General features: G+C 40.9%; 3 protein-coding genes and 2 pseudogenes across 5 annotated transcripts in view; 3 read left to right on the top strand and 2 right to left on the bottom strand.

Moving 5' to 3' along the window:
* Positions 1 to 5762: 5762 nt before the first annotated feature.
* WDR12 (WD repeat domain 12) lies at positions 5763 to 29721 on the bottom strand. Its single transcript, XM_049773264.1, has 13 exons — positions 29603 to 29721; positions 26786 to 26880; positions 22877 to 22971; positions 20988 to 21094; positions 19617 to 19732; positions 17272 to 17426; positions 14181 to 14226; positions 11925 to 12010; positions 8895 to 9035; positions 8669 to 8774; positions 8388 to 8520; positions 6935 to 7007; positions 5763 to 5952 (listed from the first exon to the last, which is right to left on the bottom strand). The coding sequence occupies exons 1-13, from the start codon at positions 29641 to 29643 to the stop codon at positions 5875 to 5877; spliced, it is 1272 nt and encodes a 423-aa protein (XP_049629221.1). The 5' UTR covers positions 29644 to 29721; the 3' UTR covers positions 5763 to 5874.
* Positions 29722 to 33479: 3758 nt separating this feature from the next.
* Positions 33480 to 85452, top strand: CARF (calcium responsive transcription factor). 3 transcript variants are annotated; one of them, XM_049773198.1, is made up of 16 exons: positions 33480 to 33622; positions 35792 to 35957; positions 40216 to 40324; positions 40997 to 41200; positions 46428 to 46548; positions 47605 to 47722; positions 49365 to 49449; positions 54956 to 55145; positions 62286 to 62406; positions 66534 to 66677; positions 72890 to 73123; positions 76422 to 76584; positions 78767 to 78830; positions 79949 to 80079; positions 80501 to 80870; positions 84207 to 85452. In XM_049773198.1, exons 3-16 carry the CDS (start codon positions 40259 to 40261, stop codon positions 84326 to 84328), a joined length of 2133 nt encoding a protein of 710 aa, XP_049629155.1. In that variant the 5' UTR covers positions 33480 to 33622; positions 35792 to 35957; positions 40216 to 40258; the 3' UTR covers positions 84329 to 85452. The 3 variants fall into 3 exon arrangements, with proteins under 3 accessions (XP_049629155.1, XP_049629156.1, XP_049629157.1); XM_049773199.1 differs by lacking the exons at positions 33480 to 33622; positions 35792 to 35957; positions 40216 to 40324; positions 40997 to 41200 and adding an exon at positions 46730 to 46796 and having other exon boundaries at positions 46427 to 46548; XM_049773200.1 differs by lacking the exons at positions 33480 to 33622; positions 35792 to 35957; positions 40216 to 40324; ... (2 more) ...; positions 47605 to 47722; positions 49365 to 49449 and having other exon boundaries at positions 55047 to 55145; positions 62269 to 62406.
* Positions 44127 to 44604, bottom strand: LOC126008981 (60S ribosomal protein L21-like; annotated as a pseudogene).
* Positions 85453 to 92728: 7276 nt separating the features above from the next.
* Positions 92729 to 93020, top strand: LOC126008990 (60S ribosomal protein L37-like; annotated as a pseudogene).
* A 2111-nt stretch (positions 93021 to 95131) lies between these two features.
* NBEAL1 (neurobeachin like 1) overlaps positions 95132 to 119265 on the top strand; it is a 185556-nt gene continuing 161422 nt past the window's right edge. Inside the window, exons 1-2 of the mRNA XM_049773321.1 lie at positions 95132 to 95196; positions 118758 to 118849. Of these exons, the coding sequence (XP_049629278.1) occupies positions 95146 to 95196; positions 118758 to 118849 (143 nt within the window). The 5' untranslated portion in view covers positions 95132 to 95145. The remainder of the gene's footprint in view (positions 95197 to 118757; positions 118850 to 119265) is intronic.

The raw sequence follows: 119265 nt of genomic DNA, 5'->3' as shown, positions 1-119265 counted from the left end.
ATGCCCTACCACTGTGACCCAGCCCTCATTTTTTTTTTTTTTTTTTTTTTTTGGTTTTTGGTTTTTGGGTCACTCAGGGTTACTCCTGGGTCTACGCTCAGAAATCGCTCCTGGCAGGCTTGGGGGACCATATGGGATGCTGGGATCCGAACCACCGTTTTCTGCCTGCAAGGCAAACGCCCTACTTCCATGCTATCTTTCTGACCCCAACCCCTATTTTTTAAAAATTTTTTTATTTTTCACAGCATTATTTATGGTACATAGTGACAACAAATGAAGGGCACTCCCACCCCACTGCTGTCCTCCCTCCACCCCTGTTTCCAGCATGCATCTCATATCTCCCTCCCTTTCCCCCCAGAATATTAGTGAAACTGGCCTCCACTTTATAGCTTGTTGATTGTCTATTCTGTTGTCGTTTGCAAAAAAAGAAAGAAAAAAAAGGAAGAGAGAAAAAAAATTGACCGCAACTACCAAAAAAAGAAAGAGAAAAAGGAAAAAAATGCACCCGGCTAATGAGAAAAGAAAAAAAAATCACCAAATAATAACCACAGGAGTGAAAAGGGAAGAGAAAAGTGGAGGACAGAAGGAAAATTAAGTAAAAAACTAACAAATCAAAACAAAACAAGAAAAAGAAGGGGTGTTGCAGTGGTAGGGTTTGGCGTTCCCTCCACTTTTTTTTTTCTTTTTGTATAGGCACAGTAAGTATTGGGGGAGAATGGGAATTCCCGTGGCCTAGGAGATTCAGGGCTTCTCCATCCTTGAAGCATACCATCATGGGATCAACCCCTGGCTCCATAGGTGTTCATTACCTCATCCCAAGGGCTTTGTATGTGGTGCCAGGAAACTTTCCTCTCAGTTGTGGGTGAGACAATGAGGCCACTGTATCCAGTGGTCTTGGCATTTGTACAGGTCCTAGGACAGGGTCTAGGATAGAGTCTTTACGGTTCTAAAGGTTCTGTTCCACCATTGTTGTATACAGTCTTCTGTATCCGATGCTCCCTGTTTTCATTCAGTCCCCAAGCCGAAGTATGGGATATTATGGGTCTAAGGGTTCTGCTCAGTCTCTGTTGTCCAAGCTGGGCCTCTGCAATAAGAAATCCTTTTTTTTTTTTTTTTTTTATTTAATAAGAGTTCTGGTCTACAGTCTAGGGCAGGGTTTTTCTTATCGATTCCAAGGATAGTTCTGCCCAGTTGCAGCTGTCAAAGTCAGTTTTCTGTACATGGTGCTTATTTTTCGCTGTTCAAAGTACATCTTCTGGTTTCTATCCAGTGTTAGGTGAGGTGATAAGACAACTTTGTCTTGGGTCAAGTTGTCATTTCCTTGTTGTCATCTCATAACTGGTACAAGTTAGTGCCAGAGCTGTGCTATAATTCTCCAATGGAGTTGGTTCCTGGAGTTGTTTGCCCAGCAACCCCTATTTTTTTTTAAAGGAAAAATTGTGTAGCTTTCCTCAGATTCTCTGACCCACACCTGGTGGTGCTCAGGGGATACTCCTGGCTCTGAGCTCAGAAATCGCTCCTGGCAGGCACAGGGGGACCATATGGGATGCTGAGATTCAAACCATTGGTCCTGGATCGGCCGCTTGCAAGGCAAATGCCCTATCTCTGTGTTATCTCTCTAGCCCTGATACAAAATATTTTGAGGGGGCTGGAGCGGTGGCACAAGGGGTAAGGCATATGCCTTGCCTGCGCTAGCCTTGGACGGATCGTGGTTCAATCCCCCAGTGTCCCATATGGTCCCCTAAGCCAGGAGTGATTTCTGAGTGCATAGCCAGGAGTAACCCCTAAGTGTCACTGGGTGTGGCCCAACCCCCCCAAATATATATATATATATATATATATATTGAGGTTTTTTGCTTGTTTGTTTGGGGGCCACACTTGGCAGTGCTCAGGGGTTACTCCTGGCTCAGCACTCAGTAATCACACATATTGTCTGGGAGACAATATGAGATACCAGGTTCGACCTGGATCGAACCATGGATAATTTAAGATGCCATGGATCAAACCCAGATTGCTCACACACAAGACAAATACCCTACCCGTTGTGCCACTGCTCTGGCCCCTATTTTGGGTTTTCTTGTTTGTTTGTTTACTTATTTATTTGTTGGGTTTTGGGTCACACCTGGTGGTGCTCAGGGGTTATTTCTGGCTCTGCACTCAGGAATTGCTCCTGGCAGGCATGGGGGACCATATGGGATGCCAGGATGTCGGTCCTGGGTCTGCTGCATGCAAGGCAAACGCCCTCCCACTGTGCTATCTCTCTGGCTCCTTCTTGTTTATTTTTTGAGGGCACTCAGTACTTAGTGTGATTCATTGCCCTGTGCTCAGAAGTAACCCTTAGTGATGCTCTAGGAACCATATTGTGCTGACAGGGAGCTGAACTGGGTGTCTGTGGGGTGCATGGCAAGCACCTTAACCCCTGGCCCAATATCATATTTCTGGTCCTACATGAAAATATTTAAATGATTAGTATATACTAGGGAGAAAGCCTTAAGGATTGACGTATGCATGCTTTGCACTCAGGAGCCTGGGGTTCAATCCTAGCACACCAGGGAAGGACCTCTTGAACAGAGTGACCCCTGAGTGTGGCCAGGTGTTGCCCTGAAACCAAAAGGAACCAAATATAAAAAGCTGGTCTTAGCTCCCCTACAAATAAACAAGAGAAATGAAGAGTAAATATTTCATGTTCTAGGAGCTAGAAAGAGTACAGAAATCAAGGTCCTCACTGCATGCAGCCAACCTTGGCTTTGCTTACAGTTCCCTGAACACTGCCAGAAACAACCCCTCAGCATAGATCCAGGAGTAAGCCCTGATTACCACTAAAGTGGTCCCAGACAACACAAATAGTAAAATTTAGTGTTTTATCCCCCCCAATTTTTTTTTCAGAACATAAAATGATTTAATACTATGAAATACTTTATGTGGGAAAGTTAAATCTTAGAACCACATACATTTATAGATGGGTTATGTGATTTTCTAGTAACACATGAATCTCAGTATAAACAGCTTTTTCTTTCACTGCAAGTTTCTACAAGATAACAAAGAGAACCATTAGCTGATTTGGGATGTAGGGATTTACAACTCCCAGAGTTGGGACATGTCTTTGATCCCTGATACTGCTCAGTCTCTCACACACTTCCAGGTGAAACCTAGAAGGTTCCATCCCTGCCTTGGCTTCACCTGGCTGCTCTCATGGCTCTGGGCACACAGGGCACAAGCAGTGCCATATCGGGAGCACTAGTGCTGGGTGGCCTCTCCAGTGTGGCTAGATATTCCTGTGTGGTCCCAGGTCCCCATATCCTTCCATAGGAGCTCTTTCCCCAATGAAAGCAGTAACTTTTTGGGGTGAGAGATGTTTGGCGCCACACCTCAGTGCCCAGTACTCCCAGCTTTATGTCTAGAGATGACTCCTGGTGGTACTTGGGCAGAGGGGAGGGGGGGTGAGGACCATACCGCCTATTGATTAAACTGGGTCAACTACATGCAAGGCAAACACCCTGTTCACAGTCCTGTTTCTCCAGCCTGATAAAATAGTACTTTGGTTTTTTCCTTTTTCTTTTGGCTACACCTGGTGGCCCTCAGGGGTACTCCTGACTCTGTGTTCAGAAATTGCTCCTGGCTTGGGGATCATGTGGAATACCAGAGAACAAACCCTCATCTGTTCTGGGTTAGCCGTGTGCAAGACAAATGACCTACCACTGTGCTATCCCTCTGGCCCCCAGTACTTTTTTTTTCATTTATCAAACCAACCTCTGGCACATCTTCCTAATAAAATATCAGCTGATATTTGAAAACTGTGAGAATAATTATCGATAGTAAGAATTTGTCTTTTGTACTGTTTTATTCTTTTTATATTTCTCAGGAATTATTCTTGGCTCTGCACTCAGGGATCACTCCTGGTGGAGCTTAAGGGACCATATATGGTAACAGATTAAATCTGGGGTTGGCTACTTGCAAGGTGAGTGATTTACTGAATTATCTCTCTGGTCCTGGACTATTACTAAGGACTAGGGATCTATTGAAACCGACTACTTGGGATGCCATGAATTAAACCTAGATCACCTGCATGCAAAACAAATGCTCTATCCACTATAATGACTCTAGTCCCTGAAATTACCTTTTACAGAAATAACATCATGTAAGAATATTTCACTCATATTTTATTTGGCAACATCTACATTTAATGTTCTGAATATCTACCAGCCATTTACATGCCAACAAAGTAAATTCGTATTTTACATATTTAAAAATTAAAATCTATTTTCTTTTTTTGGTTTATGAGTCATCTATCAGTATTTGGAAGTCACTCCCACTGGTGCTTGGAGATGCTGTGCTGAGTTGAACCCAGGGCTCTACTATACAAAGGATCATTCAATCCCTCCAATCTTGCTAGCCCCTCAAAATTACTGATTTAAAAAAAGAAATATTGGGGCCGGAGAGATAGCATGGAGGTAAGGCGTTTCCCTTTCATCCAGGTTATCGGTTCGAATCCCGGCATCCCATATGGTCCCCCGTGCTTGCCAGGAGCAATTTCTGAGCATGGAGCCACGAGTGGCCCCTGAGCACTGCCAGGTGAGACCCAAAAACCACAAAAGAAAAAGAAATATTTTTAAGAGCCAGACCAATAAATAATACAGAGAAGGGTGCTTGCTTTGCATGTGTTAACCCAGGTTGGATCCCTGGCACACTATGGTCCACTGTACCCTACCAGGAGTGATTCCTGAGTGCAGACAGGAGAAATCCCTGAACATCACTGGATATAGCCCTAAAACAAACAAAATAAAGACTTTTTTTTCACCAGAGAATTTTAGTCAAGATTCTCAAGTGGTCTGGGGAGGTAGCTCAATGGTGGAAGGCATGCATTACATTTGGGAGGCCCAAGGGTCTATCACTTTGCAAAATAAAAATAATATTTGGGGCCTGGGGTGATGGTGCAAGCAGTAAGGCGTCTATCTGCCTTGTGTGTGCTAGCCTAGGACAGACTGCAGTTCAATCCCCTGGTGTCCCAAATGGTTCCCCCAAGCCAGGAGTAATTTCTGAGCGCATAGCCAGGAGTAAGCCCTGAGCATCACCGGGTATGGCCCAAAACCCCAAAATAAATAAATAAATAAATAAAAAATAAAATTTCATCAAAAATTAAAATCTGGGCTGTAACTTGAAAAATATTTTTTGGGGGGCCGGGTAGGTGGCGCTGGAGGTAAGGTGTCTGCCTTGCAAGCGCTAGCCAAGGAAGGACCGCGGTTCGATCCCCCGGCGTCCCATATGGTCCCCCCAAGCCAGGGGCGATTTCTGAGCACATAGCCAGGAGTAACCCCTGAGCATCAAACGGGTGTGGCCCAAAAACCAAAAAAAAAAAAAAAAAAAAAAAAAGAAAAGAAAAATATTTTTTGGTTGTGTGGGGGCTTTTGGGTCACACTTGGCTTATCCATGGCTCTGTCCTCAGAGATTTCCAGGTGGTGCTTGAAGAACCATACCTAGTGCTGGGCATCAAATCTGGGTCAGCTGGATGCAAGGCAGGCACCTTGGCCCCTGCTATCTGCTTGGCAACACTATTTTTAAATAATTTTGTGTTCTGTCAGCAGTCAAACCCTGTCATTCAGCATGTGCTCCAGCTCTGAGCTATCTCCCTATATCCCCCTCCCCAACACAAAAGAGTTAAGTTTTGAGAGTTTGTAAGGTAAATAATGCACACAACACTTGCTACTTCATAAACACAAAATGTATAATAAATACAAAAGAAAGAAAAAGACAGTAAGTGATAATTATATCAAGGGTGAAATAGTTTAATTCACACAAGTTTCTTTCTGAATTCGTTGTAATCTGAGTATTCTTTTTTCACTTTCTAGAGTCTCCACTGTCAAATGTCATTTACTTTTATGCCCCCACATGGGAAGTGGTCGGTGAGTATCTGTAGGAATATAATTTATTGTCTGCTCCTCCGCTTAGGAGTAACTGCATAAAGAAAGAAGAAAAAAAACCCACAAATATAAATAATACAAATTTCATGTAATATACAGCCTAATGAATTACTTGGTAATTAACCTGAATTAAAATAATAATTAATGGACCAACTATATTACTATTCAATAGTATATTATAAAACGTTTTTATCAAAATCAATACAAGTGACCGTTCCAGTCTGGTTGAGCCATGAAATGTAGCTGTTGTACTTTTTAGAAAGCATCTGTTAAGAAATATAATCAAATTGGAAGTTTGAAGGATGATATAGCTTTACATATTTAAGAATATTAAGCTTAAGCACCAGTCATGTGTGGCCCATTTTATGGTCACACTTATTATATAAAAATTTTCTAGGGGCTGGAGAGATAGCACAGTAGGTAGGGTGATTGTTTTGTAAGCAACCAATATGGGTTTCATCAAAAGTATCCCAGATGGGGCCGGGCGGTGGCGCTGGAGGTAAGGTGCCTGCCTTACCTGCGCTAGCCTAGGAGACGGACCGCGGTTCGATCCCCCGGCGTCCCATATGGTCCCCCAAGCCAGGAGCGACTTCTGAGCGCATAGCCAGGAGTAACCCCTGAGCGTTACCGGGTGTGGCCCAAAAACCAAAAAAAAAAAAAAAAAAAAAAAAAAAAGTATCCCAGATGTTGTGGGTCTCCTAAATGATCATCAGAGGTCATTCCTGTGGGCAGAGCCAGGAATAATCCCTAAGTATTACCCAACCCCCCAATCTTTTTCTAAGTGGAAAACACTTTGATCCAGTTAGTCCAAAGTTGTGTGGTTATAGTAAAATTCATGAAATATTCATGACAAAATAAAACCTTCACATTTTATTGACAGGTTAAAAGAAGTGCTGCTTCTTTGAATAAGATGAAATTTTACAAATACGTAAAATGTAGTTCCCTTAAAAACTATAAATTTTCAGATATCTTGAAACTCATAATAAACTTTATCAAATAACTTAATAAATTCTTACCCCTGCATCTGTCCAGTCTACAGTCAGAACTGTGTCTTCATGAGCAGCCAGGTCATAGAGAGGAGCCTTACAGCTAAAGATGAAAACAGGGACATGCCATATCATTTCCCAGTATTAAAACAAACGTTCACAATCATTTGCTTTCCTAAAAACTTGTGGAGTACATGCATTATCCTTGCCACAATAACCACTTAATCTTATAATCCTGATTATTTATTGATTCAATCACCTCTTGTTTCTGTTTTGTGGTGCTGGGGAGTTAGCTGAGGTTCAGTGCAAAGGGAACCATGAGATGTCAGAACTGAATCCAACCACTTATCTCAGCATTTCTCAACTGGAGGTCATATGGGCTCCAAGGTATTCCAAAGGGATCACGGGTAAAAATTATGTTATGGGGCTGGAATGGTGGTGCTATCAGTAAGGCATATCCCTTCATGCGTTAGCATAGAAAGGACCGTGGTTCAATCCCCTGGCATCTCGTATGGTTCCCCAAGCTAGGAGCGATTTCTGAGTGCATAATCAGGAGTAACCCCTGAGCGTCACCAGGTGTGGCCCAAAAACCAAAACAAAAAAAGAAAAAAAAAATCATGTTATGATAGTATAAAGATATTAGAACGCAGGGGATAGGGGCCGGTGAGGTGGCGCTAGAGGTAAGGTGTCTGCCTTGTAAGTGCTAGCCAAGGAAGGACTGCGGTTAGATCCCCGGTGTCCCATATGGTCTCCCCAAGCCAGGGGCGATTTCTGAGCACTTAGCCAGGAGTAACCCCTGACCATCAAATGAGTGTGGCCCCAAAAACCAAAACAAAAAAAAGAATGGAGGGGGTCAGAACGATAGCATAGTGGTAGGGCATTTGCCTTGCACAAAGCCAACCCAGGATAAACCTGGGTTTGGAGTTTGATTCCCAGCATCCCATATAATCCCCTGAGCCTGCCAAGAGCAGTTTCTGAGTGCAGAGCCAGAAGTAACCCCTGTGCACTGCCTGATATGGCCCCAAAACAAAGCAAACAAAAAAAAGATATTAAAATGCAGAAACTTCAGGTAAACAACAGTTCATTAATCAGTCTCCACGCTACTTGCAAAAATATTAAGTGTATGCAACTTATTCTTTCTAGACTCATGAAACATTTTTTTTTTTTATTTTTTTTGAAACATTTAATATCTGCTTATAACTGGGAAGTTACACTTACCCAAAGACCTATGGATTCTATTTTTATAAGTTAAAGGGTCAGGTTAATTTTACATTTTTGGTTTTACAACAAGCTAACTGTAACAATCACATTCTTTCAGAATGCAAAAAACCTGTTAACATAAAGAAAATTGCTTTGATTCTTGCTTTTCAAAATCATTGACAATAAATATATCAGGTCATACGGACTACATGCTTTTGTATGCTTTCCATGTCTCTTGCTTACAATATTTTTTTGAGAGCTCTTTTGAAGAAACTGAGCTTACCTTCTTGTATCCCACAGCTTGACAAACTTGTCTAGGGAACCTGAGATCAGCTGCTGCTCGTGGGTTGGTGACCACTTAACGGATGTGACCCAGCCATTGTGTGAGGTGAGGGACAGCGACACGAGAGAACCATCTGGACAAAGTAAAGATAATGACAGCTGAATTTTAGAAAACAAAAGATGGCAGAACCTAAAAAGGCGTGAAAAAAATTTCTCACCTTAACACTTCTCTAGCCAGAAAAAGTATTGACGTTTTTTCACTCTATTATTAATACCACTCACCTTTAGTTCGGGGATCCCACAGTCTGATATGCCGATCTGTGCTGCCAGATGCTAAACGTCTACACAGCGGAGAATAGGAGATACAGTTGAACACTTTATTTCCTGTCTGAAAACAGAAAAAACAAACAAACATGGGTGATTCAAGAATGCTTAACAATGGCGGCCAAAAGCAATCTATCTATATGGAAGTTTCTCACTAAAAGCTCTAAGAATGATGAAGACCTACCAAAGTTGTCTTCAGGGCACCGGACTCGCCATCCCACACTTTGATTGTGTGGTCCCAAGAGGCACTGCAGATTTCATCAGTGTCCGACCAGAGAACAGAGGAGATAGCTTCTTTGTGGCCAGAGAGGGTCATGATGGGAGTCTAGAGAGCAAAGATACCCCAAAGATAAAGCGTTTTCGTTTCAGAGTAACTAGAATAATAGTAAGGGGCTGGAGCAACAGCATAGCAAGAAAGGTTTTTGTCTTGCACTCGGCTAACCTGATCCCCAGCATCCCATTTAGTCCCCTGAGCCTGCCAGAGTGTTCCCAGAGCAAAGAGACGGAGACAGTCTAATCATTACCAAGTGTGGCCCCTAAATTAAGCAAACAAAAATATAGTAGTAAGTTATTTATTCTTAAGCCCATGTGTCAGATATTTTTCCAGGTGTCAGGGGCTTAAACTTGAATGTCTTACTTAGTTCTTCCTTCTAACAACCCTGCTAGAAAATCTTGTTGTCCGGGCCTGGACAGATAGCACAGAGGCGTTTGCCTTGCAAGCAGCCGATCCAGGACCAAAGGTGGTTGGTTCGAATCCCAGTGTCCCATATGGTCCCCTGTGCCTGCCAGGAGCTATTTCTGAGCAGACAGCCAGGAGTAACCCCTGAGCAGCGCCGGGTGTGGCCCAAAAGCCAAAAAAAAAGAAAAAGGAAAAGAAAATCTTGTTGTCCAGAAGATAATAAATCTGAAAGAATGAACATGCCTCTGTTCAAAACCTCTTATAAGGAGCAGATGTAATTTTGAACCTAATTATTATTCCACCGTTCACTGCCTTCCCATACTATTAGACAGCTTCCCTATCTGTTCTACTTTCCATTTCACAAAGTATTAATGCTCGGGGTCGGAGGGTCGGAGGGGTGGTGCGGAACGGTAAGGTGTCTGCCTTGCCATGCTAGCCTGGGATGGATCGCTGTTTGATCCCCAGCATCCCATGTGGTCCCCCAAGCTAGAAGCAATTTCTGAGCGCATAGCCAGGAGTAACCCCTGAGCATCACCGGGTGTGGCCCCCCCCCCAAAATAATAATAGTACTCAAAATCCTCCCATATATATGTGTTATCTTTATAAGTTAATATATAAAGAGTTCTAGAGTCAGACTGATCTAGAGCTTTGTGATGCTGTCGTTTTCTAGACCTTTTCAGTGGAGGGAAAAATATGTATAAAATCATTTTTCTTCCAGGAAAATTAATCTTAATAGACTATTCTCACCACCTCATTTCTTCAGATCTTCAAATAACTATTATCAGACCTTTAAGTAATGTTCTTGGCTTATTAATTCCATAGACTTCAAATGTCTTTCTTTTATGAAAGAGAAGGGGAAAGAATTCTGAAAGGGAAGACAGTTAATCTGCTGTCTTGTTACATTTTAGTGGTCCTCAAACTATGGCCCGCAGGCCACATATTGTATTTGTATCTGTTTTGTTTCTTCATTGCAAAATAAGATATATGCAGTGTGCATAAGAATTCATTCATAAGTTTTGTTTTTACTATAGTCAGACCCTCCAATGGTCTGAGGGACAGTGAACTGGCCCCCTGTTTAAAAAGTTTGAGGACCCCTGAAATATAAGGGGATTATATTAGGTCAAAGTTCAGCATACTCCTGTTAGCGATTATTCTAAAATTGAGATGTTCCAAGAGTCCTCCTGCCAGTGACTCTAAAGCAGAGGATGCTCTAAAGACTTGAGCCCTGCCTGAGAGTAAGGGACCCCAAGAGACCCCAAGCCAGTGACTCTGTAAACAGGGAGCTTCCAAGCTGCAAATCAGTGGTCTTGAAAAGGAGAAGTTTTGAAAACCCCAGGCCAGTGACTCCGAAAAGGAGGGGTCCTGAGAACTCAGGCCAGTGAGTTTGAAGATGAAGCCTGACTCAGGGACTCAGAAAGAGCCTCAGAGGGGAGCCACCAGTGATTCTGAAACTGAGGGCACTTCTAGACATGGCCAGAAGCCAGAGGCAGATGGGGTGGGGGGGGGTGGGGGAGGGAGGATAAGGGAGAGAAGATGGGAAGGTCTTCTTTTGAACAGCCCCAGTCAGGAAAAGGCTTCCCAATTCTGAATTAATAAGTTGAAGAACCCAAAAAGCCAAACATTGTCAGTGATGAAGATATCAAAAGCAAAAAGTTATGACAGTGCCTCTGACAGTAAAGATGAGAAAATATTCACATAGTTGTGTGCTTGGGGCAGAGGTCTGACAGAGATGCTGCACCAGACAGACACATCTGGCCAAGGAGAGGAGACAGCAGGATCTATCAGGGAAGGATGGAAAGACTTAGCTGATGAGAAAAATGGAGAGAAGGACTTGTCTGGGTGTGACGGGTGGGGAAAATGTTGAAGAGAATTTTACTGCAGGTGTAGTTGGAGAAGTAGACAAAGAAGAAGAATTTTCACTAAGAAATCTGGAGAAAAAGTGAAATGCAGGCAAGAGAAACAGAAGATTTAGATTCTGATGATAGCATAGATTGAGTGAAACAGATGGATTTCTGTAAAATTTTGAGATGCAGCAACAGAAAAACATTAATGGTCTGTGCATATGACCCCTTTTGAAATGAAGAGCTAGATCGGAGATCATCAAATGCCTTATGGAAATAAGAAAAAGAGCTTGACAGCTTGCTAGAGAAACTCAGTGTATGAAACAGGGGATCAGTAGGTAATGAGGCTTCACTTTAGTGCAAGCTTTAACAATCAACCTTTTTTTTGTTTTTGGGTCACACCTGGCTCCGCGCTCAGAAATCGCTCTTGGCAGGCAAGGGGACCATATGGGATGCCGGGATTTGAACCACCATTCATCCTGGAACAGCTGCTTACAAGGCAAATGCCCTAACGCTGTGCTATCTCTCTGGCCCCAACAATTAACATTTTATTTGAGCATTTATGATTTTAAATTTACTGCAAGCCTAATTATGATCAGAGCAAGGAAAAACAAAAGCAATTTTAAATAGTAAAGATTATATTAAGTTACTATATATTTATCAACAGATTTAAATAGTTCTTACAGATCCTTACCCTTGTAAGTCCCAATTGATCTGTTTTTTGTTTCTTTCTCGGTCTATCAGTGGGTTCCTCAATTTCATCTTCTTCATCTGTAGGGACTATAGAATAATCAATTAGTATTTTTAGAATTTATGGGAAATATTAACTACAGCAGTCTCAAAATTCTTACATATCAAACATGGTCAACAGATTAGGAAATATAAGTTATTTGGTTAATAGAAAACTACATAAAATGTAATATTTGGGTAACTTGATTTTCTAAAAGGAGAAAGAAACACCTAAGTTCCATTAAAATCCTAAAACCTAATTAGCTTGCTATTTTGCTGTCTTTAAGGTCATTATAGGTCTAGTAACATAGCTCTGTGGTAGAGTTCATGCCAGCCAGGCCTTGAGTTTGATCCCAGGCATCCCCCAAAAGATTATTAAGAACATCCATAATTTTACCATATCTATGAAGATTGATTCTTTTTACTATCTATTGCGTAAGAGTTTTGAGCAGACTGCATTTACAGTATGAAGAATAACTAGATTAATGTGTTCAGGCCTAATAATGAATTAAAAGTGTCTCATAATTATAAGATCTTTGGGTAGGGTCTTTTTTTTTTTTTTGTGGCTTTTGGGTCACACCCGGCAGTGCTCACGGTTTACTTCTGGCTCCATGCTCAGAAATTGCTCCTGGCAGGCACGGGGGACCATATGGGATGCCGGGATTCGAACCGATGACCTTCTGCATGAAAGGCAAACGCCTTACCTCCATGCTATCTCTCCGGCCCCTGGGTAGGGTCTTATACATACAAAGCATACACTCATGAGTTATTTCCTAACATTTTCAATAATAAATTTTTGGTTATATAGCACATGTCTCAGTAGTAAACCCAAATGAAAAACTTTGATTCAACACTACTGAAAACAAGAAACAAAAAGTACTCTAAAAAGTGAAGTAAGTCTAAACAATTCTCAAAATTAATTTGCTTTAAACAGTTTTTTTTTTTTTTTTTTAGAAAATCTACTCAATCTCTTTCTGGGTCTATTTGTTTCTTGTCATTTTAGATACATCAACATTTCATTTATTTTTATTTATTTTTTGTTTGTTTTGGACCATACATGGTGACGCTCAGGGTTACTTCTGGTTATGCGCTCAGAAATCACTCCTGGCTTGGGGGACCATATGGATGGCAGGGGATTGAACCAAGGTCCCATTGCTTGCGCCACTGCTGTGGCCCCACATCATCATTTTAAACTTTTTAGTTTTTCTTCTTTTTTTTTTTTTTTGGTCACATCTGGTGGTGCTCAGGGATTACTCCTGGCAGGCTCGAGGTATCATAAGGGATGATGGGAATCGAACTGAAGTCTGAACTGAAGTCTGTCTGGGGTTGGTCGCATGCTAGGCAAACACCCTACTGCTGTGCTATTGCTCCAGCCCCCTAAACTTTAGTTTTTCCTGATCCTCCAATGGCATTTTACAAACTATATTATACTGTAACACAGCAATTAGCATACAGAAGGTTTCTTGCATTATAGTTCTAAACTATTATGCAAGTAATATCCAAGTAATGCTCCCAAAGGGATCCCCAAAATCCTTAGCCCAGCTCCGCTGGTCAGAATGTCCTTTAAGATTCAGTTGTAGGCCTTGTAATGAGGTACTACTAAGGTGATGCTGGGGGCTAGGATGCAGGTGTGCACAGAGCATGTGGGACCAAGGACCACTGTTGGGGCCTAGGGCTTGAAAGGCATTTTCTCCAGTCCTCTTGAGCTGGTTCGCAGCCTAGAATCCTGGCTTCTTAACATTTAAGTGTGGTGTTTTCTTCCCTTTAGATGCAGGTGAAGGTCATATCTAGCGATGCCAGGGGATCATGTAATGCTGAGAACAAAGCCAGTACTCCTGCATATGAAGTATTTGCTCAGCCCTTTGAGTCACCTATTACCTCAGCCCGATGGTTGTTTCCTGTTTTATCTATAACTGTTTTCTTATGACTATGAAGACAACTTTCTTCCTCTTTCCATTGCTCCTTTTTATCTACTGATCTCATCTTTCGTAAAACACTTAGCAGTACTCAGAAATCACTTCTGGTGAAGCTGAAGGCAGGCACCATATAGAATTCTGGGAACTGAACCTGGGCCAACCACATGTATCACAGTCAAGCACTCTCCTGACTATAGCATCTATTGTTCCTTTTTAAATCAATGTAGTCAAAGAAAATCAAGCTTGGTAAAATTATTGAAATTAAAAACAAATATATATAAAACAAAAACTTATATTTAATTTACCTGCAGACCAAATCTTTAGCATCTTATCCCAGGAGCCACTGCAAAACTAAGCAGAAATATTTAGTGACAATTCAAATAGACTATAATATAATCCAGAATAGTATTTGATTTTTTTTTTTTTTTTTTTTTTTTTGGTCATCATCATTATCCAACTTAGAACTTTTACTTTGCTCAGAAATCCTTACTACTTTTATTTTTGATCTTACTCAGTGTGCTCAGGGCTTATTCCTGCTGGGGCTCAGGGAACCAGATTGGGTGCTAGGGATCAAATCTGGGTTGGCTGAGTGCAAGAGAAGCATGTAACTTGCTGCACTTTCTCTCCCCTTACACCTTTGGTACTGTCTGTATGGCTTCCTGATTTCTGGCAACAGCATTGTACCCATTCCTGGACTGCATGCCAGTCTTAGTCTTCTTACCCTGTGACCTGTTGACAGGTGCTTAGATAAAGGTAAATATCAAATTTACAAGGTAGAACTAGATCTCTTCTTTTAGAGACTTACAAAAAAGTGTGTGCTTTAAGAATTGAAGACAGGCATTTTTCCACAGGAGAGGGTACAAAGTATAAAACCGACTGGACATGGAAGGCTAGATTGTATTGGCAGGTGGTGATGAGAGGAAATAAACATCAACTTGGGGAGCATCAAGAGGGAAAGGATATGTTGGCATATTCCCCTCTTTTGATGGTACTCTTGTTGGGGGCCACACCTGTCAGTGCTCAGGCTTATTCATATCTCTAAACTGAGGGACCACTCCTGGTGGTGATTAGGGACCACCTGCAGTGCCAAGGATCAAACGGGTAGAACACATGCAAGGCAAGCGCTGAACCCTGATACTCTCTCTCCAGCCCCAATAAATGTCTAAAAGTAAAGCTAGACAGTTAGTATGGGGGTGTTTCAGGGCTACATCCAGGAGTCCCCAGGGTCTCTGCCTGGGACTATATGTGGCATCCAGAATTCAAACCAGGGTTGGCCACGTGAAAGGCAAATACTTAACTCCTGTACTAACTCTCTGGCCCCTCACAATCTGTCCCCCCCCCCCAAAAAAAAAGAAACAGAAGGGGCTGGAGAAACAGTTAAGGTACGTGTCTTTCATGTGGCCAACCCACCCCCTTATACTGCCAGGAGTGATCCCTGAGCACAGAGCCAGGAGCCTGTCCTGAGAACAGCTGGATGCACATCCAAAAAACACTCAGAATATGCCAGTGAAACTATAGTTTAGGGGAAATTTTAAATGATAAGAACTTGTAACCCTTCATAAATCAATATATTACCCTCAGGATTATTTCAACCGGGGCCTGAGCCATATAGCATAGCAGTAGGGCATTTGCCTCGCATGCCATCAACCTGGATTTGATTCCCAGCATCCCATATGGTCCCCTAAGCCTGCCAGACGTGATTTCTGAGCACAGAACCAGAAGTAACCCCTGTGGCCCAAAAATAGAAAACAAATGAAACATTTTGTTTTAATAAAACGCAAACCACCTCTATTATGATCACTAACAGTGTATGCTGAAGCTTGAATAAGCTTATTTGGCATAGTGGTCTTTTTTCAGGGGAAAAAAAAAAAAGTACTGTTTGGAAATCTACCTGTCATAAATAAGCAGGCAATAATACCCAAAGACCATAAAGATGAGGGCTGGAAGGACCGGCCCATGATATGAAGCTTACCACAAAGAATGGTGAGTGCAATTAGAGAAATAATGACACTAACATCTATTATAACAATGTTAGTGAGTGAGAGAAATAGAATGCCAGTCTTGAAGAGAAGCGGGGTGGGGTGGAGGGAGATGGGGGCATTGGTGGTGGGAATGTTGCACTGGTGAAGGGGGAGTGTTCTTTTTTATAACTAAAACCCTTTACAAAAATATTTGTAATCATGGTGCTTAAATATATTATTTAAAAAAAATTTTGGGCCCGGAGAGATAGCACAGCGGAGTTTGCCTTGCAAGCAGCCGATCCAGGACCAAAGGTGGTTGGTTCGAATCCTGGTGTCCCATATGGTCCCCCATGCCTGCCAGGAGCTATTTCTGAGCAGACAGCCAGGAGTGACCCCTGAGCACTGCAGGGCGTGACCCAAAAACCAAAAAAAAAAAAAAAAAAAAAAATCTAAATCTATTCTGTTCCTGCTCCTACTATGCTCTGGATTCTTATATACTATAAAACCTAAAATCCAGGGCCGGTGAGGTGGCGCTAGAGGTAAGGTGTCTGAGGTGTCTGCCTTGCAAGCGCTAGCCAAGGAAGGACCGTGGTTCGATCCCCTGGTGACCCATATGGTCCCCCAAGCCAGGGGCAATTTCTAAGCGCTTAGCCAGGAGTAACCCCGAGCATCAAACGGGTGTGGCCCGAAAAACCAAACCAAACCAAACCAAAACAAAACTAAAATCCTATTAGTAAACATTAATGTTTATGAGATAAGGACAAGTAACTTCCAAGCAATAAATAAATAAACAGGTAGAAAATGCCCACAGTTGCGCACAAAGCCCCTTGATTATTCCGGTGCCCCGTGGGGGCAATTTCACCCATCTGGGGAAATACTGACTGGGATGACTGACTGACATTTGCAACTTTAACAACACTATGAAAATATTAGTAACTATGATTTAAAAAGAATATGTGAGGACATTGTTTACCTGATTTCTTAACTGCCTATAAAATAATGCAATTTATGGACATGTCCCCATCATAACCAGGTACCCAGAGTATAAAAGCCAATTTTTAAATCTATGAGTATTTGGGGCCCGGAGAGATAGCACAGCGGTGTTTGCCTTGCAAGCAGCCGATCCAGGACCAAAGGTGGTTGGTTCGAATCCCGGTGTCCCATATAGTCCCTAGTGCCTGCCAGGAGCTATTTCTGAGCAGACAGCCAGGAGTAACCCCTGAGCAATGCCGGGTGTGGCCCAAAAACAAAACAAAAAAAAAAATCTATGAGTATTTACTTTTGGTCTGATATAATATTCCCTATTCACCAATGACTATGAAGATAGGTCCATCACCATGAACATTTGCAAAAAATAAATGTTTTGCTTAAGCTCCAATTTCAATTCAACACATTCACTTACAACTCAGCAGCTAAGAACAGACTCATGACGTACTTTGGTGCCAGAGCTGTGCACGGTTATGGAGTCCACGCTTCCTGCATGGCCACGGCAGCAGTGTAGGGCTTTCACCTTGTTCCTCTCCACATTCCACTCCCACAGGAGCACGGTCTGGTCCATTGAGGCGCTCAGCAGCAGGCAAGACAGACTGTCTGCAGGGGAAAGGGCACGCGAGAAACAACTTCCAAAGTGCGTCTGGGGCCTAAGCAATAGCACAGTGAGGAGGGCATTTGCCTTGCATGCAGCTGACCCAGGTTTGATACCCAGCATCCCTTAGGGTCCCCTGAGCCTGCCAGGAATGATCCCGAGTGCAGAGCCAGCAGTATCTTCTAAGCACCACCAAGTGTAGCCAAAACCAAAAACTAAAGAGATGTACTTGGGAGGGCCCAGCAAAGGAAAAAAAAAAAAAAGAGATGAAAATTGGAACCTGTACATTAAAAATATTAAAGTCTAGGTGATTATTTTTAAAATTGTTTTGTCAAGAAATTAACATGTTAAAGAGGATGACATAGGGGCCGGGAAGGTGGCGCTAGAGGTAAGGTGTTTGCCTTGAAAGCGCTAGCGTAGGATGGACCGTGGTTCGATCCCCCAGCATCCCATATGGTTCCCCCAAGCCAGGAGCGACTTCTGAGCTCATAGCCAGGAGTAACCCCTGAGCATCAAACGGATGTGGCCCAAAAACCAAAAAAAAAAAAAAGAAAAAAGAAAAAAAAGAGGATGACATAAAAGACAAAAAATAATAATAGTTTTAAAAGTTCCAACTGAGTCCAATAATTGTGGTAGATAAAAGCAAAAGGAGGTATAAAGAATGTGACTCATTCAGCATTTTCAGAATTGGTGCTTAAGTCAATTATGTTCTAGGCCCAGGAAGGTGGCTCAAGAGCACATGCCTAGAACGTGCTTAGAGCTCACGCCTGATCCTCACCCTACATTTCCCAGAGCATCACCAAGTCTAGCCTTGGTGGCATCCTCTTACCCCAGCAGCCAGGTGTGGCCAAGGTACTGCCAAGCAACATGGGAGCACTGAATAGTCAGGTCCACACAAAAGGCATTACCAGGATTGGCCCAATATAGAAAAAGCAAATTGTGTTCCAACAGCACATTTTTTTTGGTTTTTGGGCCACACCCGGCGATGCTCAGGAGTTACTCCTGGCTGTCTGCTCAGAAATAGCTCCTGGCAGGCACGGGGGACCATATGGGACACTGGGATTTGAACCAACCACCTTTGGTCCTGGATCGGCCAACAGCAAATTTTTGTTTGAAAAGATAAGAGAGGAAAGAATGAACTCAAGGACTGAACTGTGTGTGTGGGTCCAGGCCTATGGCAGTCCAAGGCCAGGAAGTACATCATCCCAGCAACTCTGAGAGTGGTCACTGAAAACCACTGGGCATGCCTTTAAGCTCCCAACAGAGGGCAAGAGATAGATACCAGGATGTAGCTCAGTGGTAGGATCTGCACTGTGTACACATGAGGCACAAAGGCCAAGCCCAGCCCACCCAGGTTCCTGGCACTGCCATGTGGGACACACCTCCAATAGCCCATCCACTGGCACTAAGATCAGAACCAAGCGTGCTGCTCTGATATCACAACTATGACAGTGAATGAGAACAGGAAAATATTCCATTTTTCAAAATAGAAGAGTTCAGATGACTAGTTTTTATTTATTTATTTTGTATAGTGGGACACAGCAGGTAGTACTCAGATATCACTCCTGGTGGAGCATAGGGGACAATATGGGATGTCAGGGATTGAACCTCGGTTGGCTGCAGGCTAGCTTTAAAACACACACACACACACACACACAAACACACACACACACACATGAATTTATTGTATAAGGGGAAAATCTTCAATAATATAAAAGAGCCCATTATCTTACTGATTATGCTAAGCTTCCAAAAATAAAACCAGAGAGAGCTGGAGATAGCACAGCAGTAGGGCATTTGCCTTGCACTCAGCCAATCCACTATGAACAGTGGTTCAAATCCCAGAATCCTATGACTTAAGGATTTTTTAAATATAAAATCTTCTTGAATATCATATAACTTTGGGGACATAGCAGTATATCTATTTCTGGTGGGCGGCTCAAGGAAACACCATGTGGTGTTGGAAAATAAACCTGGTGCTCCCACATACAGAGGATGCACTCCTAGGAACAACCTACACCACCCACTCTTTGAACTTCAACTTTTCAAAATCTTCCCAATAACGAATCTTTTGTTACTTTTGTTACTGTTAAAACATGACCTATTACCCACCCCCTACCCCCATGCTTTGCAGCTCCAAAAAGTTTCCCTTGATTCCCTATTCTGACATCATTTCTGCTTAGCAGAGCCCTTACCTTTCTTCACCCAGGCCACATCTTTGACAACGTCGGTGTGTCCCGCAATGGTCATTATAGACTTTCCTTCTAAGGACCAAATCCGAGCAGTCTTATCGTAAGAACCAGTCAAGATCCTACGAGACAAAAATCATATGAAATAAGAAGAATACATGTCTTAAAATGAAAATATTTCTAAGGCAGTTAGAAAATCAGTTTTGATACTCTTTCTATTAAATGTTACACAGCTTTGCTTAGAGGGCTGGTTGGTCAGGCGTAGGCTGGCAGGCCTGTCGGCTTTAGCCACCCTCTCTGTGGCTCTGCCTAGTGGTGCTGAGTCAGATCAGGGCTCGTCACCTGCTCCTGTATCTCTACAGCTCAGGCCTTCTCCTGGACAAGGGAATACTTTACAACTCTAAATATGAAAAAGCACCTTTCCAAAACACACGAGAATAAATCAGAAAATGCTGCATCTAACTTTTCCTGATGTAGATGTATGAATAAAATTATAACAAACACTGCATTGCATTTTGACCATGGCAAATATGGTAGTTTACTGGGAAGCAGAGCAAACTGTTCATAAAGCCCAAGTGATTAGTACTGAACTCGTCAAAACCATTAAAGAAAAAAAAAAAAACAAAAAAACACAGTAAAACCAATGAAAATAGCAAGAAAGAAAAAAAACCCAAAAACTTTTTTTTTTGCCCACAATAATACTGGCAGAGGTTTGATCTGGTCCAGTAACAAACATCATCATATTTGATTCTAAATTGCCCTTTTTCAGTCGAGGTGGCATCGATGATCTGCACTTTCCTAGTTATAGGCCAGACCACCTGCAGGATTATCTATGAGCAAGTTACTACTTCCTTAGTATGAAACAAGTAACTTCCTTTATTTGAAATAAGAACAGCTTCATCTGATACACTAAGAACCCAGAGACACCCGTCCTAACAAAAGAAACAGACTACTGGGGCCGGGCGGTGGCGCTGGAGGTAAGGTGCCTGCCTTGCCTGCGCTAGCCTAGGACGGACCGCGGTTCGATCCCCCGGCGTCCCATATGGTCCCCCAAGAAGCCAGGAGCAACTTCTGAGCGCATAGCCAGGAGTAACCCCTGAGCGTCACAGGGTGTGCCCCAAAAAAAAAACCAAAAAAAAAAAAAAAAAAAAAAAAAAGGAAACAGACTACTGTAACATCTGGAACCAGAGAAAGAAACCTATGAAGAGACAAGTTCCTCTTCAAAAACACTGAATGGAAAGATCTTTGCTGTGACCACAGATACTGAGATGGACAAATGACTACTTTCATAAGGATGATCACAGGAACATTCACATGGTGCACTGGGAGAGAAAGAGAACGTGGTCTAAGACAAATATCAGCAGCCTCTGGCAGTACCATTCTTCGGCGCCCTGGACAGAGCTGATCCAGTCATCGTGGAGAAAGCACTGCTGTGGCTGAGGTGCCGTGTACTTCTCAACGTACTCGAGCTCCACCACCTCTTCCTGGAAGACACACAGTACAGTCAGTCAGGTGATGCACATTCAAGAGCATACCATGGAAATCAAGGGACCTCCTCCCAGCTTAATCTATCTCTTGACAGTCTCTTTCGAAGCCCAGAAAGCCAGAGCCATATAAAAAGTGAAACAGTCCCACATAACAATAAGGTTAAAATAAAAAGACTGGGAGGGAGGGCAGAGCGGTGGCGCAAGTGGTAAGGCACCTCTGCCTCATGCACGCTAGCCTAGGACGGACTGCAGTTCAATCCCTCGGCATCCCATATCTTCCCCAAGCTAGGAATAATTTCTGAGCATATAACCAAGAATAACCCCTGAGCATCACTGGGTGTGGCCCAAAAAATAAAAACAAATAAAGACTGTGGGAAACTTATGTTTTTAAAGCGGGGGGGGGGGGGGGTGTTGCAGGAGGGTAGATAATATAGGAAAGTTTAAATCAGAAAAACCAGACAAGCTGTTTCATGGGTATATAGAGAATGATGAATATATTCTGGAAATGGATAGTCATTATGGTTGCAAACATAGTATGAATTTTGTGAATAGTGTCACACACTGTATGCTTAAAAAAAGGTAATCTCGGGGCCAGAGAGATAGCATGGAGGTAAGGCGTTTGCCTTTCATGCAGAAGGTCATTCGTTCAAATCCCAGCATCCCACATGGTCTCCCGAGCCTGCCAGGAGTGATTTCTGAGCCAGGAGTAAACCCTGAGCGCTGCCAGGTATGACCCAAAAACCAAACAAACAAAAAAGGCAATCTTGGGGGCCAAGACAGTACTACTGTGGTTAGGATGCATTGACTTGTGTGCAACCAACCCAGGTTTGATCTCTGGCATTCCAAATGGTTCCCCAAGCACTGCCAGGAGTAATTCCTGAGTGAAAAGCCAGTGAAAACAACCAAAACGGGGACAAATTTTATGTAGATTTATCACAGATCTAAAATTTTACCCCACAAATTACAAAGGCAATTATAAATTATGTCAAATTTTGTAAACATTAATTTTTTTGTTTTGTTTTTTTGGAGGGGTCACACTGGCAGCGCTCAGGGGTTACTCCTGACTCTATGCTCAGAAATTGCTCCTGGAAGGCTCGGGAGACCAATGGGATGCTGGGATTCGAACCACCATCCTTCTGCATGCAAGGCAAATGCCTTACCTCCATGCTATCTCTCCTGCCCCTAAACATATTAATTATAAACAGTATATAAAGTTTAAAAATTACAGGGGGAAATCTACATGGCATAATATCCTACTTTTTTTATATCATGATCATTCTTACACTGTATTTGTAACATACATATATTTACTATTCTTATCCTTGCCTGTTCATTTTATGGCCTTTAAATTTTTTATTTTATTGTAATTTTAAAGTATTTTACTTAAACTGTGATTTAAAAAGTCAAGATAGTTGAATTTAAGGCATATAATATTTCAACACCAATCCTACCACCAGTGAGTTGTCAGTTCTTGTCACATCCGACAAAGATCAATCTCACTGATCAATGCCAGAAATCAATCTGACTCGTCAAAATTCATTCACCTGCATTTCTTGAATATACTCAAAAGAAAAGAGGGGATTTAATAACACTGGACATTTAGAAAGTTCAGATTTATAGGAAGAAAACAATGATGAATTTTGTGATGAAATGAGCACAGATGAAATATCCACAGATCTTGTTAAACTACATACAGATTCAGGCAGAATCAAAAATAATTTACCAACATTATTTAATGATATTAAATGTAAGTAAAAATGATGAAGTATTTGAACTTACCGATGAGATGTTTTCCAATTCCATGTGTTTGAACAAAGGCATACGCAAGAACTGCCCCTTGATAAGAAAATCAAACTCCACATGTTTGTGTAACTCTAGAAGAAAATATATAATAAAAAAATGAAAACTTAGGAAATGCAATTGGATTGGCAGACATTAAGTGTGACCCTCAAAACAGAAAGGTGCCCACAATGTCAGTGTAATCTCTGAGTTCCTCCCTACTAATATAATATGTGATTTTTAGGAATTAAAACAACTTAATTCTTTTGGCATGATTTCCTTTCTTCTTCTTCTTTTTTTTTTGTTTTGGGCCATGCCTGATGGTATTCAGGGGCTATTCCTGGCTCTGTGCTCAGAAGTTACTCCTGCATAATATGGGATGCCCGGAATCAAACTTGAGTCGGCTGTGTGCAAGGCAAATGCCCTATCCACTGTGTTATTGCTCCGTTTCCATCTATTGGCAAATTTTCTTACAGTGGATAAATTAATTACTGTTTTGTTTTCAATCACTAACCAGTGATGCGTGGGGGCTCTGAAACTGGGGCCACTGCCAGAGAATGTACTGGAGGGGCCAGAGCAATAGCACAGGAGTGGGACGTTTGCATTGCATGCATACAACCCTAGATAAACCCTGGTTCGATTCTCGGCATCCCATGCAGTCTCCCCCATGCCTGTCAGGAGTGATTTCTGAATGCAGAGCCAGGAGTAACCCATAAGTGCCACCTGGTGTGACCTAAAAACCAAAAACCAAAGAAAAAAGAAAAATGTTTCCTGGGAGCCATTTCCCCAGCTCTGTTATTTCAATTAAAAAAAAAAAAACTTATTTATCCCGAGTATAAAAAAAAAAATCTATCCCTTGGAAAACTTTATTCAGCACACAAGTATATAATAGAACATAATCCAAAATAACAGAATACCCAATTCCAACGCATTTGAAAATTAACTTGCAGACAATTATTCTTCCTTCTATCCCAATGTTGACTTATATAATTTATCTACAGATGCTTACATATGTATCTATAAATCATAAGGACTTAAAATATAGTCATATATTATAAAACTTACTTTTTTTTTTGTTTTTGGACCACACCTGGTGACACTCAGGGGTTACTCCTGGCAATGTGCTCAGAAATCACTCCTGGCTTGGGGGAAAATATGGGATGGCAGGGGGTGGAACTGCGTCTGTCCTAGGTTAGCACTTTCAAGGCAACACCCTACCACTTGCGCCACCGCTCTGGCTTCCATAAAACTTTTTTTTTTTGGTTTTTGGTTTTTGGGCCACACCCGGCGGTGCTCAGGGGTTACTCCTGGCTATCTGCTCAGAAATAGCTCCTGGCAGGCAAGCGGGACCATATGGGACACCGGGATTCGGGATTCGAACCAACCACCTTTGGTCCTGGATCGGCTGCTTGCAAGGCAAACGCCGCTGTGCTATCTCTCCGGGCCCTGGCTTCCATAAAACTTAATTATTGCTTTTAGAATCAGTCAACTTTTAGATTTCCGTATATAATAAATGCATTTTATAATGAATTTTTAACAGTCAGTATCTCAAATCTATAATATTATATCTAGTAACTTATATTATTGAACAGAGTTCTTCCCCTCATTAAATTTACTAGGTCATCTGTGTGTAGTATTTCATGCATTTGGGATTTGATTATTGGCTTATCAATGGTTACTTATTTTTTGGTCACTTCTGGGAGTGCTCAGGGGACCATATGGAACACCAGAGGATCGAACCAAGGTTCGTCCTAGATCAGCTGCATGTAAGGCAAATGCCCTACTGCTGTGCTGTTGTTCCGGCCCCCTGCAACAATAATTTTTATTCCAGTTCAAAAACATTTCAACAAAGCTGAATATGTTTTAAAATTCTGTGCATCTGAATTTTTATATTTTGATGAAAATGTAAGACTTATAGAAAATGCATATATCTCTGAATCAAGAATTAAAACTTGCTAAGCAATAGACTGTAGGCTGTTCCCCTACTAAAAATTTGTTATTCAAAACCCGTTTCACATGTATTAACGTTTGGGGGATCAGGGATCAGAGAAGATGCTGGCGCGGATGAGGTTCCAGCATCACAAAAATAAAAGCTTTAAATTAGTTGAAGAAAAAGTGAAAAAATTAGGGATTAGTTTGTAATTCTCACTATTCCATTCTTTTCAAGTAAGATAAAGTCAAAAAGCTTTGACACATTGGAAATATCTGCATGATAAAAAATATGCCAGTGATATAGGATGGGGGTAAAGCACTTGCTTTGGAAGGTCCACAAGGTCCACCCAACTCTCTCCTTCGACAGAGACAGGTATAGCCACAGCACAGTCAAGTGTGTCCCACACCATCCCTAGAGACTTTGAGGCTGGACACAGAATATCATTTTTGTTTGCTTTGTGCACAGCTGGCTAAGGCAGGCTCTAGCTCAGCATCCCCATTAGATTCCTCAGTCCCCAGAACAAAGTATGTGCTCCTCCCCATCTTGACTTTTTTTTTTTTTTATATTGCTTCATTACTTAAATTTCAAATATGCACAAGTAGAGATTGGTATATTTCCAGCTATCTGTCACCCAACATTATGATGATAAAGTTGTGGGAGCTTGAGACAGTGTAGCATGGAGTTCTTGTCTTGCACACAATCAACCTGGGTTTGATCCCCATATGGTCCCCCACCTGCACCTCCAGGAGTGACCTGAGTGCAGAGCCAGGAGTTAGCTCTGAGCACTGCCAGATGTAGACCCAAATAAACACTCTTAAAGGAAAAAAAAGGGGGGGGGGCTGGAGAGATAACACAGGCATAGGGTTTTGCCTTGCATATGTAGTCAACTTAGGACGAATCCAGGTTAAATCCCAGCATCCCACAGGGTACTCTGAGCCTGCCAGGAGCGATTTTTAAGCACATAGCCAGGAGTAAACCTTGAGCACCTCTGGGTGTGTCCCAACCCTCCCAAATAATACAAATAAAAATATATATGTATATATATGAAACTTGGGCTAATCTTATTTCATCACTATTTTCATCATTTTGTCCATATAACTTTATAGTTAGTCCATTAATTAGATAGTATAATGCATATTTTGCATTTATATATTTGATACTACTGCATTTTTATGTATTTTATCCATTATTTAAAAATGAACTTCAGATACTTTAAAAGTGCCAGTATTAATATAGGTATTTGCTAAAATTGTTATTTCGATTTGTCTTAGTGGAGCAAGTGGGTCCTAAGTACAAACATGTTTGTTTTATTCCTTACTCCCTGAGCATGGAATGGAGGGAGATGAGGGGCAATCACATGTGGTACTGGGGACTGAACTGAGTTGACTGCATGTAAGGCAAGTGCCTTATCCCTGTGCTATCTCTTTGGCCTATAATCACAAATCTGTATTATTCAACATTACTGTTATTAAACCCAAAGTCTTTATTTCGAAATATCAACCACATTATCTCTAGATTGCCTTGGAAGTACATAAAGTAAAAAAAATTTTTCTGAAAAATTTTATTTCAAAATAAAAATTTTTTTTGGTTTTGAGCCACACCCGATGACTCAGGATTTTTTTCCTGTCTATGTGCTCAGAAATAACTCCTGGCTTGGAGGACCATATGACCCATGTCCATCCTGGGTCAACTGCGTGCAAGGCAAATGCCTACAACTGTGCTACCGCTCTGACCCCTTCAAAATACTTTTAAAAGTATCAGGTAGCAGGGAAACTCATGTAATTCATCAATTTTTTGCTGTTAGGTAAGGTAAATAAGACATGCTTTTAGTGCAGTTTGTAACATTGTGCTTTCCAGACTCTGAAGAACATTTACATGTATACACATACACTCATGCATACAAACATACATACATACACACACACATATACACTCACCATTCACACACACACATACACACACACACATACACTCACCATTTTTGGCCTCCAACAATTTATTGATGAGGTTACTAAGGTCAGCAATTTCAGAAGTTGCAGGAATTGAGAAGGGAACATCATCTACTGCATATCTATAAAAAGAAAATTTGTCAAGTTGAAGTTTACAGATATTTGAACAAACTTGCATTCATGAATTAAACAAACTTTTATTATCTAATCCACACCAGACACTTTGTTTTGGGGAAAGGGATGCGCCAGGGTCATATCCAGCAGTGCTGTTTGTGGGGACGGTGGAAATCAGGCCTGTTGCTTTGGGAGGTGAAGATTACTCCTGGTACTCCACAGCAATTGGTCCTGGGGGCCATGGGGCTGGAGCGATAGCACAGCAGGCAGGGTGTTTGCCTTGCACGAGGCTGATCCAGGTTTGATCCCTGACATTCTCTGAGTAGAACCAGGAGTAATTCCTGAGCAGAGCCAGGAGTTAACTTCTTAGCATCACTGGGTGTGGCCCCCAAACCAAAGGACAGCAAAAACAATAGCTAAGAGTTATTAAATTGTACATATACTCCTAGCTTATTCAGAGAATGTAATTTTGCTATAGGCAGTATAGCAGTGAATGGAGTGGATTTTTTTGTTTGTTTGTTTTTGGGCCACACCCAGCAGCACTCAGGGGTTACTCCTGCCTCTGTGCTCAGAAATTGCTCCTGGCAGGCTGGGGGGGAACCATATGGTATATCGGGATTCGAACTACCATCCTTCTGCATGCATGGCAAATGCCTTCCCTCCATGCTATTTCTCCAGCCCCAGAATGGAGTGGTTTTTATTATCTATTAAAATCTTATTTATTTCTATAGGAAATGAGAAACAAATATAGCAGTACACATGACTGATAACTCAACGGGCTGTGTGCACGCTTTGCAGGTAGATGGCCAAAGTTCTATCCCTGGTAATGCATGGTCCTCTGAGAACCAGAGCAGAGAGTGACCCCCTCCCCCAACCCCACCTCAAGCACAAAGCCAGAAGTAGCCCTAACCATTTGATTGTAACCCAAAAAGCAAAACAGAAGCTGGAACAATAGTACAGTGGTAGAACACTTGAACTTGCCTTGCGCCCGGCCAACCTCAAATACCACCAGGAATGATCCTTGAGTGCAGTCAGAAATTAACCCTGAACACTGCTAGATGTGCTTCCCTTACACACACACACACACACACACACACATACCCTTGAGTACAGAGCCAGAAACAAGCCCTTATAGAATTCCCCCTTTTATTTATTTATTTATTTATTTATTTATTTATTTATTATTTTTTGGTGGTTTCTTGGGCTACAGCTGGAGCCAGGCTCATGGGACCATATGGGATGCCAGGAATTGAACACAAGTAGGTCATGTGCAAGGCAAACACCCTAACCACTGTACTATTGCTCTGGTCCCTAGAATTCCTTTTATATTATAAACAAGATTATATGTTCTCAATGGAGTGATGTCCATAGTAGACAACTGGTAAATCACTGGTTGCCTTGGGCAGGAGAGACTGGAAAGACTGGGCTGTGATCTCAGTTTTTAAAGGGTGATTAAAAAAAGTTCTTGGATGTCTGAAACAACTGTATCATGAACTACTTTGTTTATAGTGTTTAAGTAAAGCTGAAAACATTAGTAAAAATGTTCTGACACTGGAGAGATGACATAGGGGTTAAGGCATTTGCTTAGCATCTTGCAAACTAAGGGTACCTAAAGTTGCCTGGTACCTAAGTATGTCAGTCTGAGCACCGGTATAACCAACAGGATTGGCCTTCATCCCACCCCCTCTACTCACCCACAAATAAAATAAATCCTAACACTGTGATGTTTGAAATTTTTGAAATATACCATAAATATATAAATTCTCTTGAAGTTGAGGTTTTTACCTAAAAAAGAAAAACATTTAAATTCTGGATTTTTATTTAAATTTTGGAGAATAGACACATATCAAAAGACATTAAGGCTAGACTGCAGAATTCATTCACCAAGACAGGAGAAATATCTTTGTGCCACGGTGAATGCTTGAGTGGAGAGAGTCGCTTTAGAGTTTATTGAACAAACCAAAAAGACTAAATTAGCAAGTCTGGGGTAGTCTGAAATTTTGATGTTTTCTTTTTGTTGTTGTTCCCTTCATTTATTGTTCAGTAATCAATTATCAACGAATTTGTTGATAATGCAACATACAACATAAGGGGAAAATAAATAGGTTTCAATCAATTCTCGCCAGATTTAAAATGCATCACCTTTCTGTTTATGGCTGAAACCAAACTACAATAATGCTTGTAATCATGGTGCTTAAATATTTTTTTTTTAAAAAGCATCATCTCATGCAACATTAGAAAAAAATGTGTCCTAAGAAACTGTGAAATGCCATCAGCAGACAGCATTTCACTGACCATACTGTGTTTCTTTCAGAAAACGAATCTCAGGGGCCTGAGCGATAGCAAAGCCCTAGTGCGTTTGCCCTGCACGCGGCCAACCTGCAGGGAGGGACTCCGGTTCGATTCCCAGCATCCCATAGGGTACCCAGAGCCTTCCAGGGGCAACTTCTGAGCACAGAGCCAGTTGTAGCCCCAGCCCCCCAAAAGAGAAGAAAAAGAAAACGAATCTCCAGGCCCTTCAGATCCAGCTAGGTCCTTCCCAGCCACACTTGGAATTCATTCTAAGCGAGGAAGCAAAGCTGTGACCTGGGACGACTGGGAGCAGGCCGCAGGGAAAGTCCCACGGGGCAACGCAGCAGAGAAGAGGGTGCGGGGTGCAGGCCAGGCCAGGAGACCAGGGGCCGCAACGACCAGCAGATCAAGGGCTGCAGGGCCAGGGCCTGGACTTACTTCTTGTTGTCCGTGAAAAAGCGCGTCTGGAGTTGCGCCATGGTCCCGAGGAACCGGGGGCTCGGCCCGGCCAGCGCGCGCGCTGCGATCTCGCGGGGCGGTGGACGAGGGCCCCGGGGGCTCAGGCCCAGGCTCGGCGCAGCCGGCGGGCGGCCGTGGGATTCCGCTTCTCCCGGGCTCAGGCTCCCGGCCCGGCGCGGCACCACGAGGCTGCGCGTCCCCCGGGGCCAGGCCGCAGCGTCGACGGCCGACTCGCGGATGCACGAGTCATCGATCGGCCTTAAAGGGGCCGCCTCCGCCCTGGCGTGGAAAGAAGAGATGAACCTGAGCCGTGTATTATTATTATGTACAGTAGCTGCCTTATTAGGAGGATTATATTGGAGTCTAGGCTTGTATTGTATGCTTATTCTGTATTGGAAAATGAATTTTATATGTGTAAATCCCTTTAAATATATTAAAAGTAGATATTAAGGAGGGGTGTTCTTGTTATGACTAAAACCCAACTACAATTATGTTTGTAATCACGGTGTTTTATTATTTTTTTTGTAATCACGGTGTTTAAATAGAGAAATTATTTTAAAAAATAAAATAGATATTAGATATGCTAGAGAAGTAGAAAATAGGATATTTCATAATTATATGTATGATTAGGTAAAGATGATTATGTATACATATAATTATAAAACATATTATAAATACATATTAAATATAACATATAGTATAAGTATATTATATTATAAATATTTGTAATATAATAATTATGTATTTATATATCTGAATTTATATATCAATATTATATATCTATACTATATGGCAATATCTATATATTTTATATTCTGTATAATCTGATATATAATTACATAATATATAGTATTATAGATATTCAAATATGTATACAAATACTTTCTATGTATTTAGGTCGTAGACACATAATGAATGTATAAAATCTCGATAAAAATCATTTTCTCTCTCCTGCTTTCTTTCTTCTTTTTTTTTTTTTTTTTTTTGGTTTTTGGGCCACACCCGGTGATGCTCAGGGGTTCCTCCTGGCTGTCTGCTCAGAAATAGCTCCTGGCAGGCACGGGGGACCATATGGGACACCGGGATTTGAACCAACCACCTTAGGTCCTAGATTGGTTGCTTGCAAGGCAAACACCGCTGTGCTATCTCAGGGCCCTCTCTCCTGCTTTCTGTCAATTTGAAGAAACAGCCCCTAAACTCAATAGTGAAATACCACCCAGACACTACAACTCCCAGAAAGCGGCCCTAGTAGTCTTATTTGCCACGCTATTCTCACGATATCTTTTTTATTTTTTGGAAGGGGGCTGGGGACAAACCCTATTGGGCGTTATGGTACTCCTGGATCAGTGCCCGGGTAAAACCTGATCTGCAATCATTCATCTCTTGCAAAACCTGGCCTGAGTGCTCCTGCAGCCCCCAACACACCCCTGCTTGCGCTCTTCTTTGTATTCATCCTTCCAGACTTTAGCTAGCAGCTCTTCTCTGGTCTAGGTCTCTGACATCTGGTAAAGAAACCCATTCGGATTTCTTTTGGACACACAAGTCCCAGCTAAGCTCTACCTAGGTTTCCCTTTAAGCGCCCAGATGCAGCTGAGAGGATCTTAAAAGAGACCCAGGATGCAAGCTGAGAAGTTTTTTAAAGCTACCCAGGTGCAAGATAGAGCACCTTAGAGAAAATCCAGGATACAGGTTCTTAAAGGTCTTAAACAGGGGTCTCAAACTCGCGGCCCTCCGTACAACATTTTGTGGCCCGCGGCCGGCCTTCAAATAATCGCAATAAAAATCACATTAGTAAGAAAAAAATCTCATTAAACATTCGCATACCCCGAGCAGTTCCGTTCAGAGTATGCAAATGTTTAATGCGATTTTTTATTGCGAATATTCGGTAAGCGAAATCCCTTTGCCTCCTGCGGCCCCCAGGTAAACTGAGTTTGTGACCCCTGGTCTTAAAGGTTCTCTGGCAGCTCTGTGCCTCAACCCTCCGACTTTAAAGCCCCGGGTGGGAGGCGGGACTAAGAAGACGGAGAACCAATCAGAAAGCAAAGTCGACTACGGCGGCCGGCGGCGGCCAAGCTTGCTTCACGGGGGCCTCTGGCGGCGCGCGCCTAGGGCCGTGCTGCGCCTGCGCACTGTGCTGGTCTCCATGGCGGGGCCGCGGCGCCCAGACGAGGTTGAGTAGACTGGTTTTGAATTCTCTCCCCTCACGCCGCGCTGCTCCGTGCACTTCCGTCCTCGGCGGCGGACGGCGGGCCGGGGCGCCGGAGGTCGGGCCGGGCCGGGCCGGGCCGGGCTGTGCGCGCTGACGGGCCGGGCGCCGCGGGACCGGCCGGGCCCGGAGCTGCTGCGGGTCGCCGCCCCTCGGGGGCCCGGGCCCGGCGGCGCCTGTCGGGGTTCCCTGCCCGAGCCGGAGAAGGGGGACAAGGGGGAGGTTCTTTGGGCGCCCGCGGGGCAGCTGGCCAGGCCGGGGCCGGGTCCCCGACCCGCCGCCTTTTCGGGCCCATTTCCGAGGTGGTCCCCCCCCCCCCGCCCCAGGCGCCTGCGACTTTCCCGTCTGTGCTCGGCGTGAATCCAGGCCACAGTTTCATCGAGTCATTTTTTGGGGGGCCCTGCATTTCCTCGAGGGGAAGCGGGGCGTGCTTTTTCGTTGCCAGGGAGGACGGAGACTTGCAGAGGCCAGAGTCATGCTGTGGGTGCTCACTTGCAAAGCTCCCAGTGGCGAGATTTCGGGGACCCCCAGTTTAGGGAGATTTCAGGACCCCCATTTAGGGGGACTTAAGGAAACCCCAGTTTAGGGGGACTACTGGACCCCCGGTTTAGGGAGACTTAGGGAACCCCCAGATAGGGAGACTTCGGGATCCCAGTTTAGGGAGACTTCAGGACCCCCATTTAGGGGGACTTAAGAGAACCCCACTTTAGGGTCTGGCAACAGCAATATACGTTTCTATGAGCTGTATGGTCTGTGCAGGCTAAGAGGTCGTCTTAAAAAAATCCTCCCCAAAGTGTCCTTCATCTTTGCTTTCTTTGCGCAGTGTCTGGTTACCAGTCATGAGCTTGAGGGAAATAAAATTTCACTAATTTCCAAGAATTAAAAAAAAATCGCTTACAAATGTGCCACATCCGTGAAGTCTGTACCTGGTTTGAGAAATAAAAAGAGAAAGTTTGGGCCGGTGTGGTAGTACAGTGGTAGGGCTTTTGACTTGCACGGGGCTGACCCAGGACAAATGGGGGTTCGATTCCCGGCATCCCATATGGTCCTCTCAGTCGGGAGCGCCATCGGGTGTGGCCCCCCAAACCAAAACAACAACAACAAAAGAGAAAGTTTATCTCTGGAAATTCCTTGGACAATTTGGGCATGCAAATAGGATCGAGTTCTTTAGCCTGGCGAATCCTGGCAGCCATGAGCATTCTATGGCTTAGCTAGAAAGCATGAGCCACTTGGTTAATTGAGTCTTTGCTATTTAATTTATGTTTTTTGAATTTGGTAGAGGGAGGCAAATTTGTGTTATAGACATTTCATTCCTTGGGAATGATTTGACTTTTGAGTTCTAGGAGTTAAAAGGGCCTGAGTTGTATTGAACCTGAAAGAAGTCATGTTAGGTTCACAGGGTATTTTGTTTTGTTTTAATAACAGCATTGGTAAAAATGTCTTTGAAAGATGTGTAATCAACAATTCCCATTCCTGTGCTTCTCACGGACTCATATGTTGCCTAGAAACCCACAGCTTGAAAACGACATTAGAGTTGTTATATTTTTTGCTTTTGCAATGGCCTAGTATGATATTGTATCCAGACACTGCGTGCTCTTGGGTGTCCTAATTGTTTTGGATTTTTTTTTCTTTTGGTTTTTAGTCTGATTTCTAATGCACAGTGATCAGAAGTAACGTCTTGACTGCTTTGGCTTTCTTATTAATACAGACAATAAGAGCTACCTCAGTCATTATGAGGATTTCTGAAATAATTTGTAAAGCTCTTGAAGAGCAAAGTGATTTAAAAAACGGAGGTAGGTACAGACTAGAAATAGCTAGAACAGTGTCTAAAAGGAAAAAAAAAGTGAGAGAGAAGAAAAATGTCTGCCATAGAGGAAGGCAGGCGAGAGTTAGGGGGATGTTGGGAGGGAAACTGGTGACTTCGATGGCAGAATATTTGCATTGATGAATGGATGGGTGCTGGGCATTGTATGATTGAAATTTAATTATGAGGGGCCTGAGTGATAGCATAGCCTTAAGGCATTTGCTTTGCACACGGCCAACCCAGGACAGACCCCGGTTCAAATCTCAGCATCCCATATGATCCCCGAACTTGCCAGGAGCAACTTCTGAGCACAGAGCCAGAAGTAACCCCTGAGCACCGCTGGGTGTGACACAAAAACATAAACAAAACAAAATTCAATTATGAACCAAAGTTGTATCTTTATTTTCCTAGACATTTGAAAAGTCCTATTGATATATATTGGCAAACATTAACATATGAATACACACTATAATTTAAAAAACCAATTTAAAAATTTTATGAAATATGTGAACAAGGATTCTTCATTTAATTTGATACTTTCGATGCATGGTATTTTTGTATACAAAATAAGAGTAACATTATGTCATAATACCTACCATAAAAATGAGAAATGTGGGGCCATTGAGGTGGCGCTAGAGGTAAGGTGTCTGCCTTGCAAGCGCTAGCCAAGGAAGGACCACGGTTTGATCCCCCCGCGTCCCATATGGTCCCCCCACGCCAGGGGCAATTTCTGAGCGCTTAGCCAGGAGTAACCCCTGAGCATCAAACGGGTGTGGCCGGAAAAAAAAAACAAAAAAAAAACAAAAAAGAGAAATGTGTTTTTCATTTATATGTACATGTGTGCAATAATTTAATGTAGTACTACAATTATATACTTTAAGTAGATTTCAAGATCCTTTAAATTATGTAGCATTAATCAAGACACTTAAAATTGAAATAACTTTTTGGGGATTGGGTGCAAGGAATGGAACCCAGTGGTGCTCAGTGTATTCCTGGCTCTGAGCTCAAGGATCACTGCTGGAGGGGCTCAGAGCACTATATATGGTGCCAGGGATTGAGCTCAGCTCAGCTGTTTGCAAGGCAGGTATCTGCCCAACCCTGGTGAATTTTCTGGCTCTTAGAGGGGTTGCTCGTGGCAGTGTGGGCCGTTCATACTGTGTGGAGGACTGAAAGTGGGTGTGCTATTTCTCTGGCCTAAGAAATTGTTTTTAAAACAGTTTTAAGGTTTTTCTTAGCCTCCACATTCAGTGGTTTTCTTTAAACCTCCACATCCATGGATTGAGTGTTCTTGAAGATAATATAGATTCGAGGATCCCTACATCACATGGCCCCCTGAGCTACCTTGAAATAGCTCTGAAGGCTCCTAAGCATGGCTGGTGTGACCTAAGAGTACCCCAGTACTGCAGAGGCCAAGAAACACTGTCCTCAGGTCTAACATTCGGAAGAACAACTGACTGTAACAACTCCCTTAGCTGGAAGGCCCCTCAAAATTCATTTTTTCTCCTGAGGGAAAGAAGGGGTGTAGAGGATAGAAATATTTTCTGTTCTCTTTATCGATTTCCAAATCAAAAAATAAAAATAAATAAAAATGAAGAAAGTGTTCAAGTAAATTCCAGGATTTTATAGGTATAAGGAGAGGCGCCTTTATTTTGTAACTTCTGTAGCTTCCACAGGAAGCTGCGTTATTAGAGGCTCGAGCCATAGGACAGTGGGTATGGAGGGTGCCTACCTTGCACTTGGCTGACCTGGCCCCTGACCTGCAAAGAGTGATCTCTGACTGCAGCCAGGAGTAAGTCCTAAGCACTGCTGGGTGCAGCCTCAGAACAAAAACAGCTGTGTTTTTACTAAACGTTTTTATTGTGGAGAAAAATGTTAAATTGCTAGAAATATCTTTGTTGTGGAGGTAGTTGTAGAATGTGATGGTTGAAACAAACCTTATTCTAAATCTTAATTTTAGGTAAGGAAATCGATACAGATATTATTACTAACCTCTAGAACACACAGTTATTTGTTAAATCAATCCCAATATTTAGTTCTTATTAGCTAAGTCTGGACTCTACCAGGCTTATAAGACCATTCTATAATGAAAATTGCATATCAAAATTTGTGGTTTTATGTGTAGCAAAACGAATATGCACTGTATGCATTTTCATTACAGAAGAATTGCTGCTGTGAAGATATAACGATGGCCTTCACATAAATGAAACTTAAGAGTAACAAGATTTAGTGCCTCAGAAAGGAAAAATTTCAATGGACAAGAAGCCAATTCTGGAGGTAGTAAAATGCTTGAGACCTGGAATTTGAACTTGAGCTACTATCTAAAGGTAATAATTTATTTTGGTTGATTTAACGTAACAGGCCTCTAGAAGTTAACTTTTGTTGATATGTTAATAAGAAAGATTATACCTGGCAATAAATCTGGTTATGATTACTAATAAGATAATTTTTTGTGCTAATTCTTTTGTATTACTATCTTAAACCTTAAATGCTTTATTTAGCAGCTAATTAAAAAGTAGGGAAATATTTTTTTAAACTAATTTTACTTAGGTGGCATGATTTACAAAGTTCTTCACGATTGATCTTTAGGCATACAATGTTCCAACACCTCTTCCTTTACCAGTGCCCACTTCCTTCCACCAGTTTATCCTCTCAGTCCCAGCTGCAACACTGGTTTACAATACTTTTACTGATATGGTTCCATGAATACTGCTTTACCATCTTCCAGCACCTTAAAAAAGTGACCCCTTCCCTCCATCACTGTCACTGTTTTCCCTGCCAAGCCTCTCCCACCTCTGTGGGATGCTTCCTACTGAAGACCCGTTCTCATATTCTTCATGTATATTGCCTTTGGGCATTTGTTATTTTACTTTGTATCTTGGTATCTCATGTGTGAGAGATTATTATGTGTCTTGTCTGTGTTCCTTTGCCTAACTTCACTCAACATGATACTCTTCAGATCTAGCCAACTAAGTAGCAGAGTAGCTGGAACTTTTTTTCAGTGGCCAGATTTGAACTCTGGTCTTGTGTGTAATGCAATGTGCTTTGCTGCTGCTGAGCATCTGCCACATGCAAGGCAAACACCCTTCTTTGTGTGCTGTCCTGTTGGTAGAGGCCTTGGATGGTTCCTTATAGTGCCTTCTAATTAGATGGCTCTCAATTGGTTCCCTTGGTTTTTCTGTTAAAAAAGATGTTTCCCTCTCACCTCCTAAGATCTCTATCCAGAAATTACCTTGTGATACTCTGATTACTTCATAAAATCTGCATAATCTACCAGATCCTTGATCTCTGAATCCCAGCTATGTCATCTATATTTCAAAGGAAACCTTTTTGGGAACTTTAAAGAAAAAACCATTGGCGTTGTAAAATTATCTTGTTTGGAGTCTGTAATTGGTTCCTTGACTAATGTTTTTGGGTAAGGACACTCTGTTTTTAGACCATAAGTTTTTTTGTTTTTTGTTTTTTTTTTTTGGTTTTTGGGCCACACCCGGTGACGCTCAGGGGTTACTCCTGGCTATGCGCTCAGAAGTCGCTCCTGGCTTGGGGGACCATATGGGATGCCGGGGGATCGAACCGCGGTCCGTCCTAGGCTAGCGCAGGCAAGGCAGGCACCTTACCTCTAGCGCCACCGCCCGGCCCCAGAGCATAAGTTTTTTTCCTTTTCTTTTTTTCCTTTTGCTGCCGCCTATGCAAATTACTGCTATTTATTTAATTTTAGTTTTTCCCCTTACCTTTGCAGGGTGTCTAAGGATTTATTTCATTTCATACTATTACTTATTCTCCCATTGCATTTTAATTTTTTTGTTTGTCTGGTTTTTATGGGCCATACCTTTTGAAGCTTAAGGGTTACTCCTGCCAATGCGCTCAGAAATTGCCCCCTGGCTTGGGGAACCATATGGGATTCTGGGAGATAGAACTGCTATCTGTCCTAGGCTAGTACTTGCAAGGCAAACACCTTACTTTCTAGCACCACCGCTTCGGCCCCTATATTTTAATTTTTATAAAATTAAGTAGGGGGAGATGTTGGTAGAGACATTTGGATTGGTCCTGATACTGCCTTTTAATTAGATGTCTCAAAATTGGTTCCTTTGGTTTTCCTGTTAAAAAATTGTTTCCCCGGGCCCAGAGAGAGCACAGCGGCGTTGCAAGCAGCTGATCCAGGACCAAAGGTGGTTGGTTCAATCCCGGTGTCCCATATGGTCTCCCGTGCCTGCTAGGAGCTATTTCTGAGCAGACAGCCAGGAGTAACCCCTGAGTACCGCCGGGTGTGACCCAAAAACCAAAACAACAACAACAACAACAACAAAAATGTTTCCCCATTGCCTTCTCCTCTGGCTTTTTCCCTTCCCCTTGGGCGTGGGCTTTGTTTTTTTTCCAATAAAGGCTACTCAGGTGGCCTGGAGGGGCAGCTAACATCTTGGCTCATGGTTCCACATGGTGGAGTGACTGGCTTGTGGGTGAACAACTTGCGGTTGGTTTTCTGGCCTGCTATACCTTCCCATTATTATTTCTTGCTTTGGATTTGCTGCTGCACCTGCGTCTCTTGTCCTACCTGGACAGAGTGCATGGAAATCTCTCCCCTTTCTGGGGATTGTGGAATGCACAACCCACCATTCAACACTACTTCCCCCTGGCCTACCCAAGAAAATTTGATGTGACACAAGATACATAAAATAGGCATAAGTCAAGCATTTACTAATGATATGGGTTGTTGAGGCCATCAAAAATGGATTAATTATGAGCAGGGCAAGTATCTTACATGCTATATTGTTTTTCCAAATCCCATAAATTTATTTCAAAATGTTTTTGGGATTTCCACATTTTGTTATATGACCCTAACTAATATTTAAGATGATAGACTCAGCTTCTTTTCATCCTGCTATACTATAGCTCCAGCTATAAGTTCCTTTTTTGGGGGTGGCGTTTGGGCCACACCCAGTGGTGTTCAGGTTACTTCTGTGCTCAGAAATCACTCCTGGCAGGCTGGGTGGGGTGCATATAGGATGCCGGGGTTAAACCTGGGTTGTTCTGGGTCAATGGCCTGCAAGGCAAACACCCTAACCATTGTGCTCTGCTTCAGCCCCCAGCTATAAGTTCGTAATAAGACACTATACTTTTATATTATAAACCTTAAATAGTGTCACCATTAGCTTCATGTTTACTTCATTTCAATTTGGAGACATGTCATTCCTTGTAGACAACATTGAATCTAATAGTAATTGGTGAGAGAGAGAGAGACAGAGACAGACAGACAGACAGACAGAGACAGAGAGAAAGAGAGACAGAGAAAGAGAGAGAGAATAGCATGGAAAGAGAACTTGAAGGAGGAATGGAGGGAGAGAGACAGGGAGAAGAGAGGGGGAAGGAGGGAGTAAAGGAGAGGAAGAAGGGAGGGAGAAAAGGGGGAGAAGAGGGGGAGAGAAAGAAACAAATAGCAGGAGGTAAGGTGCCCTGAGCAACCCCTGAGCTGGGAATAGCTCGAAAGCAAAACAACAAAACAAAAAGACAAAAACAAAAAACTAATAGTAACTAGTATACTAACCCTGAGTTTCAAAAGCTCAGTACCTTTGCAAAACTATTATAAAGATACTCAATATCTTTGTTATATGGGTCTTCCCTATGCATTGTTAGTTGTTTAGCAGTTTGTGGAGCCTTTAGATACCAGTAGCACTCTTCCTCCCAGTGTGACAATAAAAAATGTCTATAACATGATTAGGGAGTATATGTGGAGATAGGCACAGTGGTGCTTGGGTTACTCCTGGCTCTGTGTTCAGGAATTACTCTTGGCTGTCTTGGGGACTATATGGGATGCTGGGGTTAGAACCAGGGTGCAAGGCAAACATCCTACTCTTTGTGCAGTGCTATAAATATAAATAAAATAAAAAATAATATAATAAAAATAATTATATGCATTAATTCTTCATAAAATGAAATTTTTTGCACTTATATGCATTTTAGACTATTTAATTACCTGTCACATAGCATAAATCTTCTGCGCTCAAGCAGTGCTCAGGAATCCAGGGGCCACTCCTGATGATATCAGCAAACACTGCTTCAGTGTTAGGGCTCTACAGTGCCTGGGACCACCGGACCACTTAGTGAACACCATAATGATGTTTGAGGGACCTTGTGGTACCTGCATTGCAACCACGGTCAGACATATACCAACTCTCATAGCATTAATTTTAATAACTCGATATACAAGGTAATTAAGAATAGGATGAGGAAACAACATATACTAATTTTTGCTATATTTTGAATTTGTTTTGATGCCTTGAATTTATTTATATATTTATTTGATATGTCATTGTTGAACTGAAATTATATTGGTTAACTGCATGAGGGGAAATGATAGAAATAAAAAAACAATAGAGGTGCCGAAGGGAGAGAACAGTGGTAGGGCATTTGCCTTGCACGCAGCTAATCCAGGACAGACGGCAGTTCAAATCCCGGCCTCCCCGTGCCTGCCAGGAGCAATTTCTGAGCGCAGAGCCAGGAGTAACCCTTGAGTGCCGCCCAATGTGACCCCAAAACAAAAATAATAGAAATGTTAAGTTCTTTGATCACATTTTTAAATTCTTTCAGCTATTAAAGAATAGAAGAAAATGGAATTGAACATGCCATCAGTATGGAACAGTCTGATTCTTTAATAGGCAACCATAATGATTCTGAAGATTCAAAAAGAGATTCTCAGGTATTTGTGGAGGGAATTCAGTGAGGAAAACAACATGCTATTTAAAGTCTTTTTTTGGGGGGTGTGGGGAGCATCCAGGCGTGCTCAGGGCATATTCTTGGATCTATGCTCAGGGATCACTTCCAGGCATTGCTTGGGAAACCATATGTGGTGTTGAGGACTGAAGCAGGGACAACACCTTAATTAACTGTTCAGTCTCTATTCAGTCCCTAGTCACTGCCTTTTTATGCTTAAGATGTATTGTTACATTTTGAGTATTCAAGAATTTTAACATTATATACATTTCCTATCATATATTTAATTTTGCAATATGGTGCTTTTCTGGATGTGCTCAGAATAATTTACATATAAAGAAAATGAAGTAACAATTATTTTAGATTGTATTCTCTTGGACAATTTTAATTTCCCTAAGTTCAAATAAAACATAATAAAAGATAACAATTTTACCTAAGAAATAAAATAATAAAAGATAACTAAAAATGCTTTTTACATATATTTTTCTCTGAGAATTGACAACTTTTACAGAAATGAATTAGGAGAAAAATAGCTTCTTAATTTTTATTATAAACTCAAAAATACTGTATATTAAAAAATAAAAATACTGTATATTTTACAAAATAGTGATTTTATATTTTACAAACATCTAGTGATTTTTTTTTTCCTTTGCCAAAGCATCTGACCTGTATGGACTCCAGTGAGCTTTCCTTTGATCATAATATTTCTTCTGAAGTTTTACCTACCAGTACTCATGAAGCAGAAGCAGACAGTTCACTCACATCACAGACTCTTTCTACAGAGCAGTTCCATCTCATCGACCAAAATGAGCAACCTATTCAGTATGAACTTCAGCCATTGGAGGATTCTGATGCCCCTTCGGTAAATTGATTTGAAGATGATGTTTCTGTGACATTATTTTTTTGCTCCCTGCTCCACCCCTCTGACATTTATTTTTAAGTTGTGTGAGGATTCTACTTTATTTGGTTTTGTTCAAGGCCTTTACTACTGGGTCTGCACTGAGGAATCATTCCAGGCAGTGCTCAGGGGACCATATTGTGCTGTATATTGAACCCAGTTAGGCATGTGCACTTCCCCTGTAATACTTCTCTAGGCCTGGAAGTTATTTAAGAATTTTAAAGACTTTCTTTTAGGACTTCAAATAGTACTTTTAAATATATATATATATATATATATATATATATATATATATATATATATATATATATATATATTTAGGGAACACCCAGATTGGCTTTATGCAAGAAAAACACCCTACCTGCTATCCTATGGCTCTGGCTGCCAGATAGTACTTTAAAACCAATACTTTATAGTTACTATATATCTTTTTTTAAATTTCTATTTATAAATATTAAATCAGGGGCCGGGGAGATAGCATGGAGGTAAGGCATTTGCCTTGCATGCAGAAGGATGGTGGCTCGAATCCCGGCATCGCATATGGTCCCCTGTGCTTGCCAGGGACAATTTCTGAGCCTGGAGCCAGTAGTAATCCCTGAGTACTGCCGGATGTGACCCAAAACCAAAAAAAAAAAAAGAGAGAGAAATATTAAATCAAGTATTTTTATTGTTGTAGGAAACTGCTTTGAGATCAATTGGGAACAAAATCTGCAATGAATGCTAACATGCTAGAATTTACATATGATTAATTTGTTTATGTTTACATTAGCTTGAACTCAGTTATTTGATAGAACTCAAAAATACTGCTATAACATCTATCAGTCCTACCCACTGTACTCTTCTGTTCCCAAGAGAAACGAATCTTAATGTTAATTCCTGGGAATTGCTAAATACCTAAAAAGCTACTGTATTTTCTGGCATACAAGACGACTTGAAACGAATTGGGGGTCGTCTTATACGCTGAGTATATCCCGACGTTTTGATATGCCCCTACACAAAAATCGTCTGGATATTGCCAAGAAACGAGTTTTCCAACTGGATCCTGCACCAATCACTGCAAGGCTGCTCGGACCGCCTCTCTAACTCAGCCAATCCAAGCAGGCTTTTTATGCATGCAAATTAGACAATGTTCTGTACCCGAATCTACACTGTCAAAAGCCTGCTCAGATTGGCCAGAGTCAGAGAGGAAGTCTATTACAGTATAACCTTTGAACCTTTGCTTGTTGTGATTGGCTCACTGTGGTACATGAGTACAGGAACACATGCAGCACAGGAACGTTCTGTCTGACACAACGAATATAGGCCTAAACCTATGTTTTAACTGTAAAATTAGGGGGTCGTCTTATACGCCGGAAAATACTGTACTTTGCTTTTTAAAAATTTTCTTTGGAGGGGCCACATCTGGCATTGCTCAGGGCATAATCCTGGTCTATGCTCAGTTTATCACTCCCGGTGGAACTCAGGGATCTTGTGGGTTGTCTAGGATTAAACCCTCTTTACTATCTCTCATGCTCAGGGGTTACTCCTGGCTCTGCACTCAGAAATCACTCCTGGCTGGAGGGACTATATGGAATGCTGGGGATCAAACCGAGGTGTCTTGGGTCAGCCGCGTTTAAGGCAAATGCCCTACTGCTGCACTATTGCTCTGGCCTAGCTTTCTTTTTACTTAAAAATGACCTGAAATTAATTAATATTAAAATTAGGAATGCAGGGGTTGGAGCAATAGCACAACAGTAGGGCCTTTGCCTTGCAAGCAGCTGACCCAGGATGGACATGAGTTTGATCCCTGGCATTCCATATGGTCCCTGAGCCAGGAGCGATTTCTGAGTGCAGAGCCAGGAGTAACCTTTTGAGCGTCACTGAGTGTGGCCCAAAAAGCAAAAGAAAAAAAAAAAGGAACACAGTACAGTACTGTTCATATTCTGATGTACTGTTTTAATTTTTATATAAGAAATGTGGTTTGGAATGATTAAGGAGAGTTATTAGAACGCAGGAAGACTGAGAATAGCAGACTTGTTTTGGGTTTTGTTTTAGGGCCACATCTGGTGGTGTCAGGGATCACTGCTGGCTCTACTCTTAAGAATCACTCTTGGGCCGGAGAGATAGCACGGGGGAAGGCATTTGCTTTGCATGTGGCCGACCTGGGAGGGACCTGGTTCAATTCTCGGCATTCCATATGGTCCCCCTACCTGCTAGGGCAATTTCTGAATGCAGAGCCAGAAATGACCACCTGAGCTCCACTGGGTGTGGCCCAGAAACCAATCAATCAATCAATCAATCAATCAATCAATAAAGTTTAAAATAAAAGGAATCACTCTTCCAGGGGTCTCAAACTCAATTTACCTGCGGGCCACAAAAGGCAAAGTCAGGGTGATCCTTGAGTGCAAAGTCAGTGGTAAGCCTTGAACATTGGGGGGTGTGACCCAAACAACTAAAACAAAACAAAGCAACAAAAGATTTCTCTAGGGCAGGGCCACAAAATGTTGTACGGAGGGCCGCAAATGGCCCACAGGCTGAGAGTTTGAGACCCCTGTGAGTCTTGACTGATTTTGGGGACCACGTGCCAGGGATTGAACCTGGGTCAGTGTGCAAGGCAAATGCACTACCCACTGTACTATTGCTTTGGTCCTAGATAGTGGATTTTTTTTTAATAGTTCAGAGATCTTTTATTTAAAAAAATATTCCTCTCGGGGCCGGGCGGTGGCGCTGGAGGTAAGGTGCCTGCCTTGCCTGCACTAACCTAGGACGGACCTCGGTTCGATCCCCTGGCGTCCCATATGGTCCCCCAAGCCAGGAGCGACTTCTGAGCGCATAGCCAGGAGTAACCCCTGAGCGTCACCGGGTGTGGCCCAAAAACCAAAAAAAAAAAAAAAAAAAAAAAATATTCCTCTCATGCTATGACTTCATAAGGAATAGGTTCCAGCTTCTCAGGCTCCTTTCCATTGGTTCTCACAAAGTGTGCTTCTCTGGGTGGAGCAGGCTGGCGCTTCAACTGAACCCAAGACCCTTTCTCTTTGGCTTCCTTCTTTTTCTGACCATTTTCCTTCACCCGCTTCAGGAAGCTGTCTCGACTTTTAGAGTGCTTAATATGCTCAATACGAACATTAATTCTCTTGGCAAGAATCTTGCCTTTTACTTGTTTATTTACAACAATGCCAACAGCATGCTGGGTAACATTGTAGACTCTTCCAAATTTTCCATGGTAACATTTGTGGGCATTCCTTTTTGAACTGTGCCCATTCCCTTTACATCTGTTTACCTTTCTTGTAAATCCGCATGTAGGTGGCCAAAGGAACAACTCCATGTTTTCTAAAGGGCCTAGAAAACATATAGCGGGTGCCCCTCCTCTTTCCCTTTGTGTTGATCATGACTCTGATTTACTGGAAAAAACTGGAAGATGGCGGTTCCGGCCGAAAGCTAGATAGTAGATTTTTTTTGTTTTGTTTTGTTTTGTTTTTGGGTCACACCCGGCAGTGCTCAGTACTCCTGGCTCCACGCTCAGAAATCGCTACTGGCAGGACCATATGGGATGCCAGGATTCAAACCAATGACCTCCAGGGTTACTCCTGGCTCCAGGCTCAAAAATTGCTACTGGCAGGACCACATGGGACTCTGGGATTCGAACCAATGACCTCCTGCATGAAAGGCAAACACCTTACCTCCATGCTATCTCTCTAGAATAGTAGATTTTAAGTAAAATTGTCAGTAGCATAGATGTAGGTAATAAATTTGAATGGGGTCCAAAAAGTTTGTAAATATAGAGTGAACTTCATTTAAAATATTTTTAGGACTGGATAGATATGGTTCTTGCTTTGCATGTAACTGACCTGTATTAGATCCCTGGCACCCTATATGACCCCTGATACTGACAGGAGTGAACCCTGAGCATTGCTGGGTGTGTTCCCAAACCCCAAACCATATGTGTGTGTGTGTGTGTGTGTGTGTGTGTGTGTGTGTGTGTACATACATGCATGTATATATATATATATATATATATATACTTATATACATATATATTTAAATGATCAGCTAAATGGTTTTCTTCAGGGCCGGAGAGATAGCACAGCAGTAGGGCATTTGCCTTGTATGCGGCTGACACGGAATGGACCCTGGTTCGATCCTCGGTATCCCATATGCCTGCCAGGAGGTATTTCTGAGCACAGAGCCAAGAATAACTCCTGAGCATCACCAGATGTGGCCCAAAAACAAACAAACAAACAAACAAAATACTATAAAAAGGTTTTCTTCAAATTCAGTGACCTTTTTAGCTAACATTTCTCTAAATTTGAGACAATAGATTTAGTTGTTAAACAGGGAAAAAAAGTAAACATTTGATTTTCTCCTTGTTTTTGCTTTTAGGGACCTCATGGAAAAATATACACTTTTCTGAGATATAAAAATAAGTCCCATTTAATTAAACATGGTACTGTTTTTAAACTCACTGAAATGATTTAAAATATTAGACAAATGGGGCCCGGAGAGATAGCACAGCGGCGTTTGCCTTGCAAGCAGCCGATCCAGGACCAAAGGTGGTTGGTTCGAATCCCCATGTCCCATATGGTCCCCCGTGCCTGCCAGGAGTTACTTCTGAGCAGACAGCCAGGAGTAACCCTGAGCACTGCCGGGTGTGGCCCAAAAACCAAAAAAAAAAAAAAAAAAAAAAATTAGACAAATGGCTATTGCATAAATAGATCAAACATGTGGAAAATAAAATGGGTAGATATAAAGGATATAAAATGTAATCAGAGCTTTGTTTAAATTATTATATACTTAAGTAAGATCATAGGTGACTAGGGTCATAGAACGTAAGGTCAAACTGCCTCTTTTGTAGCCTATCATTTTTTTGTTTTGTTTTGTTTCTTGGGGGGGAGGTCACACCTAACAGTGCTCAGGGTTGACTCCTGGCTCTGTATTCAAGGGTCATTCTTGGTGGTGCTTAGGGACTATATAGGTGAGCCACATGCAAGGCAAGGGCCGTACCTGCTGTGCTATTGCTCCGGCCCCTATGTATGCCCTGTCTTTAAATAACAATTGTGAGATGTTGAGAATTTTTTTTTTTTAATGTACTTTAGTGTTTTAATCTGTAAGGTGAGGGAATGATAAACACTGTAGAGCTAAACATGTCATTGTTTTAAGAAATAATTCTGTTAAATATAGGTTTATTTTTTGCATTTTTTTTAATGCTTTCAAGATGATCGTTGCCAGCCCATCAGAAAATGGACAGGTACTTCATGTAATTCCATCTACGCAGACAGAAGTGGCACAAGTGATTATACCTCAGGGGCAACTTGTAGATGTGAATAGTCCTCAGGGTAAGTACTAGTAGGCATACAGGATTTGGGAATGTTCTAAAGGAAAACATGTATTTCATAAAATTACCTTATAAAATCCAGTTGTAAAATTGATGTATTTAGGTAAGATTCTGAATTGAATAATTAGAAAAAATTTCTTAGATCAAATAAATTTCAAGTTCATTTTTCAACTCCTGTCTAGGTTAGCAGTCTATTTCATTTTGGAATTCTGTGAAGCTGGTTGACTCTTGCTTCCTCCCAAATGACCAGTGAGCATAAAATAAATTCTTCTTAATTATAATAGTAATAGTAACAGCAGTAATAACAATATAGTACTAATAGCTTCTGGAAAAGTTTTTACACTTGTATTTTATCAATATTGTTGTTCAATATTTCACAATTTTTAACTACCTCTTTTCCCCTTTTCTCTTTTCTTTGTCTCCTCAGTCTCAGAAAGGGGAGTTATGTTGACTATTAATTTTTATTTTGTTTTTACCTATTTGATAATATTCTTATAAGTTGTCTTTCCATCCCATTACATCTGTTTGAACCTCTTTTCTAACATAAGAAATACATTCTTTAGTTGCTTTTAATAGCAACTTATTTTGTTTAGTTAATTAAAATAACTTTTTAAAGATGTTTTTTACCTTTCCTTTTAGATTCCTTGTCTTTGTTAAGAGTTATTAAAAATTTAGTGAAAAGGTTGGCAGAAAGCATTTTAAAAATGGTATAAAAACCAAGAATGTTAGTTTCTGATTTTCCTGTTGCACAACTCTTCATGTAACAATTTTTTCTATAATTTTAACATGTTAAGATGATTAATATGAGTTGCAAAGTTAAGTATAAAGTTTTGGTGGTCAGTATTATACTTTTAAAGTAAATTTAGCAGAGAAAATCTCAGTGAAGTATTAAAAGTTTTGTTACCTTTAGCTTTTCAATATATTTCAAATATATGAATTTTATTTGAAAATGTGGATTTAAAATATATTTTCTATTACAAATGTGTAAATTCTACTTTAGTTATATTCTCTTATCCTTATTTAAGTTTTTAATGATTTTGTTTTTGTTATTGTTAAGATGTCTCTAAAGAGAAATCCAGTGATGAGACCTTACCAGATGCAGGAGGAGACAGTCCCAGTACTTACATTCTTCATCCACAAGGATCTCTCACTTCGCCCCAAAAGTCAGAGACAGGGTGAGTTAGTGGAAAACAAGAGTTCATCTTTTGATATCACCATGAAAATAGTTTTAAAATCACCACATCCAGAGCTGATTGTAGAAAAGATCAGAAAATCATGAAAGAGAAGAAACTTATCAAATATAAAGAGGTTACTCTTTCTTTAATTGAAATATTTATTTGGAGGCCACATCCAGGTCTGCTTGGGACCACTTCTAGTGGTGCTTCAGCACCATGTGGTTCTAGAAATTGAAGTTGGGCCCCTACATTTGCAAAGTATGTGCTTGAGCATTGCTGGGCTACCTTTCCTGCTCTATTCATAGATTTTTTTGTTTTGTTTTGTTTTGTTTTGGTCACACCCAGCAGTGTTCAGGGGATACTCCTGGCTCTACGCTCAGAAATTGCTCCTGGTAGGCTCGAGGATCATATGGGATGCCGGGATTCGAACCACCATCCTTCTGCATGCGAAGCAAAACCCCACCTCCATGCTATCTCTCTGGCCCAATTCTCTCTAAGAGAGAGAAGAAAAGTGCCTACTGTAGGGGCATGTTGGATGTTATAATGAGGGTGGGACGGCAGGCTGGCTGGAGTTTATAATGGGAAACTGGTGGTGGGAAATGAACACTGGAGAAGGGTTGGGTCTTGGAGTATTGTGTGATTGAAAGAAACTCAGTTATCAACAACTTTTTAACTAGTGATAGTTTTTAGCTAGTTTTTAACTAGTTCCTAGGAATTTTTAATGTTTTATCTTCATATCATTTTTCTTTATTTCTTCTCATAAATTATAGAATATTTTTTTGAACATAGGTTTCAGCTTTTATCTTTACCTAGAATAACATTGCTTATAAATGAGGTAAAATAGACATGATTTTTTTATTTATGTTTTACTTTCTATGAAAATATTTAACAGTCTTTTGTGATATTTAGTTTTAGAACTTAACATTAATATTTTGCATTTAACATATCATGTGGAATAATATCAGATTGCTCTTACAAGTTACTGAAGTATTTTTGCTTTTTGTTTATTTACTACCAGCTCTGTGCTTGTCTCCTAGTCAAGCTTGGTGGGGAGGTGGGCAGTAGAACTGGGTGAAGTCAGGAATGTAACTCATGATCCTTTGTGCCTCAGTGCACTCAACTCACTGTACTCTCTCCAGCCCATGTCTCATATTTTAATAAGTTAAAAATTACATAAGAATACAAAATAAGGGGCTGGAGAGATAGCATGGAGGTAAGGCATTTGCCTTTCATGCAGAAGGACGGTGGTTTGAATCCCAGCATCCCATATGGTCCCCTGTGTCTGCCAGGAGCGATTTCTGAGCATAAAGCCAGGAGTAACCCCTGAGCACTGCCTGGTGTGACCCAAAAACCAAAAAAAAAAAAAAAAAAAAAAAAAGAACACAAAAATAAGCTAAAAATATATGAGTATATTATATGGAATGTCATTTGGAAGAACAAATTAAAAATAATGATCAGAAGTTAGTAAGTTAGTAATGATTTAAAGATGATCATTGGATCAATAATTAGCTATTACCATTTCTTTACAATGACCTTTATATTATCTTTGGCACCTTTAATGCAGTTTAAGCAGTTTAATGCAGTTTGTGTCTATTTAGTTTGTCATACATTTATATGTCTGTATATTTTCCACCTTTCCCAGAACGGTTGAAGAACCCTTACTAGCTCCTCTCCAGACACTTACTTCTAACACACCCATGTGGGCCTGTCGTCTTAGGAGCTGTGAGGTAAGTTAAAAATGTATGAAAAAAAAAACAAAACTGAATGGTAATAATAGCCAAAGTCAATAGAAACAAGGCCAGAAGGGCTGTTCCATAGTAGGAAACTTGCCACAAAAGGGGGTACAATTAGGACAGAAAAGGAACCACTGTACAGTGATAGTGGGAAATGATCACTCTGGAATTGGGTGCTGAAACAAGGGAAAGTGATATGCATGATATCCTCAGTAACAGTACTGCAAACCACAGTGCTTGAGAGAAAAAGGAAGAGAGAAAAAGAAGTGTTGGGGCTGGAATGATAGCACAGTGGCAGGGTGTGTGCCTTGCGCATGGCAGATCCAGGATGAACCTGGTTTGATCCCCGGCATTCCACATGATCCCCCTAGCCAGGAGGAGCAATTTCTGAATGCATAACCAGGAGTAACCCCTGACTGTCACTGGGTATGGCCCAAAAACCAAAAAAAAAAAAAAAAGTGTCTTCCAGAGTCAGACTTGGAGGGAGTGTGGGAGCCAAATGTACACTGGTGATGGGTGTTGCAACATTGTATGACTGAACCTCAATAAATGGATTTGAGACCATGTCACACCTCAAGGGGTTCCTTGAGCCCAGCCAAGGACTGACCCTTAAGTATAGATACCTAGTAGTAAGCTTTGAACATCGCTCCAGTATGAGCCCACAATGGAATAAATAAATAATCTCAGTGAGATCACTCAGTATTTGTCTTCCCTTTGGCTTATTTTGCTTAGACCCTTTAGTTCCATGCAAGTTGCAGTGAAGGGCAGGGTTTTGGCTTCAGTTTTCCAATGTGTATGTGTATCATGATGTCTTTTTTTTGGTTTGTTTTTTGTTTTTGGGTCACACCTGGCAGCGTTCAGGGGTTACAACTCCTTGCTCTATGCTCAGAAATTGCCCCTGGCAGGCACAGGGACCATATGGGATGCCGGGATTCGAACCACCATCCTGCTGCATGAAAGGCAAATGCCTTAGTTCCATGCTATCTCTAGTCCACCATGATGTCTTTATCTGCTCATTTGTTGTTGAATATTTGAGGTGATAATTTTTTTTAATCTCTTAATATTGCTTTTATTGTCTTTTCTCAGTGTACCACAAATCCAGTTATTTTTCCCCCAACTCACTTATCCTATATAATTTTTGAGCTTATCTATAATTTGTGTAACCCTTTCTTGTCCTATTTATTTCAAACTTTTTCAAGGTTATTTTTCATTCTTTTTGGTTTTTGAGCCACTCTCGGCGGCGCTCAGGGATTACTCCTGACTATCTGCTCAGAAATAGCTCCTGGCAGGCATGGGGACCATATGGGACACCAGGATTTGAACCAACGACCTTAGGTCCTGGGTCGGCTGCTTACAAGGCAAACGCCACTGTGCTATCTCTCCAGCCCCTTTTTTTGGAGGGTGGGGTCAAACACGGCAGCGCTCAGGGGTTACTCCTGGCTATGTGCTCAGAAATTACTCCTGGCTACGCGCTCAGAAATTGCGCCTGACTTTGGGGACCATATGGGACGCTGGGGGATCGAATTGTGGTATGTCCTAGGCTAGCGCCAGCAAGGCAGATGTCTTATCGCCCTGCGCCACCACTCTGGCCCCAGGATTATTTGTTTTTGGTTTTTTGCTGTTGTTATTTTATGGAGGGCCATACCTGGCGGTGCTCAAGGGTTACTCCTTGCTCTTCGCTCAGAAGTTGCTCCTCGAAGGCCTGAGGGACCACATGGGATGCTGGGAATTGAACCCAGGTCATCCTGGGTCAGCTGCATGCAAGGCAAACACCCTACCACTATGCTATCGCTCTGGCCCCTATTTATTTATTTTATTGAAGGGATTGGGGCCTTACCTGGGTCAGGGGTTAACCTAGCACTGGCTTAGGAATCATTCTTGGCAGGCTCTGGGGAATCTGTGGGATGCCAGGGATCGAACCTGGATTGGTCGTGTGCAAGGCAAACGCCATTCCCTCTGCTATTGGCCTCTATTACTATTAGTTTTTATTTATTCTCACATGTTTTTTTTAATGTTATTTCTTTTCCTTTTTCTTCTTTTTTTTTTAGTTTTTGGGTCACACCTGGCGGTGCTCAGGGGTTACTCCTGGCTGTATGCTCAGAAATAGCTCCTGGCAGGCACGGGGGACCATATGGGACACCGGAATTCGAACCAACCACCTTTGGTCCTGGATCAGCTGCTTGCCAGGCAAACGCTGCTGTGCTATCTCTCCGGGCCCATGTTATTTCTTTTTCATTTTCTTTTTTTTCTATGATAACTTCAGGCTTTTTTCTATGATAATTTTATACTTAAAGCAATGTGATTTACAAAGTTATTCATAGTTGAGTTTTAGACATACAATGTTTCAGCACCATTCCTACCACCAGTGTCAGCCTCCATCCACCAGTATTCCCAGAGTCCATTCCATGCCACCACCACTCCCCATCCCAACCTGCCATCATAACAGACTTTGGGTCTTGTTACTTCATTGTTATTGACATGTGGTTTGGGTATTTATTTCTGTCTTTTCCTAACACCACCAATGCATCTGAGTCCCCTTGGCCCCTGTCCCTCATTATTTCACATCTGATCTTCTCTTCCCCTCAATTTCTTTGCTTCTTCTCACTCTACTCTGGGGCAAAGAGTGTTCTAGACAATCCCATGTAAATAATTGCATTTCTTCACGCAGTTACCACATATATAAATACCATATAAATCTAAATACCACAAATACGTGATATCATCCTGTAATTTATCCTTCTCTCACTTAACTTTATTTAACAATATCTTCCATTTCCTCCAGTTACAGCAAATTACATCATTCCTCATAGCTATGTAATATTCCATGTGTATATGTAGCATGTCTTCATGATCCCACTCATCATATAGGTTGCTTCCAACTCTTCGTTGATGAATAGTAGTGTGCACATATCCAGGCACACATCTTCAGATTCTAATAAAAGTTCTTCAAACTCTTTCTGTAAATAATGGTTGTTTTACTTTTTACCTATTTATCTTTCTTACTTATTTGTATTTTTTGTGAGGGAACCTCCCAGTAGTACTTGAGGTCTCAGGGATTACTCTTCGCAATACCCGGCCCAGCTGTGTGGACCCAAGGGTTCATTGTTTGGTCCTGATAATGTGGTGTTAACAGCTCAGGTTTGGCAGTTCTAGAGGCCACCTAGAGCCAAACATTGTAGAGATTAAGACTGCCTTGCTAGGGCTTAACCTCAGGGATGCAGGCATACATGGCATGTTATCTAGCCCTTTGAGTTAATGTCCCTGTACAGGTTTTTTGTTTGACTGGTTTTGGTTTCTTTGGGGGCCCACATATGACTATGCACAGACTTATTCCTGACTGTGCTCTGGGATAAATCCTGGTTATGTTTGGGGAACTCTTTCAAGTAATGGAGATTGGCTACATTAACCCCTATATTATGTCCCTGGGCAGGTTTATTAAGAAATAGGGGCCATGGGGCCGGCGAGGTGGTGCTTGAGGTAAGGTATCTGCCTTGCAAGCGCTAGCCAAGGAAAGATCGCGACCACGGTTCGATCCCCCAGTGTCCCATATGGTCCCCCCAAGCCAGGGGCAATTTCTGAGCCCTTAGCCAGGAGTAGCTCCTGAGCATCAGATGGGTGTGGCCCGAAAAAACAAAAAAAAACAACACCAACAAAAAGAAATAGGGGTCAGGGCAATAGCACAGTGGGTAGTGTATTTACCTTGCATGTGGCTGACTCAGGTTCGATCCCTGGCATCCCATATTGTCCCCCAGCCTGCCAGGAATAATTTCTGAATGCAGAGCCAGGTAACCCCTGAGAGCCTCTGGGTATGGCCCTAAAATAAAAAACAAAACATAAATAGGGGCTATGAACCAAATGATAGTATAGCAGGTAGGATTTCCATGCAGCCAACCCAGGTTCTGTCCCCGAGCAACTTCTATGATCTCCTAAGCCTTGCCAGGAATGATTCCTGAGTGCAGAGCCAGGAGTAAGCCCTAGATGCTGCCAATAGGAGCTATATCTGTCAGTGCTAGGGCCTCAAGCTACTCCTGGTCCAATCTCTCATGTCATTTGTACTCAGTGGCTACTAGGGTTATACCCTGTGGTGTTTAAGTCCACTAGGGCTGTACCCAGATGGTATTCAGGTGCTACACATATTGGAGTTCACTCAGTGCCTTGCATGTGCTCTATCACGAGCTCTCTCTAGCACAAATTCTCTGGTATTTTTATTTTATTTTTTATTTTTTAATTTTTATTTAATTTTTTTTTTTTTTTTTTTTTTTTTGTGGTTTTGGGTCACACCCGGCAGTGCTCAGGGGTTATTCCTGGCTCCAGGCTCAGAAATTGCTCCTGAAGGCTCGGGGACCATGTGGGACTCCGGGATTCGAACCGATGACTTTCTGCATGAAAGGCAAACGCCTTACCCTCTATGCTATCTCTCCGGCCCCTCTGGTATTTTTAATCATTACCATTCAATAGGTACTAGCTTGGGTTGTTCATTATTATATAATAGCTAGACTGTATTCTTTTAGGGAAGATACCCTGTCTCCTCTACCTATAATCCATAAGTGGTAATGCTTGTTAATATGAAATGCTTAATGTTTTATTTTTTTTATTCATTTTTAATTTTTTTATTTTTTATTTTATTTAAACACCTTGATTACATACATGATTGTGTTTGGGTTTCAGTCATGTAAAGAACACCAGCCATCACCAGTGCAACATTCCCATCACAAATGTCCCAAGTCTCCCTCCTCCCCTAATGTTTTAAATAAATTTTAGGGGCTGGAGCAATAGCACAGCGGTAGGGCGTTTGCCTTGCAGGTGACTGACCCAGGCCAGATCTTTGTTCAATCCCCCAGTGTCCCATATGGTCCCCCAAGCCAGCAGTGATTTCTGAGTGCATAGCCAGGAGTAACCCTTGAACGACACTGGGTGTGGCCTAAAAAAACAAAAATACAAAATAAACAAATTTTAAAATATGGGAAGGGAAAATATTTTAATCTTTTCAGAAAAATGTGTAATGATGTATAGTAGTGGGTTATTATTGGTTTTACATTACATATTGCTTTTACAAGTTATATATATATAACTGAAATATATTGCTTGAAAAAATTTTAATACTGTAATTAAACTTTTATTTTCTTATATAGGACTGAGAATTATGAATTTCTTTATTGACATTTATTATATCCAATTTATTAAAAATATGTAACTAAATTAAAATAGTGTTGTTCAGGCTCAGTGGCACTTGAAGAAAACCATGTCCTCTGTTTCAATGGCACTTGAGGTTTTACTGTATCAATTTATATTCTCAAAACAGATATCTGGAGAATATTTATTTTTGATACGAGTTGAATTCTAATTAGACCCATTGGTTTATATAGACCAATAATCTATAGGGAAACTTGATATTTTCTTTTGAAAACTGATACATCTTTCATTCTGGAAAACTATTCAGTAAACTTTTTTTATAGTGAAAACTGTTTGCTAGTAATTTTGTTATTTCTTTCTAATTCAGAGAATTGGAGATTCATATCGCGGCTACTGTGTAAGTGAGAGTGAACTAGAGAGTGTGTTAACTTTTCACAAGCAGCAGACACAGAGTGTTTGGGGGACCCGCCAATCTCCAAGCCCAGCCAAGCCAGCTACACGCTTGATGTGGAAATCCCAGTATGTTCCATATGATGGAATCCCATTTGTCAATGCAGGTACTTTTGAAATAATTATTTTCAAAGGTTCCGCAGGAGCCTTGATTCATTGGGAAAATGTAGTTTTTATAAGGTAATAACATTTTTATATTTCCTAAATATATTTATTTTGATAGGTTACTTAATAGCCAAAAATGCATAATAAACTGAAAGAAATATATAGTGACTTTTGGGTAGTTTAGTGGTAGATGCATGCTTTGTATGTAAGAGATGTAAGAGGCACTGGATTTGTTCCTTGTGACCAAAAACAAAACAGTAAGACATTTGTAACAGGGGCCGGAGAGATAGCATGGAGGTAAGGCGTTTACCTTTCATGCAGAAGGTCATAGGTTCAAATCCCAGAATCCCATATGGTCCCCCGTGCCTGCCAGGAGCGATTTATGAGCACGGAGCCAGGACAAACCCCTGAGCACTGCCGGGTGTAACCCAAAAACCACACACACACACACACACACACACACACACAAAGACATTTGTAACAAATATAACCACATTTTTAATATTTAATTATTTTGTTATTAAAATGGCATATTTTAGGGCTGGAGTGGTAACACAATTGTAGGGCATTTGCCTTGCACATAGCTGACTCAGGACGGACTCGGGTTCGATCCCTGGCATACCATGGTCCCCCAAGCCAGGAGTGATTTCTGAGCACAGAGCCAGGAGTAACCACAGCCAGCACTGATGGATGTGGCCCAAAAACCAAAAAAAAAAGGCATTTTTATTAGAGTAAATAATTTATATTCAATATTCTGATAAGTAGAAGATAAAATTAATCAAATTTAAGTAGCCCTATTTAATAAATCTTAAACAGAGCTTTTTTTAATACTTTAAACACTCTTATCTTTGGGTTTAGTTTACTCTTTAATATTTTAGGGTTCTTTTGTTTGTTTTGTTTTGGAGCCACACATGGAGTAACTCTGATTTCTGCATTCAAGAACTACTCCTGGTGGTGCTCAGGGACCACATGGGAAGCCAGGATTGAGCCCAGGTTGGCCACAATCAAGACAAGTGGTGTACAGGTTAGCCCCATATTTGGGTTGATTTTAAAATTTTATTTTATTGACCTTTTAGTTTTAGGGTCATTCCTGATGGTGCTTAGGGACTACTCTCCACTTACTCAGCTATTACTTCTAATTACTCAGACAACTGTGCAGTGCTAGGGATTGTGCTCAGGCCTCTCCATGCAGAACATGAATTTCAATCCTTTTTTCCTCAGTTTATGGGAGGGACAAGGAGGCTACACCCAACTCTTTTTAGGGTTTATTACTAACTCTGCACTCAGGCATTGGTTCCTGTGAGACTTGGGGGACCATATATGATGTCAGGGATCAAACCTAGGTTTGCAAGCAAGGCTAGCACTTTACCCTTTATACTACCAGCCCATGAATTCCAATCTTTCATAGTTCCAACCTTGAATGGTCTCTGTCCCTGATTATATATTTATGTTGAATGTTGGGCCACACCTGACTCAGCACTCAGGAATTTCTCCTGGGATTATATGTGATTCCAAGGACCAAATCCAGGTCGACTATGTACAAGGTGAAAACCTACCTGCTGTGCTATTGCTCTGGCCCCAGGTTATTTATTTATTTATTTATTTATTTATTTATTTATTTATTTATTTATTTATTTTTATGCATACCTAGTTGTATTCCGAGCTTCTCCTTGTTCTACACTCCAGAATTTTTCTACACGCCAGGCTGGGCTTGGGACACCGTATCGGTCCCAAGTTGGGTATCAAACCCAAGTCAGCCATGTACAAAGCAAGTGCCTTACCCACTGTCCTCTCTCTGGCCCTCTTTGAGATATTTTTTTAAATGTAACCCAGATATTCTGATTCCCTTCTCTTAATCTCTTCCCCTACAATGCTCCTTTATGGGTGTGTAACCTCCCAAACAGTGGTGGGAACCTGGGGCCTACTTTTGGCTGTACTTAGCCTGGCTGTGCAAGCTGGATAGTTCATTGTTGGGGGCTAGTAGAGTCACACTCTAGTAGTACTTAGGAGCCAGGCATGAACTCTAGTCTTTGATCTATTTCCCTGACACTTTTCCTTTTCTCCTAATTGCCTTGTGGAACAAATTCAGGTTCATTTTATATAGTTTATAATTAGGGAATTATTATATATAATTCTTATATTACAGCTTAAAGCCATAGTATGTTGCCTATGGTGTTATTAAACAGTAGGCTAGTGTTTACTAAAGCAATAGTGTTGGATGAGATTCCCATGTATTTACTGTAGAACTAGTCACACTCAATTAAACCTAAAAAGAAGTGCCTTATTTCAGGATTATGTGAAATACTAAGTCATCCTGGATCTTGGAGGGTAAGAAGTCTTGCTTGGAGAAAGATGAAGTAAATGTAACCATCTTTGTCCATATTTCATCAGTATTCTATAAAATAAGTACAACACTCCCAGCCCTTACAATTCCCTTCCTTTTTTGGGGGTGTGGCCATGTCCAGCCATGCTCCATCCCTGATACAGGGCTTGCTGCTCAGCAATTCATTTTGGTAGTAATTGGGGAACTCTATGCAGGGCGAGGAATGAAACTGGGCTCTGTGATATGCAAGACAAGTACCTTAACTCTGTGCTGTCTTTTTGGCTTCTTAATTTCCATCTTAATTCTCTATAGACAGTCACTGTATAAATAGAGCTGGATTATAAACTGTTTTGTAAAGATCAGGTCAAATTTGCGGCAAATGAGATCTCTCTTTATTGAGCTTTTTTAAATTTAGAATTGCGGGGCCAGAGAGATAGCATGGAGGTAGGGTGTTTGCCTTGCATGCAGAAAGAAAGTGGTTCGAGTTCCGGCATCCCATATGGCCCCCAGGGTCTGCCAGGAGTGATTTCTGAGTATAGAGCCAGGAGTGGCCCCTGAGTGCTGCCAGGTGTGACCCAAAAAGAACCAAAAACAAACAAAAATAAATAAATTTAGAATTGCACATGAAGGATTGGCAGCCTATATCAATTTGTGTTCTTTTTTTTTTTTTTTTTTTGGTTTTTGGGCCACACCCGTTTGACGCTCAGGGGTTACTTCTGGCTATGTGCTCAGAAATCGCCCCTGGCTTGGGGGGACCATATGGGACGCCGGGGGATCGAACTGCGGTCCGTTCCTTGGCTAGCGCTTGTAAGGCAGACACCTTACCTCTAGCGCCACCTTCCCGGCCCCCCAATTTGTGTTCTTTTAAGCAATATGTGAAACCTATTCTGCATCCACTTCATGACCTAACACAATTAGTCCTTTAAAATCTTTTGAGACGGTGTGAGTGTGGTAGAGCACCTTTCCTTGCATGTGGCCAACTGAGATTCCATCTTGGGCATTACCCCTTATCCTACCAGGAGTGATTCCTGATCATGGAGCCAGGAATAAGCTCTGAGCATTGCTGGGTATGGACCAAAATCAAATCAAAACCAAAAAATGTCATTAGAGGGTCAGAGAAATAATTCATTGGTTGAAGTATATCCTTGGCATATACCTGACCCCCTATCAGCCCCTAGTACTACATCCTGGGGCGGGATGGGGGTGGGTTTTTATATAGAATGGAAATTTTTATATGTATATTAAAGTAGAGGTAACTATATCAAACTATGAGCCATAGAACATCAGCTTCTGTAACCATAATAGCAAGCAGCATGTGATCAATCTTGTCTCATTTCTACCGTGCCTGTTTTTCTTTTTTACCACCCTGGGGTAATTTTATAGTAAATTCTAGATAAGTTGGGGCCGGAGAGGTAGCATGGAGGGAGGTAAGGTGTTTGCCTTATGTGCAGAAGGCCGGTAGTTTGAATACTGGCTTCCTATATGGTTCCCCGTGCCTGCCAGGGGTGATTTCTGAGCGTAGAGCCAGGAGTTACCCCTGAGCGCTGCCAAAAAAAAAACCAAAAAAACAAACAAACAAACAAAAAGAGTGAATTCCAGATAAGTTATTTGATATAAAATTACTAAAGTTATATTGCTGTACATAATTTTATATATAATAGCAAATCCATTATCACTCCAAGGAATTAGCAGTGAGTCCTTAATGTCTTTTTTTGTTTGTGTGTTTGTTTTTGGATTACACCCAGCAGCGCTCAGGGCTCAGAAATCACCCTTGGCAGGCTCAGAGGACCTTATGGGGTGCTGAGATTCGAACCACAGTCCTGCGTGCAAAGCTAAAGTCCAACTACTGTGCTGTCTCTCTGGCCTCTCCTTAATGTCTTCATGCTATAAAATGTTCAATGTTCACATTTCTGCACTTAGATAATTTTTCAATAGGTTTGTTTAAATTCATATATATCTATTATTATTTGTTTTATAAAGCTCTTAAATTTCTTTTTATCTAGAGATCTTTTCTTTCTTCCCCATTTAGTTTGTCTTTTGTCATGTTTGCCATATTCTAGAATTTGCTTATTTTATCTCTGTGGTGTAGTTTAACGTTTTTTGGGAGAGGATGGTCTGTACTGTTCGTACTCAAGACTTAACTTCTGGCTTTTTGCTCTTGAGATCACTCTGGGCAGTGTTCAGAGAACCATGTTTCAGTGCCAGGTAGTGGAACCAGGGCTGGTTACATGCAAGGCAAAGACCTTGTCTTTTTTTTTTTTTTTTTTTTTTTTTTTGTTTGTTTTTGGGCCTCACCCGGTAACGCTCAGGGGTTACTCCTGGCTATGCGCTCAGAAGTTGCTCCTGACTTGGGGGACCATATGGGACACCGGGGGATCGAACCTCGGTCCGTCCAAGGCTAGCGCAGGCAAGGCAGGCACCTTACCTTTAGCGCCACCGCCCGGCCCCGAGACCTTGTCTATATAAGATACAACCCTTATATTATATCTCCAGACCCAACATCTTTTTTTAATAAGCTGTTAGACTTAACAGGTTTGATTAAACCAAAATTGGAACTTTTCAAGAATATATTATAGATGTCCTGTGTACTTCCAATTTGCTATTTGCTATCTATACGTAAATGATGCTAAGAGTGATCAGCAATGAAGTCTCAGTTATTTTAGACCATTGGCAAATGTTTTTATTTTGGTAATCTTAGTATAAGATAATGATTAGTCTCCTTTTAATTTGCTCTTCTCTGGTTATTACTGAAGGTAATAACCTCATTCATTTACTATTTGTTTCTGAATTGAATCCTATTTTTGTTTATTTAAATATCATTGGCATTTCATTATAATTTATATGCTCTTATTAAATGGATTATAAGATACTATTTCTCAAATGCATTTTCTTTTTACCATTACATATGGTGTCTTTTAAAGATGAAGTTCTAGGGGCCAGCATGATAGCATAGCACACAGGACATTTGCCTTGCACACAGTCAACCCGATTCTATCCTTGGAATCTGATAGGGCCCCCTGAGCACTACCAGGAGTCATTCCTGAGTGCAGAGGCAAAAGTATGCCCTGTGCATTGCCAGAGTGGCCCCAAAACAACAAAATATTTGAAGCTGAAAATTTAAATATTAGTTTTACCAACACTTTAATTAAATATTTTGTTTTTGTTTGTTTTGGGGCCACACCTGGCAATGCTTACTTCTGGCTCTGCACTAAGGGTCACTCCTGGAGAATTGAAGGACTACTTGGGGTGCTGGGGCAGTAGTGAGACAAGCATTTTACCCATTGTATTCTATGAATACAATAATTTTTTTCTTTTGTTTTTTTGGGCTACACCCGTTTGATGCTCAGGGGTTACTTCTGGCTAAGCACCCAGAAATTGTCCGTGGCTTGGGGGGGACCATATGGGATGCCCGGGGATGCTCAGAAATTGCTCCTGGCTTGGGGGGACCATCTGGGACACCCAGGGATCGAACCGCGATCCTTCCTTGGCTAGCTCTTGCAAGGCAGACACCTTACCTCTAGCGCCACCTAGTCGGCCCCGTATACAATAATTTTTTATTAGGGTTTTTGGGTGGAGCACACTAGCCTGTGCTCAGAGATTATCACTCCTGACTCTGTCTCAGGGATTACTCCTGGCAGGCTTGGAGCACATGCGGAATTAAACCCAGGTCAAGTGCATGCAGCAAAGACTCCTACCCACTGTTCTCTCTCTAGCTCTGATTTTGTATTTCAAAAGTACTGCAGTATACATAAAGTAGGGTATTCAACTTAACAGTTTAGACTGCATAATTTTCACATTTATCTACCAGTACTTTTAATATATTGCTCTGTAATCAGTTACTCAAAATTTGTGGCTTAAAGGAACTCTTATCCTCTTATCATTTCTGTAGGTTAGGAATCCCAAACAGATTTAGTAAAAATAGTTCTGCTTAAGGATTTTTCACAAGACCAGTTGAGGTTAAAGTTAGCTGGGGCTGCAGCCATCACCTGACTTGACTGAGGGTGTCCACTGCCAAGCTCATCGGGTTAGCTGGTCTTACTCCTTGCCATATGGACTTCTCCACAGGCTGCCTCACCACATGGTTGCTTCGAGAGCACCTGTCAAATCCACAGCAAGAGGATGTCGAAGTTGAAATCATACTTTTATAAATGAGTACTAAAAGTAATAGCCTGTCTGTTCTGTCATTTTTATTACTAGCAAATTAGTAATCCTAGTCCATATTCCTGGTAAGGGATTACACAATGCAGGGATACCTGGGGTCATTTTGGAGGCTGTTTTTTTAATTTTTGTTTGTGTTTTTTTTGGGTGACACTCAGGGATTACTCCTGGCTATGCACTCATCAGAAATTGCTCCTGGCTGGGGAGACCATAAGACACCAGGGATCGAACACAGGTCTGTCCTGGGTCAGCACATGCCAGGCAAATGCCCTACTGCTGTGCTACTGCTCCGACCCTGTTTTTTACTTTTTAACAGACAAAGTGAAAAGAAATTATAGTGGGGGGAAATGTTAAATTTTATATTTATTAATAAATATAGCCTTTGTCGTTCACGGTAATATTTAAAGTACATAATGACAAAAAATTAGGGCCTTCCCACCACCAGTGTTGTCCTCCTTCCACCCATTCCCAGCATGTATCCCATACCTCCCCTCTTTGCCCCATAGACTGTTAGTGTAAGAGGTCTCCTTTATGTATAGCTTGCTTAGATTTAGTTAAGCAACTTGAAATAAAGATTTTGACCTTGCCACCAAATTACATTTATAGTATCCAGAACAGATGGATATTTAAATTAATATCAATAGTTGGTTTTGGCCCACAGGGAGTAGAGCTGTGGTAATGGAATGTCAGTACGGGCCAAGGAGAAAAGGTTTCCAGTTAAAAAAAATCTGTGAACAGGAAAACAGGCCTTGTCAACTCTACAAAGCAACTTGTCCTGCTCGGTAAGTTTGATTACCTTTTAATTATTGTTTATTTTGAATAATGTATACATTTTATTTTTTATAAAACGTCAAAGAGTTAACCCTGTTAGGTTTCTCTTTTAAAAAAACACCAGTTGGGCCTGGAGAGATAGCACAGCGGCGTTTGCCTTGCAAGCAGCCGATCCAGGACCAAAGGTGGTTGGTTCGAATCCCGGTGTCCCATATGGTCCCCTGTGCCTGCCAGGAGCTATTTCTGAGCAGACAGCCAGGAGTAACCCCTGAGCACCGCCAGGTGTGGCCCAAAAACCAAAAAAAAAAAAAAAAAAAAAGAAAGAAAAAGAAAACACCAGTTTCTCTAGTAGTTTCTAGACTTGTGTATCTGCATTTATATATGAGTATACACATGTGTATGTGTATAGATATTTGTATATATGTAACTTTATTATAAATGTTTAAGACCCCAATGAATCAATCTTATTATTAGTATTTTATTTCCTTAAAAATATATAGTGGCCGGGCTGGAGAGATAACACAGCTATGTTTGCCTTGCAAGCAGCTGACCCAGGACCTAAGGTGGTTGGTTCAAATCCCGGTGTCCCATATGGTCCCCCGTGCCTGCCAGGAGCTATTTCTGAGCAGACAGCCAGGAGTAACCCCTGAGCATCACCGGGTATGGCCCAAAAACTAAAATTATGGGATCAAATTGAAAAGAATGCATATAAAGACTGGATTTAGTTTATCTTTGAAATATTTATCCTTAACATCTCTTAATACAAACTAGCAATCTCAAAAAGTATATATCAAGGGTATAGGCCAGAGAGGTTAAATAGGAATTAAGGTGAATGCCTTGCATGTAGCTGACCTCAGTTCAGTTCCCAGCACTTTTTTGCTTCCCTGAACATCACTACTATGTCCCTGAAGGCTTCTGAATACGACTAGGGTGGTCTATCTAATACTGGGCACAATGGGCTTGAGCAGTAGCATATCCTCTGGCCCTTCAATTGAATCTCTGCTTCCATTGGCCAAGAATCCATCCTACATAGGACCCCCGAGGCCTCCTGAGTGTTGCTTGAAAGTTTCTGTTCCTCACTCCTCCCCCCAAGACTAGAAGACTTTCCATGTATAGTGTTTATAATGTTAACTTTAAGTAATATTTAAAACTGTGGATGAAAACAATTGGAGCGAGGCCAGAGAGATAGCATGAGGTAGGGCATTTGCCTTGCATGCAGAAGGATGGTAGTTCGAATCCCAGCATCCCATATGGTACCCTGAGCCTGCCAGGAGCGATTTCTGAGCATAGAGCCAGGAGTGACTCCTGAGCACTGCTGGATGTGACCTAAAAAACAAAACAAAAAAAAAAAAGAGAAAAGAAAAGAAAAAAATTGGAGCTTCAATTGGTGGTAGTAGGTGGATGGGGTTGGTCTATACCTGGCAGTGCTGGAAGTTGACTCTTTGCTCTGTGGTTAGAAAGCACTGCTGGCAGTGCTTCGGATCATCACTGGGGATCAGTCTGCTATGTGCAAGGCAGGTGCCTTAGTTCCAAATTACTTCTATGCCTTCAGCTGCACTTTGTTTTATTTATTTATTTTTTTGGGGGGAGGGGCCACACCCGGCAGTGCTCAGGGTTACTTCTGGCTCTACACTCAGAAATCGCTCCTGGCAGGCAAGGGGGACCATATGGGATGCCGGGATTTGAACCACCGTCCATCTTGGATTGTCTGCCTGCAAACGTCCTACTGCTGTGTTATCCGTCCAGCCCCTTCAACAGCTCTTTAAACATAAACAACACATTTTTTTTTTTTTTTTGGGTCACACCAGGCAGTGCTCAGGGGTTATTCCTGGCTCCAGGCTCAGAAATTGCTCCTGGCAGGCACGGGGGACCATATGGGACGCCGGGATTCGAACCGATGACCTCCTGCATGAAAGGCAAACGCTTTACCTCCATGCTATCTCTCCGGCCCCCACATTTTTTTTTTTTTGAGCCATACTTTGCTCAGGGATACTTCTGGTTATACTCAGAAATGGCTCATAGCAGGCTCGGGGACCATATGAGATGCCAAGAATCAAACCCAGGTCTGGGCCCGGAGAGATAGTACAGCGGCTTTTGCCTTGCAAGCAGCCGATCCAGGACCAAAAGTGGTTGGTTCGAATTCCGGTGTCCCATATGGTCCCCCGTGCCCGCCAGGAGCTATTTCTGAGCAGACAGCCAGGAGTAACTCCTGAGTACCGCCGGGTGTGACCAAAAACCAAAAAAAAAAAACAAAAAAAAAAAAACCAGGTCTGTCTTGCGTTGACAGTGTGCAAGGCAAATGCCCCACCGCTGTGCTATTGCTCTGGCTCAAGCAACACATTTTTATGTAACTTAGGAAAAATCCTCTAAATGTAAAGAAATAATTTTATTCTCCGTCATCACTTTTCTTGTATATGGTTTTTTTTTTCTTTTTTCTTTTTCTTTTTTTTTTTTAGTTTTTGGGTCACACCTGGCAGCGTTCAGGGGTTACTCCTGGCTCTGCTCAGAAATCGCTCCTGGCAAGCACAGGGGACCTTATGGGATGCCGGGATTTGAATCACTGTTGGTTCTGAGTCAGCCGCTTGCAAGGCAAGTGCCCTACCTTTGTACTATCTCTCCAGCCCCTTCTTGTATATGTTTTGTGCCCCTCAGTTACACTGGGTACCCTGGGACAAAAGAGGTACACAATTTACTTACTCATGTAGAACTTAAAAATACTGTTGGATTTGACTAGAAAACAAAAATATATTTAGAGAGCATAATATTATAATATTGGGTATAAAATATTTGAATTAAATATTTTAGAAAAGCAGTATGTCAATACAAACTCATTAATAGGAAAGTACCGTTTAACCTGAATGCTGAACTTGGATTTAATTTGCGTAGAAAATAGAAGTTGTAGTAGGCTAAGACAACTCTGAGAAGGAAGAGAAATTGAGATACCAAACTACACACAGGAGGGATTGGAGCTACAGGTACAGCGGGTTGCGTGTTTGCCTTTTAAATAGCCAAACCACGTTTGATCTTCGGCATCCCATATAGTCCCTGAGACCCACCAGGAATAACTCCTGAGTATAACACCGGGAGTAACCCTGAGCATAGCTGGGTGAGACCCAAAAAATCAAACAAACAAAAATAAACCACACAGGAGAAACAGTTCTGTATTTGAATCACTTGAAATTAAGGCTAGGCAAATAAGCTAGACTAATATAAAATTACTTTATTTTCACCCTACCCCTCATAAAATTACTTTTTTTTTCTTTGGGTCACACCCGACAATGCTCAGGGGTTACTCCTGGCTCTATGCTCAGAAATTACTCCTGGCAGTCTCAGGGGACCATATGGGATGCTGGGTTTCGAACCAATGACCTTCTGCATGCAAGGCAAACACCTTACTTCCATGCTATCTCTTCGGTCCCATAAAATTACTTTTAATGCTGTCAAAAAATTATATTTAATCAGTTTAAGTAGCTTCTTGGACAGGGAAGTATCAATGTGCAAGTTTTCTGTGGCATTGAGATATGAAGCATATTTAAGAATATGAAATTTTTAAAGAAAAGTGTTTATAGCTTCTAAGAGAATGGAGAAGAAACATTAGAGGAGAAGAGTTAATAGTCATAAATATTTACATATGATTTTTTTTTTTCTGAGGAGCTGCTTTTAGTTACTGGCAGTGCTTGGAAGATGATGTAGTACTAAAAATCAAACCCAGGACTCCCACGTACAGAGCATATGCTATAGCCCTGTAAGCTCTCTCTTCCCAGACCATTAGATATTTTTACTGAAGTTCTGGTTAATAATTTGTTAATGGCTGGAGAGATGGCATGGAGGTAAGGCATTTGCCTCGCATGCAGAAGGACGCTTATTCGAATCCCGGCATCCCACATGGTCACCCAAGCCTGCCAGGAGCATTTTCTGAGCGTAGAGCCAGGAATAACCCCTGAGCACTGCTGGGTGTGATCCAAAAACCAAAAGAAATTAATAATAATAATAATAAAATAGTTAATATTAAGTATTGAGTATATGGTGTATCTTTTAAAATAATTCTCTGAATGTTTTCTAAAGTAATTTAATTTGTTCACATCTTTTTAAGATTATTACATGAGGAAACAAGTTCTGCTTTTTCTTATAAAAACAGGATTTACATTAAAAAGGTACAGAAATTTCCTGAATATAGAGTTCCAACAGACCCAAAAATTGACAAGAAAATAATACGAATGGAGCAGGAGAAAGCTTTTAATATGCTAAAGAAAAACCTGGTTGATGCTGGTGGTGTTCTTAGGTATGCCATTTATACAGTTCTTTTATCTTGCAAGTTGACTATTAACAATTAATGTGTAAGAATTCACTCTGTACAATATTTATAGTTACCTTTTCAATTATTCAAGAAACTATTTTTATTAGATATCTTTCTAGTCCTTCTGTGATTGTGACTTCTGGGTTGCATATGTGAAGGATTGAGTTGAATCCCTGGCACAGTTAAAAAACCATTTTCTTTTACCTTGTAGATTCACATGTTTATCTTGCCTATGTTGTAAAAATACCAAATATTTCTGTATATTACATGAAAAATTTTACCCAAATAACAAATACACATTTAATAACACATAAGTTTAATACTTTATTTTTTATACTTAATAGAAAACACACTTTGCAAATGTATATATGTGATTTTGTTTGGTTGGTTTTGGTTTGGGATCACACTTGTCTCTGCTCAGGACTTATTCTTGGCTCAGGGATCACTCCTGGCAGACTCAGGGGACTATAATGAGGTGTCAGGGATCAAACTTGGGTTACTGCGTGCAAGGCAAGAGCTAGCTGCTATACTATGACTCAGGCACCTCCCTCTACATCTTTTTTTTTTCTTTTTTTGGTTTTTGGGTCACACCCGTTTGATGCTCAGGTGTTACTCCTGGCTATGAGCTCAGAAATTGCCCCTGGCTTGGGGGGGGACCATATGGGACGCCGGGGATCGAACCGCAGTCAGTCCTACGCTAGCGCTTGCAAGGCAGACACCTTACCTTTAGCACCACTTTCCCGGCCCCCCTCTATATCTTTTTTTAACCCATTTGTATTTACAGCAGCCAGAAATTAAATTAAAGCCTCAAATAAAATTGAGTTTTTATTTTATTTATTATTTAATTTATATTATTTATTTAATTTTATTATTTTCTCCCAATTTTTATTAAAACATGGGCTGGAGAGATAGCATGGAAGTAAGGCATTTGCCTTGCATGCAGAAGAATGGTGGTTCAAATCCCGACCTCCCATATGGTCCCCCAAGTCTGCCAGGAGCAATTTCTGAGCTCCAGAGCCAGGATTAACCCCTGAGTACCTCTGGGTGTGACCCTAAAACAAAACAAACAAACAAAAAAAACCCAACATTATGATTTCCCAAGCCATTCATTATACAATCATTTTAAGCATTAGATGTTTAATCACCTGTCTCACCAGTGTGATCTTCACCAGTGTTCCTAATTTCCCACCTACCACCATAGCCTGCCTCCATGCAGGCACAAGCAGACTTACTTTATATTGTTAGTTTCAACACAAAGGCAAATGGAATTAATTAATTAATGTAGATCAGGGCTGTAGTGATAGCACAGCAATAGGGCATTTGCCTTGCACACAGCTGACCCAGTAGGGACCTGGGTTCGATCCCGGCATTCTATATGTCCCCAAGCCAGGAGCGATTTCTGAGTGCATAACCAGGAGTAACCCCTGAGCGACACCAGGTGTGTTTCAAAAACATAAAAACAAAAACAAAACAAAAAAACTTAGATCAACAAGTGTTAATTTGGGGCCGGAGAGATAGCATGGAGGTAAGGCATTTGCCTTTCATGCAGGAGGTCATCGGTTCGAATCCCGGCGTCCCATATGGTCCCCCGTGCCTGCCAGGAACAATTTCTGAGCCTGGAGCCAGGAATAATCTCTGAGCACTGCCGGGTGTGACCCAAAAACCACAAAAAAAAAAAAAAAAAAAAAACAAGTGTTAATTTGAAATGTGAGGCCGGAGAGATAGCATGGAGGTAAGGCGTTTGCCTTTCATGTAGAAGGTCGATGGGGGCTGGGAAGGTGGCGCCAGAGGTAAGGTGTCTGCCTTGCAAGCGCTAGCCAAGGAAGGACCGCGGTTTGACCCCCCGGCGTCCCATATGGTCCCCCCAAGCCAGGGGCGATTTCTGAGCGCATAACCAGGAGTAACCCCTGAGCGTCAAATGGGTGTGGCCAAAGCACAGCGGCCTTTGCCTTGCAAGCAGCCGATCCAGGACCAAAGGTGGTTGGTTCAAATCCCGGTGTCCCATATGGTCCCCTGTGCCTGCCAGGAGCTATTTCTGAACAGCCAGCCAGGAATAACCCCTGAGCACCGCTGGGTGTGACCCCAAAACAAAACAAAACAATTTGGGGGCCGGGAAGGTGGCGCTAGAGGTAAGGTGTCTGCCTTGCAAGCGCTACCATAGGACGGACAGTGGTTCGATCCCCCTGCGTCCCATATGGTCCCCCCAAGCCAGGGGCAATTTCTGAGCGTATAGCCCTGAGTGTCAAATGGGTGTGGCCCAAAAACAAACAAACAAACAAAAAAAAAAAAAGAAGAAGAAGAAGAAGGTCGATGGTTCGAATGCCGGCATCTTATATGGTCCCCTGAGCCTGCCGGGAGCGATTTCTGAGCGTAGAGCCAGGAGTAACCCCTGAGCACTGCCGGGTGTGACACCCCCCCCCCAAAATTGAAATATTAAATATCTTTGTTATATCTGTTCATGGTGTTACTAAAGCTAGAAAAGTGGGCTGTAAATCCTTAAGTGAGCTACTTGAGCCTTCTGTGTTAGATTCATTGTGCTTGGTAGCTTGCTGTGTAATTTTCCCAGATTATCTGTGATACTACTGGGTTGATGTTACTGTAAAATATTGAGAAGTTCAGGATTTATATAGATAGGCAACAAATTTGGTGGCTTGGAAATTTGATTAGGTTAAGTCTTGGAGATGGACCAATTTTGCTTGTGGGACTAGGATGTAGAGTTGGGCTTCTGTTCTGTAGTTTATACAGAAGAGAATCTGCTTTACCCCACCCCCTCTCTGAGAATGTCACAGAAGTATCAGTCAGGACTACCTGGGAAGTATTGTCATCTATTATTTTCTTTTTAATAGTTTCTGTTTCAGGCTTTGCATTTCTTTAATGTTGTGCAACTACATGCAGTAGTGCTCGGATCTGAATCTATTCCTGGTGTTCAGGACCAAGAAAGCCAAACCTGGCAGTGTTAGGTTATGGGACATGCAATAATATGCAAGGTGTATGGTTCTCATTTGAGCTCCCTCCTAGCCCTCTTTAGAGCTTTTGTTTTATTTTTATTTGGGGCCACACTTGGTGGTGCTCAGGGTTATCATAGACTGTGCTCAGGAGTGATTCTTGGCAGTTCTATGGAACCATGTGTGGTGTTGGGGATTTGAGCCAATATTAAAGGAATGTAAGGCCAGTACTATAACTGCTTACTGCATTGCTGTTCTCCTTGTGTGCTTTATAAAAATGCTTACTGGTATATGGAAAATTAATATAGCCAATTAAATATTTGAACATGGAGAACTTTGTGTATACTTTAAAAATAGGCTTCATCTTATGCAGTATCAGTTATTAAAAGGGTCTTTTATTTTGTTTTTTGTTTGTTTGTTTAGGGGCCACACCCAGCAGCCTTTAGGAGTGACTCCTGTCACTGCACTCAGAAATAGATCCTGGAAGGTTCAGGGGACCACATGGGATGCTGGGAATTGAACCTGAGTCTGTCCGGGTTGGCTGCATGAAGGCCTACTGCTGTGCTATTGCTCTAGCCAGGGGTCTCAAACTCAATTTACCTGGAGGCTGGAGGAGGCAAAGTCGGGGTGATCCTTGAGTGCAAAGTCAGTAGTAAGCCTTGAAGATTGGGGGGTGTGACCCAAACAACTAAAACAAAACAAAACAAAAAAAGATTCCTCTAGGGCAGGGCCACAAAATGTTGTACTGGCTGGAAACGGCCCGCGGGCCGCGAGTTTGAGACCCCTGCCTAGCCCCTTAAAAAGGGTCTTTTATAAAATTATCAATTCATACCCTGGGCCAGAGAAATAGTGCAGGTGATTGCTCTGGATAATGCCAACCAACTTGAGCCCTGGTACCACGTATGGTCCCCTAGGCCAGGATTGATTCCTGAGCAGAAAACTAGAAGCAATCCCTAAGAGTAGCTAAGTGTGTTGAGAAAAACAAAAACTAGTACCCACCATTCACATCTGTACAGAGTCTACCCCACCAGGCTGCGCTTGCCCCAAAGGAAGCATTACTGTGCCCAATGGGCCTGGATTTCCTTCTCCACCCCTTGCAGGCACTTATGGTCAGAGACTCGTCTAAGGCCTAGAGGGGTCTCAAACTCAATTTACCGGGGGGCCGCAGGAGGCAAAGTCAGTAGTAAGCCTTGAACATTGTGGGGTGTGACCCAAACAACTAAAACAAAACAAAACAAAAAAAGATTCCTCTAGGGCAGGGCCACAAAATGTTGTATGGAGGGGCCATTTGCGGCCCGCAGGCCGCGAGTTTGAGACCCCTGGTAGAGGAGGGCCTGTATAAAGCTTTCTCACCTGGAAAAAAAAAGTACCCTACCAAATCCGTATATTTCCCTAGCATCTATAATTTTTCACTACATTACTATAGGAGAGAGTTGTATTCACCACTTGATGAATATCTGATGCTCATTGGGCTATCAGGAGTTGAAAATGCTGTAGAGGAACTATCTGCTTTCTTAAGGAGAAGATTCTGATTTTTTCAAGGAACCCAGTCTTGAAAGATGCTGAATTATATTCTTTTTGGTTGAAAGAATTAGAGGTTTAACACAAATGTTGTAATTTGGAAACAAATTGGTAGGAGAATGGAAAATGTGATTCAAAAGACAATTTGGGGCGGGGGGGGGGGGCTACACCTAGCAGCGTGCAGGGGTTACTTTTGGCTTTGTGCTTAGAAATCATTCCTGGCAGACTCGGAGGACCATATATGGGATGTCGGGGAATGGACCCGGGTCCTGGATTCGGCCTACTATTGTGCTATCGCTCCAGCTCCCAAAAGACAATTTTGAAAGTTCTCTAAATTGTTTGAGCTGGAGAGATTACTCAGTAGATTAAGAGCATGCTGTGCACAGAAGGAGTTCTGGATTTGACTCGTAATATAGCAAAGGCCCCTAGGACCCCAACACCATCAGGAGCCAGCCCTGAAGTGTAGAGGTGCATATTGTCCCTAAGTACCTCTTGAGAGTGGCCACAAAAACAAGATGAAAGTCTCATAGTTTGAATATTTATTTAATAAACAATTTAAAATTTCATTTTGTACCATTAGTCTAAGCCCTCCTGAACTTTATTTTATTTTTTCTTTTTTGGTGTTGGGCCATGCCTGGCTATGCTCAGAGATCACGCCTGATGGGCTTGGGACCACGTGGAGAGCTAGGGTGAACACAGGCTGTTATGTGCAAAACAAATGCTCTGCCCACTGTATTGTTTTGGCCCTGTCCTGAATCTTAGAGTAATAATGAAGGTTTATAAAGATTTAAAATATTTTCATTTAATTGGGTATAAAGCTAATCTTAGAATAGATTAAGTAGGGGTGAGAGAGATTGTAAAGTGTGTAGGGTGCTTGCCCTACATGCAGTTCCCCGAGCACCTTTACGAGTTACTCTGCAGCCAGGGGTAACCCCATGAACATTACAGGTATTACGTCCCCCCAAAAAACAACACAAAAACCAAACAAAAAGGGGCTGGAGCGGTGGTGCAAGCAGTAAGGTGTCTGTCTTTCCCATGCTAGCCTAGGACGGACCGTGGTTTGATCCCCTGGCGTCCCATATTGTCCCCCAACCCCGAAGGGATTTCTGAGCCCATAGCCAGGAGTAACCCCTGAGTGTCACCAGTTGTGGCCTCCAAACCAAAAAACAAAACAAAATAAAAACAAAAACCAAACAAGCAAAAAGAGTTAAGTAGAAGATATTTTAATTTATTTGTGGGGTTGGAGCAGTAGCACAATGGAGAGGATGTTTGCCTTGTATGTGGCAGACCCAGGTTTGATCTCCTGGATCCCAAATCCTGAGCCTGATAGGAGCGGTTTCTGAGCACAGAACCAGGAGTAACCCCTGAGTGCTGCCATGTGTGGACCCCCCCCCCCAACAATAATACATTTAAAAATATGTATTTATATTTAAAGATTTTTGGGGGGTCACACCCAGCAGCACTCAGGGGTTACTCCTGGCTCTATGCTCAGAAATCACTCCTGGAGGCTCGGGGGACCATATGGGATGCCGGGATTCGAACCACTGACCTTCTGTATGAAAGGCAAATGCCCTACCTCCATGCTATCTCTCCGGCTCCTAATTTAAAGATTTTATGTTTAGGATGATGATTCGCGTCCTTTAGAATCTTTATTTTCATTATGATTAACATAAGAAATTACAGTTTATTCCTTTGCTTAGTAATATAATTTGAAATACTCTTTCTTGTCAGGTGGTATGTCCAGTTACCCACACAGCAAGCTCATCAATATCATGAATTAGAGATTCCCTGCCGCCATGTGTCACCTCCCCCTCTTCCGATGCCTTCCCTTGAAGAAGAGGATGCTGCAGTCAGAGATGAGAATTGTGCGTTGCCCTCACGTCTGCATCCTCAAGTAGCCCATAAGATTCAAGAATTAGTATCGCAGGGAATAGAACAAGTATATGCAGTAAGGAAACAACTAAGGTACTATGGAAACTGTTCTTTGACATGTTTCATTTTTATTTGTTGGTTTAAATAAAATACACAGTATTATATTTTATAGGAGATATGCTATCAAAGTAGATAAGAACACCTGGGTTACGCTCAGGGGTTACTCTTGACTTATGCACTCAGATATCGCTCCTGACTTGGGGGACCATATGGGACGCTGAGGTATCGGACCATGGTCTGTCCTAGGTCAGCTGCATGCAAGGCAAACAACTATGCCACTGCTCTGGCCCCTATAATTCATTTTTTAAAAATAATCTTTGTAAAAATGTCTATTTTTAGCAAATATTACATAGAACAGGATTTATAATTCTGAATTACTTATTGAGACACTCCATTTTCAGGTGGAATATTTGTTAAGGTGGAATGTTACTATATGCTATATGAATTGAATAATAAAATATATACCCTTAAAAATACAGTGATTTCCAAAGTTGTTCATAATGCAGCTAGGTATTCAATTTTCTAACACCAGTCTTACCACCAGTGTGACCTTCCCTCCACTAATTTCCCCACCTACCACCTAAGACTGCCTTTTTAGCAGGCACAAAATAATTTACTTTATGTTGCTTGTTACAACATAGATCTCACAAAAAAAAAAAAAAAAAGGAAAACAACATAGATCTCACAACAGTGTTCATTTATTGTGTGAAGATTTACTGAACTGCTTGGTCCTCATTGAGCCTTTGTGTTGTTATTTTCACATTTGTGCTCAGTGGGAAAATTAGACATGTCTTGGACTTGTGGAGCTGGGACAACTTATCAGTATGATGTCTCTTTGGGATTAGTGGAGGAGCTGGTCTTTTTATATGCCAAAGGATGTCAGTGTGACAGACATACTAGACCTTTTGGCAGGGTGGAAACTTGGCCTGTTCCCAGGAACCCAACTGAAAAAGGCTACAGAGATCTCAGGCTGGAGACCAAGCTGCCTGCTAAGACTTAATGACCGTGTCTCTTTGATATTAGTCCTAAAATAAATACCTTCATTGGAAAAAAAAAAGCTTTGTAGAACAAACATTTATTTTTTATTTTTTTATTTATTTGGTTTTTGGGTCACACCCGGCAGCGCTTGGGGTTATTCTAGGCTCTACACTCAGCTCCTGGCAGGCTTGGGGGACCATATGGGATGCCGGAATTTGAATCACCTTTCTTCTGCATGCAAGGCAAATGCCTTACCTCCATGCTATCTCTCAGGCCCCTGTAGAACAAAGATTTAAAAGCTACGCCAAAATCCTTGCTTTAAAATTATTTGAATTGCTATTAAATCTAACCATTATAGAGAATATAAAACTTTAGGTTGGAACCATCATTTTTTAGAATATTGTCAAGAATACCAACAGCAAGGGACAGAGGAAAGATTGCCTCTAGATATTCTCTAGGTTTCTTAGAAAGCATATAATATTCCCTTCGGTCACACAGTTTCATATCTACTAGAAAGGTGGTAGTAGATGTGGGCACTGATCAGAAAGGAATATGATACAAATATTACCATAATTACAGTGAATCTACAGTATTATCCACTATGCTGTTGGCCTTGTTGTAAATCAAGTATAAGGGCAGGAACCTTGCCAAGGGATTTAATATTCATATTGGATATAAAATATTCTAAACCTAGACAGCTTCCTGAAAACATGCAAAGAAAATTGATAATAAAATCAGGAAGCTAAAAGGTAGAGACTTGGATTCAAATAATGTACCAATCTGTTCTACTCAGAGAGCCTCACTTATGAGAAGCAGTGGAGAGCTTTTGGACCTCCCATTCCCCTGGAATTCATGGCATGGCTGTTAAAAACAAAAGAGCTCTAAACTTTGAAAACATGAATATGCGTAGTTCTTTGTTTAGTGAAATGCCATGCATGGAAAGCTGAGCTAATTTTATTGGTAGATATAATAATTTTTATTATTTAGTACTTTATGTCAGCTAGGTCTTGTATTAAGTTTTTTTGGGGGCCGGAGAGATAGCACAGCGGCGTTTGCTTTGCAAGCAGCTGACCCAGGACCTAAGGTAGTTGGTTTGAATCCCTGAGTCTCATATGGTCCCCGGTGCCTGCCAAGGGCTATTTCTGAGCAGATAGCCAGGAGTAACCCCTGAGCATCGCTGGGTGTGGCCCAAACACCAAAAAAAAAAGTTCTTTATATGCATATCTTGTTCATTCTTACAATTCAGTAAAATTGCTATATTTTTACCCATTTTGCAAATGAGAAAATGGAGAACTCAAAGTGTCAAATAATTGGCTTAACTGGTAAAAACTAAAATCTAGATCTAACTCAATAGATTTCACTCTTGAGTTCTGGCATTAAATTGAACTTGTTCCTACTGCTTATTGTGTCATCTTAGCTAAACGAGAAAATATGTTTTTTCCTAGGATTATTTCTTAGTTGATACTAAGAAATATTTTCTATTTAGCAGCTTTGATTAGATATTTTATATTAAATCTTTTAGCACAAAGCCAAGCTAAAATTTAGTAAAACCTATTTATTATTTACTGATCTAAGAACTTTACCATGATAAGATCTACCTAAAATATTTAATGAACTTTGTAATTAATTTATTTATAATTATGTAGTAACTTATTTTCTTTTCTATATATTCATAAATTTTCAGTGTATCATATAATATATGTAATATATAAGATTAGTTGATGCATATGACCTGTGTCTTGGCCCAAACTCTCTTTCTTGGTAGGTAGATACTTATGAGCAGTTATTTAACTTTGGAAGTGCTTAGTTCCCTCACTCATAAAATGAAAATAATTATTCTTCACAGGATTTTTAGTAAGGATTAAGGGAGATACTTGATATGAAGTACCCAGTGTAGTTGGTACTCGAAAGCATATATCATACTTAAATTGAAAATAATGGTTCCTTTAAATCCTTAAGTGTTTCAGCATATGAAAATATTACACTTAATTAGTCTGCATGAATTTATTTTTGTTCCTGTTTTGATTTGGGCCCACACCTAGAGGTACTTAGGAACTGCTCCCAGCTCAATGCTCTGGCACACACCTGGCTTGGCTCAGGAGACCAGGCACTGCTGAGAATCAAACTTAGGCCTTTTGCATGACAAGCATGCACTCCAACCTGTTGAGCTAGCTCTTGAGCCCTACCTGGATTCTGTTACTTAGTATAAAGGAAAAATTCAAAATTAGAAAATAAGAAATATGAAGCTATAAACCATATTTTATAGAAGCTGTGCTAAAAATAACTTTTATTCAAATTGAGCTTTAAAATATATCGCTAAACTGTGTATGCTTTTCTTTAATATTCTACACAGAAAGTTTGTGGAAAGGGAACTGTTTAAACCCGATGAGGTACCTGAAAGACATAATTTATCCTTTTTTCCAACCGTAAATGATCTAAGAAATCACATCCATGAGGTACAGAAATCCTTGAGAAATGGAGATAATGTATATAACTCAGAGATCATTCCAGCAACGGTATGACTACGATCATAATTTCTTGTTTTGTTACAGAATTTTTCTCAGAATTTATTACTATTTAGCTTAATTGTGATGGTCCCTCTTAGGTCATATAAATGTGATATAATAAAGAAATAATAAAATGTGTGTGTATATATATTTATGTATGTATATTGGGTTTTAAGACACAGCAGTGCTCAGGGCTAACTCCTAGCTCTGTGCTCAGGAGTCACTCCTGGCAGGATTGAGACCATATTGGGATGTCAAGGGTCATACCTGGGTTGTTCGCATGCATGGCAAACACTACCCTCTGTGTTATTTCTCAGGTCTACAATATATTTTTCTTAAAATGTAAATGTAAAACTCTAAGATGATAGTTTGACAAATTATTCATGGAAGAAAAACCAGTGATTTCCATTTCAGTACAATACGTGATTGTATTTTTTTTTGTTGTTGTTTTTCGGACCACACCCGTTTGATGCTCAGGGGTTACTCCTGGCTAAACACTCAGAAATTGCCCCTGGCTTGGGGGGACCACATGGGACTCCGGGGATCAAACCAAGCTCCTTCCTTGGCTAGCACTTGCAAGGCAGACACCTTACCTCTAGCGCCACCTCGCCGGCCCGTTTTTTTTTTTTTTTGTTTTGTTTTGATTTTGGGTCACACTCAGCGACTCTCAGGGCTTAACTCCTGGCTCTGCACTCAGAAATCACCCCTGGCAGGCATAGGGGGCCATATGGGATGCCAGGATTTGAACCATTGTCCTGGATTGACTGCATGCTAGGCAAATGCCCTACGGCTGTGGTCCCACGTGATTGTACTTTGTTTTTTGTTTGTTTGTTTATTTTGGTTTGGGGTCACACCCAGCTGCACTCAGGGGTTACTCCTGGCTCTACACTCAGAAATTGCTCCTGGCAGGCTCAGGGGACTGTATGGGATGCCGGGATTCGAACCACCGTCCTTCTGCATGCAAGGCAAACGCCCTACCTCCATGCTCTCTCTCCGGCCCCACACGATTGTACTTTTAATTTAAAAATAATGTTGTGGGGGCCCGGAGAGATAGCACAGCGGCATTTGCCTTGCAAGCAGCTGATCAGGACCTAAGGTGGTTGGTTCAAATCCCGGTGTCCCATATGGTCCCCTGTGCCTGCCAGGAGCTATTTCTAGCAGACAGCCAGGAGTAACCCCTGAGCACGGCCGGGTGTGGCCCAAAAACCAAAAAAAAAAAAAAAAAAAAAAGAATAATGTTGTGGGGCCGGAGCAATAGGACAGTGGTAGGCAATTTGCCTTGCATTGCAGATTACCTGGGACAGACCTGGGTTCTATCCCCAGCATTCTATATGGTTCCACGAGCCTGTCAGTCCTGAGCACCACTGGATGAGGCCCCCAAACCAAAAATAAATAGATAAATAAATAAATATTTTTCTATAAAATGTAGATATTATTTAAATGATTGGTTTTATTCTATTTTGGGAGTGTGAGTATCACACCTAGGGATGCTTGGGGCTTACTCCTGGCTCTGCACTCAGGACTTGATCCTTGCAGTGCTCAGAGGACAATATGGAATTCTGGGGATTGAACCATACTGTACTATCTCTTCAATCCATAATTGGATATATTCATATGTAGTCTTTTCTAGACAATTTTAAATATAAAAATGAATACTTGAATATACAAAATGATGGTATTGTTTCTTTATACCATATATGAATTTTAGGCTCACTTTATAATCTAATTCTGTAGTTTTCTTCTTTATATTAGTTTATTCTGTGAAAATTTTACCTCATCGGGGAAATTATTATAACCTTGAAAATAAGTTATGAAATAAGCAGTGACATGGCATTAAAATTGCAGCAGCAGTTTCTGTGGTCTTACATTTTTACTGTCTGATTTAAGTAGCTGGATAAATTGCTGTTTATTTTTTAAGGTAGGGCCATAAATCTTTGGCCTGAAATCTCCTAACGGGCCCAAATCAGGAACAGAACAAACTCTAAGAGCAATGATCCTTTTCATCTCTATCGCTGTTTAGATTTTTGCTATTAGAACTCCTGAAGCTATGAATTTGAATAGTGAAGTATATTTTGCTTTGCAAATGTGAATCAGAATCATGAATACAATCTGACAGTTGTATAGGTCCTTAAACTCTGTTTTTGCTTTAAATGTTTTATTATTTTTACTGAAATAAATGTTTCCATTTCAGCTGCAGTGGACTACAGATAATGGCAATATTCTTAGAGAAACTGTGACAGTTACATTTGCAGAAGGTAGGTTATTTGGGTATTTCTTACTGTTGTTTTGGGCCACCCACTAGTGCACTGCTCTCAGGAATCACACCTGTCCCCAGATGTTGGGAAGCTAGTAGTCTTAAAACAGAGCCTGAGGGGCCCGGAGAGATAGCACAGCTGCGTTTGCCTTGCAAGCAGCCGATCCAGGACCAAAGGTGGTTGGTTCGAATCCCCGTGTCCCATATGGTCCCCCGTGCCTGCCAGGAGCTATTTCTGAGCAGACAGCCAGGAGTAACCCCTGAGCACCGCCGGGTGTGGCCCAAAAACCAAAAAAAAAAAAAAAAAAACAGAGCCTGAACCATTCAATCAGTGAATCAGGAAAAACACTCTGGAAGCAGCTTGGAACTATGCAGCCTATTCTGACCTTTCAAGTATGAAGGATAGAGAAGTTGTAAATTAACTGAAATACCTGAGGTGCTCCGATTGGGTTTGGCACCGATTTTCTGTGGAGCTAGTTCTAACTTAAAAACAGAAAGATTGGGACCTGAGTGATAGCACAGTGTGGTAAGGCATTTGCCTTGCACAAGGCCAACACAGGACGGACCCTGGTTTGAATCCTGGCATCCCATATGGTCCCCTGAGCCGGCCAGAAGTGACTTCTGAGCACAGAGTCAGGAGTAATTCCTGAGCACCTCAGGCTGTGACCCCAAAACAAAATAAAACATAGGCAGAAAGATCATGTAACTCAATCAGAACCTTATTTGGAGGCCTGGCCCTCAGGAGAGGACCTGTTTTAAGCCAAGCATTGTAGTAGACATTAAAATGTAGTCTAAGACTGGTTGTGTAATCTTTGTAATTTAGACTCTGGGTTTCACATATCTCAAGAAGATTAGGGAATAGACAAGTATGATAGCATAAATAATGAATCAGATTCAGACTACTAATATAGAATCTCTTGAAGTAGAAAACTGCCAGGAGTGATTTCTGAGCACAGAGCCAGGAGTAACCCCTGAGCATCACGGGTGTGGCCCAAAAGCCAAAATAAACAAAACTTTGACTTATTTCTTATTATCATCATTAGGTTAGGGTTGAAATAAAGTGTAGCTTCCTAGAAATTATAAAAATTGTTTTATTAATTGTTTTTTCTTATTATTTAGGAACTTCACCAGGAGACTCAGGTGTTACTAATGCAGAAACAAACCAAACAAGAAGTTCTTTATCGCTAGAGCCAACCCACTTGCTCTCCTCATTTTCCTCATTTCCACCCAAAATATTTACCCAGCTTCAGGTAGTTATTCAGTGAATTTGAGAACGTTCTCTTTCTTTCTCAACTTGTTCTCTTTGGGATTTTACAGAATTGTTATTGAACTATAATAATGTTTAAATATTAATGATTTTCTTACCTTTATGTGTCTTTAAGATGATAATTTATGTGTTGGAATTAATGTCCATGAGAAACCATTATTTTGGTATATTTAAGTCTGGTAATCTAAAAAGTATTGTGAAAAAGATTTGAAGATTTTGCATGCAATAAAATTAGTTGCAAAGCTTTTCCTTTGGCTTTTGTTTCTGTCCTCACTTATTTGTCAGTAATTATAGTTTTATTCTAATTTTGGATCAAAAGAATAATATGTATTATGAAGAAATTGTAAGTAATGAGTTCAAACATTTTGATGAAAAAAAAATTTTTTTTTTTTTTGGTTTAAAAGGATTTGCAGTTGCAACCAAGATTGTCCTCTCCTGATGAATCACCAACTCTAATAACAGAAAATAACCACTCCTCCTCAAGCCCTTCCAGACTTCTGGATTCAATAGGAAGTAATGTACTGAATAATAATTCACTCCTGCTTGATCAAGGCCCTACCCTTCAATCAGAGACTTGCCTCACTGAAAGCAGTAGTATTGCTTCTACCATGGGTGACCTTCCAGAACCAGATCAAAGTCTGGTTGCTATGGAACAGTTGGTAGAAGTTGGAGATGTGCAAGATACAGACACTCTGGAAGGAAGTGTTCATCATATTCTCTTGGGAGATGTGGAGACCATTCCAATACAGATTATAGGCGGCCATCCAGCTCTCCGTAAGTTAAAAGCAACACAGGATTTTATCTTCTCAAAAGCCTTTATGGGATATCACCTGTATAGTAAAAAAGAACTAGTATATAAAGTAAAACAGTATGAGTTTAATAACTTTTTTTTTTTTTTTTTGGTTTTTGGGCCACACCCGCCAGTGCTCAGGGGTCACTCCTGGCTGTCTGCTCAGAAATAGCTCCTGGCAGGCACGGGGGACCATATGGGACACCGGGATTCGAACCAACCACCTTTGGTCCTGGATCAGCTGCTTGCAAGGCAAACATCGCTGTGCTATCTCTCCGGGCCCCAAACTAATATTTTTTATTTATTTATTTTTTGCTTTTTGGGGCCACACCTGGTGATGTTCAGGGTTACTCCTGGCTATGCGCTCAGAAATTGCTCCTGGCTTGGGGGACCATGTAGGGCACAGGGGAATCTAACTGCAGTTCGTCCTAGGTTAGTGTGTGTAAGGCAAATGCCCTACTGCTATGCCACCACTCCAGCCCCATCAAACTAATATTTTTTTATTGGAATCACCATGATACACATAGACACTGACCAGGAATGTGCTATCTCTCCGGGCCCGAGTTTAATAACTTTTAAGCTTAATTTTTGATTATCAGAATTATTTCCTTATTACCTCACTTTATATGAAGAGTCTGTGGTGATATAAAATGTGGAAGACAGGGCCAGAGAGGTAGTACAGCATGTAGGGTGCTTCCCTTGCACATGGCCAACCCAGATTTTATTCCCACCATCCTACATAGTCCCGTGAGTTCTGCCACAAGTGATCCCTGATGCAGAGCTAGGAATAAGCCCTGAGCACCACTGGGCGTGGCCCAAAAGCAAAAACAAAAAAAAAAGATTTTACAGGCCAGAAAGAGAATATAGCCCATAAGAGGCTGGCATTGGGTATGATTGCTCCATGTTTAACCAGATATAGTTCCTGAACATATCCAGGTGTGGCCAAAAACACTCAAAAACAGTTTAGTGTACTTAATTATGGAAAAATTGATACATAGGAATAAAAAGTTGAAGAGGCAGTTATGAAGACTAAAAGGAAAATTTTGAGTTTTAGATTTAAATGTTGGGATCCAAGAAAAGTGAAATATAATGTAAAATTTGAGGACTTGTATTTAATCCCAAACCTTTTTACTTTGTATAATGACTAGTCAATAATGTAACTTTTTTATTTTTATTTTAGGACCACACTTGGTGATGCTTAGGGATTATTCTTGGCTCTCCATTAAGGAATGACTATTCCTGGGGACCAGATCAATAGCACAGCAGTAGGACATTTGCCTTGCATGTGGCTGACCTGGGATGACCCAAGTTAGATTCCTGGCATCCCACATGGTCCCCTGAGCCTGCCAGGAGCGATTTCTGAGCACATAACCAGGAGTAACCCTTGAGCGCTGCTGGGTGTGACCCAAAACCCTAAATAAATATGTGTATGTATATATACATATATATATATATATTTATTTTAATGTCTCACTATTTCTGGTAGTGCTTGGAGGACTGACCATATAAAATGTCAGGGATCCAATCCAGTATGGCTGCATACATGGCAGGTGCCCTACCTACTTTACTATTATTGCTCTAGATTTATGATAACAATATCTTGTTTTGTTTTGATTTTGGTTTTTGGGCCACACCCGATGGCACTCGGGTTACTCCTGACTCTGTGCTCAGAAATCACTCCTGGCAGGCACGGGGACCATATGGAATACCGGGATTCGAATCACTGTTTGTTCTGGGTTGGCTGCTTGCAAGGCAAACGCCCTACCAGTGTACTATCTCTTTGGCCCCGATAACAATGTTTTTAAACTCCTCATGACCTGTCACTTGTACAAAAATTTCTGGACTGGGCCTTTATTGGTGGTGGTGGTGGTGGTGGTGGTGGTGGAGGGGGCAGTGCTTCAATTTGCTTTGAAAAACAAAAACTGTCATAGACATTGTCTTAAAATATATAAAGGTTTTTAATTTTGGGGTGGGGTTTGGGTCACATCCCGCAGTGCTCAGGGGTTACTCCTGGCTCTACACTCAGAATTCGCTCCTGGCAGGCTCAGGGGACCATACGGGATGCCAGGATTCGAACCACCCTCCTTCTGCATGCAAGGCAAACACCCTACCTCCATGCTATCTCTCCAGCCCGGTTTTTAATTTTTGTTCATTCTCAGTCATCATTCTTTAGGGTAAAGAAAACTAATTCCGGGGCCGGGTGGTGGCGCTGGAGGTAAGGTGCCTGCCTTACAAGCACTAGCCAAGGAACGGACAGCTGTTCGATCCCCGGCGTCCCATATGGTTCCCCCAAGCCAGGGGCGATTTCTGAGCACATAGCCAGGAGTAACCCCTGAGCGTCAAACGGGTGTGGCCCAAAAACAAAAAAAAAAAAAAAAAACAAGAAAACTAATTCCTTTCAAGAAAGAATGTGTTTGGCAGCCATAGCAATAATGTGGGTGATAAAGGGCTTGCCTTGAATGCTGCTGACCCTGGACCACATTCCTGGCATCTAGTATGAGTTTCCTGCACTACCAGGAGTAATCGTAGCATAGAGTCAGTAATAGTTTCTGAGCACAGTTGAGTGTTCCCAATTTTCTTCCCCACAAAGAATCTTTTTATCTTGGGGGCTGGAGAGATAGCACAGCAGTAGGGGTGTTTGCCTTGGGTCAATCCAGGATGGACAGTGGTTCGAATCCCGGTATCACATATAGTCCCCCATTCCTGCCAGGAGCGATTTCTGAGCACAGAGCCAGGAGTAACTCCTGAACGCCACTTGATGTGGCCCACATCCCCCTCCCCCAATAAAAAGAAATTACTCCAGCAGGCTCAGGATGCCAGGGATTGAACCCAGGTCGGCCATATGCCAGAATTTTACCCACTTCTAAATTTTTTTTTGGGGCCTCACCCAGCTGTGCTCAGGCATTACTCCCGAGTCTGCACTCAGGAGTTATTTCTGGCAGTGCTACGGGAATCATCTGGATTGAATCAGGTTGACTGTATGCAAGGCAAGTGCCTTACCCATTGTACTATAACTTTGGCCCTCGCTTCTGAGTTCTTCTAAAGAATCCAGTCCCTTGGGCTAGAGCGATAGCAGAGTGGGTAGGGCATTTGCCTTGCCAACCTGGCAACCTGGATTATTTGCCATATGACCAACCTGGGCTTGATCCCTAGCATCCATTTAGTTTCACAGGACAGCTAGGAATGACCTCTGAGTGGAGAGCTAGGGTTCTTGAGTACTACTGACTGTGGCCCAAAGACAAGAAAAAAGTCCAGTCACATGAATTATATTAACTAACCTTTAATTATCTTTTGACCTTTTTTTATGTTTGGCCTTAAAGTTGAAGAAAATCCAGAAGAAGATACCATTTCTGTGGACCAAGATAAGCAAGAACCCAAAGAACCAGTATTATGTATGAAAACAAAAAGAAATATAGACTTTAAGAAACTATCTGCTATATAATTAAAGTTTTTCAGAACTTACAACTGATGTCAGAGAAAAGAAGGTGACTATTATCAAAGTGCAGTGTTATTGTAAGTGGACAGAAGATTAATTCAGTGAACAGCTTTGATTTAAAACTGGCGTATTGGTTGCCAATTCCATATTTTTTACTTACAAGATAGTTCCTCTTATTTTATATAAATATTGTGCTTTTTGGTGATCTGATATCAAGATTACCTGAATTTATTCATGTCTGAACACAAATATGTTATACTCTGAAAATACCCAAATTTTATTCTTAAAGGGCAAAAAGAACAACAAAACCAGTATGTGAACATATGGTTGTGTGTGACATTTTCAGATTTTAAAAGAACTTATTCCTCTTCAAAGTTGTGAAAATTTTTTTAAATTGACAGATGACATTCTGTCTCATTTACAAAGATAAAACAATAATTTTATATCATCAACATGTTACCCAGAGGGTACTATGTAATTTGTGTGGCTATATTTTAGCTTCTTCCCTTCCAATTTTTGTCTTAGCACTACTGACTTACACTAATGTTCACCAGGTAGAAATGAGTAATTCTGAGAATTTCTACTTGAATCAGTCATAGACATAACTATATTGTGTATAGATTTATATGGTATAATTAAAACAGTAAGTATGAATTTATAGATGTAGAAATGGAGAGAATTAACGAAGAATAATGGAATTATTTGGTGCTTAAAAAGAATTTGGAAAACTTCTTTAATATCAGAAAAGAATTTCCCCCAATTTTGTATTGAAGATTTAACTCTTCTTTGGATTATATTTATATTCTGTGTCAAAGTTTTTATTGAATGGATAACATTAGAATGTATAGAATTTCAAGGTAAGTATAGCTTAAAATTTAGTTCATATTTTAAACTTTAAAAATCGAGTATTAGTTTGGAATTAACTTCAAATAACAAATAAGTACTAATAATATATCATTATCTTACCTTTGTGAAGAAATTAACCTGAAGTTTTTTTCCAGAAAGCATTTGTTGATATATTTGAAATTTTATTTAAAAATAACAAAGGCGGGTCCAGAGAGATAGCACAGCAGTAGGGCATTTGCCTTGCACACAGTAGACCTAGGATGGGTGGAGGTTTGAATCCCGGCATCCCCATGGTTCCTCCCCCCCCCCCCCCCAGCCTGCCAGGAGGGATTTCTGAGCACAAAAGCTAAGAGTAATCCCTGAATGCTCCAGGGTGTGGCCCCCCACCCCCAAATAACAAAGAGTTGGAGAAGTAGTCTAGTGATTCCATGCTTTCTTTGTATGCACCTGACCCACATTCTGATCTGTGGTTCTTTAAGTATTGCCCAAAGTCACCCCTGAGCACAAAGTCAGGAGTAATTCTTTTTTTTTTTTTTTTTTTGGTTTTTGGGCCACACCCATTTGACGCTCAGGGGTTACTCCTGGCTATGCGCTCAGAAATCACCCCTGGCTTGGGGGGACCATATGGGACACCGGGGGATCGAACCGCAGTCCATCTGCTTGCAAGGCAGACACCTAACCTGTAGCGCCACCTTCCCGGCCAGGAGTAATTCTTAAACACTGCCAGTTGTGACCCCAAAACCAAATATAAAGATTAAGGTACTGGGGCTGGAGTGATAGCACAGTGGTAGAGCATTTGCCTTGCATGCAGCAGATCCAGGACAGGCCTGGGTTCGATTCCCAGCATACTATGTGATCCCCTGAACCTGCCAGGAGTGATTTCTGAATGCAGAGCCAGGAGTAACCCCTGTGTGCTGCCAGATGTGCCCCCCCCAAAAGAAAACTAAGATACTAAGAATGGAGAGATAGTACTAAAGTTAAGGTTCTTGCCCTGCACATGACTGACCTTTAATGAATCCCAGCACTGTTTATGGTGCCTTTAGCACTACCAGAAGTCATCCCTGAGCACAGAGCCAGGAATAAACTAACTCCTCTAGGTGTGGGCCCCCCAAAATAAAATAAAATTAAATTAAATTCAAATAATAAGTGTTTCTGGGGGCCGGGCAGTGGCGCTAGAGGTAAGGTGCCTGCCTTGCGTGCGCTAGCCTTGGACAGACCGCGGTTCGATCCCCTGGCGTCCCATATGGTCCCCCAAGCCAGGAGCGACTTCTGAGCGCATAGCCAGGAGTAACCCCTGAGTGTTACCGGGTGTGCCCCCCCCCCCAAAAAAAAAAAAACCAAAAAAAAAAATCTGGGGCTAGAGATTTGGATTAGTGATAGAGTATATGCCTAGTGTATTTGAAGCTCTAGGTTTGATTCATGGCATCACCAAAATCCAAAACAAGAGTTTTTAAATGAGTTTTTAAAATTGAAAGTATGCAGAATATAATATATAATTATAAGTATCAATTTTTTTTTTTCGTTTTTCAGGCCACACCCATTTGTTGCTCAGGGGTTACTCCTGGCTAAGCGCTCAGAAATTGCCCCTGGCTTGGGGGGACCATATGGGACGCAGGGGGATTGAACCGTAGTGTCCTTCCTTGGCTAGCGCTTGCAAGGTGGACACCTTACCTCTAAGGCCACCTCGCCAGCCCCTATAAGTATAATATTTTAAATAATTTTTGCGTTTTCTATACAATCTGTTATTAGTTGAATTTAATTGTTTCAGATACACAGCCAATCTAAATATATAGTAATATTAAATGGAATTCCAAAATTCCTTGTTTTTTGGTTAAATACCCTATTTAATATGAAATATTATTTATATCTCTCTTCAAATAGTTCATATTTAGTTATAGATATGATCTTTAATAAGAATTGGTCTTTTTAACCATTGAAAGTACTTTATGTTGGTAATGATAGAGGCAAGTTGTAAAAGTTGATATTCTAAGTTGAACATAGCTTCATTATTTCAAACTTAGATTTTATTTTATTTTATTTTAGTTTAGTTTAGTTTTTAGGCCAACTCAGCAATGCTCTGAGGTTACTCCTGGCTTTGCATGATCCCTCCTGGTCAGCTCGGGTGACCATGTGGATGCCTGGCATTCAACCCTGATCAGCCACATTCAAGACAAGCACCACTGTACTTAAGTTCTTAAGTTCTCAAACTTAGACCTTTTAGTATGTATGTACTAAAAAATATTATGTCTAAATTTTTTTAATTTAGTTCTATTTTGTAGATAATATTCTTTTTATTGTTATTTCTTTTACAGATGTTAAAAACCTAACCTTTATTTTTCAATAACAGTAATTGTTTATTTTTTCAAAAAATTAAACTCTAAGAGACATTCTTTTTTGATGTTGAGTTGTAAAGGAGAAATGCTTATGAAAATATAAGTAGTTACCATTGACAATGAAAAATGTCAAAGGATCAGTGCTTTGGCAGTAAGCCAAGAACAAACTATAACAAAAATACTTGATTTCATTCATTGTGCATGTCTCTTCTGCTTTTTTTTTTTTTTTTTTTTTTTATCACCAGGACAAAATTACAATTCATCCTCCCCAGAAACAACAAAATAAAAAGAACTGTAAGGAAAGATTTGAATTCCTAATTATATACGTTTTTGGTTTTTAGGTAGAAACTGGAACTATCAATATTTTCATGTAAGTATTTTAATAAGTAGGTCTTTAAAAATGGTTTCTAAATTAGTTTTTAAAAACTTTATTTGTCCTCTAAATACATCTTCAGTAGTGTGTCAGTATTTTAAAGATGCTTCGCATTGCTTTGTATAAAGAATATTTATGTATTTTAGTTTTTTAGTATTTTTAAACGCACAGGATATTAAATGTAAGTGCATAAAAATTTTGTTATTTATATTTGGCATTCTCCTAAACAGCTCTACAGCAAAGTTTGATCTTCGCTCTTTTGTGTTATATGTTGTAAGGTATGAAAACATTAGGTAGTAAGGTGAACATTTGAAATAATCAACTGAGAATTTACAGTTACAGCCAGTTCATTTTTATTGTAGTTTTTATGTTTCAAGCTTTCAAACAAATTTTACATATATATGTATATATTGGAGTTAATTGTATATAAACTCAGTCATGAACATTTCCCTCAATAGTAATTTTCTATGTAAGCACACTTAAAATATTTAAAAGAGAAAAATTTTATATCATATACAAGGTTAATATTTTTTAGGACTTGTAGAAGATACAATGCATAGATTTGGAGATCTGGTTGTGCTCTAGAGTTTATCTTGAGACCCATCAGATTGTGTTTATATACTATCAGAAATATTCTTAATCATGTAAATAGAAAAAATTACTGTTCCATTTGTTCTGGGTTAAAAACTTTTAATATGTATATATTGTAATTTAATGTAAAATGTCCTTGTTATAATGTAATTTTTTCATTAAAAAGCTTGTTATTTTTTCTTAAACCTGTTAGTTTTCTTTTTATAGCTTTTTTTTTTTTTTTTTTTTTTTTTTTTTTGGTTTTTTGGTTTTTGGGCCACACCCGGCGGTGCTCAGGGGTTACTCCTGGCTGTCTGCTCAGAAATAGCTCCTGGCAGGCACGGGGGACCATATGGGACACCGGCATTCGAACCAACCACCTTAGGTCCTGGATCGGTTGCTTGCAAAGCAAACACCGCTGTGCTATCTCTTCGGGCCCTTATAGCTTTTCTTAAAGGTATTGGTAGTTTTGTTTGATTTCAAGATAACATTTAATACCTAAGAGTTTTGGAGCCGGAATGATAGCACAGCTAGGGTGTTTGCCTTGCACGCAGTTGACCTGAGTTTGATTCAGGCATCCTATATGGTGTTCTGAGCCTGAAAGAGTAATTTCTGAGCACAGAGCCAGGAGTAACCCTTGAGTGCTGCAGGGTATGTTCCAAAAAACAAAAACAATGAAAAAAAGGTTTCTTCTTTCCCTCTGCTTATTTTGCTTTATTTCATTCTGTTATTCAGGACCAGAGGAAATCTGACTCTCAAAAAGGATATAGAGCATCAGGTGTGACCCAAAATCCAAAACAAAAAACAACAACAAAAACCAAAATAACCCAAACCAAAAAGAACTATTTTACTTCACTGAAAAAAAAAAATAACTTCAGGAGTAAAATTAGAATTTAAAAGACTTACTTTCTGAGGGCCGGAGCGGTGGCACAAATTTTAAGGCTCTTCCTTGCCTGCATTAGCCTAGGATGAACTCTGTTCGATCCCCCAGCATCCCATGTGGTCCCCCAAGCCAGAAACTATTTCTGAGCACATAGCCTAGAGTGATCCCTGAGCATCACCGGGTGTGGTCCAAAAACAATAACAAAACAAAAAGACAAGACTTACTTTCTGGGGCCAGAGAGATGGCACAGCAGTTAGGGCATTTGCTTTACACAAGGCTGACCTGGAACCCAACTAGGGTTCAATTCCTGGCATCCCTTATGATCCCCCGAGCCTGCCAGGAGTAATCCTTGAGCCCTGCCGGGTGTGGCCCAAAAACAAACAAAAAGATTTATGGATGCAAAAATGATTAATGTGAAAAATAACTATTCAGTTAATGTGTGAAACCTTTGAGAATATAATATGAATATAAATTCAGGTGAAAAGTTTAAACTTGGGGCCGGAGAGATAGCATGGAGGTAAGGAGTTTGCCTGCATGCAGAAGGTCAGTGGTTCGAATCCAGGCATCCCATATAGTCCCCTGAGCCTGCCAGGAGCGATTTCTGAGTGTAGAGCCAGGAGTAATCCCTGAGTGCTGCCGGGTGTGACTCCAAAACCAGAAAAAGCAAACAAAGAAACAAACAAAAAAGAAAGGTTTAAATTTGCAACTAATACACACAAAAGCTAATACAAAAACTAATACACACAAAGCTCTCGAGATTTAATATATAACTGAATGTACACTTTAATCATAGTCAATGATACAAATATTAGAGTTACCGTGACTAGATCTTTCTTTTTAGGTTATACTTCCCAAGTGGTGGTTAGAGAGCTTAGTGCCTTTTAAGACAACTCTCAGTGATGCTAGCTAACCTGGCTTGAGGATCAATGTGAGGTCACCTCAGTGTTCTCTTGTACCAGACTACCAAGCTATAACCTCGAAGAGTGTCTGGTATAAGCCCATATCAAGAATGTACAAAAGTGCATTCTAATCTACTGCACTAGCTCTTGGTCCCTAAAACACACACAGAAAAGTGATGTAATAGAAATGTTATCTAGAATTAGTTAACTCTAACTTGTCCAACGTGGCTATATCACTTTACATTTCTACCAAAAGTGTACAAAAATTCCTGTTAGCTTAAAATTGAATTAGTATATGACCTAGTAATTTCTCCATTGGGTATCTATTCCAATAACTTCAAGTCATTCATTCAAAAGGACATATGCATACCATTATTCATTGCTGCAATGGATGAGTACAATAGCTAAGATATGGACTCAACCTAGGTGTCCAATGACAGATGATGAATGGATTATGAAAATGTGGTACTTATACATAATGGGTACTATGCAGCTTCAAGGAATGGTGAAATCATGCAATTTGCTGCAACCTGGCTGGAACTGGAAGATATGGAGTGAAAGTAAACCAGAAGAAGAAAGACAATTAGGATAATTTTACTTACCTATAGTATATAAAATAATTATACTAGGAAATGTAGTGTGGGGAATTGCTTGGATTACCCATAAACTCAGAGCCCAAGGAGGAGAAATTTAGAGAAGAAAAGAAATCAAGGTGAGAGGAAAGAAGATGAGAAAGGGAAATAATGGGAGAAAAAGATTGGGGCTTTGGTTATATTGGGGATGTGCGAGAATGGTACAGTTCTACAACCAGAGCACAAACTTAGCAACACTGGAAACATGAAATTTAAAGTTCAACCGCTGAATTTTAATGTGCCTGTCAAGGTGGCAGGTAGGGGTGGATTGTTGGAGGGTGCAGCATGATGGAGTATAGAGGGCACTGGTGATGGGAGTTGACACTGGTGGGATCTTGTTGAACTATTATATGCTTGGGCCGAAGCAATAGCATAGAAGGTAAAGCATTTGCCTTTACATGCATCCAACCCCGGTTTGATCCCTGCAATCCTATATGGTCTTCTAAGCCTACCAGGAGCCATTTCTGAGTGCACAGCCAGGAGTAACTGCTGAGCACTACCGGGCGTGTCTCCAAAACAAAAATATTCAACTATCAATAGCTTTTGTAAACCATAGTAATTTAAATAAAACAATAATTCCTGTTTGCTATATCCTAGCTAAGGTTTTGTATGGATAAACTTTGAATTTTAGGCAATTGTGATAGTTACTGGTTCTTTGCATCCATGATAAACAACCACAGATAAAAGCATGTAGTTAGGTCAGTGATGGGTTCAGCTATACTAAGCATATTGCCTTTTATTTGTTGACATTATTCCTTAATACAAAATGCCAGTGTTTATATATAGATGATGTAATGGTTATGTAAATATACAGACGATGTAAATAGGTTATATACAAATAGATCTCATATAAGATTTGAGTTGCCTCAGTTTGCTATACACAATTTCAGAAGTGCTGAAACCAACATCTTGTGAATACCTATAGATGCCTTTAGTGTCTCATGATGGTTTTCATTTCCACACATACGAGGTCTATGATCTACTCAATTCTTTCCCCCAGCTTTTAAGTATCTTTAGTTGTTATTTGTAATATTCTTTAGCAAAATAACACTATTTTACCTCTTAAAAATGAAATTTCCTTATAGAAATTTAAAAAGAATATTCTAGTATTGAGGGTGATATTATTTTACATCTTTCCAAACTACATGCCATTTATTTTTCTGTTTTATACTAATATATAGGGTACTTTTTTTTTTTTTTTTTTGGTTTTTAGGCCACACCCGGCGGTGCTCAGGGGTTACTCCTGGCTGTCTCCTCAGAAATAGCTCCTGGCAGGCACGGGGGACCATATGGGACACCGGGATTCGAACCAACCACCTTTGGTCCTGGATTGGCTGCTTGCAAGGTGAATGCCACTGTGCTATCTCTCCAGGCCCACAATGTTTTTTTAAATTATCTTTATTTAAACACCGTGGTTACAAATATGATTGTAGTTGTATGATTATTACAGTCATGTAATGAACACCCCCCTTCATTAGTGCAAGATTCCCATTATCAATTTCCCAGATCTCCCTCCTCCCCACCCCACCCACACCTATACTCGAGACAGGCTTTCTATTTCCCTTATTCATTCACATTGTTATGATAGTTTTCAGTGTAGTTATATCTCTAACTGCACTCATCACTGGTGAGCTTCATGTCATGAGCTGCACCTACATGGGTAGATGGGGGGAAATAAGGGTTGGGACTGAGACAGTACAAGATTAGAAATGAGCTTTGTAGGGCAGTATCAAGGTCACAATACAAGATGGATATTATGCATAGATAAACTATATGCATACAATACTATCAATAGGAGACCAAAAATTCCCAGTGACTGTCCCAACATAAACCAGTGCTAGAGCTCTTTGGTCCCCGCCATAGAAGCAAGATGACAAAGGGGACGTCATCGTTCGGGAAGCGTGGCAACAAGACATACACGCCGTGCCGCTGCTTCGGCTCTAAGGCCTACCACCTGCAGAAGTCCACCTGCGTAAAGTGTGGCTACCCCGCCAAGCGCAAGAGAAAGTACAAGTGGAGCGCCAAGGCCAAGAGGAGGAACACTACCGGGACCGGTCGCATGAAGCACCTGAAAATTGTGTACCGCAGATTCAGACATGGATTCCTTGAGGGAACAATGCCTAAACCTAAGAGCAGCTGTTGCAGCATCCAGTTCATCTTAAGGAATTCAACAACTAATCGTGTGAATAAATGTCCTGGTTTAAAAAAACAAAGAAAAGCCAGTGCTAGAATGGCCCACCCTCCTCCCAAACTGCATTCCCATTAGTGTAGGGAGAGGTAGGGGGAAAGCCTGATGACCCCTATAGAGTCCACCTGAACCAGCGCCCAGGGAAGGCCTGGAGTCCAGTGGAGAAAGGGGGATGGCTGGGGGCCTGCCAAGCATCCCAGCACTCCCCAGGCTAGGGAGAAGGCCTCTGGCATGGGGACTCCCCAAATCCCATACCTGGGAAGAGCTGGCCTCCAGAATCAAAGGGGAAACTGGAAGCCAGATATCTGCCCAACCTGCTCCCCATGCACCTCCCCGCTGGTGCAAGATTTCTATAGGTAGCAAATGCAATTGCGTTCTTCTCTCCTAGCCTCAAACTCCTTTGAGACCATCTCTTCAGTAAAATAAAATAAGTTCTCTGGACTTGATATTTCACCAGTGATGAACGAAGGGGAGAACCTGGGAGCATCTGTCCCGGCCAAGCCCGTTATATATTTATTTTTGGTTCGCTCCTGGCAGGCTCGGGAGACCATATGGGATGCGGGGATTCGAACCACGCAAACAACCTACTTCCATGCTATCTCCGGCCCCTCGGCAAAACCCTTTTGCAGGGGAAACCAAAAGGCAATAATCTCCCAGGCAAGCGCTCTTAGGTCAGCCCCGGAAGTGACGTCACCCACCACCCGCCCCAGAGGGTGGGAACGGACGTCTGCACGTCCTTCGCGTTGCGTCGAGTCGTTCTCCACGTCTAGCGTGGGAAGAAGCCCGACCCGAGAACCCAGACCCGCCACACTGCCCGGCTCTTTGGCGAGTCGGGGCGCCTGCGCCTGCGTAGGTATGCAGGGGGCGGGGCGCCGAGACCACGCCCCTTCTCCAACCAATCCGCGGCCTCGGGGAACAAGAGCTCCCGCCCCCCGAGCCAGGTAGCCAGAAGTGCGGCGGCCGGAATGAGTCGCTCGGGGCGGTCGCCCCGCCTCCGGCCCGCCCCGCGGGCCCAGCCCAGGGGGCCGGCCGAGCGCTGACCCGGGCCGGCGGGGCTCGGCCAGCGGGCGAGGGCAGCGAGCTTGACGTCGTGGCCGCCGTGTCGGGGTCGGGGGTGACTCTCCGAGGGAGCGAGGCCCGGGGCAGGGTCGGTCGGTCGGTCGGCCGGACCTCAGGCTCCTGAGGTAAATGAAGCGCCCTAGGGGAGCGCCCGGCCGGCTCGCCGCCTTGGGTCTGCCAGGGACGCGCCCCAGGGTGCGGGGAGCGCGGGGAGGGCCCGCCACGGGTCTTGCTGCCCCTCGGGGATCCCCGCAGGGTTGGCGGGCGCTTGGCGCTGCGCTGGCCTGAGCAGTCCTCGGCCATTCCCAGGGACGCTTGCCGGCCACTGCCGCCCCGGGCTGGAAAATTCCGCCGTGGACCCGAAGCCTGGAAAACTCGCCTGCTTCCCTCAGAGGAAAAGAAATGCTCACTACTTTGACCCCTCTCCCCCCAAAAAAGCATCTTCAGCAGTGACCCCAGAGCACAGAACCGGGAGTCACTCCTGAACACCGCCGGGTGTGGTCCAGACAGCAAAACAAACACTTTATTTTTTTACCCCCTTTATCTGACCTCCCCAAAAAAACTTAATAGAAGAATTTGTGAGTGAGAACGACTTTGTGTCTGCTCAGATGCTTTTGGGGGACTGACTGCAATCTGCTTGGCAGGAATGTTTTCCTCCAACACCATTGGCTCAGGGAACTCATCCCCCTGAACGTGTGGGAAGGGAAGGAAAGAAAGAACTTTCTGATTAAGTCTGGATTTGAAATGCAAGTTTTGGGGAAAAAGCTGACCTCGTCTTGTTCTCTCTCTCTTTTTGCAGTTTCCCTTCCTGGCATCGCCCGCCCCGTCGATGGCCCGACGACTCCTGCAGTAAATGCACCAGCTGGAGGTCACCTGGCCTGAAAGACTCTTGTTTGCTGCACTTTTTCCCCCTTCACCGCTTGAACTTTACTGTAAGGTCTGAAAAAGTTGGAAAAATAAAAATGAACTTGCTGTTGTCTTGAACATCCTTTTTTTTTTTCTTCTGGAGGAAATATTAAGTTGCCAGAGGGAAAGCCACTATGGCATCCAGAGAGAGACTCTTTGAACTTTGGATGCTTTATTGCACAAAGGTAACCGCTTTCCTTTTAACTTTACTGTACTTTGTTAACCATACTTTGTTATGATGCTCTGTTACTGTACTAGATTACAATATGTTGTTATCCTACAATACTTTACAATACCTTGTTATAAATTTCAGTGAGTTCCTTATTACCACCTACTTATGGCATATCTGGTAATATGATCAAATATTTAAAGGTTCCATTTCCCGGTTTCTCAAGTTTGAACGTGAAACCTTATTTTGGCATCCTGTTGAAAGTTGTAGAGTGTGGTCTACTTTGATGCTCGTCTTCAGTGATCCCCTAATTAAATAAAGGCACATTCTGACCTTAGGAGAAAAGAAAATTTAAAAAATGTATTTTCTCCCGCAAGTGGGAGTTGAAGAAAGCTGTGTCTCTTGCGAAAGACATGAAAGTATTTTTCTCATAAGTTACCTTTGAAATTATATTAAAAAGGGTACTGATTTTATAAGATTATTGTTTGGAGGGATTTATAATTGCCACCTGATGGGCATTGCCTTTTTGGCCTCACAATAAACCTGTGAGGTGACTCTTGTCAACTCTCTCCTTTTTCTGGTGAGAAACTGAAGCAGAAGTTAAAGGGACAAATGAGTAGCATACTTGAGACTTGACTCAGGATGGCCTGGTTTTTTACAGTTGCTTATAATTTCTGAAGTTGCCATTCAGAAATATTTTTTAGTCTTTATGTTTCTGTGAAGTTCTACGTGTCAACGTTAATTTTAGATTATTGGAGAAGAAGGGCCGTATTTAAAAACATGTTTTTCAATTAAGGTGCTACATGACTCTTGATGGTTTGAGGCAAGGGTCAGAGAAACATTTACTAAAGTTACTTTAGGTCTGTGTGCTCAAGTTCTCAAGTCTCAGCTTCTGCATTAATTAACCCTGAAGGCTTCTTATTTATACTTCCTTTTTCAACTCTTAATAAGTTATTCTTCTCTGACAAATAATCTCAGTTTGCAATATTAAATTTAATATTTTAAATTAAATATACAGTATATTTTAATATTAATTTTTTTCATTTGGAATTTTATTTACTTCCTGGTTTGGTATTTATTTTTACAACAGTACATATATTTTGCAATGTTTGTTATAGATTTTTAAAATAGCTTTGAGTATCAAGTAATTTAATGTCTGAAATGGCTCTTTAAAACTAGACCACTCTTCCAATAAAAAAGGAACCTAATTCCACAGATACTTTTGAAAATGCCACCAATACATGTTAGCCAAAAATTAAAATGTATTTATTTCCCGTGCCCAGTAGCTTGAAAATGGTCTATATAAAAATATATCAAATTTATTAGTTTTTCTCTTCACAATAACAAAAGGCTAAGTGGGGTAACATTGTCCTTCCTCTTAATTAGAGAAGTTGTTTCTAGGTCATGTTCATGATTTATTTATGTGATGTGTGCTTACTAAAGGTAGTATACTTTGGTGAGCACAGAATTTCTTTATAAAGTATTTTTAGTATAAGTTGAAGCCCTTACTCCAATTAGTAATGAAAGATTTTTTTAATCCTTTTTTGAAGTCTGTTTTGGAGAAAATGATAAATTTCATTTTTATATTTAATGGTGTTTTTTATTTTTTCATTTTTGTTTTTGCTTTGGGGGCTATACCCTGCAGCACTCAGGGTTACTCCTGGCTCTTTGCTAGAAATCACTCCTCGCAGGCTTGGAGGACCATATGGGATGCCAGGGATGGAACCCAGGTCAGCAATTTGCAAGGCAAACTCCCTACCCACTGTGTTATCGCTCCAGCCTCATATTTAAGATAAATCATACATTTAATAGGGACATTTATTCAACTGTTAAAAAATGTATTTAAAATCATGATTTTTATATTTCACCAGTTTTGTAAGCTACAAATTCATTTCCTTTTATTCAAACACCTTGAGTTTAGGTAATTTTTAGCTGAGTACACACATATAATAGATTTAATTTAACATTTCTAATTTTCCAATGGTGATGTTAACTAAATATCTAGTTCTCTAGCTTTTCACTTTAATCTAATTGTTCTCACACCATCATATAGTTTTCCAAAGTAGTTTGATTTTTTTTTTCACCTAAATTAAAGACTTCTATTTTCCACTTGATAAGCTTTCAAACTACTTCAGGACTACTGTTGGCATTGTTTGACTTTCTGGACTTAACAATTGTGAAGGATATAATTGAGCTTACACTGTTGTTTTATGTGTTCTATGACCTTGGGTAAGACTTACCTTTATTGGTAGTAGTGTATGTTCACAAGCGTATTTGTACAGTGCTTTTCCAACTCACTGTTAAGATTTTTGTTTTGACTTTTTTTTTTGGGGGGGGCCACACCCAGCGTTGCTCAGGGGTTACTCCTGGCTGTCTGCTCAGAAATAGCTCCTGGCAGGCACGGGGGACCATATGGGACACCGGGATTCGAACCAACCACCTTTGGTCCTGGATCGGCTGCTTGCAAGGCAAACGCCGCTGTGCTATCTCTCCGGGCCCTTGTTTTGACTTTTGAAGGACATTGTTTTTCTGGTCCTGATTCCATGGATTGTCATACAAAATTTTTATTCATCTTTTAAAAATGTTATCATGGAATATTTCAAGCAAGTACACATAGAGAAGAGACTAATGTGTGTGTGTGTGTGTGTGTGTGTGTCACAGCTTACGTGTGTGTGTGTGTGTCACAGCTTACATGTGTGTGTGTGTCACAGCTTACATGTGTGTGTGTGTGTGTGTGTGTCACAGCTTACATCTCCTGGCTAATAAATCAATGTGTATCAAACCCAGCTTCACAATTTTCAGTTCATATTTAGTGATGTTTCATCCATAACTCTCTACTAACATTCTTAGTCCTGAATTTTTCTAAAGCAAATTCTAGATTGCATGTGATTTTTATTTTAGCATTATAACAACAACAACAAAAAAGATTAATGAAGCAAAATAAAGGGAGAGAGTAACAGGAAGAAGGGTTTTAAATTTCAAAGAGATAATATTTAAGCAGAGTCATAAAGTAAGGAATTGAGATATGACAATATAAAAAGAGGGCTGGAGAAGATAGCATTGGCAAACAGTTGGCCTATGTTCAATCTCTAGCATTGAATATGGTTCCCTGAGCAAAGCCAGGAGTGATCCCTGAGCAGGTGTAAGCCCTGATCTCCACTGGGTGTGTCCCAGAAACCAAAAGAGAAAAATGGGATAAACAAAGGACCTAGAGGAGGAGGGAAACAAATCTTATCTAGTAATAGAAAAACTCCCCAGATACACTTTAATGTATGTTGAAAGCTGATCCTTTAGGCTCTGACACTGCAACTTGGTTCATACGGTTTCTTGCTGGACCAACTCCTATGATTTAAAAAAATTGGGGCCAAACTCAGAAGAGTTCAGGAACTACTAACGACAGTACCCCAGGGGAACATGCAGTGTCTGGACTGAAACTGGGCTTCCAGCATGCAAATCATGCTCTCCATTCAACCAGGATAGCTATCTCTTTGGCTTCATATGATCTTTTTGTTTGTTCATTTTTTCTTTCTTGGTACACACCTGGCAGTGCTCAGATTACTCCTGGCACTGCACTGAGGAATCCTGAGGAATTATGCCTGGTGGTACTTTGGAGTTAAACTGTATGGGATGCCTGGGATGGAACCTGGATTAGTTTTGCAAGGGAAAGACCTACCCACTGTGCTGTCTATCTAGCCCCTCCTTATCTTTTGATAAAAGTTTTTCCTTTTGTTTTGGGGCCACACCCAGTAGTGCTCAAAGCTTACTCTTGGTTCTGCATTCAGATGTTTACTCCTGGCAGGTTTGGGGAAACCATGTGGTGTTCTGAGGATTGAACCCAGGTTGGCCATGTGTAAAGCGAGCCTCCTACCCACTGGCCCTGAAAAATATTTCTATAAGGCCCAATCCTAGAATCATTTGACCCTGTGAAGCTGGTAGTGCCTGGAAACCATAAGTAGCAGTGTTTGGGGGCAATACGGTTTGGGTATCAAAATCAGGACACACTTGGAAGACATGTGCATGCACCCTTAAACTATTTCTCAGCTCAATACCTTATGTTCTTATTCATTGTGTTATCTAAATCTATGAAATAACACTTAAAAACATACACTATGGGGCCCGGAGAGATAGCACAGCGGTGTTTGCCTTGCAAGCAGCCGATCCAGGACCAAAGGTGGTTGGTTCAAATCCCGGTGTCCCATATGGTCCCCCGTGCCTGCCAGGAGCTATTTCTGAGCAGACAGCCAGGAGTAACCCCTGAGCACCACTGGGTGTGACCCAAAAAGCTAAAAAAAAAAAAAAACATACACTATGGTAATTTCTTAAATCATTTAAATAGCTTGCTAGAATTCAAAGTTTACTGTTAGCTTACTAAATATTTTTTAGTGTCTAAAAAAGCTAAACATGTATCTTGTTAAAATGTCTTTTTTTTTTTTTTTTTTTTTTTTTTTTTTGGTTTTTGGGCCACACCCGGCGTTGCTCAGGAGTTACTCCTGGCTGTCTGTTCAGAAATAGCTCCTGGCAGGCATGGGGGACCATATGGGACACTGGGATTCGAACCAACCACCTTTGGTCCTGGATTGGCTGCTTGCAAGGCAAATGCCGCTGTGATATCTCTCCGGGCCCTAAAATGTCTTTTTTAAATTTATGTTTTATTTTTTAAACCATATTAAAAATATAATTGTTGAATGAATCAAGTTCTATACATTTGTGTTTTTGTTTTGTTTATTGGGGGCAATACCCAGCAGTTATCCAGGACTTAGTTCTGGCTCTACTCAGGGATTTCTCCTGGGTTACTCCTGCCCAGGTATTCATATACCATGTTAGGGATGGTGCCAGAGTTGGCTATGTGTAAGACAAGCAGCTTAGTACCTATGTGGTCTCTTTTTGAAGGAAACAAGTTTTGACATCAGTTTTTCCACAGTTTGGTTTGTGCCAGCAAAATTTTTCTGATTTTAATTAAATTGTTCTCTACTGGCAAGTCTAGAGACTTTATTGCTTTAGATTCTATGTAGTAGGAGGATGCTAGTATAATTAATGAAAAGCTTGGCTCATAGTTTTGCCTGTATGCAGCAATTTTTTTGATATAGGTTTGTAAAGCTACAATATTCCAAATCTATTATTTATTATTATCATCTATTAGTAGAACATACATCGAGAAACATTCTCATATAAGTCATTTGTGGCAGTTCTTAAAGACAGATGGAATAAATGTGAGATTTTCAGAATTCTGACTTGATTTATTAACATACTCCCAAGATGACGACTTCTTCTTCTTCTTCTTCTTCTTCTTCTTCTTCTTCTTCTTCTTCTTCTTCTTCTTATTATTATTATTATTATTATTATTATTATTATTATTATTATTATTATTATTATTATTATTAATCTATTTATTTTGGCGCTCAGGAATTATTCCTGGCTCTGTGCTCAGAAATCACTTCTGGCAGGCTTGGGCAACCATATGGGATGCCAGGAATCAAGGTTGGGTTCCATGGCCTAGTGCAAGGCAAATGACCTACTGTTATGCTATCTCTTCTGCCCCTGATTATTATTTTTGAATGCTAATTTCATCCTCAGCAAATATTAACTGTTACTTTATTGTTCTGGTTGATAGGCTCTCTATTTTAAACAGTATACTTATACTTGACTAAAGAAGATGACTGAGGTTTTATGAAGGTGTGTTTGAGGGCAATAAGTTAATAATAAAGTCATTTATAATTATAATAATGCTAATCATAACATTTTCAAAGTATACTAATGATAGGTCAAGATTAAGGTACTTATGTAGTGTTTCCATGTATTGGGATGTTTTAAAAGTTGATAGTGAGGGACCAGAGTGATAGCACAGCAGGTAGGGCATTTGTCTTGCATATAGCTAACCCAGATTTGATCCTTGGAACCCCATCTGGTCCTCCAAGCCTGCCAGGAGTCATTTCTGAGCACAGAGCCAGGAATAACGCCTGAGGACTGCTGTATGTGGCCCAAAAACCCAAATAAATAAATACTTGGGTATTACTTTTCAAAGAAATGCCAATAATATATCTATATAAATATATATATTTTAGCAAGTGGGTTTTTAATGTGTTAAATCTGATATTTTGAAATAATTTGAGTTAAAAAACTGCAGTTTAATTTTTTTTGTTGTTGTTTTTTTTGGGCCACACTCGTTTGATGCTCAGAGGTTACTCCTGGCTAAGCGCTCAAAAATCGCCCCTGGCTTGGGGGGACCATATGGGACGCCAGGGGATCGAACCCCGGTCCTTCCTTGGCTAGCACTTGCAAGGCAGACACCTTACCTCTAGCGCCACCTCTCCGGCCCCTGCAGTTTAATTTTTTAACTAGATTTTTTTCAGGTTTAGTGTCTTTCTTTCATTGAGGAATGGGAAATTTAACTGTATTAAAGGTGTATTGGGGAGAGAGAGCTCAGAGGTCTGGAACACATGCTTTTCATGTGGGTTTCATCCCAGGCACTTCCCAGAGCCCTGCATTTCGCTGGGTGCTGCCCACTGAGGAGCGGTTCACTGCCAGCACCACTTTGTGGAGCCCTCCTGCCAAGCCATGCATTAAGTGTGCATCTCCCTTGAAGGCTATTGGTTAACTTCATGTTGATGTTATTCACAATATAGATAGATGGTTTCTGATCCCTCAACTTTGCTTTTTATAAGTCTTATACCAGTTTATAAGATGATTACTTCAATTAGTGGTCCGAACTTTTTTTTTTTTTTTTTGTATTTTAGATCCTACCCAGCAGTGCTCGAAGTTTACTTGATTGACTCTTCATTGGGGCCACTCTTGGCTGTGCTCAGGGGAATATGTGGAACTGGGTATCTAACTAAATTAGGGTTGGCCTTGTGCAAGGCAAGAGCCTTAACCTATCTCTTTGACCCTGAACTTAATTCCTTCTCTTTTTTGTTTTATATTCTGGCCACACGTAGTAGTGCTCAGGGGTCACTCCTTGACCATTCTCAGGATACCATAATGGTTACCGTTTTCAAATCCAGCTAGCTGTGTGCAAGGCAAGTGTCCTACTGCTGTACTATTGCTCCTGTACCTGGACTTAGTCCTTGCTGTTAAATGAGGAGTTTACTCAGGGCCAGAGTGATAGCACAGCGCCTTGCATGCGGCCGATCCAGGACGAATCTTGGTTCCATCCGGTGTCCTTTATTGTCCCCCGAGCCAGGAGCGATTTCTGAGTGCATAGCCAGGAGTAACCCCTGAGTGTCACAGGGTATGGCCCAAAAAACAAAACAAACAAACAAACAAAAAGATTAGTTAACTCAGAGTCAAGGATTTATTTTTTATTTTATTCTTTTTTTGGTTTTTGGGTCACACCCGGCGGTGCTCAGGGGTTACTCCTGGCTGTCTGCTCAGAAATCGCTCCTGGCAGGCACGGGGGACCATATGGGACACCGGGATTCGAACCAACCACCTTTGGTCCTGGATCGGCTGCTTGCAAGGCAAACACCGCTGTGCTATCTCTCCGGGCCCCAAGGATTTATTTTTATGTAGATTTATAACACATTATTTTGAATAATTTTAATCTTGTATCTTGATTTTGGTTGATTAGTTTCTTCTGAACTTTTTGTGTGATAAGTATAGAAGACAAATAGATTTTTAAAAATCAATTTTTCGGGAGGCCCAGATTGGCGGTGTTTAAGGTTTTAATTCAGGCTCTGCTATCAGGAATCACTGCTGGTGGAGCTTAGCAGACCAAATGTGGTGCCAGGGATAGCACCTAGTAGGCTGCATTCCAGGCAAGCACTTTACCTGGTGAACTAGATCTTTGGCCCTTGCAAGTAGCTTTTAGTATCTAAAGATTTTATATTATCTGAATTAGGCAACACATTGTTTCCTTTTGTTTCCTTTTGTTTTGGGGCAATACCCTGCAGTGCTCAGAGGTTACTCTTGGCTCTGTGCTCAGGGGTCATTACTGGTGGTGTTCAGTGGACTAAATGGGATGCTGGGATTGAACCTGGGTTGACAGTGTGCAAGGCAAAATGCCCTCCCTGCAGTGCTATCACTCTGGCCCTCTTTTGACATTTTATTTTATTCATTTAATGTGTTTGTGGTAAGAATGCTGAGAGCGGTTTTGGTTTTTATATTGTTATACAACTGAATTTAAATATTTTATAAAATAAAAGTAGGGAGACAGAGTGATAGTACAGTGGGTAGGACATTTGCTTTGCATGCAGCTGACCCAGGTTCCACCCCCAGCATCCCATATAGTCCCTGGAGCCTGCCAGAAGTAATTTTTGAGAGTAGAGCCAGGAATTACCCATTGAGTGCAGTCAAATGTGGCCTCAATAGCCAAAACAAAAACAAAAACAAAACAAAACAACAAAAGAACTTCAAAACAACCCACTAATCAAACCAAAAACAACAACAAAAAGACATGGTATTCTTTTTTGTTTTGTTTTGTTTTCGTTTTTGTCTTTTTTTTGGCGGTGCTCAGGGGTTACTCCTGGCTGTCTGTTCAGAAATAGCTCCTGGCAGGCATGGGGGACCATATGGGACACCGGGATTTGAACCAACCACCTTTGGTCCTGGATCGGCTGCTTACGAGGCAAACGCCGCTGTGCTATCTCTCCGGGCCCAAGACATGGTATTCTAACATTCCTATCTCATTTGTTTTTCTTGGATAGGTATAAAGATATATTTCTGTTTGATAAATATTTAACTTTTTGGAGTGCTATAGTTGGCTATTAGAATACGCATAAAATAATCTAGCCTCTCAGTTTATTTGATAGATTAATTTATATCTGGTGGAATTATTATTATTATTATTTTGTTGTTGTTTTTGGGCCATATCTGGTGATGCTCGGGGGTTACTCCTGGTTCTGCACTCAGAAATCACTCCCAGGGGTGGGGGAAAAAAAAAGAAATCACTCCTGGTAGGCTTCAGAGAGCCTATGGGATGGCGGGAATTGAACCTGGGTCTGTCCTGGGTTGTCCATGTGTAGGGCAAACGCCCTACTGCTGTGCTATTGCTCCAGCCCCCATTTGGTTAAAAAATTAAATGCTTTATTTGAAGCAAAAGAATACAAATTGACCCAAAAGATGATTTTATGGAATATAGTAGTATGGGTTAAAATTTGTAGTTCATTTTTGTTGAGGACTTTTTTTTTGGCGGGGGAATGGGAATAATTGGATTAAAATTTTGAAGCTTGTGGGAGAGATAGCACAGTGGGAGGGTGTTTGCCTTGCACACAGAAGGGACCTGGTTTGTATTCCGGCATCCCATATGATCCCCTGAGCCAGCCAGGAGTGATTTCTGAGTGTAGAGCCAGGAGGAAACCCTGAGTGCTGCCGGGTGTGACCCAAAAACCAAAAAAATAATTTTTTTTTATTTGAAGCTAGAGTTTGCTGCCAAGAGTTATTGTTTCTGACCTTTACAGATTACTTGCATTCATTATATTTTAATTTTCTCATAGGTCCAATGGAAAAATGGATAAATATATTTAAAATGCCTATGAATTTGAGTATATATATTATTATATATAGATAGATCACTATACATAGATTAGTATATATATATATATATATGATGCTCATGCTTAGTGGTCATATGGGATGCTGGGGGTCAAACCCATGTCAGCTGTGTTTAAGGCAAATGTATTGCCTACTTTACTATCTCTGTAGCATCTCTAGATCACTTATTTTGCCTTTACATTGTTTAATAAAGGACAACTTCAGTAATGATGAAACTGCCTTTCATTAGCAATAAAACTAATTTTTAGTTTATTTTAACTTCCATGTAGAGTACTTAATTATCCTCAATATTAATATTTTTTATGTTTTGTTTTGCTGTACTTTAAACCAAGTTTGTTTTGGATCTTGGTGATGCTCTATTTCCTGTGATTGCCCTTTGTCCTTCTAAATCTGGAATATGACTAAAATAGATAGCTTTGCTATGAGCTCAGAGTAAACTTCCTTTTTAGAGTAAAAGTTTTGCTCCATAAAGTAAATAGAATTTAGAAATGCTTTATTTCAGATAAAAGGCATGTACCTCTTTATATATATAGGCCTAGAAAAATGGAATTAACAAGAACTCTTTTATTTTATTTATTTATTTATTTATTTATTTATTTATTTATTTATTTATTTATTTATTTTTAGTTTTTGGGCCACACCTAGTTGTGCTCAGGGCTGACTCCTAGCTCTGCGCTCAGAAATCACTCCTGACTTGGGGGACCATATGGGATGCTGGGATTTGAACCCAGATCTGTCCTGGGTCAGCTACGTGCAAGGGAAACTCTGTTGCTGTGCTGTCTTTCCTGCCCCACAAGAGCCCTTTTAATAAGGAAGTATAAGTTATTTGTACAATTTTGGTTATAATCCTAAGTGAAGCTTATAGTGAGATGTATCAGTACATATAGCCCCTGTAATTTAACCCACATTTAATAGGTCTTTTGCATGGAAAATAGTGTTTGACTCTAAGCAAAACAAAACAAAAATAATTGGCATAGAGATATTACCAGATACGTGATTGTTTTGGTAATTTAGATGTGAAAGCAAGAAACAAATATTGGTGGGGGACAGACTCCTGGTATTCGGGGCTATATCTAGGTTTATACCAGGGATCAACCCAGGGCTCTATACTAAACTTGTGCATTCCCATTTGTGCAGTATCTGTCTTCAGTACACATGGGATTAATCATTAGAAAGGGAATATTAACCTGTCTTAATATTAGTCTTTTAACTTAAAGCACATCTGGTGCACTATTTATTTATTTATTTATTTTTTTTTGTTTTTTGTTTTTTTTTTCCAGCCACACCCATTTGATGCTCAGGGGTTACTCCTTACTAAGCACTCAGAAATTGCCCCTGGCTTGGGGGGACCATATGGGACACCGGGGGATCGAACCTTGGTCCTTCCTTGGCTAGCGCTTGCAAGGCAGACACCTTACCTCTAGCGCCACCTCGCCGGCCCCTGGTGCACACTTTAAATCCTGACATAAAATTTCCTATTAAAAAAACTTTTTCTGAGGGCTGGAGCAATAGCACAGTGGGTAGCCATTTGCCTTGCCCATGGCCAACCTGGGTTTGATCCTCAGCATCCCATTGGGCCCCTCAAGCCTACCAGAAGTAATTTCTGAGCCACGGATCCAGGAGCCTGAGCCCTGAGTCAGGAGCCAGAGCCCTGAGCCCTACCAGGTGGGGCCCAAAAAAACAATCAAAACCAAACAAACCAAAACATCTCTTTCGGGCCCGGAGAGACAGCACAGCGGGCATTTGCCTTGCAAGCAGCCGATCCAGGACCAAAGGTGGTTGGTTCAAATCCCGGTGTCCCATATGGTCCCCTGTGCCTGCCAGGAGCTATTTCTGAGCAGGCAGCCAGGAGTGACCCCTGAGCACTGCTGGGTGTGGCTCAAAAACAAAACAAACAAAAACAAAAATCTTTTTATTATTTTCTCAGAAGTATCGAAGTTTAAATTTCTTCAGTGAGGGGCCGGAGAGATAGCATGGAGGTAGTGTGTTTGCCTTGCATGCAGAAGGTCGGTGGTTTTGGTGGTTTGAATCCTGGCATCCCATATGGTCCCCCTGTGCCTGCCAGGGGTGATTTCTGAGTATAGAGCCAGGAGTAACCCCTGAACGCTGCTGGGTGTGACCCACAAATAAAAAAATAAATAAATAAAAAATAAAAAATAAATTAGTTTCTTCAGTGAAAGGTGAAATTGTTGTTAGCAGTTCCCTATGTCCCCGTGAAACATGAAAAAAAGTCTAAATTAATTTTTAGTTGTTTTCAGGTTTTTTTTTTTTGGTTTTTGGGTCACACCCGGCGGTGCTCAGGGGTTACTCCTGGCTGTCTGCTCAGAAATAACTCCTGGCAGGCACAGGGGACCATATGGGACACCGGGATTCGAACCAACCACCTTGGGTCCTGGATTGGCTGCTTGCAAGGCAAACACCGCTGTGCTATCTCTCCGGGCCCTGTTTTCGTTTTTAATATGGAAGTTGGTGCTTTACCAAGTTAGCTGATACAAATTCACTAGGTTTTCAGATAAACATGTAAGTTTGCATTGCCTGTGGAACATAATGATAGAGACGTACTCCCACGTAATGGCTCTGGTGTTCAGAAGAGAGGTCTGTGCTAGAAATACAGATTTGAGAGTCATGTTGACAGTGAAGATTACATGAGTAAGAGACAGATGAGTCTTGCAAAGAAAACACTATTTAAGAAGAATATAGAGTTGTGTTTCCCAAAGTGCATCATACCACCTCCTGAGGTTGTTGGAAAGATAGATCTAGGGAGGTGTTAGGTACAATTGGAGGGTGCCTACTGTTTCTCTCTGTCTCTGTCTCTCTTTCTCTTTCTTTCTCTCTCTTACTCTCTCCTATGATAGTACAGTGGGTAGTAAGTACATTAGCCTTGTATGCTGCCAACTTAGGTTTGATCCTTTTCATCCATATAGTTCCTGTAACCCAAGAAGTAATTCTGAGGGCAGAGTCAGGAGTAAGCCCTGAGTGATACCGGGTGTGGTCCTCAAACCAAAAAAAAAAAAATTTTTTTTAAATTAAAGTAGATGGGTGTTCTAAAGAAGTGAGTAATCAGTAATGTTACATTCAGATGTCTTGAAGAAAAGCATTGTGGAAGAAGTAATTGACTATGACTTCATCTGTGGGTCTGCTTTTCTAATTAGAATGAATCAGTTTCCCCTTTAGGCTTTAGTCCTAGATGTAATAATAAGCAAAACGAATAAGGCCATAAATTCCATAAAAAATTATTTATTGGGCCTGGAGAGATAGCACAGCGGTGTTTGCCTTGCAAGCAGCCGATCCAGGACCAAAGGTGGTTGGTTCGAATCCCAGTGTCCCATATGGTCCCCCGTGCCTGCCAGGAGCTGTTTCTGAGCAGACAGCCAGGAGTAACCCCTGAGCACCGCCGGGTGTGGCCCAAAAACAAAACAAAATAATTGAAAAAATTATTTATTGAATGAGCAACATATATTAAAGGATTTAAAGAATGGATAATGGATAATACTTTAACAGTCCTAGAGCATGTACCAGGCAAGTATGAAGTATGAATGAGAAAAACTAGTATTTATATAGATTTTTTATTTGAATAATAAAGAAGTTTAGGTTGTCTTAACCAACTTGACTTCTGAAATCACTTAATATTCTCAAGACATTTATGAGACATCTTAATATTAAAAAACTGGAATTTAGCAAGATACTCATTATTATGTTAATTATTAGTGAAAGCAGAATGGATAGAGGGAGAATAGAAGCCATTATCATGGTGAATTTGAGTTCTGTTTTCATGGTCTTAGAGATAAATAGAAGCCAAAGTCAAGAAACCAGTCTGAGTAAGTATAATGGATTTCCCCTATAGAGCTAGAAGCAAACTCATCTCATTTTCTTAGCTTCCCTGTTAAAGTGCCTTTTAAGAGCAGAGAAGTGAAAAACTCTTTAGAAGTTCTTACCACAAAATGACTCTGATGGATTATAACTCAATTTTATCTTTCATTCTAGGAAAAAATATCCTAAATTTTCCAAGTTCTTTACATTATACTTGTCATTAAAACAATTAAAACAATTGTCATTAAAAACAATAGTTAACAATTCCAAGCCACTTTGGAAAAAGAAACCTTAAACATAGATATCAAGATATTTTTATTGTGGCTTTTACTACTTTTAAGTTATGAATCAACCATACCAGACTTGCATTAGTTTGCAGTCTTTTATTTTACCCAATACACCAGTATCTTTCTTTAAACTTTATTTATTTACTGGTTAATTGACTGGCTGTTGGTACACATCCAGCAGCACTCAGAAATTGCCCCTGGCAGGCTGGGGTACCATATGGGATGCCAGGATCTAACTGGGTCCCTCCTGGGTCAGCAGCATGCAGGGCAAATACCTGTGTCTGTGCTATCTCTCCAGCCTCTTCTCTTATTTTTTTGGTTTTGTGTGTGTGTGTGTGTGTGTGTATGTGTGTGTGTGTGTGTGTGTGTGTGTGTGTGTGTGTGTGTGTGTGTGTGGCCACACCCTGTGATGCTCAGGGGTTACTCCTGGCTATGCTCTCAGAAATCGCTCCTGGCTCGGGGGCCCATATGGAAAACCTGGGATCGAACCAATGTCTGTTCTGGGTCAGCCGTGTGCTAGGCAAACGCCCTACCGCTGTGCTATTGCTCCGAACCCATCCTCTCTTACTTTTTAATACATTGATTGGGTTGTTAATCCTCTTTTTTGTTTGTTTTCATGTATCTTAGTGTATCTTTCATTCTCAAGATTGTAGAGCTCTTGCTTTTATTTTATATTACCGTATTTGCCCGCGTATAAGACGACTGGGCGTATAAGACGACCCCCTAGTTTTGCAGTTAAAACATAGGTTTAGGCCTATATTCGCTGTATCAGACAGAACGTTCCTGTGCTGCAACTGTATGGACCACAGTGAGCCAATCACAACAAGCAAAGGTTCAAAGGTTATACTGTAATAGACTTCCTCTCTGACTCTGGCCAATCTGAGCAGGCTTTTGACAGTGTAGATTTGGGTCCAAAACATTGTCTAATTTGCATGCGTAAAAAGCCTGCTTTGATTGGCTGAGTTAGAGAGGTGGTCTGAGCAGCCTTGCAGTGATTGGTGCAGGATCGAGTTGGAAAATTCGTTTTGCAACAATGTTCAGACAATTTTCGTTTATCGAAACATATTGAAACATTTTTTGGGATATACTCGGCATATAAGATGACCCCCGATTTTCGGTTGACTTTTTTTTTGTTTCAAAAGTCGTCTTATACGCTGGAAAATACCATATATATTATTTACTTTATTTAAACTATGTTTTACAAAGTTGTTCAAAATACAGTTGTTAATGCCACTTCAGTGTTTCAACACCAATCTCACCATTCTAGTGATGTTTCCTCAACCATTGTCCCCAGTTGGGGATCGATTGTAATCTACACCCAAGCATGCCTCCTTGGCAGGCACAAAATAATTTATTATTTATTTATTTATTTATTTTTGGTTTTTGGGCCACACCCATTTGACGCTCAGGGTTACTCCTGAGTATGCGCTCAGAAATCGCCCCTGGCTTGGGGGGGCCATATGGGACACCGGGGGATCGAACCAAGGTCCGTCCTACGCTAGTGTTTGCAAGGCAGACACCTTACCTCTAGTGCCACCTTCCCAGCCCCTGTTATCAAGATTTTTAACCCATTTTAATTTGATTTAAGTGCACAGATTAAAGACATGTCTGAGTTCCCCCTTTTTTACATGTAATTGATCAGCTTTCCTAGCACAACTTGTTGAAGAGGCTTTCCCTGATCCACTTTGTATTCCTTGCTCTTTAACAAAGATTCAGTTGATCATGTACCTGAGGGTCAGTCTCAAGATAGTCAAATCCATTCCATTCTATTGGTCTTGTCTGAGGGTCTGTTTTTATTTCAATACCATGCTGTTTTGATGACTACTACTTTTTAGTACAGTTTGATATTGGAGTTTGAAGTTAGGAAAAGTGATGGCATCCATTTTCTTTCTCCCAAGGATTGTTTTAGGTTATTGTTTTAGGTTTATTGTTTTAGGTTTATTGTTCCATGTGAATTTCAGGAGTGTTTGATCTATTTCTTTGACAAATGTTACTGGTATCCTTATAGGGAGTACATTAAATCTGTCTAATGCTTTGGAAAATATTACCATTTAATACTTTCAGGCAGCAGAAAGTTAGATTCAATTTTATGATCCATTTTGCTACTCTGTCTCTTAATTGGATTAAATGACACATTTAGTTCATTGACCTTGAGAGAAATTATTGTCACGAAATTTTGTGTCATCTTTTTAGAGAAGTTTGCTGTGATTGTGGGGTTTATTGTGCCTGAAAGTAACTCCTTCAAGTCATTTTACACACACACACACACACACACACACACACACACACACACACACACACATGTTGTATCAAACAACTGTTGGAATTCTTGTTGAAATGCAGGAAATTGAAAAAGGATTATATAGGGGACAATATATTTGAATTTTTTTAGCTGCCTTACAGAAGGTTGATGGAACAGGTGGCATGATAAAAAAAGATCCTTGTTAGAAACACCAAATTTTGTTCCTTGGGATAAGTACTACATATAGCATGGACATACATGAGAGTCAGGCTCTAACTTTAAAATAGAAATTATCTTTTTAAAATTTGTTTCTCAACATTTTTTCACCTAATGGATAATCAGATTTATGATTTATCAGAGACAAGGCAATGAAAATAATTGGGATATTTTTTGGATCTTATTCTGTTAAATATCTTTTTTTTAATTTTATATATCTTAATTTAAACAGCTTGATTACAAATATGATTGTAGTTGGGTTTCAGTCATGCATGCAAAGATCAAGTCATTTTTTCACTTTTTTTTTTTTTTTTTTTGGTTTTTGGGCCACACCCGGTGATGCTCAGGGTTTACTCCTGGCTGTCTGCTCAGAAATAGCTCCTGGCAGGTACCTGGGACCATATGGGACGCTGTGATTTGAACCAGTCGCCTTAGGTCCTAGGTCGGCTGCTTGAAAGGCAAAGGCCGCTGTGCCATCTCTCCGGCCCCGTTTGTTTTGTTTTTGGGTCACACTCGGCACTGCTCAGGGGTTACTCCTGGCTCTATGCTCAGAAATCGCTCCTGGCAGGCCCAGGGGACCATATGGTATGCCGGGATTTGAACCACCCTCCTTCTGCATGAAAGGCAAACGCCTTACCTCCATGCTATCTCTCTAACACCCATTTTTTTAAAGTTGATATTGAGTCTGTAAAGTTCCTCTGCTGTTGTTTATCCTTGAAGCTTTGTTTTGTTCCTTCAAACTTGAGTGAGAGTTTGGCTGGCTAAAGTATTCTTGGTGAAATGTTCATTTCATTGAGTTTTTTCACTATATATTATCACTACCTTTGGGTTTGAAGGTTTCCTTGTGATAAATTTACTGTAGATCTTTAGGATGCTCCTTTATATGTAATTTCCTTTTTCTTTTTTTTTTTTTTGCCACACCCAGTGGTGGTGGTGGTGCTCAGGGGTTACTCCTGGCTCTGAGCTCAGAAGTCACTCCTGGCAGGCTCGGGGGAACCATATGGGATGCCAGGAATTGAACCCAGGTCCATCCTGTGTTGGCCATGTGCACCTTTTTCTGGGGGGGTGGGCACACCTAGTGACGCTCAGAAGTTATTTCTGGCTATGCACTCAGAAATAGCTTCTGGCTAAAAAAAAAAAAAATGAAATAGCTCCTGGCTTGGGGGGACCAGGGATTGAACCACGGTCCGTCCTGTGTCAGCTGCGTGCAAGACAAACACACTACCGCTGTGCTGTCGCTCTAGCCCTGTAATTTCCTTTTTTGATCTTACTGCTTTCAGTATTCCATCGCTCTAGTTTTCATCACTGTGACTATGATGTGCCTTTAAGTCTATTTTAGCTGGTATTCTTTGGGCATCCAGGATGTTGGTGCATGTGCTCTTCAGCTCTGGGAACTTCTCAGCAATGATGTCTTTGACTGTTGCTTCTTATAGGCATTTTCTTCCTGGCTCTCTGGCAACCCCGATGATTGTCATTTTTTTCTGTTGAATTTATCTCAAAGTTCTATTATCAGTTCATTTATTTTGAGCAATTTTTCCATCTTTTCATTTCTTCGAAGACTCTTCCATCTTCTGCTGTTGTATGAAGGTGTTATGCAGCTCATTTGAGCTCACTGATTCTCTCTTCAGCAGCTATAACTGCTTGTGAGGGCCTTCCAGTGAATTTTTCATTTTACCTATCAGATTTTTCAGTTTTCATTTCTGTTTGAAGTTTTCCCACTTATACTGTCATTTCTTCTTCATTTTTATTGACTGGCTCTTCAAAGAATGGTTTCTCTGTGTTCTTTGAACACAGAGAAAATGCTCAACATTTCCTTTCTAAAGTCTTTATCAGAGAGGCTATGTAGGTGGCAGACACTAATTGTGTCTTCAGAACTACCATCTTCATTCACTAAGCATGGTCAGGTTCTGTGTTGCTTTCTCATTGTGACCTTTATAGTGTGCAGTTGTTTTAAAATGGGTTTTGGTGTGGATCATTGGCTAGAAGAATGTGTGGCCATAGAGTGAAGTGGAGCCTTCTTCTCAGGGCACACTCAAATGGGGTGAAAATGACTATTCTGAGTCACAAAATGAACCTTCTCACTTGTCTGTCTTCCTGCCTGTTTTACTGCTTGGTGCCATTTATACATAAGAAAAGTACCAAATACTGTACATTTTTACATCTTTAAATATAAAGCAGGTAGAATGCTTGCCTAACATGTGGCCAACCTGAGTTTAATCCCTAGTATCCTCTGAGCTCCACTAAGAGTCATTCTTGAGTGCAGATCTAGTAATAATCACTGAGTACCACTGGGTCTGGCCCAAGAACAAAACAAAACAAAACAAAAATTCTGCTAATTTCTTCTGGAATGCCTCTTATCCCTTGTGTTCTTTATAACATCTGCTTATGAGCAATGATATTAAGTGCGTCTACCAGTCAGTTTCCTTTAACCTTGGCATAGTCAATTTCTTCTTTCTATTTATTAACACTACTTATAACTAATACTTTTGCTGTTTGCATTTATTTATTAAATATTTTGAAGACAAGATTACTTTTTATTTGTCTTTAAATAAAGAGCCTAACATATGATTGATCTGGTTGGTATAGGGTTCACACTTATTTATGACATTGTTTTTTGGGGAGTTTTTGTTGTTGTTGTTGTTGTTTTGAATTACATCTGGCAGTACTCAGGGCTTACTCTTGTCTCTGTGCTCAAGGATTATTCCTGGGGGGTACTGGAGGTTGTGTGGCACTGAATCTGGGTCAGCCACATGCAAGGCAAGAGTCCAACCAACTGTACTATATATACCTTCAGCCCATGGTCGAGTTTTTGAAATGACTAGTTTATATCAAAATAGAAAGAATGTGAGGTTTAATCTAAAAGACTAATTATATATTATTTTATTTTATTTTTTGATTTTTGGGTGACACCCGGCGCCACTCAGGGGTTACTCCTGGCTCTATGCTCAGAAATCGCTCCTGGCAGGCTCTGGGGACCATATGGGATGCTGGGATTTAAACCACCATCCTTGTACATGCAAGGCAAACACCTTGCCTTCATGCTATCTCTCCGGCCCCTAATTATATTATTTTATTTTTAAATTTTGAACCACACCCACTGATCCTCAGGGCTTATTCCTGGCTGCCTCTGCACTTAGGGATTACATTTTTGTTTGTTTGTTTTTGTTTTTGAGCCATGCCTATTAATGCTCAGGAGTTATTCCTGGCTCTGCTGTCAGGAATTATAGCTTGTGGTGTTCCAGGGACCATGTAGAATTCTGGGGATGGATCCTGACTAGGCGAGTAAAGGCAGTTGCCCTCACTGTTGAACTCTTTCTGGCCTTATTAATATTATTTTATGGATAGAATTTAGACTTTAATCTTCTTTGGATGAATTTTGGAAAATATATATTTGGAAGTTTATGTTGTAAATATACATGCATACATAGTATATACATAATATAACTAACTTAAATGAGCTAATGAAAATGTACCTGGAAGGTGCCTGACATGTATATCTAAATGTTTATAGATTTGCAAGTTAGAGAAACACTTAAAATATTTCATAGATGGAACTGGAGTGATAGCACAGCGGCAGGACATTTGTCTTGCATACAGCCGACTTGGGACCAACCTGGATTTTATCCCTGACACCCATATAGTCCCCCAAGGCTGCCAGGAGTGATTTCTGAGTGCAGAACCAGGAGTAAACCCTGAGCACCACTGAGTGTGGCCCAAAACAAACAAAAAAATTGCATAGAGGGGATGGAGCAATAGCACAGCGTGTGGGGCATTTACCTTGTATGTGGCCAACCTGACTTGGATCCCCAGCATCCCATTCCTCAAGCACTACTAGGAAAGGCCCCAGAGCTCAGAGCCAGGAGTAGCCCCAGAGCACCACTGGGTGTGGTTCTAAAACATACAAACAAATAAACAAATATATATACACATATATAGTGCATTGAGAAACAAAGTCATTGCACTGTCTAGGTGTAACCCTACCCCTTGATAACTAGGTGAAATTGTCTGGTGAAATAATTTTCATCAACTATAACCACACAGCAGGAGACTTAATATTATAAGAAGAGCCTTCTCTGGTTTAGTTTTATTTAAATAATAGTATTTGATTAGTGGACAATGTATTGGACAGCATATTTCTGTTTAGACATCATTTCATTCAGTAGTTTTCGGGATACACTGAAAATATCTGAACAGGGCCTGGAGAGATAGCACAGCGGTGTTTGCCTTGCAAGCAGCCAATCCAGGATCAAAAGTGGTTGATTCGAATCCCGGTGTCCCATATGGTCCCCCGTGCCTGCCAGGAGCTATTTCTGAGCAGACAGCCAGGAGTAACCTCTTAGCACTGCCGGGTGTGGCCCAAAAACCAAAAAAAGAAAAAAAGAAAAAAAAAAAGAAAATATCTGAACAGGAGAAAAGAGATAATTAGATTTAAATTTCACAGATACCCATTGGTAGCTGTTTACAAATGGAAGAAGCTGAGCTATTAAGACCAGAGAAATTTAGTAATAATCCAAACGAAAAAAATCTACTATCACAAAATAATGGTAACTGAGATGATTATATAAACATCTTAGTAAAATAAATATGATTTGAGTTTCTTTTATAATTGCTTATTTTCCATTTAAGTTATTGATTTGATAACAGAGAAAAGTGTAATTATTATTATTATTATTATTATTATTATTATTATTATTATTATTTTGCCACACCTAGCTGTGCTGATTGCTTTTTCTCCTGGTTCATCTGGCAGTGCTTCGGGAACTATATAGGCTGCCAGGGTTTGAATCCAGGCTGGTTACATGCAAGGCAAATATCTGCTTTGCTATCACTCCACTCCAAATATGTATCTTTAATAATGATAATGATAACCCACTTTTTAAATATTTGCTAAATACTAGGTGTCCAATGAAGTATCCTTAATTGTATTGATGATGAATATGTATGAGAGTTGGAGTATTGTGAATTGAAGGAGAGAATAAAATTGTGTGTATATCAGGATTCTTAAAATAGTTATTTATAATTGTTGAGAGGGTCACTTATGGCAAGGCAGTGTCTGGGCTGGAGTGAGGGAGAGGGAAAGAAGGAGGATGGGAGGGAAGAAAGGAGGGAAAGCGAGAAAGAGGAGAGACACAGAGGAGAGAGAGAAGAAAGAAAAAGTCCCTATACTGCTTAGCACCTGACAGATGTAAAATCTGTAACTGCTTAACTTCTTACTAAAGGAAACATTTCCAAATTTAAGTATCATTTCTGTCCTTATGTTTGCTCCATTTACTGGGAGAGTTCCAAGGAGAGCTCTGCACTCGCCAAACACCCGGACTTCTGACCATCAGACTCTGAATTGGATTCAGTAGAGTTCCTAAATAAAATATGAGGAGAAATGCATTAATTCTTTATGACATTATAAGAATGTTTTTTGTTTTACTTTACAGAGAGATAATTCTTTTCTCTTAACAAGGAACACAGATAAGGAAAACTCCATCTAACCTTGTATTTCTGGATCTTATCTTAAATAAATAAGTAGGTAATATTATACTTAGAAAGGAATGAAAATAAGTAATTAAACTTTCTTGAGAAAATTACTCATAGGAAATTTTGTTTCTAAAATGTTTCCATCTTATTTTTCTAATAATGTAGGTAAGTAGCAATTTATGACCTGATGTTGGAACATTATATTAATAGAAAAAACAAATACACAGAAGGTCGCAACAGTCTCACTATTCTGGGAACATTCTTTTAGGATTGTTAGTTTGTAGTGTAATGTTTTTATTTTACGGAAATAAGTTACTTGAGTTCCTTATCTGGATTTGGATTTGGTAATATTGGCCACATGGAATGTTTAGGAATGTAACTTTTTTCAGTTTTACAGAGGGTTTAAGAAAGATAGTTGCGGCCCGGAGAGATAGCACAGCGGTGTTTGCCTTGCAAGCAGCCAATCCAGGACCAAAGGTGGTTGGTTCGAGTCCCGGTGTCCCATATGGTCCCCTGTGCCTGCCAGGAGCTTAAGTTTAAAAAAAGAAAGATAGTTGCTCCTATTTTCATTTTCTTTTTAACTTAGTGACCATGAATTACAAAATGTATGACTTTAAAATTCACAATTGGTTTCAAGTGTAAAGGTGTTTTAACATCTGTCTTTTTTAGTGTCCACTTTCTTTCACCAATGCCTCTTCTCTCTTTCACTCTCTGTCTCTCTTTCTTTCTGACTGCTTGTGCTGTTTCTTTGTTTTGTTTTTACAGCGGTGTTAAAGTTTATGCTTTTGATATACAATGTTACTGTAACCCACCACCATCAAAATAGTGCCAAGATACACTATTTCTCCTCATGTCACTTCTAGTCCTTCTCTTTCCCCACTCGTTTGTAATCTGAGTTTGTAATCCAAAGGCAAGCATTTGTCACTGTTTGGTGCTATCTCTTTCCTTGTTTTGTCTCTTTGTACCACAGTGAGTTTATGCAGTCCTTTTTCCTTCTTATTTTGTTCTCTAAACATTATAACCATTTCTGCTTATACTTCAACAAGATGTATGATTTTATGTTTTCTTAAAATTTCATGATTTTCCATTGTGTATATACACCACAACTTCTTTATCCTTTGAAAATTTGGGTTGTTTCCATATCCTGGCTACTGAACATAGGTGTCTGCATGAGTTTGTATGTGTGTTTGTGTTTATAATGGAAATGACTGGAGGTTGGGAAGCACCACTGGATAGGGAAATAGAATAGGGCAGGTTAAGACTAGTAAGAACATTAGATATTGTAAGAAAGGTTGCTTTCCTTAGATGTGGCTAACGTAGGGTTCAGTCCCTGGCATGACATACAAGTACCAATATTACCAGGAGTGATGCCTGAGTGCAGAGATGAACAAACCCTGAGCAACACTGAATGTGATGAGAGAAACCAAAACCAAAATAAAAAGCGTGGTAAGCATGAAAATTGGCTTCAGTGCAATAATGTCATTTCAAGAATGAGTTGAAGAACATCAGGGAATTAGTCATTTAGGTCTCTGTGGAAAAACCTTTTAGGTAGAGCTATTGCAAAAATCTTTAGATGGGAGCATGTCTATCTGGCTTGGTGCTTATTGTATTACAAGACAATAAGGAATAAGATTACAGATAGTAGAGGGAGAGTTGTTTAGAGTTTTATAGGACATTGCACCTTTTTTTTTTTTTTTTTTGGTTTTTGGGCCACACCCGTTTGACACTCAGGGGTTAGTCCTGGCTATGCACTCAGAAACCACCTCTGGCTTGGGGGGACCATATGGGATGCCGGGGGATCGAACCACGGTCCATCCTACACTAGCGCTTGCAAGGCAGACACCTTACCTCTAGCGCCACCTTCCCGGCCCCCATTGCGCCTTTTCAAGCAAATTACAGGGAAGCCATTTACAAATTAACTAAGCCTAATACACATTTAAAAACAGCACTTTCTACATATTATATACTATGTATAAATTATGTAGTTCATATAAATGCTTTATATTTATCATTTTGTATTTTTTCTCCCTGGTAAATACATTTACTGTTATGGTTTTCTTATTTCAGAAAGATCCCGATTATCTGAAGCTATGGTTGGACAATTTTGTTTCTAGTTTTGAGCAATTCTTAGATGTTGATTTTGAAAAACTGCCCACCAGGTATGTATGTATAAATGTAATTTTTTTACTCTTGGGTGAGTTTAATTTTTGTCACAAAGACATCATTGGTGACTGCTAACAAGAACAGCAGTTAAATGTCACGTATATCCTGTATAACTTTGTTTCATGTGTTCATTTATCGCATCTTATCTTTTTTTAATTTTTTTTTTTTGGCTCTTTGCTTTTTGGACCACATGGTGGCACTTGGTTTACTCCTGACTCTGCGCTCAGGAGTCACTCTTGGCAGGATCGGGGACCATATGGGATGCTGGGGACTGAACCTGGATCAACAGCGTGCAAGGAAAATGTTCTACCCGCTGTGCTATCGCTCCAGACCCACATCTATCTTTTTTGATTATGCTGAACATCCCTATTAGAACTTTCTCTGTTGTTGTTTGCCACTGCTGTCATTCAGT

This window comes from Suncus etruscus, chromosome 5 (genome assembly GCF_024139225.1).
Source record: "Suncus etruscus isolate mSunEtr1 chromosome 5, mSunEtr1.pri.cur, whole genome shotgun sequence".
Classification (NCBI taxonomy): Eukaryota; Metazoa; Chordata; class Mammalia; order Eulipotyphla; family Soricidae; genus Suncus; species Suncus etruscus.
The sequence above is the reverse complement of the archived record's forward strand: the minus strand, read 5'-3'. Positions and strand labels throughout refer to the sequence as shown.

What these genes read in the sequence shown, in the direction of transcription:
- WDR12 (XM_049773264.1), bottom strand. Translation starts at nt 29,643, where the DNA reads ATGGCGCAACTCCAGACGCGCTTTTTCACGGACAACAAGAA. An exon ending in GTGGGATCCCCGAACTAAAG is followed by an intron (nt 8,521 to 8,668) that starts GTGAGTGGTATT and finishes TACTTTGTCCAG; the next exon opens with ATGGTTCTCTCGTGTCGCTG. An exon ending in AAGCTGTGGGATACAAGAAG is followed by an intron (nt 7,008 to 8,387) that starts GTAAGCTCAGTT and finishes TTTCATCTTTAG; the next exon opens with CTGTAAGGCTCCTCTCTATG.
- CARF (XM_049773198.1), top strand. Translation starts at nt 40,259, where the DNA reads ATGGAACAGTCTGATTCTTTAATAGGCAACCATAATGATTCTGAAGAT. An exon ending in GCAGTAAGGAAACAACTAAG is followed by an intron (nt 73,124 to 76,421) that starts GTACTATGGAAA and finishes TATTCTACACAG; the next exon opens with AAAGTTTGTGGAAAGGGAAC. An exon ending in CAGAGATCATTCCAGCAACG is followed by an intron (nt 76,585 to 78,766) that starts GTATGACTACGA and finishes TTTCCATTTCAG; the next exon opens with CTGCAGTGGACTACAGATAA.